General features: G+C 46.4%; 1 protein-coding gene across 2 annotated transcripts; it reads right to left on the reverse strand.

Annotated features, from left to right (window-relative positions):
• Positions 1-10,270: 10,270 nt before the first annotated feature.
• On the reverse strand, positions 10,271-88,724 carry stab2 (stabilin 2). 2 transcript variants are annotated; one of them, XM_056276506.1, is made up of 69 exons: positions 88,382-88,724; positions 87,447-87,571; positions 87,183-87,298; positions 70,481-70,566; positions 70,287-70,353; positions 70,047-70,142; positions 68,567-68,689; positions 68,279-68,475; positions 68,014-68,144; positions 67,063-67,196; positions 66,831-66,910; positions 66,596-66,742; positions 64,732-64,878; positions 60,591-60,653; positions 59,006-59,122; positions 56,005-56,058; positions 55,810-55,890; positions 55,533-55,685; positions 53,481-53,540; positions 52,782-52,883; positions 52,606-52,692; positions 51,888-51,999; positions 51,575-51,758; positions 51,313-51,406; positions 50,492-50,650; positions 50,299-50,394; positions 49,476-49,568; positions 49,324-49,371; positions 47,779-47,912; positions 46,448-46,559; positions 45,381-45,458; positions 45,183-45,272; positions 44,857-44,961; positions 44,427-44,558; positions 44,177-44,305; positions 43,554-43,616; positions 43,359-43,457; positions 41,840-42,035; positions 41,611-41,706; positions 41,463-41,520; positions 41,269-41,342; positions 39,472-39,597; positions 38,295-38,368; positions 36,356-36,427; positions 36,077-36,196; positions 35,934-35,978; positions 35,703-35,795; positions 35,465-35,620; positions 33,108-33,236; positions 30,932-30,991; positions 30,513-30,689; positions 26,093-26,182; positions 25,864-26,010; positions 25,669-25,728; positions 24,421-24,544; positions 23,739-23,888; positions 23,546-23,650; positions 23,350-23,454; positions 23,053-23,246; positions 22,223-22,364; positions 22,002-22,135; positions 20,635-20,800; positions 19,596-19,702; positions 19,382-19,501; positions 17,248-17,394; positions 17,010-17,120; positions 16,675-16,806; positions 16,469-16,573; positions 10,271-10,964 (listed from the first exon to the last, which is right to left on the reverse strand). In XM_056276506.1, exons 1-69 carry the CDS (start codon positions 88,661-88,663, stop codon positions 10,905-10,907), a joined length of 7,851 nt encoding a protein of 2,616 aa, XP_056132481.1. In that variant the 5' UTR covers positions 88,664-88,724; the 3' UTR covers positions 10,271-10,904. The 2 variants fall into 2 exon arrangements, with proteins under 2 accessions (XP_056132481.1, XP_056132482.1); XM_056276507.1 differs by lacking the exon at positions 36,356-36,427.
• Positions 88,725-144,179: the final 55,455 nt, after the last annotated feature.

The raw sequence follows: 144,179 nt of genomic DNA on the forward strand, positions 1-144,179 counted from the left end.
CAATTGGGAGACCAGTGGCATATGCGTCCAGAGCAATGACAGAGACTGAAACACGATACGCCATATTGAAAAGGAGACCCTAGGGTTAGTGTGTGGATGTGAGAAGTTTCATGGCTATGTCTATGGACTACCCACTATTACAGCAGAAACAGATCACCAACCGCTCATTTCAATCTTCAGAAAAAACCTGAACTACATGTCTCCCCGGATCCAGCAGATGATGATGAGGCTGCAAAGATATGATATGGATCTAGTCTACACGCCGGGGAAATACATCATTCTGGCTGATGCACTGTCCCGAGCACCTGCACCAGTCACAAAGACACAGGTCAGCACCATCTCGGTGGATGTGGAAATGCATGTTAACTTGACTGCTTCCTCCCTCCCAGTGTCAGACACGGTGTACAAGAAGATTGCACAAGAAACGGAAAAAAGACGTGACATTGCAGACAGTGATGGCCAACCTCCAACATGGGTGGACAAAAGGTGAACTCTCACAATTCTATCCTATCAGGGTAGAGCTGAGCGTGGTCAAAGGCCTACTGCTGAGGCAAAACAGGATTATCATTCCAGAGTCTATATGCCAAGAGATGCTCAGCCGGATCCATGAGGGTCACCTTGGCATTGAAAATTGCAAAAGAAGGGCTAGGGAAGCTGTTTATTGGCCAGGTATCAATAGAGACATTGAGACACTGATTAGTAAATGTGACACATGTCAAAGACACCATTACAAGCAAACCAAAGAGCCAATGCTGATTCAAGAAATGCCAGCCGAGCCATGGCAAAAAGTAGGAACAGATCTCTTCCATCTGAATGGAAAGGACTTTCTCTTAGTAATAGACTATTACTCAAACTATCTTAAAATCGCACAGCTAAACAGCACATCTGCAAGCAGTGTTATTACTCACCTGAAAAGCATCTCTGCCAGACATGGAATTCCTCAGACAGTGCAAAGTGACAGTGGCCCCCAGTACAGCTGCCAGGAGTTTCAGATGTTTGCAGGACAGTATGGGTTCCAACACACCACATCAAGCCCTCTCCATCCACAGGCAAATGGGAAGGCAGAGAAAGGAGTGGAAATTGTCAAAAGACTCCTGAAAAAGGCCACTGAAACCAACTCAGACCCTTACCTGGCATTGTTGACCTATCGGTCCTAACCTCTGGCATGTGGAGCGTCACCTGCGGAGCTCCTCATGAACCGTAAACTGCACAAAAAAAAGGAAAACAGGGAACTGACACAGAAACACATGCAGCTCAAGTGGGAACAGAAAAAGAACCATGACAGGGCTGCCAGGAGTCTGAAACCTCTTTCAGAACATGATGTGGTTAGAATCGAAGAGCCCTCTGCATGGAACAGAAAGGCAATGGTCCTGAAAGAAGTAAGTCCAAGGTCATGTACCATTAGGACTGAAGATGGACAGGTACTGCGGAGAAGTCTGCTGAAGACTCAGGAGACATTTCAGGAACAGGCAGGTGCTGAAGTGACACCTCCTGTCGTGTATCCTGACGTGCACTCAACCGAGTTTCCTCCACCGACCCCAACGACTGAAACACCGGTCATGCGCAGGTCTAGCAGGCATAGAGAACAGGAAGTTATATAATGGACTTGTAGGATAAAAAAAAAACAAGACTTTGAGTTTCGTTAGAGATATCCTGCAAGACATTGAAGTGTGGAGTTATTTGAAAACTTATCAGTGTAGAGCCGAAGTAACGGAGAAGACCGTAGGTTCACACTTTAGCCGTGTAGGCAACTTTCTTTAATCCACGGTAAATCAGCGAGACAAACAAAACCCACAGCTCGACTGAGCGGAGGTGGCAAGAATAACCAGAAAACTGGCTGGACAACCATAACTTAACCCTGCGTTAACCTGCCAGGGCAACCATGACTTAACCCTTAGTTCCTGGGTTGAATTCTGTCCCCAATACGTGTCCACCACATGAGCCCCCCCAGAATTCGCCCTAGTAATCGAAGTCAGGCAGGCGCGGGTGGACGACAGGCCGTCCGCGGCGGCTCCGGATAACAGGGGCCGGAGTGTCTCTGGGAGGCATTGACGCGGGCCTGTGGAGGTCGGCCTGAGGAGCAGACGAGGCAGCTCGGGCCTCCACGGGGGGAGGAGGCGGAGCCGGGGGACGACCGCGACGAGGAGGTTGGGCTAACTCCAACGGCTGTGTCAAGTCCAGGTGTGCGGGTTTAACTCGGTCCACTGAAACATGCTCGGCCGTGCCCCCAAAATCCACCACCAGGTGCTTAGTTCCCCGTTCCGGGACGCGGAAGGGGCCGTCGTAAGGGGGTTGCAGAGGGGGGCGGTGTGCGTCGTGACGGATGAACACGTAGTCCGCTGACTGCAGACCTGGGGGCACCTGGGACACCGGAGCGCCGTGTTGGGCGGTAGGGACGGGTGTGAAAGCTCTGACCCCGTCCAGCAAGGAGGCTCGTTGGTCCACAGCTGACCAGGGACGCGTTGCATTGGGCATGAAATCGCCTGGGACTCGCAGCGGCGTGCCGTACACCAGCTCCGCAGAGGAGGCTTGTAGGTCTTCCTTCGGGGCGGTCCGCAGGCCCAGCATGACCCATGGGAGCTTGTCAACCCAGTTGCAGTCCTTGAGAGTAGCCCGAAGCGCAGCCTTCATGGACCGGTGGAAGCGCTCACATAGGCCGTTCGCCTGAGGGTGGTAGGCGGTAGTGCGATGAAGCTTGACGCCCAGAGCCTCACCCACAGCATTCCATAGCTCTGAGGTAAACTGTGGCCCACGGTCAGATGAAAGGTCGGAAGGCGTACCGAAACGAGAGACCCACGACCCAATAAAAGCCCGGGCCACATCAGCAGACGTCGTGGATGCCAGGGGAACAGCTTCAGGCCAGCGCGTAGTCCTGTCCACCACAGTGAAGAGGTAGGTGAACCCATGGGAGGGGGGTAGGGGACCAACCAGGTCGACGTGGACATGGTCAAATCGTCTCTCCGGCACTGCGAAGCGTTCCAGGGGCGCCTTAATGTGGCGGTGTATCTTAGCCCGCTGACAGGCAACACACGAGTCGGCCCATGCTTTCACGTCTCTCTTAAGTCCCTCCCACACAAACTTAGCAGAGGTCAGGCGCACGGATGGCTTACCGCCTGGATGAGAGAGGCCGTGCACAGCTTCAAATACGGGGCGTCTCCAGCTGTGCGGGACGATGGGCCTGGGCTGTCCTGTGGAGACGTCACACAGGAGGGTGACACCTGTGTCGCTGAAAGGAACGTCCTGCAGGCGGAGCCCCGTGTCGGAGGCCCGGAGACGGAGGATGCTCGGGTCCGTGGCCTGGTCAGCAGCCATCTGTGCATAGTCAAGGCCTAGGTGGACCGCTCCAATCACTGCCCTAGACAGGCAGTCAGCTACCTGGTTAGACTTACCAGCGACGTGCTGGATGTCGGTAGTGAATTCCGAAATGTAGGAGAGTTGTCGCTGCTGGCGAGCGGACCATGGCTCGGCCGTCTTGGACATGGCAAATGTGAGGGGCTTGTGGTCCACGTACGCAGTATACTCGAGGCCCTCTAGCAGGAAACGGAAATGCCGGACGGCGAGCCAGAGACCGAGGAGTTCCCTGTCAAAAGTACTATACTTGCGCTCTCGGGGTGTAAGCTGGCGACTGAAAAAGGCCAAAGGCTGCCAAGCCCCCCCCACCCACTGTTCGTGAACCGCACCAACAGCATAGTCCGATGCATCCGTGGTTATGGAAATAGGCGCTGTAGGTGAAGGATGCGCTAGCAGGGTAGCCTGGGAGAGCGCAGCTTTAGTCTCGGTGAACGCACGGTCCCGCTCTGCTGTCCAGTCGACCGCCTGGTTGGGGGACATGCCTTTCAGCGCCTCGTACAGTGGCCGGATGATAAAGGCGGCTCGAGGAATGAAGCGGTGGTAGAATGTCACCATCCCGATGAACTCCCTGAGCGCACGAGCTGTTTGGGGGCGCGGAAAGGCCGCCACCGCTTCCACCTTTGAGGGCAGGGGGACTGCCCCGTCCCCAGTGATGCGGTGCCCGAGGAAATCCATGGCTGTCAGCCCGAACCGGCACTTCGCCGGGTTGACGATCAGCCCATGCTGGCTGAGGCGTGTGAAGAGGGCATGAAGATGGGACAGGTGTTCTTCCTCGGAGGCGCTGGCGATGAGTATGTCGTCCAAATAGACGAAGATGAAAGGAAGGCCACGGAGCACTGAATCCATCAGCCGCTGAAAGGACTGGGCCGCGTTTTTCAGTCCAAATGGCATTCGTAGGAATTCAAATAGGCCGAATGGGGTTGTCACCGCTGTCTTGGGGATGTCTGAGGGGTGCACGGGAACTTGATGATAACCACGGACCAGGTCGACTTTTGAGAAGACGCATTTGCCAGACAGGTTTGCAGAAAAGTCCTGGATATGCGGGACAGGATAGCGGTCAGGCGTGGTGGCGTCATTTAGTCGGCGGTAGTCCCCGCATGGGCGCCAACCTCCATCAGGCTTAGCGACGATGTGGAGTGGGGACGCCCACGGGCTGTCAGAGCGGCGGATGATCCCCATGCGTTCCAGGTGCTCGAACTCAGACTTGGCAATGGCGAGTTTGGCGGGGTCGAGACGCCTGGCTCTGGCGTAGACCGGGGGCCCCTTCGTAGCAATGTGATGCTCCACCCCATGCTTAGCGGTGGGTGCAGAGAAGGTAGGCTGGGTGAGGTCAGGGAACTCAGCGAGGAGGCGGGTGAACTTGTCTGCCTCTGAGAGAGAGTTGGCTAGACCTGCATAGGCCGCTTCCCTCCGCGTACATGCGAAGGAGGAGAAGGTTAAGGCATCGACCAGACGGCTGTTCTGAATGTCCACTAGTAAACCGTAAGCGCACAAAAAATCAGCTCCGAGGAGGGGAAGCGTTACATTGGCCATGACGAACTCCCACGTGAAACGTTGTCCACCAAAACACAGTTCTACAGACCGCACGCCGTAGGTGTGGATAGGGCTGCCGTCAGCCGTCGCCAACTGGGGGCCCCGCTCCCCGCCCATGATGTCGACGTCAGTAGCAGGGAGCACGCTTCTCTGTGCGCCCGTGTCACAAAGAAATCGCCGACCGGAGATGGTGTCGAGGATGAAGAGTAGCCTGCTCGTATCGCCAACACTCATGGCCACTACTGAGTGTTGGCCCTCTCGTTTCCCGTCGGCCTGTAGTTGCAGGGGGAACGGCACCGTTTAGCTTTCGCACCAAATCGAGCGTGGTACATACAGAGTCCAGAGGGCTTGTAGCGGTCTGATGCTGTGGCGTCACCGTCGGGCCACGCCCGCGATGTCGGCGGGGGGGCCAGTGAAGGTAGGAGCCAGCACCCCGGCATGGGAGGAACGTTGTGTAGCGACGAAGAATCGGTCAGCCTCCTTTGCCAGCTCACGGGGATCAGTGATGGTGGAGTTAGCGAGCGCAGTCTGGACGTGGGGCGGCATGTTGCGCAGAAACAGCTCCATAAACAGGAAACATGGCTTTTCTTGACCCAGTAGGTTTAACATCCTGCTCATTAGCTCCGATGGTTTGCCATCTCCCAAGCCCTGAATTGCGAAGAGGCGACGTGCTCTCTCCGTTGTTGACAAGTTCAAAAGTTTCAAGGAGGATATGTTTAAGTGCGGCGTATTTACCATCGGCCGGTGGGTTGGTTATGAAACCGCTAATCCTGGAAGCCGTAGCGCACCCCAGCGCTGCCAATACGTAGTAGTACCTGATCTCGTCTGCTGTTATGTCTCTGAGCGCGAACTGTGCCTCAGCCTGCGCGAACCATGTAGCCGCGGAAGACTCCCAAAACTCCGGCAGTTTAATTGCAACGGCGTTCGTAGCCATAATGTGTGTGGTTTCAGAAAACTTATCCGAAAACCGACGTCGGGGTCACCAGTGTAGAGCCGAAGTAACGGAGAAGACCGTAGGTTCACACTTTAGCCGTGTAGGCAACTTTCTTTAATCCACGGTAAATCAGCGAGACAAACAAAACCACAGCTCGACTGAGCGGAGGTGGCAAGAATAACCAGAAAACTGGCTGGACAACCATAACTTAACCCTGCGTTAACCTGCCAGGGCAACCATGACTTAACCCTTAGTTCCTGGGTTGAATTCTGTCCCCAATACGTGTCCACCACATCAGAAAGTTACATCGAGTTGGGATACCTGAAAAGGAAATAATGTGACTTGCCTGTTTGTTGTTATGCAGTATACCTGTACTGGAAAGTGTTGAAAATATTGTTTAATGTTTAAATGACTAGGTGTGGCAATATCTTAGGGATCTGACTTCCGGCAAGATGGCGCTAGTGTGTGCGGCGAGCCGCCTGTCGGGTCTGTTTGGCGCATTGTTTGCTATGGTTCTGTTTTGCCGCATATGCTGTCATGATGTCGTTGCTCTACTCGTATATGATCGCCAAGCGCTTCTCAATATCCGAGCGTCCCATGAGTTGCTGTTAAAGCACAATTTGGGAGATCCGTTTCCAAACCTTCCTCCATTGCTCTCGGCTTTACCGGCATACCTGCGCCGCCCACCTTGTGCTATTCCCCGTAGGAAGCGCCCTAGGAGACGGGGAAAGCGGGGTGGTGTTCGAGTGAGAACCAACGCTTACTTAACGTCCTCCCATGGAAATGACCCTCGCCTCCTTCGCAGTGGTTATCGCCTTTTTCCGGTTCGATGGCTCCTGCCTGTTGTTCCTGGCGTTGCTGTGGGCCAACTTCACTTGCCGGTGGAGGCTCCTTATCCCAGGCGGACGCGAGCCCGCAGAGGCGGCGTGGATAACAGGAACATTCGCCCGCTGGATCGTGCTTCAGCGTCGGACAAAGAGGAGCTTACTGTCCGTCTGGCTCTCATTAATGCCAGGTCGCTAGCCAATAAGACGTTTCTGCTGAATGACTTCTTTTCCTCTCGGGAATTGGATTTTATGTTTCTGACCGAGATCCGGCTTCACGCTGGTGAGTTCACCCCATTTTCTGAACTTCTTCCCCTGACTGTTTATTCATCAGCTCGCCTCGGACCACTGGCAAAGGTGGAGGTCTAGCTTCTGTATTTAAACCCAGCTTCCACTGCCGACAGACTCCGTCTGACAGCTTCTCCAGCTTCGAGCTGCAGCTTTTTGAAATAAAGTGTAATTGTCCCGTGCTGTGCGCAGTGGTCTACCGTCCACCAAAATTCAATAAGGACTTCATTCTGGAATTCAGACTTTGTGGCGGGGATTATAGTGAACTACGACAGTTTCTTAATTGTCGGTGATTTTAATATCCATGTCTGCTGTGAATCCAGACCTCTGGTCAAAGACTTTTTGAATCTTATTGACTCTTTTAATCTCACTCAATTGGTGACTGGTCCGACGCATGAGAAGGGTCACACACTGGACCTTGTGTTGGCCTTTGGTTTAAATGTATGCATCACTGAAATATGTGATGCACGTATGTCGGACCATTTGTCTGTGTTATTTACTGTGACGCTGCCTTGTTCTCAGGTTAAACCGCGCGCCCCGGCACGCTCCCTGCACGCTCCCTGCGCACAATTAACCCTTTGACGGCGTCTCAGTTTTCTGTTGCTTTTAAAGATTCTATGCTTCACACCCTGGATGACTCTTGTAATCTCAGTGCTGATGACATTACCACTCTTTTTAACTCTACCTGCACTGACATACTGGACTTGGTTGCTTGCTCCTGTTAGAACCAAACGCCCTAAACCAGTGACAGAGCCATGACTCAATGACACCACATGTAGACTTGCTGAGAGAAAGCGGAAGAAAGACAAACTTCATGTCTCCTTAGGAATTCTAAGAGACTGCTTATCAGCGTACCAGAGAGCCATTAAATCTGCAAAAATACAGTTTCTATCGAACCTTCTGTCCAACAATTGTCATAGGCCTCAGGTTCTTTTTAATACTATTAACTCTCTTATAAATCCACGTGAGTCTCCTTGCGTCGTGCCAACGCCCACGCTCTGTGAAAAATTTCTTAAAGTTTTTACAGATAAGATCTCTGCTATTAGGGCCTCACCATCCTCTTTGGCCTCAGATCCTATTTATTCTATGTGCCCAGCTGTCTTAGAGCAGTTTGAGCTCGTGTCCCCCTCCTTTATATCTGAGGTAGTTAACCATTTGAGGCCTTCAGATTGCCCCCTTGACAGTATTCCACCCAGACTGTTAAAAGATGTTTTTACCACTGTTGGTTCTTGTATTGTAAATTTGATAAACACCTCTCTTCTCTCAGGCTGCATTCCTGCTGCTTTCAAACATGCTATAGTACAGCCCCTCATCAAAAAGAGCAATCTTGATCCCTCTGTTCTTTCTAATTTTAGGCCAATTTCTAAGCTGCCTTTTCTTTCAAAAGTCTTAGAGAAAGCAGTTTATGTACAATTACAAATGCACCTAGAAATTAATGGCATTTTTGAAAAGTCCCAGTCTGGTTTTAAATCACGTCACAGCACTGAAACAGCCCTTTAAAGAGTTTTTAATTATCTTCTTTTAACTGTGGACTCTGAGAACTCCACTGTTCTGGTGCTTTTGGACCGGACTGCTGCCTTTGACACGGTTGACCATAATATTCTTTTATCACGTCTTGAGCTATGTGTAGGCATTAAAGGTACTGTTCTAGAATGGTTCAAGGCTTACCTGTCAAATAGAAGCTTTCCTGTCCATATAGACCAATTCTCTTCAGCTGCGGCCCCACTTAACTGTGGGGTCCCCCAAGGCTCAATTTTGGGCCCCATTCTCTTCTCATTGTATATGCTGCCCTTGGGGTCCATTTTTAAAAAACAGAATATGTCTTTTCATTGTTTTGCTGATGATTTGCAAATCTATCTGCCTATAAGAACAAACAGCAGAGATTCTATACAGGCTTTGCTGAGTTGTTTAAAGGATGTCAAAACATGGATGGAGTTAAATTTCCTGAAATTAAATCAAAATGAGACTGAAATTATTGTATATGGACAGCCTGATCTGCTGGATGGTTATGATAGTGCTCTTGGCCCTTTAGCTTCCTAGTCACTCTTCTGTTAGGAATCTTGGTGATTTTTGACAGCTCTTTTAACTTTGACAAACAAATAAGCTCAGTAGTCAAAACAAGTTTTTTTCAATTACGACTTCTGGGAAAAGTAAAGGCCTATCTCCCTCCAAATGATCTTGAAAGGGTAATTCATGCATTTATTACCTCTCGTCTAGATTATTGTAACTCATTGTATGTTGGCATAGCTCAGTCGTCGCTTCGTCGCCTGCAGCTTGTACAAAATGCAGCTGCTCGCCTGCTGACAGGAAAGAAGCAACGTGATCACGTAACGCCTTTACTGGCCTCCCTTCATTGGCTTCCTGTCTGTTTTAGGATCCAGTTTAAGATTTTATTACTTGTTTTCAAGTCGTTAAATGGGCTGGCACCATCTTATTTATCTGAGCTAATATATTATCATACACCAGTCAGAGCACTCAGGTCAGCAAACTAGATGCTCTTACATGTTCCGAGGGTCCAGGCTTAAGAATAGGGGTGACTGAGCCTTTGCAGTTGCTGCCCCTGATCTCTGGAACAACTTACCAATACACATAAGATCTGCTCAGACCCCAGAGACTTTTATATCTTGGTTAAAGACCTACCTCTTCTCGCTGGCATTCAATTCAAGTTGAGCTAGACACCGTGATTTTATTGTGGAAATATACTTTTACTCTTGCGTTTTATTGTTTACATTTAACTTTTACATTCATATGCGTTACTTATTTTGTATTGTATTTTAAGCTTGTGCAGCACTTTGGTTCAACTGTGGTTGTTTTAAATGTGCTATATAAATAAACTTGACTTGACTTGACTTAATGTGACTTACCCATTTGTTATTTTACCTGAAAAGGAAAGTGTTAAAAATGTGGTGTAACGTTTAGATGACTAAGTTTGGTTATCCATCCTGTCATCCATCTATATAGAGGGTGGAAAAGAGAAGCAGCTCTACATTGTAAATGTGTCCCAGTTTTGCAGCTAATATAACGCAAAGCAATTCTGATTTCAGATCTAATGTAAACTGACAACTTAAAATCGAATAATTAAAGACACTACAGGGTGCCGATGGAAACTCTCAAGTCCGCTGTGGCGACCCCTGGGAAACAGGGAGGGAACAACAACAACAACAAGAAACAGAAGAAGCAGCAGCAGCATTAATCTATTGGACTCTCAACCAAAACACACTGCAAACTTTTTGTGTTGTAAAATTAAACTGTTGATCAGAATAAATGCAAAATACCTTGACCACCAGTTGTGCAGTGTCCTCCAAACAAATACTACTTAAACCAAAGGCAGATGAATTAAGCAATTTTAAACTGCATTTATTTCACAAATTAACATAAATGACACATTGGCAGATAAATCCACACAATTACTATTTGATAAAGGTAGATTAAAAACGATTCCTTTCCAAATAAACCTAAGTTTGAAGATGCTTTTAACAATTGTGTTTGTATTGTCATTGGCATTCTCCAGACTGAAATACAAAGTAAAACATTTACTTATCGATACAGCTCACATCAGTGGAAAAGTACATGACAAGGAACGGATTTTCATCCTGATTTGGGGTTTAACGACAAACCTGGGAGTAAGAAAGTGGAGTGAATGATGCTCAATACATGAGAATTCAGATATAATAGGTAACACGGTCCTATGAGCACTAAGAGTCTATTTTGGTTTTTTTTCCTTTTGCGATGAATTTGAAGTCCAGATCTTGTAGCTCAGACTCTACCTTGCTGATATGACATTGTCTCCTGCTCATTCCTCCTCCTGGGAGGGGGAATACAAGCTCCCTTTCTCCTTCACCTTCGCATTATCCTCTTCAGAGGAGAAACTTTCCCTAATATGCCAGAAAATGTCCAGTCACTCTGTACATCTTACAAAAAAAGGCAGCAGGGGTTCTCTGATGTAAACACATTGAGAAGGTCTTGATTTGGTCTCAGCTGTTCTGAAGCAAGTCATAAGAGCCACCATTCACCACCTCATGTTTGTCCTCTGTCTGGAAAATAAAAACAAAACAAAATCCACCGTCATTCAGCATTCCCTTCAACACAACATCTGTAACCGTCAGGAATGTGCCGAAACTAGTTATTCTTGAAAGTAGATAGCATTGAGGTTTGGTAAAGAAATTCAAACTAAAGTAACAACAGCCTTCACACACTAGCACACTTGTTGCTTAGTTGCTTTTCAATACTCCATTTTGTCATCCAATAATTATTTTTTGTACTTCTAATAATAATAATGAGAATTTTATTTAAAGACATCTTTCATGATGATATAAGCTAGGTCAGCTTACATCAAATACAATAAAAAAAGCAGTAAAAACAGCTATCAACAATAAAACACAATAAGCAATAAAGCATACACCAGCAGAAGTTAAAAATGACTTTGATACAGAGATCATTACCATTAACAGAGATGCTGTTAATGCTGTTAAGGTGAGTAAGCTAGCTTAAAAAGGTGTGTTTTTAGAGCAGTTTTTAATTCTGTAATGGAGTCCAGTAAGCACATGTGATGGGGGATGGAGTTCCAGAGTTTGGGTGCAGCATAGGAGAAAGCCCTGACACCCATTGTGCTGAGGTTGATGGCTGGTAGTGCCAATAAACCTGCTGGTGAAGACTGCAGGGAATGAGATGGAGTGTAAGTCTGAAGAAGGTCTGTCATATAAGCAGGGGATAAATGAAGAACTTTGAATGTTAATAATAACATTTTAAAGTTAATCCGCTGTTTACACAGGAAGCCAGTCTAATTGAATCAGCAAGGGAGAGACATGTTCAGATCCGTGCTGCAGAATTCTGGATGAGTTAGAGTCAGTAAATAAGTTTGTTGGGGATGTCTGCGAAGATCGCATTGCAGTAGTCAATGCATGATGTGACCAAAGCATTGACTAAGACTTCCGTGGAGTGCATAGTCTGGAGATGTTTCACAGATGGAAAAAGGCAGTCCGACATGATTTATATGACTGGAAAAGGAAAAGGTACTACCTAGGATAACACCGAGTCTCTTAGCCTGAGAGGAGACAGGTATGGTGGCTCCAGCAACAGGGAGTGAGCAAATATTAGTTATTGAGAGTGTAGATTTAGTGCCAATAAAGAGTAGCTCAGGAGGAGGATCCGGCCTTCTTGGAGTCTCTGGGTGGTGTCCTGGATAAAATTCCTGGGAGACTATAGTTCCGCTGGGAGACTTCCACACTCATGTGGGCAATGATGGAGAAACCTGGAGGAGTATGATTGGGAGGAACAGCCTCCCCAATCGGAACCCGAGCAGTACCTTGTTATTGGACTTCTGTGTGAGTCTTGGATTGGCCATAACAAACATCATAATCGAACATAAGGTAGTTCAAGTGTACTTGATATCAGAACACCTTAGGCCGAAGATCGATGATAGCCTTTGTGGTCGTATCATCAGATCTGCGGCAGTATGTTTTGGACACTCGGATGAAGAGAGGAGCAGAGCTGTCAACTAATCACCACCTGGTGGTGAGTTGGATCAGATGACAGGGAAGGCTGCCGGACAGACCTGACAAACCCAAACATGTAGTGAGTGTGAACTGGGAATGTCTGGCGGAGGCCCCTGTCCATGAGATTTTCAACTCCCACTCCGGATGAAGTTCTTGTGTATCCCAAGGGAGGCTAGGGACATGGAGTCTGAGTGGGCCATGTTGAAAGACTCTATTGCAGATGCGGCTGATAAGAGCTGTGGTCATAAGGTCATTGGTGCTTGTCGAGGTGGCAACCTAAGAACCCGCTGGTGGATACCGGCGGTGAGAAAAGCCTTCAGGCTGAAGAAGGAGGCCTTTGGGGCTTAGTTGGCCCAGGGGTCTCCTGAAGCAGCTCAGTTGAGGAGCTTGGACATACGGAGGGAGCCTGGAGTAGAGCCGCTGCTCCTTCGCATTGAAAGGAGCCAGCTGAGGAGGTTCGCGCATCTGATCAGGACGTCTCCTGGGCGCCGTCCTTTGGAGGTTTTCTGGGCATGTCCAACTGGAAGGAGACCCCGGGGTAGACCCAGAACTCACTGGAGAAACTACATGTCCTATCTGGCCTGGGAACGCCTTGGGATCCCCCAGGAGGAGCTGGAGAGTGTTGCTGGGGAGAGGGAGCAAGCTAAGTAGGGAGTGCCCTACTTAGCTTGCTGCCACCACGACCCAACCCCAAAGAATTGGCTGAGATAAGATGTGATGAGATGAAGAATAGATCAATTTTACTGCTGTTGAATTTCAGATAATTGTTAGTCATACTTATCGGTATATCAAGGAAACAAGCACTGAGGGTACTAGAGGTGAGAGTGGATGTGGGCTTAGTGGACACATTAAGCTGTGTATCATCAGCATAGCAGTGGAAATGGATACCATAGTGCCCAAAGATGTTGCCAAGAGGGAGGAGGTAAGTAATAAACAGGAGTGGCCCCAACACTGAACCCTGTGGAACTCCATGAGGAACTATCAAACTTTCCGACCGGTAATCCTGAATTTGTACAAAATGTGTCCTGTCTGTAAGGTAGGAAGCAAACCACTGATACACAATACCCCCAACTCCAATGCTAGCCAGACGATCCATAAGGAGCTGATGGGATATAGTATCAAAGGCTGCAATGAGGTCAAAGAGGATGAGGATAGGGAGTAGAACGGAGTCAGCTGCACAAAGGAGGTCATTAATGATCTTAACCAGGGCTGTTTCTGTGCTATGTTTGGGGTGAAAGTCAGATTGGAACTGTTCAAAGAGATTATTGTTCTCAAGGTAGCTCTAGCTATTGAAAGAGCATTTTTGTAATGGAGTAAATGATCTCGAATACATTTGTTTATGAACATTAAGTCCAGTCTTGCTGCAAACCCTCTCAAGGCGCTGACCTATTGCCTTGGGCTGACGTAATTCAGGTGTGTACCAGGGAGCAGTATGGGCAAACGAGACAACCCATGTTTTCAGGGGGGCTAAAGTATCGAGTGCAGAAGATAAAATATTATTGTAGTAGTCCATAAAATCAGGGAGTGGGGAGGTGGGAGCAGGAATGGCATTCGAGGTAATTAAACTGCTGAGATCATCTGGATTAACATATCTAATGTTGTGGTATGATATGGTATGATGCACCCTTGATTTACTGAGCAGTAGGTTGGTGTTGACTAACACATATGATGCACCCTTGATTTACTGAGCAGTCGGTTGGTGTTGACTAACACAGCTTTAGGGTCAGAGATAGGTAGTTCAGCAGTTTTGTTATCAAAATGAACACTTAAATCCCCCATTTGGATTATATTCAGAGACATTGCACTAAGCGTGGTTAAAACTGTCAAGAGTTCAGTGATGAAAATATTCAATGCCTTAGGTGGTCTGTACAGAGCAGCAATAACGATGGGTGTAGGTCCATAGAGCTTAACAGCCAGCAGTTCAAAGGAGGATTGATCAGGTAGAGAGAGTGGTCTTAGTGTTATACTATCGCGACAGATCAGTGCGAGGCTGCTTCCTCTGCCTGAAGACTGAGGTTTGCACATATAAAGAAATCCTGGTTGAGTTGCTGAATTTTGTTTTAAGTCATTCTGTGACTGCCAGGTTTCTGTAAGACATAAGTAGTCCAGTTTGTGCTCTGTGATGTAGTCATTGACCAGAGGGGCTTTGTCGGTGCTAGATCAGATATTGTGGAGGGCAAACTTATGAGAGGTCGTGTGCGTATAAACAGCCGATATAACTAGCAGAGTTAACACATGTCACGTCGTAATATGTCGTGTGGATGACAGGCCCGGTGCCTAATAATAGTCTGTATGTACACTCACCGGCCACTTTATTAGGCACACCTGTCCAACTGCTCGTTAACGCAAATTTCTAATCAGCCAATCACATGGCAGCAACTCAATGCATTTAGGCATGTAGACATGGTCAAGACGATCTGCTGCAGTTCAAACCGAGCATCAGAATGGGGAAGAAAGGTGATTTAAGTGACTTTGAACGTGGCATGGTTGTTGGTGCCAGACGGGCTGGTCTGAGTATTTCAGAAACTGCTGATCTACTGGGATTTTCATGCACAACCATCTCTAGGGTTTACAGAGAATGATCCGAAAAAGAGAAAATATCCAGTGAGCGGCAGTTCTGTGGGCGAAAATGCCCTGTTGATGCCAGAGGTCAGAGGAGAATGGCCAGACTGGTTCGAGCTGATAGAAAGGCAACAGTAACTATAATAACCACTCATTACAACCGAGGTATGCAGAAGAGCATCTCTGAACGCACAACACGTCGAACCTTGAGGCAGATGGGCTACAGCAGCAGAAGACCACACCGGGTGCCACGCCTGTCAGCTAAGAACAGGAAACTGAGGCTACAATTCGCACAGGCTCACCAAAATTGGACAATAGAAGATTGGAAAAACGTTGCCTGGTCTGATGAGTCTCGATTTCTGCTGCGACATTCGGATGGTAGGGTCAGAATTTGGTGTCAACAACATGAAAGCATGGATCCATCCTGCCTTGTATCAACGGTTCAGGCTGGTGGTGGTGGTGTAATGGTGTGGGGGATATTTTCTTGGCACACTTTGGGCCCCTTAGTACCAATTGAGCATCGTGTCAACGCCACAGCCTTCCTGAGTATTGTTGCTGACCATGTCCATCCCTTTATGACCACAGTGTTCCCATCTTCTGATGGCTACTTCCAGCAGGATAACGCGCCATGTCATTAAGCTCGAATCATCTCAGACTGGTTTCTTGAACATGACAATGAGTTCACTGTACTCAAATGGCCTCCACAGTCACCAGATCTCAATCCAATAGAGCACCTTTGGGATGTGGTGGACCGGGAGATTCGCATCATGGATGTGCAGCCGACAAATCTGCAGCAACTGCGTGATGCTATCATGTCAATATGGACCAAACTCTCTGAGGAATGTTTCCAGTACCTTGTTGAATCTATGCCACGTAGGATTAAGGCAGTTCTGAAGGCAAAAGGGGGTCCAACCCGGTACTAGCAAGGTGTACCTAATAAAGTGGCCAGTGAGTGTATCTCTCAGCTTCTTTCTTCTTTTAAATAATAATAAAAAAAGTGGCACGATGGTCCAGTGGTTGGCACTGTTGCCTCACAGCAAGAAGGTCCTGGGTTCGAACCCCAGGCCATCCCAGATCCTTTCTGTGTGGAGTTTGCATGTTCTCCCCGTGTCTGCGTGGGTTTCTTCTGGGTTCTCTGGTTTCCTCCCACCATTAAAAAGATATGCATGTTAGGGTTAATACTCCTGTCAGTGCCCCTGACCAAGGCAATAAGAAAAAAAAGAACTGGAGATGGTCCCCGGGCGCTGTACCACAGCTGCCCACTGCTCCTATACAATAGGATGGGTTAAATGCAGAGAAACATTTTAATTTTAATCTGTACAATGACAAAATAAAGTGGCTTCTTTTCTTTACACCTGCTGTCTTTTGACTGTGACTGTGTTGAGAGCCTCACTGGTGAGGGCTCAAAAAAGGTGACTTGATTTGATTTAACATGCAGGAAAAAGAACCACTTAAAGAAGGTGAGATAATCTCCGACTTACAGAGTGGTCAGAGGGGGTGGGCTCTACAGGGTCGGCAGATGCATCATACACGGGATTACAGATGCTAGGGTTGCAATCTGGCTTTGAAGACTCCTCCTCCTCCTCCTGGCAAAGGGCAGAGGGCAAAGGTCAGGTACACGAAATGTATTCTAGCATGCGCATGGTACGAACCAAGTACACACAAAGAGACACAATCCTGCTCTGACCTTGAAATAGTGGAACTGGAAGGGCTTGGCTTGGTGGCTGTAAAAGTGGTAACCTACAAAGATGACTCCTGCCACCAGCATAACCAGTACCACAACTCCAATTCCCATCCCTGCTTTGTGTCCCGCGTGGAGCTAGAGGACCAAATGCAGACAATGTCAGACGTCAAACGTGGAAAATTAAAGTTCAACCATCACTTTGGACGTATCCCAGCAGTCAGTTTTCAGAATGTTGGTTCATGTGGACCTAATTATTTTGTTTTCTAGTAGTTTGTTTCCAAAGACTATTCACTTCACAGTTAATGTAGCATGCAAAGTCCCAGTATGAAGTCACTCACCACATGCTGAGGAGGCGGGGCTATGAGGGGTCCCCGGATCACGTGGATGATCCCATTAGACGCTTGAACGTCCGAGTCTGTCACAAAGCGGTCATTGATGTAACAGGAGGACTAGAAGATGATTAGACAGATTTAAAGGTTTTTTTCCATCAGCAGAATAAGCAGACAACAACAAGGACATCTTCGTCCAAAAGCAAACAAGAGGCGCACAGTGAGGGAAGTTAGTGGGGAGACTGACCAGAGTTGTGGGGTTCAGGAAGTCTACGATGCCAAAGACAGTGAGGCTGCCCTGCCGGGTTCTGATCCGACTGCCGTTCTTTAGATCTCTGAGTGCCAGAGCCTGGCCCTCAGAGAGATGATACTCGATGTCCCGCTGAGACAGGGTCTACACATAAACACATGAAACACTTGTGAAGGATTATGCAGATACATCCATACAAAGGCAGACATGTTCATATGTGTGCAGGGATTAAAGCAGAACCAATTCTTCTGACTGGAGATGTTTTTTCAGGCCAAGTCATGTTCCCCATCTACAATGTATAAAACAAGTTCCAGAAGAGGCCGCTACATCAGGGCATGTACATACTGTCCAGCTTTTTTCTTTCTAGAAAAGGCGGGTGCTGCAACCACCTTTTTAGAGCGACTGCTTTTTTTTCCGTCGTGCGGCCGCTTCCCACATTTTCATGTAAAAAGCAGAGGTATCTGAGAAAAAGGTGACAGTGTGTACACGCCCTGAGCCCTCGACGCCCGCTAAACAAGTAAAATTATGAGATTTCAACACCGCCCCATGTAAAACCATAATGCAGCCATCAAGTTGTACAAAGGCTTTAACCCACATCTTATTTAAATACTTGAGACCAGCAGCATTTTAGGGGAGAAGATTCTTTTGAACAGCTTTTCTATTGCAGTTTACTTTTACATAATTTCAATGCTTTTTTTAATCTATGACATAAAACTCGTACTTTTTGCAAGGTTTGACTCAGTTTTAAGTCATGCAAAAAAAATTAATCATCTGCATAACTTTTCACTTTTCAGCGCATATGTTTTTATTTATCTTATGATAAAAGCAAACTGGGGAGGGCTGCAGACTACCACGTCTCCTCCGATACATGTGGAGTCACCGGCCGCTTCTTTTCATCTGACAGTGAGGAGTTTCACCTGGGGGCCGTAGCGCGTGGGAGGATCACACTCTTCTCCCCAGCTCCCCCTCCCCCCAAGCAGATGCCCCGACCGACCAGAGGAGGCGCTAGTGCAGCGACCAAGACACACACCCACATCTGGCTTCCCACCCGCAGACATGGCCAGTTGTGTCTGTAGGGATGCCCGACCAAGCCGGAGGTAACACAGGGATTTGAACCGGCATCCCTGTGTTGGTAGGCAACAGAATAGACCGCCACGCTACCCGGACGCCCCAGGTTGCCCCTTTTGAACCGCAGCTTCTCGCTCCTCCTTCATCACAAACTTTGACTTTGATTGGAATCTTGATGAACTTTATTCATATGTGAACTATTTCAATCGCTTGCTGGATATTAAGACTCATAATTTGGGGGTTTTGGGGTATTTTTTCAAGTTTATAAATGTATATTTTGGTGTAAATCTAACGTCGGCTTGAATGTGCACGTGTCCGATGATAGATCATTATTGATTAGCCTACTTACATACACCGTGGGGTTATATTATCATCGCCGATTGTTTCGTAATTTTACATTATTATTATTATTATTTTATCATTAAATTATTATATTATATTATTATTATTATTATTATTATTATCATCATCATCACTATTATTATTTTATTATTATTATTATTATTGTATTGTCAAGAGAGGAAGTGTGTGACTTTCAGTGTGGCTTTAGTCAGTAGGCTAAGAGAAGGCCCAGTCTCCCAGTAGCGTCAGTAGGCTAGCCATTACCCGATATGTCTCCATTGCAACATAAGGGACTGACAGTAGACAACCGTTTGGTAAAACTCACAAGTAGGCTACTGTAAATAAAATAATTTTATTTAAATAACATTATACCGTTATAGCCTACAGCCTGTTTGAAATGGACACGGGGGACGAACCTACGTCACCAGCACCCTAGTCAAAAGACGGATTAGACATTTGAGAATATTATGGCCTAACTGACATCCAAGTAGATTGTATGCCTACACAAAACAGCCACCCATCACCTGGTAGCGCGATTCCTCAGTCCTGTGACACCCCCTCCCCTCGCTTTCCCCCCCTCGGATCTACTGATCTCATACGTGGCCACTCTGGAATCCAATCGACGGAGATCCGTCGTAGTGACGGAAAACTTTAATCCCTCTCGCCCGTATGTGTGTCTGTGTTTGAGGATTTGTGTAAACGTGTGAGGCAAGCGACTCACCTGGTTCTCAGGCAGGCCTATGTTGTCCGGCACAAACAGAGTGGACTGGACGGTCAGGTTGCTCAAGCGTTTGACGAACTCTTTCCCAGACACGGAGACCAGCGAGTAGTTCAGGATTTGCTTTGAGTAGGAAAGAAAGTCGACTGTTATTCCACAACAGACAGAATGTATGTCAGTCTGGCTTGATCTCTGACAGTCTGGCTGAGACACTCACAGTGAGGAAATTGGAGAAGAAGGGTCTGGAGCTGAGGACCTGAAGAAGGTTTCCTGTACACGTGTAGCCATCACCTATGTAGCCATGTTTACACTCACACTTCACCTCTGGAACAGGGGACAAAAAATCACGAAACAGTCAGGTCAGGTGTTTTGGTGGTCCCTCCATTTCCTTTTATTTTGGCCCCCTCCCTTTTTCTCCCATTGTATCCGGCCAATTACCCCACTCTTCCGTGTTGTCCCGGTCGCTGCTCCACCCCCTCTGCCGATCCAGGGAGGGCTGCAGACTACCACATGTCTCCTACAGTACATGTGGAGTCATCAGCCACTTCTTTTCACCTGACAGTGACGAGTTTCACCAGGGGCATGTGGGAGGATCACGCTATTCCCCCCAGTTCCCCCTCCCCCTGAACAGGCGCCCTGACCGACCAGAGGAAGCGCTAGTGCAGCAACCAGGACACATACCCACATCCGGCTTCCCACCTCCAGACACATACAATTGTGTCTGTAGGGACGCCCGACCAAGCCAGAGTTAACAAGGGGAATCGAGCCACGGAATAGACCGCTACACTACCTGGACGCCCATCCCCCTCCATTTTCTTAAAGGAAAACTTCAGTATTTTTTAGCGTAAGACCTATTTTCCTGAGGTAAGGAATCAAACCAAGCAATAGGCAGCAGACTCTTTTAACTGATTCAATACTGAGCATCTGACTGCTGGGCACCGTGCTGCAATATGGTGCTTTACTAAATAACGTCCAGTAAAAGAGCTCGTTTTGGCACTAACAGACTCAGTATGTTTTGAGAAGTGTCTGAAACTACCTTCCATTATGAAAACAACAATCCCGGTACAGTTAGTCACGTTACCGATAGACCTTTTGTGCACTTTTCTACAAGTCTCTCACACTTCCACCGTTGTCTTAATATAACAAGTCACTCCTCACCAGTTAACAGAGCGAAACTTGAAATGAATTGATATCTGTCTATCTATCTATCTCTCACTGAGTACCTCACTCTTTCTCTTTCCTGTCTTTCACCTTACCCTTGACTCTGAAGCAGAAGGCGTCCCATGTCTCGCTAAGGTTTTTGCGAATGCCGTAGTCCACGATGCCCACATGTCCAAAACCACAGTTTGGGTTGGAGAAGGTGGTGGGGTAGGCCACCCTGGCCGAATCCAGCCAGCTGGCAGCACACATGTTCAAACCCGCCTACGGCGTGAGGAGGAGGGGCTAGTGTTAGAACGTTTTATGTCCATGGCGTCACTACTCACACAGTACAAGCTGTAGTTGTGTTGTTTGTGTGTATGAATTCGGGGGCCTAAAAGTACCCCTTTGCCTCTGCCGGCAAACTCCTTATTTTGTACACTATTATCTGTAACTGACTAACTATTTAGTCGTATCATCATTGCTTTCTTATTGTTTTACATTCTGTTTTGTTTTGTTTATGTTTGTTGTTCATGTTATGCTGTCCTAAGTGATTCTCAGTCAATGAAAAATGTGTTAAGCAATATATATTATCTTTATTATCAATATTGTTATTGTACTTGAAAGCCTGTAACACTGGTGAACCACATCATGTATGCAGATGACCTTGTCATTCTTAGTCCCTGTAGCGCTGGTCTCCAGCAGCTCCTTGATATATGTTCTGTGTACGGTATGGAGCACGATATCAAACACAATGCTAGTAAGAGTGTTGTCATGACCCACAGAACCAAAGAGGTCAATTATCTGAAATGTCCTGATTTTAAATTGTCTGATAATAATCTTGGGGTGTGTAATAAGGTGAAATATCTTGGACGTTATATTACTGAACAAATGACAGACGATGATATTTACAGGCAACGCTGCATGATGTATGCACAAGCAAATACGCTCTCATGCAAGTTTGTATGTGTTCAGTTAGTGTGAAGATGTCTCTGTTCAGAGCATATTGTACACCACTTTATACTGCCCCCTGTGGTCAAACAACATATTGCACACCACTTTATACTGCCCCCCTGTGGTCAAACTACATATCGTACATCACTTTATACTGCACCCCTGTGGCCAAACTACATATTCTACACCACTTTATACTGCACACCTGTGGTCAAACTACATATTGTACGCCACTTGATACTGCACACCTGTGGTCACACTACATATTGTACACCACTTTATACTGCCCCCCTGTGGTCAAACTATAAAAAACAAGCTTACAGAGGCTTCGAGTAGCTTATAATGATGATGTTACGAGAATACTACTAAAAAGACCTAGATGGCGTAGTGCAAGTGAAATGTGTGTGGCTGCAGGAGTCAACACCTTCCAGGCTCTTCTAAGAAATCTCATGTATAAATTTATTTGCCGGCTCAGTGACTCTGATGATGTAATAATCAAGAGTTCAACTGAACTGAACTGAATTGTGCTGACCTGCTGAGCGTATGAGAGCTGTGTGTACGAGGCCAGGCTGCCACCTTCTTGGACGCAGGCCTCCTGAGCAGCAGTGTAGTTCAGCTTGTACTGACCCTTGTTCGAGCGGAAATGGAACACGCCCACCGTGGCATCTACACTCAAATCACAACAACGGTAAAACACACATGCACATATCACATCTTACATCAAACTTAAAGCAGAGTGGTGTTTCGTCATACCCTCAAAATGGAGGTCTGTGCACTGGGCATCTTGATGACACAGCTGGTTGTCTTGAAGACAGCGATTAATGGGCAGGTCCTTTACCTCGCAGGACACGCCATCACCGATGTATTTGTCCTTGCAATCGCACCTCTTTTTCCCCTGTTGACAAGTAGAATGCACAAGATGCAACTATGAAATGGGGCACCACTTTTAAAAACCAGCTACGGGCATCTGGGTGGCGCGGCAGTCTATTCTGTTGCCTACCAAACACAGGGATCGCTGGTTTGAATCCCCGTGTTACCTCCGGCTTGGTCGGGCGTCCCTACAGACACAATTGGCCGTGTCTGGGGGTGGGAAGCCGGATTAGGGTGTGTGTCCTGGTCGCTGGACTAGCGCCTCCTCTGCTAGGTCGGGGCGCCTGTTCAGGGGGGAGGGGGAACTGGGGGGAATAGCGTGATCCTCCCATGTACTACGTCCCCCTTGTGAAACTCCTCACTGTCAGGTGAAAAGAAGCAGCTGGTGACTCTACATGTATCGGAGGAGGCATGTGGTAGTCTCCAGCCCTTCCCGGATCGGCAGAGGGGGTGGAGAAGTGACCGGGAAGACTTGGAAGAGTGGGGTTATTTGCCAGATACAACTGGGGGGAAAATGGGGGAAAGAATCAGCTTAAGAGTGAAATCATTACAACATAGTATAATTCAGAAAGTCTGGCAGAACTATAAACCGCATGGCAACAGTTCCTGATGGTAAATCAAAGATGACACATGGATCTACAGGGTCAACGATATTTAAAGTTTGAGTTGAAGACCACGGTTAGGGCCAAGAGGAAAGTGAAGTCTCTTCTCACCGGTCCCGTCATGGTGCAGGTAGCGTGCTCATGGCAGCCCCCGTTGCCCTCATCAGCGCAGGGGTCTATGGGCTGGCAGGAGAAGCCGTCTCCAGTGTGGCCTTTTGGGCAAAGACAGCTCACCTTTTCTCCCTTCTGAATGCACTTGGCATCCTTAGCACAGCCGCTATTCCACGTGCTGCACAAGTCCGCCACTGGAAGGGAACAGACAGCAGGGTACCCGGAGTTATGGTGAGGAAGCTTATAATGGAGGCAAACTTTGGGAAATGGAGTGTGGGTATGCTGCTCCAGCCTCACCTGTGCATGTGAAGCCATCTCCCTCGTAGAAAGGCCTACACACGCAGGTGTTGTTTTCCTTACACACTCCCTTCGGAGAGCAGGCGGGGGAGCACACAGGGACATCTGCTGAAGGGGTGGGGGGGTTGCCAATCAGTTGCTATCAATACTGTTATTAAGCATTATAACAGGTAACAGATGTCAATGGCCCACAGACCTTGTTGGATCTCACAGCGCTGCCCGGTCCAGCCTTGCTCACAAAAACAGGATCCGGTCCCCTTCAGACCCTCCTCACACGAGCCCTGCTCTGTGCAGTTACAGGCTGAGGATGGGACACCCACAAGGCATGTCAGCAACGTCCCCACAGACAAGAGACAATGACCACACCCCGACGGAGCTGTGCTACCCACCCTTGCAGGTTGGTCCATAATGTCCCTGGCTGCACATCTCGCAGGCCATGCCCTGGAAACCCGTGTCACATGTGCAGGTGCCGTTACCAAGATGACCGTCATCACAAAGTCCGTGGAGACTGCAAACGTTGCCCATCCCACCGGGACATGCTGGACAAACAGACAGAGAGCTACATGATTGGACAAGATGAACATTTTCCCCCCCCTTTTTGTCCCCAATTGTACTTGGCCAATTACCCCACTCTTCAGAGCTGCCCCGGTCACTGCTCCACTGCCTCTGCCGATCCGGGGAGGGCTGCAGACTACCACATGCCTCCTCCGATACATGTGGAGTCACCAGCCGCTTCTTTTCACCTGACAGTGAGGAGTTTCACCAGGGGGATATAGCACGGGGGAGGACCACGCTATTCCCCCCAGTTCCCCCTCCCCCCTGAACAGGCGCCCCGACCAACCAGAGGAGGCGCTAGTGCAGCGACCAGGACACATACCCACATCTGGCTTCCACCCGCAGACACGCCCAGTTATGTCTGTAGGGACGCCCGACCAAGCCGGAGGCAACACAGGGGTTCAAACCGATGATCCCCGTGTTGGTAGGCAACGGAATAGACCGCTACGCCACCTGGATGCCCCGAACATCTTTTTTGTGAATGCATCTCGGAGGGATGAAGTGTATAGGCCTTACCTAGACAGTCTCGCCCATAGTAGCCAGCACAGCACTTTGACTGCCAGAAGTTGACCGTACACATGGTCCGACAGCCCGTGTTCTTACTGACAAACACCATGGGCAGATCACACTGCTGCACCTCCTGACCACAACACACAGAAACAGCACAACATGAGCACAGAAACAGCACAACATGAACACAGAAACAGCACAACATGAACACAGAAACAGCACAACATGAACACAGAAACAGCACAACATGAACACAGCAACAGCACATGAACACAGAAACAGCACAACATGAACACAGAAACAGCACATGAACACAGAAACAGTACAACATGAACACAGAAACAGCACAACATGAGCACAGAAACAGCACAACATGAATACAGAAACAGCACAAGATGAATACAGAAACAGCACAACATGAACACAGCAATAGCACATCTGCACAGAAACAGCACAACATGAACACAGAAACAGCACAACATAAGCACAGAAACAGCACAACATGAACACAGAAACAGCCCAACATAAGCACAGAAACAGCACAACATGAACACAGAAACAGCACAACATAAGCACAGAAACAGCACAACATGAACACAGAAACAGCACAACATAAGCACAGAAACAGCACAACATGAACACAGAAACAGCACAACATGAACACAGAAACAGCACAACATGAACACAGAAACAGCACATGAACACAGAAACAGCACAACATGAGCACAGAAACAGCACAAGATGAACACAGAAACAACACAACATGAACACAGAAACAGCACATGAACACAGAAACAGCACATGAACACAGAAACAGCACAACATGAACACAGAAACAGCACATGAACACAGAAACAGCACAAAATGAACACAGAAACAGCACATGAACATAGAAACAGCAAAACATGAACACAGAAACAGCACAACATGAGCACAGAAACAGCACAACATGAACACAGAAACAGCAAAACATGAGCACAGAAACAGCACATGAACACAGAAACAGCACAACATGAGGGTGCTTGGGCAGAGGTCAAGATAAGTGGTGGCTACATAAGTTCGCCGATACTGGGAATGTCTCTTGGTGGGAGGCTCAATATAAAATAATAACATGAAGATAACTTTTGAAAGTGGACTACAAACTAAAGGTGATATGATCCATCCACAGTATCCGAATGACCTAAAAGTATTGGACTATCTACATATCTCATATGAGAACAAGGTAACTAGGTAAGTGAAGATAGATCTAGGTACCTTTACTATAGACCCACCAGGACAGCGGGTCGAGGAGGAAGTGCAAGGCCCGCAATTCATCTGTTGTAGCCGCAAGACAGATAAGAAAAAAAAACATCAGTCTCCATAATTCCATTTAAAGTGATTGCTTTGTACACCTATGGCGCCATCATATGGTTAGTTTCGTGATATCACTGCGATAGGCCGAAAATGTACCTGAAGTTCAAAGTTTTTCTGCTCATCGCAGCGACCCCCAAGACTAGGCGGAGTCAGCAGACAGTCAATACCATATGCGATGCCCTCCTTGAAAAGGAGGTGTCTCTTGATGATGCGGCAAGTTCCACCGTTGATGAAGATCTCCCCCTGTCACGAGACAAGACAGTAAATCCCAGTAAGTCTGTAATTCCTCCTCCCTGTTTTCCAGCAACTGATTCTCCATACTCACAATTTTGTCAAGTCCTCCACAGCCGAACGAAAGCTGCGAGCCCTGGAGAGTCCTGGCGGAAACCAGGTGGGCCAGCTCTGTAGCGTATACCTGGGGTGGGGAAACGAGAGGAGGTGTGGACAAGCGAAGAAACTACAACAACGGGATGAACCTAGACAGGAGTCAGGGTGTCGACAGAACAGACAGACACATGGTCCGGCTTTTATACGGGATAAATGCAGTGTTTGTCAAGTAGACCGGACGGCCATTTAGGCAGAACTGTAGCCTGTGTTCATGCCCAACACGTCTGCTGTGGTGCAAATTAAATCTGGTGCGTTGGCCCTTTTAGTCTGCTCTGTTTGGGCTGATGTGAACAACATCATTTGAACTCTGGTGCAGCCCAAACACCCATATCCAGACTGCCTGAAAAAGGTGAGTCCACCCCCCCACCCCAACTTTTTCTCCCCAATTGTACCTGGCCAATCACCCCACTCTCTGAGCCATCCTGGTCGCTGTTCCACCCCCTCTGCTGTTCCGGGGAGGGCAGCAGACTACCACGTCTCCTCCGATACATGTGGAGTCGCCAGCTGCTTCTTTTCACCTGGCAGTGAGGAGTTTCACCAGGGGGACGTAGCACATGGGAGGATCACGCTATTCCCCCCAGTTCCCCCTCCCCCGAACAGGCGCCCCGACCGACCAGAGGAGGCGCTAGTGCAGCAGCCAAGACACATACCCACATCCGGCTCCCCACCCGCAGACACGGTCAACTGTGTCTGTAGAGACACCCGACCAAGCTGGAGGCAACACGGGGTTTCGAACCAGCGATGTCCATGTTGGTAGGCAATGGAATAGACTGCCACGCTACCTGGATGCCCCAAAAGGGTGAGTCTCTGTCCGTTTCCAAGTGAACTGAGGTGTGGTGCATTTGTGGTGTGAACTACCAGTACCAAACACAGGAAATCATGCAAATTTGATTTTCCAAAAACTGGGTATTCCAGCTCATCATGTCTCCGTATTTGCCCTCCTATATGTAAAGTCTCTTCATTATGATTTCATGTCTGTTGAAGGTCTAAAGGACCAAAATGTCACAGGGTTTTACTTGAATAATTACAGAACGCAAATTTCTATGTGGACAGAGATGAGCTTCATCCCTCATGGACGTGTTTGCCCTAGACTCATTTTTCAACGAAGCTGAGCAGATGCAAACAGTCCAAATGGAGGACAAGCAGTGAGGTTTAGCAAGACAAGGTGGGATTTATAATGATTTATAAAGAATCTATGTCCATTCTCTACAGCAGCGGTCGGGAACCTATGGCTCGCGAGCCATATATGGCTCTTCCGGTGACGGCATATGGCTCCCAGACAATTTTGAGTTGAAAATTATTTTTTTTTCAAAAAAATCAGTTTGGAACTGATTTTAAAATACTTGTGATATTTCTTAATAATACTGTGTCATTTTAAAGTAAACAGAAATTAGTTTTGAAGATAAATTTCACGGGTCACGGGTCACCCGTGGGTCGGGTCGGGAACCAATGGCTCGCGAGCATGTCCGGGTCATTGTAAAGTTTAAGAAATCAATTTTATCAGATAGCCAACTAGTTTATCCGCTTCAACCCTTGTAACGGAAAAGATGGCGAAAAGAAAAAAAGACGATGATTACCGTGCATTCCAGGCTGCGTGGACAGAGGAATTTGCATTTGTGGAGAGAGCAGGATCTGCGGTATGTCTAATATGCAATGATAAAATTGCATCGATGAAACGGTCAAATATAAAGCGGCACTTCGATACGCACCATGCTTCATTTGCATCGAAATATCCAGCGGGGGACAGCAGGAAAAGGGCATGCGAGGAGCTACAGCGGAGAGTGCAGACGAGTCAGCAGCAACTACGTGTGTGGACCAAGCAAGGTAACGGGAATTCCGCTAGCTTTGCGGGGGCTTTGGCAATAGTAAGGAATGGAAAGTCATTCACAGATGGCGAGTATGCCAAAACATTCATGCTTGATGTGGCCAATGAACTGTTTGATGACTTCCCAAATAAAGACAAGATAATCAAACGAATAAAAGACATGCCCCTGTCAGCAAGAACTGTGCACGATCGTAGCATCATGATGGCAAATCAAGTCGAGGAAACACAAATTAAGGACATAAACGCCGGGACATACTTTTCTCTCGCGTTAGATGAGTCAACAGACGTTAGCCATCTATCTCAGTGCAGTATCATTGCCAGGTATGCTGCAGGTGACACACTGCGTGAGGAAAGCTTGGCTGTTTTGCCAATGAAAGGGACAACAAGAGGAGAGGATTTATTCATGTCTTTCATGGAGTTTGCTAAAGAAAAAAAACTACCGATGGATAAACTTATTTCTGTCTGTACTGATGGTGCACCCTGTATGTTGGGGAAGAACAAAGGATTTGTAGCGCTTCTCCGTGAACATGAAAAGAGAGCCATCCTAAGTTTTCATTGCATCCTGCACCAGGAGGCGCTTTGCGCTCAGACGTGTGGCCAGGAGCTTGGCGAGGTGATGTCTCTGGTCATTCGAGTGGTCAACTTTATTGTTGCCCGAGCTTTAAATGATCGCCAGTTTAAAGCTCTGTTAGAAGAAGTTGGTAATCATTATCCCGGTCTGCTTTTACACAGCAACGTGCGTTGGTTGTCAAGGGGGAAGGTGCTCAGCCGTTTTGCAGCTTGCCTGAGTGAAATCCGGACTTTTCTTGAAATGAAAGGCGTCAAGCATCCTGAGCTAGACAACACTGACTGGCTCCTGCAGTTTCACTATCTCGTGGACATAACTGGCCATCTGAACCAGCTCAATGTGAAAATGCAAGGTATTGGAAATACAATCTCATCCCTTCAACAAGCAGTGTTTGCATTTGAAAGCAAGCTGGAAGTCTTTCTCAGGGACATTGAAACAGGTCGTCTTCTGCACTTTGAAAGACTGCAACAATTTAGAGATGCATGCTTAGCAAGTGACTCCACTCAACATCTGGATCTCCAGCAGCTAGCTGGCTTTACGTTCAATCTCCTGCAGTCATTCAAAGCACGTTTTGGAGAATTTCGTGCGCGCACTGGTCTTTTCAAGTTCATCACTCATCCACATGAGTGTGCAGTGGACAAAATCGACCTGACATGCATCCCCGGGGTCTCTATCGGAGACTTTGAGCTGGAAGTTGCTGACCTGAAGGCATCAGACATGTGGATGAGTAAGTTCAAGTCACTTAATGGAGAGTTGGAAAGTCTTGCGCGACAGCGAGCAGAGCTGGCGAGGGAACACAAGTGGACAGAAATTAAAAATCTTCAACCTGAAGACCAGCTGATTCTTAAAACTTGGAACGAGCTTCCTGTGACATACCACACAATGCAGCGTGTGAGTATTGCCGTATTGACCATGTTTGGCTCTACATATGCATGTGAACAGTCTTTCTCGCATATGAGGAACATTAAGACCAACCTACGCTCACGTTTAACTGATGGAAGCCTCAACGCCTGCATGAAGCTCAACCTCACCACGTATGAACCAGACTACAAGGCCATCAGCAAAACCATGCAGCACCAGAAGTCGCATTAAAAGTAAGACATATTTAATTTATTATACGTTAAAAATACTATATGGCTCTCAATGAAATATATTTAGAAATATTTGGATTTTATGGCTCTCCCAGTCAAAAAGGTTCCCGACCCCTGCTCTACAGGTTACCAATGCAAAAAGATGTCGAAATTTGATATAATTCATATCAGGCATAATATGACACATATATCCTGACACTATATGATATGCTTGATATGATATGATATATGATATGATGTGATATGATATATGCTATACGATATGCTATATGATATACGATGTACAGATTAGAAAATACATTGCTATAGGAATGACCAACAGTAAGTAAAGAGAGCTGTACTTGGCCAATAACTCCACTCTTCCGAGCCGTCCCGGTTGCTGCTCCACCCCCTCTGCCGATCCGGGGAGGGCTGCAGACTACCATATGTCTCCTCCGATACACGTGGAGTCGCCAGCTGCTTCTTTTCACCTGACAGGGAGGAGTTTCACCAGGGGGACGTAGCACATGGGAGGATCACGCTGTTCCCCCCAGTCCCCCCTCCCCTGCACAGACACACCCACTGACCAGAGGAGACGCTAGTGCAGCGACCAGGACACATACCCACATCCAGCTTCCCACTCACAGACATGGCCAATTGTGTCTGCAGCGACGCCCGACCAAGCCAGAGGTAACGCTGGGATTCGAACCGCTGAGCCCTATGTTGGTAGGCAACGGAATAGGCTGTTACGCTACACGGACGCCCCTTAAGTCACCTATTCTGTCAGAAAACTCCGCCAGTCAGTCTTAATCAGTAGACTGTACGTATCTACCAACAAACACTACCAAAAGATGTGGTACGTTGCCGCTCAGCACGTCGGCTTCGCAGCCTTTACCTTCTGGCTGTGAAGGATGTGGTATTTCACATACTCCAGCAGCTGGGCTCGGTTCTGCTGGTTGTAGAGGAAATCCTTCTGCTCCTGGGGCAGGGAGGCCAGGGCCCGGTCCGAAGGGAGGAATATGGTGAATGGATGGTATAGTTTGCCATTCAACAAATCCATCACGCCTGTGTCCTGGTAGACATGGAGGAAAAGTATGGGCCTGATCTAGTACCGGTTTATAAAGCATACATGTCAGACTGTGACCACTTGAAAGAAGTACAGAAGCTTATCGGCTGAGCAGGCTCAGGGATGACTGCATCTCTCAAATGAGAAAAAAAGCCCCGTCCACTTTCAATATATTTGTCTTAAATAAAATGCAATATTCAAGTGGCCTCACATCTCACTTAAGAGCAAGGCAGATGGTTTGAACTTACCTCCAGCAGTTTGATGAAGGTCTTATAACCGTGCCAAGCTGCCACATCTGTCAAATTTATCTGCGTTGGGTTGTTTGAGAGAAGGATGTATGAGTTAATGTACTGTGTACAAGTCAACGACACTGCTTCTTTTATAGAGTTAACTGGTGAATAATAACAACATAGATTATTAAAGAGCCATGAAGCTCCCAGCTCTTCAGCCGATGGTGTTAAGATGGTTCAACGGCTCGCTGGTGTGCAGTCTGTATGTACACTGGGAGGCTGTAACAGTTTTAAAACTGACGACGCAAATTCGTTACACAAAACATCCAGTGACATTCATTTACTATGGATTTTCAGTCCCCCTCCAAAAAATAATTTAGTGCCTAAAAAAACAGCCTGACTTCCACATCAGTAGATGCAGTTATTTGTGGAGTCCATGTCTGTTATTACTGTCTGCTGGCTGAAACATCTCTCAACAGATCAGTTAATACCTAAAAAAAAAAAAAAATGTTTTAGTGTTTCTGGCCTCTTTAATACAGAATACATGACAGAATGAAGGAAGGAATTAATATATGAATGAATGAACAAGTAAGTTGTTCATGCTTTTATCTCCCCATTTTTTATCCTTTATTTACCCAGGGGAGTATTCTGAGCACGTGTGCTCATTTTCTGCAACACCTTGCTGCACATCCACACTGTTCCATACATCCACACTGTTCCACACACTCAAACTGTTCGAAACGTTCACACTGTTCCATACATCCACACTGTTCCTGACATTCACACTGTTCCACACTGTTCCATACATTCACTTTGTTCCATACATCCACACTGTTCCTGACATTCACACTGTTCCACACTGTTTCCACACATTCACTTTGTTCCACACATCCACACTGTTCCACACATTCACTTTGTTCCATACATCCACACTGTTCCATACATCCACACTGTTCCTGACATTCACACTGTTCCACACTGTTTCCACACATTCACTTTGTTCCACACATCCACACTGTTTCACACATTCACAATGTTCAACACGATCACACGGTTCCATACATTCACACTGCTCCACACATTCACACTGTTCCCACACATTCACACTGTTCCCACACATTCAAACTGCTCCACACGTTCACACTGTTCCACACATTCACTGTTCCTACACATTCACACTGTTCCATACATCCACACTGTTTCACACATTCACAATGTTCAACACGATCACACGGTTCCACACATTCACACTGTTCCCACACATTCAAACTGCTCCACACGTTCACACTGTTCCACACAGTCACTGTTCCTACACATTCACACTGTTCCACACATTCACTGTTCTACATTTTCACAATGTTCCCACACGTTCACTGTTCCCACACATCCACACTGTTCCACACATCCACACTGTTCCATACATCCACACTGTTTCACACATTCACAATGTTCAACACGATCACACGGTTCCATACATTCACACTGCTCCACACATTCACTGTTCCCACACATTCACACTGTTCCCACACATTCAAACTGCTCCACACGTTCACACTGTTCCACACATTCACTGTTCCTACACATTCACACTGTTCCACACATTCACTGTTCCACATTTTCACAATGTTCCCACACGTTCACACTGTTCCCACACATCCACTGTTCCACACATCCACACTGTTCCACACATCCATGCTGTTCTACACAGTCCCACTGTTCCCAAACATTCCCACTGTTCAACACATTCTCACTGTTCCACACATCTACACTGTTCCATATTCACACTGTTCCATGCATTCACATTGTTCCATGTATTCACACTGTTCCCACGCATTCATGCTGTTCCCACACATCCACACTGTTCCACACAGACAAACTGTTCCACACATCCAAACTGTTCCACACAGCCAAACCTTTCCACACACTCACATTGTTCTACGCATCTACACTGTTCCACACATTCACACTGTTCCACATTTACACTTGAGAGCTGCCCAGTACAACAACAGTCTTCGCTGGTGATCACTGAGCATTTGTTTATTTCTAACTCCCTTTGTTCATAGGCTAACTCAGAATCAACTCTCAGTCTGCAGCCTCATAACATAATTTTTTTTATCTATTTATTAAAAAGTTAAACAGCCCATTTGTTCCACATGATTTTACGTTACGGTCAGATTCATAGTCCCATAAGTACCTGCACATTTGCTTCCATTTCTTTCCCCAGTGTGGATGGAAACAGTATAGTGTCAATCTCATGGATGATTCCGTTGGTGCTGACGTCATCAGTGTAGGTCACATTAGCTTGGTTGATGAAGAGGCTGCCCTGAAAATAACAGTGGACATGCATGATAATGTATGTGTTTCTACTATCAGTAAAGTACTTAAGGTATGAGGAACTCCCCCACACACAAACAAACGCACAGCCAAATAAAGGGTCAAGGGAATAAGTACAATAACTTGAAATACTGATGAACAGTAGAGCTTTATCTTGTGCCGATGGAGGAAAAGTAGAGCAGAGAAGAGAGGATAGAGGAGACTACAGTAGTAACTCATTAGCAAACAGCAGTCAATGTAAAAAGCTCCCACTGCAAAACTGCATTTTGGTCTGTCGTAACTTGAAAAAAGCAGGTGTCTTTGTTTGGAGAGGAAAACTCGTGTTAGAATAACATCAAGAAAGAGAAGACAGCCGCTTTATTTGACATTGTATTCTTGCAACGAATCTGTCTTCAGCATTTAACCCATGTTATTATATAAGAGCAGTGGGCAGCTGCAGCACCTGGGGACCAACTCCAGTTCCTCTTTCCATTGCCTTGCTCAGGGGCACAGACAGGAGTATTAAGCCTAACATGCATGTCTTTTTCATGGTGGAAGGAAACCGGAGCACCCGGAGGAAACCCACGCAGACACGGGGAGAACATGCAAACTCCACACAGAAAGGACCTGGGATGGCCTGGGGTTCGAACCCAGGACCTTCTTGCTGTGAGGCAGCAGTGCTAACCACTTGACCACCATGCTGCCCAGGGCATATTTGTGTATAACACTAACATAGTGGAGCATGTGTGTCTCAGCAATAACCAAATAGTGTGTGTGTGTGTGTGTGTGTGTGTGTGTGTATATACATATATATATATATATATATATATATATATATATATATATATATATATATATATATCGTAGTTACCCTGCAGAAAGCATTGCCTCTATGTTGGCTAGCTTCTTTAACACTGGTTGCATCACCTCCCTTTTTTTGCATTACCATTCAGGGGCTGCGTGGTGGCGTAAGAATATTTTTAGATTTATTATCTGGTTTGGGCTTGAGATGTTTTGCAATCCATTAAATGCCATAAAATAAATACCGAGAATAGGAGACAGCAGCAGACCAGATGGAGAATGAATTGATCGGCTCACCGCTGTGTCCAGATGAGCTGATTCAACTGTTTTTTGATCTTAACTGGATCCAACCTCATTATAAAGTTTGCTGATGATACCACAGTGGTAGGTCTCATCAGCAACAATGATGAATCATCATACAGAGCGGAGGTGGATCAACTGGTGGCGAGGTGCAAAAACAACAACCTCTCCCTAAATATAGAGAAAACTAAGGAGGTCATTATTGACTTCAGAAAGACCAGCGCCCACCATACCCCTCTGACCATCAATAGTATGGACATGGAGAGAGTCAACAGTAATAGGTTCCTGGGAGTTCACATCACAGAGGACCTCACATGTCACTGCGCTCTCTAAGAAGGCCCAGCAGCATCTTCACTCCCTACAGTGTCTGAAGAAGGCGAGTCTCCCCCCACCCATCCTCATCACATTCTACAGAGACACCATAGAGAGCATTCTGACCAGCTGTATCATTGTCTGGCATGGGAACTGCGACGCCTCCGACCAAAAATCCCTACAGCGGATAGTGAAGACAGCTGGAAAGATCATAGGAACTGCTCTCCCATCCATCCAGGCCACCTATGATGCACGGTGCACCCGGAAGGCTGTCAGCATCATGAAGGACCCCACCCACTCTTCCCACATCCACTTCACCCTTCTACCCCCTGGCAGGAGGTACCGGAGCATCTGTGCTGCCTCCACCAGACTATGCAACAGTTTCATTCCTCAGGCTGTGAGGTTTCTCAACAGCCTGGACACTTAAACCTTCCATAAAATGACTTTTTGACTGTCTTTCTCACAAGAATTACAAGCATCACAAGCACAGGTGTGCTTGTGATGCTTGTAATTCTTGTTTTTAATGTACTTTTTGTTTTTAATATTTATTGTGTGTTATTTGGTTTTATGTGGCACTGAGGTCCGTGTGAAATGTAATTTCATTCCCTTGTGTGTATGAGACATGCATATGAGGCAATGACACATACAAGCAGTCTACGTCTATTGAGCATGCATAAAAACTACTGACAAAATGCTTTGTCTTGATTAAGGTGAACCCTAAGAAAATATATTACCAGCTATCTGGAGGTTAAATCATGACCTAGATTAATTAATACAGACTAAGGTATGGGTCACGCCGGGAAACAAGGATAGCAACTTGGTCACCTCAGAGAACTTGGTGGTTAAGACCTCCCCCGCCACGGTGGTCAGGTTTCTGGCGGTGGTCAGGTCACTGGCCAGGAGGGTGTGGCACATCACTATGTGGTTGCGAAGGACATTGGCATACATTTCTTTGTGCTTGCTCGCCATCAAAGGTTTGATCTAGAAAGAAAATCACACCTCTAATCGTCTCGGGCATTCGCAGCTGATCCAGACAAACGATTCGGGAAATCGGTTTTCTCACCCTGTTCTTGCCATTCTGTTCTTTCAGAAATGCTTCTGTGGTCGGAGCAAAGACGGTGAATGGACCGCGGCCTTGCAACGAAATCTCAGTTATCTAAAAGGAAAATTCAGCCCCGGTCAAGTTTTTCCTCACGGTGGCAGGATATGCTGGCAGTGATTTTAAGAAATGGAGATAAGTCTTCCAGCAGTTAAGAAACGGTGTCACCCAGATGTGGACATGATCATCTCTTACCATCAAGCCGAGGTAAAAGTCCTTTAACTTCCTGTAGAAGAGTTCCTGTGGGAAGGAAATAATCGAAGAAGACATTCGGTGAAAAGAGGTTGCACACACGGATCTGTGGTCAACGTGGTACTGACGGCGGTTGCTTCCCTCACCTTCGCCACAGGGCCTTTGCAGTTGATGCCGTCTCCTTTGTATCCATTAAAGCATTTGCAGGAGCGCTCACCGGGACCGGTGGTGTTACACCGGGCGTACCGGTGACATCCCCCATTTTTCTGGTAAAAACATAAAGGCGCTGTTATACAGAATACTCTGCTTGGTTTTGTAATACACAAAGTACAATTCATTCAAGATTTTTCAAAAGTACTTCATTTATGGATTTACAAATTGCCAACACAATAAATGGGTAACTGCACACCGCAGCAGGTTGATACCTTTTGACAGAGATCGAACAGGATGCAGTTCTGTCCCTGTTCTGTGTAGCCATTACTGCAAGCACAGACAGTCTGTACACGGAGATTATTGAGAAGAAATCTGTCACTGAAACTGAATCGTACAGACAGGCAAATGGCTTTGAGACCGATTATGCGTTATAATATATTGTATTATATTATATTATATTGTAACCTATTGGATTAGATTAGGTAAACCCCCCCCCCTTTTCTCCACAATTGTATCCGGCCAATTACCCCACTCTTCCGAGCCGTCCTGGTCACTACTCCACCCCCTCTGCTGATCTGGGGAGGGCTGCAGACTACCACATGCCTCCTCCCATACATGTGGAGTCGCCAGCTGCTTCTTTTCACCTGACAGTGAGGAGTTTCGCCAGGGGGACGTAGCGCGTGGGAGGATCACGCTATTCCCCCCAGTTGCCCCTCCCCCCCGAACAGGCACCCCGACCGACCAGAGGGGGCGCTAGTGCAGCGACCAGGACACATACCCACATCCGGCTTCCCACCCGCAGACACGGCCAATTGTGTCTGTACGGACGGCCGACCAAGCCAGTGGTAACACGGGGATTCGAACCAGTGATCCCCGTGTTGGTAGGCAACGGAACCGCTATGCTACCCGGACGCCCTGATTAGGTTGAATGTTGACCGTTATCGTGTCAATAAAGCATTGAGAGTAATAAGGATGATATTAGATAAAGATAATAAGCAAAAGAACATTTTACGATGGCAAAAGTTGATCAATGATATTTATGAAAGTGATGATGGTGAACAAAAATGTTATTTCATGATTATAAAGATGACAGACTAGATAGAAGAAAATTCCTACTATTAGACCTTTACACGGAAGAACCTTTACATTTTCCATTAAACAGGCACATAAGAAAGACAACTTTGCTACACAGTACTCTGTAAACTTCTTAACGAATCATATTTACAGAGGAAGGCAATGTCTACAAAGAAACATCAAAATGTGCAAATTTACAATTTTCTAGATCCATTTTCTAAACCACGATTTAGAAAAGCATGTCAACACAAACGTGACCAGAATTATGTACAAGTTCACGGACCTTGTGCAGAGGAATCGCACAAGGGAATGAATGAACACCAATAAGAATTACACAAGGGGGGCACATGTAAAGAGGAGTCTGAATCACAGCAAGAAGCAAGAACAGTCTAATGCCCCTTGTCCACTGCATGGTGTCGGCTCAACTCGACTCTGCTCGCTTTACTTCTTGGGATGTGCTTGTCCACTGCAGATAGTATCCCCCACGGCGAAGCCCGGCTGGTCATTTGTGGGCATGCTGACTCATTGACTCGCCCCACACGAGTGTTTTATTTTCAAAAAAATCAACAAGACTAACTCTAAATGTGCTTCACATGAACAATATTAGTGTAACTGAGAGATTCACTGACAACAAATGTTTTTTGTACATGGATAGATTATCAACTATAATACAAGTTTCATAAGACTCGCTTTGGCATTTCCTGGTTCTAAACAGAGCTGTTCAATTTCTCTCTGGCCAATCAGTGCTCAGATTTTATTTGTATTTAAATAAATATAAATAAATTGTATTTATGTTTTTGTTTACATTTTATCTCTTTATTTTATTGATATTTAAATGTAAATATTTTCATTTATTTATTCATTTTAGAATATTTTATATTCACATAAATATTTATTTATTTACAGTGATATTTTCATGTCACCTTTTAGTATAGGCTCAGCTCACTTGGAACCTCGACGGAGGTGGCACCAAAAACAGTACCTGGTACCAGGTACTGTCCCTAACTTTTGCCCAGTGGAAAAGCAAAAAAAGCGAGTTGAGTTGAGCCGGCACCATGCAGTGGACAAGGGGCATAAGACACATGACCAACCTGCAGACATGCAGGCACAGTAAGTATGAAACGACTCAGCATTTACTTTGTTGGGTCCAGTGTGAATACAGTCGGCGTTGACCTGACAGTCTCCATTTCTTTCAAGACATGGGTTGATTTCTGAAAGAAAACACAAGAACCACTGTGTACATATAAGTACGACACAATCATATCACACAATCTCATATAGTTTGCTCCACGTGTAGTTCAACAGCAAAACATAATTTAACCCTTGCTTCAAGTGCCATTTCCCTCCATCCCTCCATCCATCCCTCCATTATCCCAATCGCTTATCCTGCTCTGAGGGTCACGGGGATGCTGGAGCTTATCCCAGCAGTCAGGGCCACACACACACACACACACACACACACACACACACACACACACACACACACACACACACACACACACATTCACACCTAGGGACAATTTAGTACGGGCGATTCACCTGACCTACATGTCTTTGGACTGTGGGAGGAAACCGGAGCCCCCGGAGGAAACCCACGCAGACACAGGGAGAACATGCAAACTCCACACAGAGGATGACCTGGGACGACCCCCAAAGGTTGGACTACCCCGAGGCCCGAGCCCAGGACCTTCTTGCTGTGAGACGACCTCGCTTACCACTGTGGCACCGTGCCTCCCAAGTGCCTTTACACATTCAAAATAATGAAACAACAGCAGACCCAGAACAAAAATGTGTTACTGCACAGACTTCTATGGAGCATGCCTTTTGTAGTTTTTCTTTTTTTGGGGGGGGGGGTTGTCCCCCTTTTTCTCCCCAATTGTAGTTGGCCAATTACCCCACTCTTCCGAGCCGTCCCAGTCGCTGCTCCACCCCCTCTGCTGATCCGGGGAGGGCTGCAGACTACCACATGCCTCCTCCAATACATGTGGAGTCGCCAGCCGCTTCTTTTCACCTGACAGTGAGGAGTTTCACCAGGGGGACGTAGCGCGTGGGAGGATCACGCTATTCCCCCCAGTTCCCCCTCCCCCTTGAACAGGCACCCCGACCGAACAGAGGAGGCGCTAGTGCAGCGACCAGGATACATACCTACATCCGGCTCCTCACCTGCAGACACGGCCAATTGTGTCTGTAGGGACGCCCGACCAAGCCGGAGGTAACACGTGGTCGCCAGGTGCTTTTTGTAGTTTGAAGAGAACCTTTTACACAAAGCAGAACTTGTTGTTCAAAATCCAATTCATGACAATAGCCGGCCTACCTACACACACCAGGCCATCACCGGAATACCCCGAGCTGCACACACACTCCCGACGTCCTGGCTGGGTCCTTTTACACACACCATAGAGACTGCAGCCTCCATTATCCACTGCACACGGGTCTTTAGCTATGGACACACACACATGCACACACACACACACACATACACACATGCATGCAAGCATGCACACAGGCATGCACACACACACACACACACACACACACACACAAAGAAACACAAACAGGCAGTTATGCACATGTACACATAACATTTTTTTTTGTGGATCCCCCCCCCTCTTTCTCCCCAATTATACCTGGCCAATTATCCCACTCTCTGAGCCGCCCCAGTCGCTGCTCCACCCCCTCTGCCGATCCGGGGAGGGCTGCAGACTACCACATGCCTCCTGTGATACATGTGGTGTCGCCAGCCGCTTCTTTTCACCTGACAGTGAGGAGTTTCGTCAGGGGGACGTACCATACGCGAGGATCACACTATTCCCCCCAGTTCCCCCTCCCCCCTGAACAGGCGCCCTGACCGACCAGAGGAGGCGCTAGTGCAGCGACCAGGACACATACCCACATCCGGCAGCCATACCAACATGTACCCTAGCTCTGCCAAATGACGGAAGAAAGCAGGTATGGGCTTGGCTAGTCCCCGGGCGCTGCACGGTGGCTGCACACTGCTCCTAGCTACACAGCTAGGATGGGTTAAATGCAGAGAGTACATTTCATTTGTATGTATGTACAAAATGACTAATAAAGAGTATTCTATTCTATTCTATTCTACTTGGATGGGAGACCTCCCAGGAAAACTGAGTTGCTGCCAGAAGTGGGGTTGGTGGGCCAGTAGGGGGCAGTCTTCCCTCTGGTCCTAATAAAAACAACTAATATCAAATCCCCATGCCCCAATGCAGTGACGGGACACTATGCAAGAGGAGATGCCGTCCTTTGGATGAGACGTTAGACTGAGGTCCTGACTCAGTCTGATCATTAAAAACCCCATGGCACTTATCACAATGAGTAGGGGGTTCCCCGGTGTCCTGGCAAAATTCCCAACCTGGTTCTCTCCATCTGGCCACCTAATCATCCCCCACATAACTGGATCAATGATTCCTCCCTCTCCACCACATCACTCAGTCTCCACAGTCACTGAGATGAGTGATGAAACGTTGGTGTCCAGATGAACTGATTCAACTTTCAGGGATCCCGACACTACACCTGGATAATCGAGCATGAATCAAGACATTTTCAAACCGTCACGTTCAACTGACAGCTGCATAGAAAAAGAAGGGTAGTCTAACAAGAAAATATTCAAGCATCTACTCATATATTTTGGTGATGTGTGTGTGCGTGGTGTTAGTGTGTGTGTGTGTGTGTGTGTGGTGTTAGTGTAGGTAGCGGGACCGAAAACTAAAGCACTTACGATCCTAATTCTTTTTGGAGGTGGTAGGTATTGTCTCAGAGAGTAATGGAAAAATCCCAGAAAATTAAAATTATGCATAAATATCCATTTTTCTAAAAATGGCTAAAAACCACTTTTCTCGGTATTTCAGATGATTCTGAGCATTTTTTATTTTTTCACCTAAAATTTTTTTCTGGGACCCCCCCCTTAACCTGGAAAATGTGACCCTCTCCCCCTTTAATGTTATTGTGTATGCAATGTCATGTATGTGAAATATGCTTGGTGACCACCGTCTACTACATGCCATTTAGCCCCTTTCCACCCCCACTTGAAGTGGGGTGGGGTTCTTCTAGTCACTTAATATTCCCAAAACTTGAAATATATTTTGTTTCATACCTTTGCAGTAAGTGCCATTGCCCTCAAATCCCGAGGCGCAGATACACTGTGTTCCAGATGGTTTGATGACACAACTGTCACAGGAGGTGGACGGGAGAAAAAAAAGAAAAAAGAATAAACCGCTGTGATTTTTTTTCAGCACACAAAAGCAGGCAAATGCATTCGTCTGTAGCTTTGAGTCACTATCTACTTACTTTGCGCTGGTGTGGCATTTCGTCGAGCCGCAGAGCTCATCAGCTTTGGATTCGATCTCTGCCAGGGAACATACAGAGAGCTCAGTCTCACCTGTTTTACATGCCTTCTATACATAACACTTTGTCAACTCAGAGTTTATCTTCCTACTTTCATCGCAGAGAACTCCTTTCCATCCTAGGGCACACTCGCAAGTCCCATCTCCTTTCAGTCCGTCTTGACACTGGCCATTCTTACATGCACACTCTGCAGAAAGGAAGTGAGGAGGAGGGGAAAAAGCAATGAAGGAAGAGAGGAGCAGAGGGAATTGCAATTCCATGTCATCAGCAGTAAGCACTGGGATTGGGATTTAAATGCTTTTTGTCACCAGATGCTGTACCTTGATCGCAGTGGATACTGTATTTTCCAGCCTGGCATGTTTCGCACGCCGTCCCAGTGAAACCTTGGTTACACTGGCAGACGCCTGTTCCACTGGTCCCGTCAATACAAATCCCGTTGCTGAAGCAAGGCTGGCCCTTCAACCCAGGGCATTGTTCACAGTGCTCCCCAAAGAAGCCACTGCAGCACTTGCGCACCTGTGAAGAGATACATTCTTTGATTTCACCAAACTACAATGGTTGAGGACATAATTAAAAGTTTAACTCTGAGCGCACTAATCATCAAGTAGTTCTGCATGTGACGCTGTCATGAAAAAGACAGGATTTAAAATAAATCTAACAGCAAGAATATTAAGAGCTGCGTTAAGCCACGCTGAATAGGTTTACACGAGGGCGGTCTGACAGGATGCAGACGTGGGGCAGGCTAAGCTAACTGCTAGCCCATGCAGACCGGCAGTTCCGATAACACTGAGGGTGATCTGGTGGCGGCCTCGCCTAGCCTTGACTGTGTTTTTCGTGTCGCCGTGTGGAGTGCGGGGAGGTGTGTCAACAGTGTCTGGCTGAGACAGCTGCCATTGGATCGGCTGAGGGAGCCTGGTCTGCTGCGTCCTCTGGGCCCAAGGACCACAGCCCTGACCGGAGCTTTGTCTGAAGAGGAAACACCGAGGGCAGTCCGACAGGATGCGGAAGCGGGGCAGGCTAAGCTAACCGCTAGCCAATGCAGACCGGCAGTTCTGACAGTCATCCTGGCTGGTGTTCATTCTCCTGGACTGTGATTGTTTTGTTTAGTTTAGATATATGTGTTAGTTTGGATATATTTGTTCTTGTAGTTGTTGTAGTTTTTGGATATGTGTTTTTGTCTTTGTGTTGCACTGCTGTGGGCTGGGGGAAAACCATGTTTCGTTTCATTTCATGTGCGCAAGTGCATGAAATGAAATGACAAATCAAGTGTTTCTGATTCTGATGTAAAAAAGTTGGATTATAAAACAATCAAGGTAATAATAAATGTTGCATATGTTCCATGTAAAAACCATAGGCTTGATTATGCTGTGTAAGTGTGAGTAAGTGTATATGTAAGTGTGACTGTGCCCACACCTGGAGAAAGTATAAAGGCAGTAACGTACATCCTTCCGTTTCCCTCAAAGTATCAGTATCCAGCCTACACACACCTATTCACCTTAACGGCATTGCTTTATTTTTTGTTTCGTTTTTATTCATTTTTTATACATTTTTTGGTGACATAGCTTGTGTGATTTGCTCTGGCAGAGGTGCTGAGCTTCAAAAGGCAGTTAGTTTGAATACTCATAAAACATTATCTGACATTTAATCGATGTTATAGGAGGAGGCGTCAGGTTGTAGAATCATGTCAACAACTTTATCACGTTTTAGCAGAAGTGTTTGGCAATAGTCCCATTATTGTACGCAGTCAAACATAGCCATTGTCACCATATTTTGTCAGTCTCTTTCGAACACTTCCAGCTGACAAAATTATCTACACTTGACATGAACTATTTGACGTACAATGGTCATTTTTGCACAGGTGCTCCTGCAGCCAATGGTATGCAGCTGCTCCCCTTCGTAGACCTGAGTGAACATGCATCTCCTTCTTTGTACTGATTTCTGCAAGGAACATAAAGCATGACTTAATAAATATATGACTTGCTGTTTTCAATATTTGACATAAATTTACTAAGGTTTCAATAAAAGGCACCTCACCTTGGAAATTGTTCCACTGGGGCAGACCTTTCTTTGAGGTAAGAAGCAATTCTGACAGGTACCCTGCTCAAAAACCACATTGGTTTAAAGTAGCCAAAATTTGAAAATTGAATCAGTTCATCTGGACAAAATGTTTATTGGGAGAATAAATATACCAATAAATGTGGTGTCCAGATGAACTGATTCAACTTTCTGATATTTCCCTTACCTGGATTATTGCACATGCATCAAGACATATCCTATATACTATATATATATATATATATATATATATATAGCTTTTTTTCCGAAACCGTCAATGGTGTTGTGAGTGCTCAACTAATGAGGAGCTGAATATCAACACGGATACAGGAAAAAAGATTTTAATACATTGCAGTACAGGCCTGTTTCATGCGTCTCGCAGTCGTCAGTGTCTCGCACTCCCCACCCAGCAGCTGATGAGTGCGAGACGCATGAAACAGGCCTGTACTGCAATGTATGAAAATCTTTTTTCCTGTATCCGTGTTGATATATATATATATGTTTTTTTTCTCATTTTAATCAGTTTCACAATTTTCAGAGTTTCTGCTCCATAACAGGAGGGTTAGCATCCAAACAAGTATATTTAAAAATTCTTTACTTACCATAACAGTCTGGTACTGTGCAGTGTCACAGCGATTTCTCTTAATCTCCAAAACTGATGATAGGCTGTGGATAACTCCTTTTCCAGTCATGATGTTGGACACATTTAGCTGAGCTTCATTAATAAACAACTGAAGAAGAGTCACATGGAAAAGAGAGGAGAGGAAGGGTAAAGCAAAGGCTTGCAGTTTAAATGAATATGGGCTAAGAGAGCCAAAATGTACATCATAGAGAACAGTTTGATTCAAGTACCTTTCCATCCCTGGGAAAGAAACCCAGCTGGTAGGAGAAACCAAGCAAGGTCTTCTTATAGCCTCCAGCTTGGAGGTCAGTCTTTAACAGCCGTTCTGACGGTACAATGTGGTAGCGTGTTGTATTTATGTCCTGTTACAAGCATATCATCAACAGATTTCATGCCATCAGAATCGAAATTTATGATCAGGGGTGGAACTCTTTCAGAGTTGACCAACCTGTGACATGTTATATTTTCACAGCAAGAAAAGCATTTGGCTCATTGACTGGACTAGTTTATGTTATGGACATGGAAACTAAAATGACACACTCAAATTACTCACACACACACACACACACACACACACACACACACACACACACACACACACACACACACACACACACACAGTGTAACAGCAGTGAGATGATTGCAGTTGTTTTACACTACCATAGTAACTGCAGCCATCTTTTTGAGATAATCATTGACAGCACTGTCTGTTGGTGCAAAAACTGTGTATTCATCAGCCTCAATCTCCTCTGTCAGGTTATGTTCCTAAAAAGCAGAAAAGTAGACTACTGTTTGCAACTGTAAACATTAAATGACTTTTATGCTGGGCTAAAATGAGAGTTTGTAAGGATTATGGCGTAAAACAGTTGAGTGGTCAAAAAACAAAAACAAAAAAAACCCAAAAACAAACAAACAAAAAATGGTGGTGCCAGTTTACATATGATTTGGATCAAAACAAAACTTCATAGCTGTGTCTCTCTACGTACGATGAGGCAGGTTCTGAACAAAGAAAACTCGGGTCTCAGAGCGAGCAGCTCCAGGAGCCCTTCACTCTGTTTCCTATCTGGAATCAGAACCTAAAGGAAATAGATAGACAGAGCAAAAGGGAATAAGGCAAAGACATCCCCACCCAGGATTTCTTTTGCATAAGCTCCAGCCTGTGCTGAATTGCTCAATAACTGTACCTTATTGATAACATGGATCAATCCATTGATTGCAGCTATGTTTGCTGTAGTGAAGGTCGCTCCCCCAATTGCTGTGGTCTGAATCAGAATCAGAATCAGGATCAGGACAAGGACAAATAAAAGGTTAAATCCATGGCTCTTGTCGACCATGAACCCAATTTATGTTTCATTTCATTCAACTCAAAGCTGGCATTTACTGCATAGTGCTTCTGACCTTCCAGTCAAAAGCATCTCAGTGCAGTAGAGAGGAGGAGGAGAAGAAGAAGAAGTGGAAGAGGAAGAGGAAGAAGAAGAAGCAGCAGCAGCAGAAGCAGAAGAAGAGCAGGGCCATTGATGCTCTCAAAAGAAAGATGTCGGTGGCATGTCTGGTGCTAACAATAAATACTCAAGCAATATCAGCAACCTGTCAAGCATAAAGAGCAACTAAACTGAGTCCCATTCAAAATTATAAAATTACATCGTTAGCTGCTTACCACACAGATGTTTCATAAGCAAAACATCTCACACTGCTAGAAATCAACCTTAGCTGTATTATGAAGTTTAAACTGATCATATAAGCAATCTGGTTGCAGGTCACCTCTCACATCATCCTGCTCAGTGATGACAGACACATTTTGGAAAAGTTGGGGTTGAAAAGTCATACTTGAGTTTCCGAGCTGGAATCTGAACCATTACACATATGCTGTCAGAAATCTCATGTTGATTTGAATGCAGCAGTTATTGAAAAGAAGAGAGTTAGCAACATTAATAGATATTTTGATATTTACAATGGAAAATACACAACTGCATATGTAAGGGCATATGACACGTGTAGTCCTTAATATTCAAAACAGTTTCCATTCACCTGGTCCACAATAATAATTAGCATGTTTTGCTGAGATGATTGAGGACAAATTACAGCTCATGTTACCTGGACACACCCTCCCTCATCTCCATTAACAGACATTTAAGAAAATACTAATGGGAAAACTATGATCAAGCCCTGTTAAACAGTGACGGACCAATCACATGTCACTACCTTTCATCCTTCAGTGGCTGACCTGATCCATAACTATCCTTAAGCTTACCTCATTGGTGGCTGAAACAGGTAGTATTGTCTTGAGGAGAGAAGTGAGCTGTCCAGAGAAGGAGCTGTTGCTCAGGGTAGACAACGGATAGTTGCCGGGGATCATGTGATTTCTGTCAGAGGAAGAGTCAGAACAAATAACAGCTACAGGGGGTCCTCGGGTTACGAACACCCAACTTACAAACGCCTTTACTTACAAACTGACCTCCGTAAAGCCTATTATTTAAAAAAAATTGAGTTACACGCAATGGTTCGTACTAACAAATGGACAGACTACTTTGTGCGATGCTCAAAACACTGTGTTTTAGGCGATTCGTCGGTCCAAGGGAGAACAACGCCGCGCCATCATCACCATTTTAAGTCGGACCGCGTAAACTCGCGTAGACATTGTTGTGTGCGTTGTGTTTTGACTTAAAAATGTCCCTTGTTTACCCTCGTAATCATGGCTTCAAGGCGTAAATCCGATGCAAGTGATGGTGATGTATCAAAGAAAAGGAAAACCATCATGATTGAAACGAAAGTGGGGATTGTAAAGCGCTGAGAGAGAGGTGAAACGCCACTGGAAAAGTGTTGGGCTACAGTCGATCAACAATCGGGACAATTACAAAGGACAGTGGGAGCGTAATGGAGGATGACAAAGGCTCTCTCCCAATGAATGCAACAATTACCACTAAGCAACGCAGTGGTTTAATTATGGAAATGGAAAGGGTATTGGTAATTTGGTTAAAGGATCAAAACTAGAACAATATTCCTGTTACGCTGATTTTGATTTTGATTACTATTTTGGTATGCAGGACATCAACTGGAACGAGAGTGTTAACTTTTACTTATCTTTTCTTTTCCATCTGAACAGTTTAAGAAATGTTTCTTTAATGTTTTTACACCTATACACATTCTCTCTCTCTCAATCATAAATACTGTACTGTAGTTACATTCATTACTGCATTATCATGTTTATGTGGTTTTTGGTAAAATATGTACTATATACTGAGACACATATTTGACTAATTGATACTAGATGTGAACTGTACATAACTGTTCTGACTTACATACAAATTCGACTTACGAAAAGGCTCAAAAGCGGAACTGGTTCATAATGGGGGGACTTCCTGTACTTACAGATGAGCCTCCCACAAATTTCTGAAGACAAAGAATATTGACTATACCTAAAGTATCTACTATACATCTACTACGTATACATAAAACATGCAGTTTAAATAACCCGGCACTTCCAACTGAAAAAAAGATACTTTTACGCCTCTATTTGTGACGTTGCAAGCAAGAAGTAACTAATTTCTAAGTCAGCTAATCCTGCGCTCATGCTGTTTTCACCTGACAATACTAGGAAGGTTGCCTGTGGTGGTCCAGAAGTCTCTGTCATCCTTAGACATGGCATTTATGGCTGCTGAGGTTGGTACCAGGAGGGTGATGTTCTGCCTTGACAGGGACTGGGACAGACCTGAATTCTGGGGCGGGAGAACAAACAGGCAGCAAGCTAACCTTTGAGAAGTACGGCAAAATGGACAACTTTTTAGCACACAATGACATTAGCTTTCATGTCATAATAGAGTACCGGAAGCGGGTACTTCCGCTTTTGGTGTGGGAAGATGGCGGCACAAATGGAGCTGCTCTCCCATCCATCCAGGCCACCTTTGATGCACGGTGCACCCGGAAGGCTCTTAGCATCGTGAAGAACCCCACCCTTCATACATCCACTTCACCCTCCTACCCTCAGGCAGGAGCTACCGGAGCATCCGTGCTGCCTCCACCAGACTATGCAACAGTTTCATTCCTCAGGCTGTGAGGTTCCTCAACAGCCTGAACACTTAGACCTTCCACACAATGACTTTTGACCGTCTCACTCACTGTCCATGTCAGGTGTGCTCGTGATGTTTAGGTCTGTGAAGTAATTCTTGTTTTTAATGCACCTTTTGTTTTTAATATTTATTGTGTGTTATATGTTTTTATGTGGTACTGAGGTCCTTGTGAAATGTAATTTCATTCCCTTGTATGTATGAGACATGCATATGAGGCAATGACAAATAAAAGCAGTCTAAGTCTAAGTCTAAATTCACGTTTGCAGCGGCCTCACCCAATTCCGGTGTCGGAAGATGGCAGTGCGAAAACACATTTGCGGTGGCCTCTCCCAGTACCGTCCATGCAGTGTCTTTGTCAATGTCTGTGTCTAAGTTTGTTGTCGTTTGATGGCTGGGAGAGCTGGCGCTGGATTGGCTGGGAGAGCTTGGTCTGCTGTGTCCTGTTGGCCCAGGGACCACGGCCCTGCCTGGAGCTGTGCCCGAAAAGGTAACACTGAGCGTGGTCTGACAGGACACGAAATTGGGGCAGGATAAGCTAACTGCTAACCCATGCAGACCCGCAGTTCCGAGTGGTCTGGCGGCAGCCTTGCCTGGCGTTGACTGTGTTTTTAGTGTCATCGTGTGGAGTGCAGGGAGGTGTGTTGGAGGTGTCTGGCTGGGAGAGCTGGCATCGGATGGGCTGAGGGAGCTTGGTCTGCTGCGTCCTGTGGGCCCAAGGACCACGGCCCTGACCAGAGCTGCGTCTGAAGAGGAAACACTGAGGGCGGTCTGACAGGACGCGGAAGAGGGGCAGGCTAAGCTAACTGCTAGCCCATATAGACCGGCAGTTCTGACAGTCTTCTGGCTGGCGTTCATTCTCCTGTACAGTGATTTATTTATTTTATTTTTGTTTAGATATATGTGTTAGTTTGAATATGTGTGTTCTTGTAGTTTTTGGACGTGTGTTGTTGTCTTTGTGTTGCACTGCTGTGGGCTGGGGGAAACCATGTTTCCTTTCATTTCATGTGCGCAAGTGCACAAAGTGAAATGACAAAGTGTTTCTGGTTCTGATGTTACTCACCGTTACCCATTTGATGAACCCTGTGGCTTCTGGCAAACCCATCAACTCCTGCAATCGCACAACCACACAGACAAACACACAGGAGGGATGAGCAGACAAGGAAGTGTTCAGTTTGTCAGGATGAATACACACAGTGACTTTGCACAACTAACCTGTTCAACGTTGCCGTAGCACACCTCCCCATTCCCCTCGTACCCCTCCATACATACACACTTCCACTGACCCACCACCAAGTGACAACTGGCCTAAAGAACAGGGGGAAATAATATGAGATTCAGTCCCAAGAGTTCCCTTTTACATTCAAATCCAGTGTTGTGCGGGAGCCAAACTCATTAAAAACTTCTGGTTCCTCAAACTAGTTAAAGTGAACGATGTAGACTCAGGTCAGGGATCAGCTCTGTTTCGAGACATGTGTTGCATGTCAACCCCTCTCTCTAAACACCGTCTCTCCAGTCACTCTTCAATATCCTACTAACAAAAGAAAAGCTAGTGAAAAAAATGTGCTTTATCCGGCTTGGTCAGGCGTCCCTACAGACACAACTGGCCGTGTCTGCAGGTGGAAAGCCGACTGTGGGTATGTGTCCAGGTCGTTGCACTAGTGCCTCCTCTGGTGGGTCGGGGGACTGGGGGGGATAGCGCGATCCTGGGACACGCCACGTCCCTGTGGTGAAACTCCTCACTTTCAGGTGAAAAGAAGGGGCTGGCGACTCCACATGTATCAGAGGAGGCATGTGGAGGTCTGCAGCCCTCCCCGGATCGGCGGAGGGGATGGAGCAGCGACCGGGACGGCTCGGAAGAGTGGGGTGATTGGCCGGATACAATTGGGGAGAAAAAAAAGGGGGGGGGATGCTTTAAAGACAAGCAGACCTCAGCATGTCAGAAACAAACTGTGGAGAATCTTCATACAGCTATCTGTAGGCCAGTTTCAGCTTCCTGTTTGATGAGCTAGCACCCATGAGAAACCCTGCTACTCACCAAGTTATGACAGCCTCCATTTTGGTTCACACAGCGATTGGCTGCCTCACATTGTCTACCGTTGCCTTGGTAACCAGCCTTACACATACAGTCGCTCTGTTAGTTTTAAAGAAGAACAGATACCTCAGATGATCTTGCTGGTTATGTTTTCTGTTGTATGTTTTCAGGGACTGTCAGTGCACGTCTCACTTACCTGCCCGGGCCCCACATATATGCAGGTAGCGTTAGGATGGCAGCCCCCCTTGTCAGGGCTGTCACATTTGTTGATGGGCTGGCAGTCATCCCCATCCTCCTTCCACCCTGTTAGACACTGACATGTGTGTGTACTTGGTCCCGCCTTTATACACTTGGCCTATAGGGAGAAGTAGAGAGTCTCATTCAGTTTGCAATGGAAGAAATCAGGGATAGGACGTTACAAGCCGCTGTATACGATGACATTAGTAACCACGTCACAAAAAGGTTCCAGTGTATTGGGTTCAGCACCAAATCTTCTATTAGAACCACAGAGGCTGGGCGTCCGGGTAGTGTAGCGGTCAATTTCGTTGCCTGCCAACACGGGGATCGTCGGTTCGAATCCCCATGTTACCTCCGGCTGGCTTGGTCAGGCACCCCTACAGACACAACTGGCTGTGTCTGCAGGTGGGAAGCTGGATGTGGGTATGTGTCCAGGCCGCTGCACTGGCACCTCCTCTGGTCGGTCGGGGCGGCTGTTGGGGGGGGGGGGGGGGAATAGCGTGATCCTGCTGAAGCTCCTCACTGTCAGGTGCAAAGAAGCGGCTGGTGACTCCACATGTATCGGAAGAGGCATGTGGTAGTCTGCAGCCCTCCCTGGATCGGCAGAGGGGGTGGAGCAGCGACCGAGACAGCTTGGAAGGGTGGGGTGATTGGCAGGATACATTTTGGGAGAAAAAGGGGGAGGAAAAAAAAACAAAGAAGAACAACGGAGGCTTGTTCATCATAAATGTAATTTTGCATCTGGAAGAAAAAAAACAAAAAAAAAAACGTCCGACTTACATTTATGCTGCAGCCACCTCGATGTGGCGGAGCACATGGGTCCTTTTCTACACAGGTGATCCCATCACCCTGGTAACCAGGTTTACATGCACACCTGAAAACACACACACACACACACACACACACACACACACACACACACACACACACACCAGTCACAATGAAAAACGATCACATGCAATGAATTTGCTACTACACACTTTCTTTGCTCGCGAATTTTTGTTGTTCAGTGAAACTGCAGGTCAAAAATGATTGCACGTACTTTTTTTGCCCCACGCTGGAGATCACACACTCTGCATGGGCATGACAGAACTGGACCTGGTACCCACAGGCCTTGGTCTGACGCTCACAGTATGGTCCGATGTAGCCTATCCTGCAGGTGTCCGACTTGCATCGTCCAACTCCACCCGGACGGTTGTCACACTGGCCGTGGATGCACTCGCAGGCTGGAAACAGGGGGAAAGTCAAGCGTGGCGGTCTCTGGGCACGACGGTCAGGGTTTGAAGACAGCAGAGCGAATTACTTTCTTTCCATCATCGCAGCAAGAAACAAGTAAGAAGGCTTTTGGGACGTACTTTTGTCACAGTTAGGTCCGTATTTGTTGGGGTCAGCGCAGTACTGGCACCTGGAGCCTTGGAAGTTTGCCTCACAGACACACGTTCCATTTCCGCTGATTCCTTCCATACACTGAGCAGACACAGAGAACAGATGTGCAGCATTCCAGAGTCGTTCAGTGAGAGAACCGAGGGCGTTTTTACACAATGCAAACACTACAGATATGATGTTTGGTATGTTTTTTTTTCATTTTCGCCCTTTTTCTCCCCAATTGCACTTGGCCAATAACCCCACACTCTGAGCCGTCCCAATCGTTGCTTCACCCCCTCTGCCGATCAAGGGAGGGCCACAGACTACCACGTCTCCTCCGATACATGTGGAGTCACCAACCTTTTCTTTTCACCCGACACTGAGGAGTTTCACCAGGGGGACGTAGCATGTGGGAGGACCACGCTATTCCCTCCAGTTCCCCCTCCCCCCTTAACAGGCGCCCCGACCGACCAGAGGAGGCGCTAGTGCAGCCACCAGGACACATACCCACATCCGGCTTCCCACCCGCAGACACGGCCAATTGTGTCTGTAGGGACGCCCAAACAAGTCGGGAGGTAACACGGGGATTCGAACCGGCAAGCCCCGTGTTGGTAGGCAACAGAATAGACCGCCACACTACCCGGACGTCCCACAGATATGAATTTAAAGGCAATGTGGCTATGAGGAAAGTCATTCACCACATCTGACCTGGCCATGACCAGAGCAGGGGGTCTGGAAGCCTCCAGGACAAGGACTGCATTCTGGACCATAGAAGCCCTTACAGCACTGCAGTGTCTAGGAAAAGAGAAAGGGACAAATATAGTGAAACATTCAGACGAAAGGGACGGCTGTATGGCTGTGTGTGTGATGTAATTTGTGGCTACCGTGACTGTTGTATTGCAGAAGGTTGAGCAGCCTTTAACTGGAAGAGTCAAAGGTGAGCTAGTGATCTTCAAGTTGAAGATACAGCCATAAATGGAGGGCCCCTATAAAACACAGCAAAGAGAATGGGAACAGTTTCTTTCTTTTTTTTAAGGATTTTTTCCTCCTTTTCCCCCCCCGAATGTACTTGGCCAATTACCCCCACTCTCCCAAGCCGTCCCGGTCACTAGTCCACCCCCTCTGCCGATCCGGGGAGGACTGCAGACTACCACATGCCTCCTCCGATACATATGGATCGCAGCCACTTCTTTTCACCTGACTGTTAGGAGTTTCGCCAGGGGGACGTAGCGCGTGGGAGGCTCACGCTATTCCCCCTAGTTCCGCCTTCTGCCTCCACCGGGACACATACCCACATCCAGCTTCTCACCCGCAGACACGGCCAATTGTGTCTATAGGGACGCCCGAGTAAACTGGAGGTAACACGGGGGTTCAAACCGGTAATCCTCGTGTTGGTAGCAACGGAATAGACCGCCACGCCACCCAGACACCCAGAATGGAGACATTTTCATAAGTAAACAAAGCACAGTGAAGCTATCTAATACCATTGTTAGATATAATATATCTCGTGGAGGGTATCACAAAATTGTAGTTGTATAAAGAATTAAAGGGTGTGAGAGAGAAAAGAGAATGAGAGATCTTACTGTGGGAAATCCAGAGGGGCATTTGGGATTATGGACTCTGGAGCAGCTGATACATTCACCCTGAGAAGAAAAAGGTACGCTCAAACAAGACCAATACTCCTACGGTGTATGCATGGATACATGAATTCAGCTTGGAGATTGACTTATGTGGTAAAGTAAGCATCGCTGAATGAGATTGTCTCATAAAGTAAAGTAAGCATAGCTGAATGAGATCTACTCCTGTATTTTCACAATGTGTGTCTGGTGTGTGGTGTGTGTCTGTGTGAGAGTCTATAAACGGCCAAACTAAAGCACTTGGGGCCTTGATTCTTTTTGGAGGTTATTGGGGATGATCAGGGGCACCTATAAAAAATAGCAGAACATTAAAATTATGCATAATTAATTATGCATAAATATGCATAATATGCATTTTTCTAAAAATGGCCAAAAACCACTTTTCTCGGCATTTCAGATGATTCTGTGCATCTTTGATTTTTTCACCTATAAATTTTTTTTTTCTGGGACTTCGAAATGTTTTGGCATTATGCAAAATAAATGCATTTTTGCAAAAATGCACTTATGATCCTCATTTTTTTTGGAGGTGGTAGGTATTGTTCCAGAGAGGACCAGAAAAATAGCAGAAAATTAAAATAATTATAATAATTATGCATAATTATGCAAAATATGCATTTTCTAAAAATGGCTAAAAACCACTTTTCTCGGCATTTCAGGTGATTCTGCGTATTTGGGGGGAGGGAGTAGGAGTGGGGGGGGTGAACCACTTTTCTCGGCATTTCAGATGAATCTGAGCATTTGGGGGGAGGGAGTTGGAGTGGGGGTGGTTTAGGAGCAGGGGGAAGGCGGTTAGCTGGCAGGATGAAGAGGAGGGAGATTTAGACGGATGGATAACCAAACCGCTACATTGTAGCGGGGTTCTTCTAGTTGTCTCATATAGTAAAGTACGCATAGCTGAATGAGATTGTCTCATATAGTAAAGTACGCATAGCTGAATGAGATTGTCTCATATAGTAAAATAAGCATAGCTGAATGAGATTGTCTCATATAGTAAAGTACGCATAGCTGAATGAGATTGACTCGTGGTGAAGTAAGCATAGCTGAAAGTATCATTTGGTTGTTGTACTTTACGTACAAGATAATGGAAAAGGCTGCTGGTGCCATATTTGGAAACCCACTGTGGTAGGGGGATGTTCTTTGATGCTCTATGTGGTGCAACCTGGACACATCATCAGTAATGAACCCGGGGTCATCAGGTGTTTCGGGTCTTAACATCAGACACTCTCACCCGAGCGAGATACCCTCACCCGAGCGATCCAGCTGGGGTTGATCAAGCCCCAACTTGTGTCCAGGTAGTGCATTCTGCAATGCGTCACCCCTCTTCACCCACAGCCAATGGGAAGCCTTTTCAGCAGCTTCCAAGATGCTCCTAATCTCTCTTATTCTTTGCAGTCCACCTATCCCCAAGAGTCCCAGGACCCAGTTTAGAGACTGGCCTGCAAAGCCCCTGCAGCCCACTTCAACCGGCTCACAGCGGACCTTCCACCCATTCCTCCGACACTCAGCTACCAGATCTGCATATTAAGTTGAATGTATCATTTGACTGTTGCACTGTACGTACAAGACAATGGCAAATGCTGCTGGTGCCATATTTGGAAACCCACTGTAGTAGGTGGGGTGTGTAGTTTAGCTTCGGCTGCAAGTGGGGAGGAAGGGGGTGTGGGTCACGGTGGACCAGACGCAATAGCGAGCCTGATTGATGATCAGCCTGTGGTGTGAGACTAACAACCTACTCTGTATATTCTGCAGTAAAGCTGGGTCCTGGACTGAAACAATGACACTGATATGGTTGCGAACACAGGCAGAGAGAAGAGGGAAAGATGCTCAGAAATGGCAGCAGAGGCTCCGACATAGCCGAGTACCAGCCTGTACGACATGCTGATCAGAGACATGGATTTGTGTAAATAATTCCTGCAAATAAAGACCTGTGTTTCGCCAAACCTGTGTCTCTCCTACATACCCAAAGCCATCCCGTGGCAGCAACTTTGTCACACCCACCTCCACTAATTTTGTCTCTGTGATGTCACACCTATGAGGAAGCACTGGCTCAATGGAGGATGGGATCAGGACTCCATCCAGTGAATAGAGGCGCCCATTCTTGGCCTCCACATCTGCCACCAACACAGCCTTTCCATTGACAAGAATCTGACCCTGAAGTTTTGCAAATGCAAAGCACAATATGTACAAAACAAAGCGTTGAACATTAAGAGCACAATTAAAGAGGTCATAGTGTTAATAGGGCCCTGCAGTTTTTTGAGGGGTTCTGTGGATTTACCTGTTTTGTTACATTAAATAACAGAACCTGATTGGCCATGGTTACCACCCTCGGGTTTGAGACAACATTGTAGACATCCAGCTATAAATTCAAGATAAATCGGGTCAGTGAAAGTTTTTTTTTAAATTTATAAATGTGCTGACAGAAGGCATGAAGTAAATGCAAACCTCGTTTTGAGCACACACTCATACTCACCGTGGCAGGGGTTACTATGTGGTTCCGTAAAAGTTCCACCAATTTGCTGGAGCCCTGAGGTGTCAGATACAAACTATGTCACTGGGGGTATAGTACATACTGCAAAACATGGCTAAGTTAGTGGGCTTGAATAACTTTCTGCAAGTGTGTATTTATACACATACTGTAAGTTTTCATTGCTCCATACTTCATTGCTTATTTACTTGCCAACCTAGATGTTCCATCCATCCATTACCCTAACCGCTTATCCTGCTCTCAGGGTCGTGGGGATGCTGGAGCCTATCCCAGCAGTCATTGGGAGGCAGGCGGGGAGACACCGTGGACAGGCCGCCAGACCATCACAGGGCCCACACACACACATTCAAACCTAGGGACTATTTAGTACAGCCAATTCACCTGACCTTAGGGCTGTGTAGTGGCGAGAATCTGCCAATACAATACGTGCCACAGTACAGGGCTTACGAGTCAATATATCGTGATATATTGCGATACTGTAAGAGAGGTGATATATTGCGATTTCATAGGCCTCTGTTCTTTGTGCTTATGCTACTTCCTGTCTCAGTTTGTGTTGTTGTGTTAGAGTGGAAGAGTCAAATGGCTGAAGATAGATTACAACACTGTTATCTATCGACGTGGGGTTACACAGAACACAAAATGTTTGTCACGAACCTTTACATGTAAACAATGAAAAAAATCGATATAGTGGCTTTGAGAATCGATACAGTATCACAAAAGATAATATCATGATACTCGGGTGTATCGATATTTTCTTATACCCCTACCTGACCTACAGTGGTGCTTGAAAGTTTGTGAACCCTTTAGAATTTTCTATATTTCTGCATAAATATGAGCTAAAAGATCATCAGATTTTCACACAAGTCCTAAAAGTGGATAAAGAGAACCCAATCAAACAAATGAGACAAACATATTATACCTGGTCATTTATTCATTGAGGAAAATGATCCAATGTTACATATCTGTGAGTGGCAAAAGTATGTGAACCTCTAGGATTAGCAGCTAATTTGAAGGTGAAATTAGAGTCAGGTGTTTTCAATCAATGGGATGACAATCAGGTGTGAGTGGGTACCCTGTTTTATTTAAAGAACAGTGATCTATCAAAGTTTGATCTTCACAACACGTTTGTGGAAGTGCATCATGGCAAGAACAAAGGAGATGTCTGAGGACCTCAGAAAAAGCGTTGTTGATGCTCATTAGGCTGGAAAAGGTTACAAAACCATCTCTAAAGAGTTTGGACTCCACCAATCCACAATCAGACAGATTGTGTACAAATGGAGGAAATTCATGGCCATTGTTACCCTCCCCAGGAGTGGTCGACCATCAAAGATCACTCCAAGAGCAAGGCACGTAACAGTCAGCCAGGTCACAAAGAAACCCAGGGTAACTTCTAAGCAACTGAAGGCCTCTCTCACATTGGCTAACGTTAATGTTCATAAGTCCACCATCAGGAGAACACTGAACAACAACGGTGTGCATGGCAGGGTTGCAAGGAGAAAGAAAGCTACTGCTCTCCAAAAAGAACATTGCTGCCCATCTGCATTTTGCTAAAGATCACACGGACAAGCCAGGAGGCTATTGGAAAAATGTTTTGTGGATGGATGAGACCTAAATAGAACTTTTTGGTTTAAATGAGAAGCATTATGTTTGGAGAAAGGAAAACGCTGCATTCCAGCATAAGAACCATATCCCATCTGTGAAACATGGTGGTGGTAGTATCATGGTTGGGCCCGTTTTGCTGCATCTGGGCCAGGACAACTTGCCATCATTAATGGAACAATGAATTCTGAATTATACCAGTGAATTCTTAAGGAAAATGTCAGGACATCTGTCCGTGAACTGAATCTCAGAGAATGTGGGTCATGCAGCAAGACAACGATCCTAAGCACACAAGTCGTTCTACCAAAGAATGGTAAAAGAATAATAAGTTAATGTTTTGGAATGGCCAAGTCAAAGTCCTGACCTTAATCCAATCGAAATGTTGTGGAAGGACCTGAAGCGAGCAGTTCATGTGAGGAAACCCACCAACGTCCCAGAGTTGAAGCTGTTCTGTATGGAGGAATGGGCTAAAATTCCTCCAAGCCGATGTGCAGGACTGATCAACAGTTACCAGAAACGTTTAGTTGCAGTTATTGCTGCACAAGGGGGGGGGGGGGTCACACCAGATACTGACAGCAAAGGTTCACATACTTATGCCACTCACAGATATGTAACATTACATCATTTTCCTCAATAAATAAATGACCAAGTATATTTTTGTCTCATTTGTTTAATTGAGTTCTCTTTATCTACTTTTAGGACTTGTGTGAAAATCTGATGATCTTTTAGGTATTTATGCAGAAATATTGAACACTCTAAAGAGTATTTTAGAATTTTCTATGTATTGTGTATTACTTCATACCAATGACACTTTCAATTCCTATTTTTACAGTATTTCATTGTGTGCACAGCCACACAACAGAATACTCTAAAAATAGGAATTGAAAGTGGCATTGGTATGAAGATGTCATAGGTATTTCAAAAGTGAGTATTTACCCTGTTGTTTTAATAGGGTTTTTTTGGTGACAGTAAGGTCTTTTTTCACTTCGCTCACCAGGTTCAAGCACCACTGTATGTGTCTTTGGTCTGTCAAAGGAACTGGAGCACCCGGAGGAAACCCACGCAGACACGGGGAGAACATCCAAACTCCACACAGAGGATGACCGCCAAGGTTGGACTACGCCTCACGGCACGGGGTAGTCCAACCTTGCTGTGAGGCGACTGCACTAACCACTGCGCCACCGTGCCGCCCAACCTTGATGTTGTACCTATGCATATGCTTTCTTTAAGATATTCTTAGACCCTCCCATCTTTCAAACTCTGTTTATTTCGTCTACTTTAGAACACTTAGCATGCCCTTTGTGCTATGTTGAGCATTCCATCAAGTCAGATTCCTCATGTAAAGTCACCGAGCTTACACAGTAAGCCTACTTGAACGTGAACTTACTTCAGGAGAATTGAGGTACTGCAGATATCCCTCCTTCATAGAATCAAAGGCAATGTCGGTTGGGGCAAAGACAGTGTATGGTCCTGGCATATCCAGTACAGATGCTAGGTTGACTTTCTGTTAAGCAAGGGAGGTGAGTATGACTATCAAAATACTAAAGCACATTTATTAGCTAAATTTTTGTTAAGCCCACCTTTGCATCTATCTCGTTTTTCCTTTATATGCATGACTCCAGCAACTGATCAACACCACTGTCTACAGGCTACTAGTGGGTTAGATGTTAATAATTTTAGTTGCTAGTAGCTCACTTTGAGTAAAGTTAATACTTCAAGCAAACAAGTAAACAAACAAAAAAATGGCTGATGCTAGTTTTCCATCTCATATAAGTAGCATTTACATGCATTTACAAAAGCCTTTACATGGTTAAGATGGATTGTTCAGTGGGCATTAATTGTAGTTATTTCTCCTTAATACAGACTTTTATACTTAATAACATGAAGCTTCGAGGTTTGCATTGGTTAAATGGTCATTCACTGGCAAAAGAATGTGGTTTATGAAGTGCCTCACAGCCAAACTACCCACAGTATCTGATAAATTTTGATTGTGAGAGCCGGTCCATATCAGAGGATGTGAGGCCAGTGGAAAGGTAGACTTACAAAAAAGTTACATGGCATTGTCATTGCGATAATCGCAGGAAATTAAAGATTGTATATTAGTTCTGATCATTAACCCATTCACCATGGCACATTAAAGTTAAAAGTCATGGAATGTCCTAGTACGTCAATTGTCACAGTTGCATTGCACAGTAACAGATAGTTGCAGTAACAGATAGTTGCAGTAACAGATAGCTGTAGTAACAGATAGTTGCAGTAATAGTTGCAGTGACAGATAGTTGTAGTAACAGATGGTTGCAGTAACAGATAGTTGACGTAACAGATAGCTGTAGTAACATAGTTGCAGTAACAGATAGCTGTAGTAACAGAGTTGCAGTAACATATAGCTGTAGTAATAGTTGCAGTAACAGATAGTTGTTGTAACAGACAGTTGTAGTAACAGATAGTTGCAGTTATAGTTGCAGTAACAGATAGCTGTAGTAACAGATAGTTGCAGGAATAGTTGTAGTAACAGATGGTTGCAGTAACAGATAGTTGTAGTAACAGATAGTTGCAGTAACAGATAGTTGCAGTAACCGATAGTTGTAGTAACAGATGGTTGCAGTAACAGATAGCTGCAGTAACAGAGTTGTAGTAAAAGATCGTTGCAGTAACATAGTTTTAGTATGAGATAGTTGTAGTAACAGAAAGTTGCAGTAACAGATAGTTGTAGTAACAGATAGTTGCAGTAACAGATAGTTGCAGTAACAGTTGCAGTAAGATATTTGTAGTAACAGATAGTTGTTAACAGATAGTTGCAGTAACAGATAGCTGCAGTTACAGATAGTTGCAGTAATAGTTGCAGTAAAAGATATTTGTAGTAACATAATTGCAGTAACAGATAGTTGTAGTAACAGATAACTGCAGTAACAGATAGTTGCAGTCACAGGTAGCTGCAGTAACATACAGTTGTAGTAACAGGGTTGACATACCTCTAATAAGGTTGCGAATGTTGTAAACTTTCCATAGAGGTTAAGAATCCTCAGCAGGTTGATCTGAGCAACAAAAAAAACCCCCCACAAAAAGCAAAAAATATAAAGTAACAATAAATAAATGAATGTATGACTGGGATACAGAGTGATTGATTAATTAATTAATAGATAAATTGATTAAGCTTTGTTGGCTGGTTTTAATTTATCTATCTTGTTAGGTTTTATCTGTTTTTACCTCTTCTTGCTGATTTTTAGTTGTTGTTCTTGTGCAGGGATGATCAGTTTGGATTTCTATTCAATATTTATTGATATTTCGGATGCACTTTACATTACAGCTCGGTAATAACATGGTAATAGTGGGCTAATAAAAAGGTAATAGTTAAGTACCAACATGTAATTACCAAAGTAATAACCAGGTAGTAGCTTGATATTAACAATGGGTATATCCGGGTAATGTTAGACTGAAATTTATGTATCAGGTAATAAGGGGCTAGAAACAAAGGGTAATAATGGGGAAACACATCTAAAAGATAGCAGCAAGGAAAAATATTTGGTAATATTATAATAATATTTTTGATATATTTGAAACTACTTGAATTTTTTTCCAGAAAATTTGTCATCCACATGTAAAATAACATCTACTGTAATAGAGAATTTTCCCCAATCCCATGTAAATTTATAGTGTGTAATGTAGAAGTCTTGTTGGTTTACCTTCACAAAAAAGACTATTTTACCAAGACATGTTTGCCACTTTCTTTTTATATTGTTAGCCATCAGGGGTAGCATACATTGTTCACATAGTTCATCTTGCTATGTGAGCCATGTGACCTCACGTTGTAATGATGCAGATGCTTCAGTCAAGATGCAGTGGACAACTTTATAAAGTCCCAGTTCCCAGTGGTGTCAGCGTACAATAAAAAAGACATAACAGCCATGCCCGATTCCTGGTTACTCATGGCTCTCTCCTAACATATGCAGCTGACATGAAGGTTTTCCTTGACAGTGAGCCAGCGTTGAGAGGGAGGATAGAAAAGAAGAAAGTGGAGAAAGTCTTCTTGCCCATCTCTTACAAAGTCAAAGGGAACTATCACAGAAAATTGAATCTGTTCATCTGGACACAACATTTACTGAGAGAAATGTTTCATCACTCATCTAATGCCCCTTGACCACTGCATGGTACTCGCTCCACTCGACTCTACTCTATTCTATTCTACTCTACTCACTTTACTTATTGGGATTTTGGTTTACACTGCAGATAGTATCCCCTCAAGGCGAAGCCACGCTGGTCATTTGTGTGTTTGTTGACTAGCTTTTTTTTAAAAGATTTTATTTATATTTAAATAAATATAAATATACATATATTCATATCTAGTTATTTGTTTGTTTATTTGTTTGTTTGTCCCAGTATTTCCATGTCACCTTTTAGTATCGGTTCAGCTCACTTGGAACCGCGACGGAGGTGGTACCAAAAAAAATGCAATGCCCCATTGTCTTTACTGACATTTCCTGACCTCACCTAGACACTGAGTTGGTTATAGCCGATGTCTCTTTCTCACATGCGATTATGTCTTTCCACCCACCTGACATCATGCCAAGCTGTTTTTCCAAACTGATTAACTTCTAGGACCTTGTCTCACTCTGCAGTTCTTTCCCGCTTTTTCTCTCCAATTGTACTTGGCCAATTACCCCACTCTTCCGAGCCATCCCGGTTGCTGCTCCACCCCCTCTGCCGATCCGGGGAGGGCTGCAGACTACCACATGCCTCCTGCAATACATGTGGAGTCACCAGCCACTTCTTTTCCCCTGACAGTGAGGCGTTTCACCAGGGGGACGTAACGCATGGAAGGATCACGCTATTCCCCCCAGTTCACCCTCCCCCCCGAACAGGCGCCCCAACTGACCAGAGGAGTTGCTAGTGCAGTGAGCAGGACACATACCCACATCTGGCTTTCCAACCGCAGACTCGGCCAATTGTGTCTGTAGGGACGCCCGACCAAGCCGGAGGTAACGCGGGGATTCGAACCGGTGATCCCCGTGTTGGCAGGCAACGGAACAGACCGCTACATTAACTGGACACCCTCTGCAGTTCTCAATAATTCAATTCAATTCAATTCAATTTATGGTCATTAAAAACAATGTGCAGGCACATGTTAAAAATGAAATAAAGGTTAATAATATAATAATAATATAGTAATAAATAAATGTCTGTCCTCCACTTGTGCACGAGTTGTTCGAGAATACTTTAAGGCAGCGAGTGATTTTTGATCTCATCATCCCTCAGTGTGCTTTTTCTGGCTCAATCAAACAGAAATTAGTTGTTTTTTTTTACTTGCTATGCAGATGATACCAAGTTGAATGTCTTTGTCACGCCAGGTAAAAGGAATGAATTGGTCTCTCTGCATATTTATCAGGCAATTATTAAGGACTGTATGTCAAAGGTGTTTGCAGTTAAATTTGCAGAACAACTTGTTCTGGCAAAATTAAGTTGCCAGTTTAGCTGTTCACATTCATGTACCATCCAAATTATTAAATACCATCCAAATTATTAAATCTGGCACCAAACGTGAAAGAGTGACGAGTGAAGACTGCCATGACTTTAAGCAACACACCAAACAGCTGTTTCTCATGTTTTTTATCATTTCAGGAACATGGTAACCAATAAGAGGATATATACAGGCTTTAATCTGTAACTGCAACGTTTTCTTTCCCTGCCGTAACCCCCAAAAAAGGGTTCAAAATTTGGAAGCGAAGCTTGCAATTGAAGCTAATATACAGGTCCACTAGTCCCCGTTTTAACATCTCTGTGATGGTTTTGCTACACATTTAGTAAACTAAATTTACTACATTTATATTTATTAAAATTAAATTTAAATTTAGTAAATTTAGTAAAATATGTCAAAATTTCACAGCAGTTGTTGGGACGACAACTCGTTGTTTCTCTGGCGAAGTGCTCAAAAGGTCACTGCTACTCATGGCTTTGTGTTGTTTTCAGATTTGTCTAGAACATTTTGTTGTGAGATAAAATGGACCATTTACCATGTAGTGTTTTTGTTGTCTGTTTTTATTGTTTTACTGCACTGTCAAGCAATTTGAGATTGTCTCTGACAATGAAAGGTGCTATACAAATAAAATGTATTATTATTATTATTAAACAGATTACCAGATTTTATTGGTAACATTTAAGGCTTCCTTCATAATCTTTTCAGTCCCTCATCATTTCATCCCTTTGAGTCAGTTTTCAAATTCAGGCACTTCAGCAGAGCACTTTTATCATTGTTTTTTATTAATTTTACTACTGCTGCCTTGTTTGTCATTTATGAAGCTAATTAAATTTAATTTTCCTTTGGTTACAATTCTTTTTTTTCAATCTTACTGTATTTTGTTGCAAAGCAAAGCACTTTTTTTTTTACCTTTGTTCTGAATAATCCTATATAAATTAAGTTTATTATTATCATTACTATTGTAATGACCACGGATAAGTAGACTCACTAGCCCGTTGGCTAACGGGTCGGACCCTTTAGTCAACTGGTTAACATAGCTGCCCGTGGTGCGGGACACCCGGGTTCGCGTCCTGGCTGCGGCAGATTCCCGGCTGCCCCCTGAATTCGCCTCACTGGTGTCAGAAGTGGGATGGTGAGACCGTGAGGCCATCGGAAGCACATGCGCTCAGAGGTGTGAGGGAGCTGGTATGCTGAAGCCTGGGGACGCGCTTCCTGAAGGAGGGGGTAGTGTAACGACCACGGATGACAAGACTCACTAGCCCTTGGCTAACGGGTCGGACCCTTTAGTCGACTGGTTAATGCAGTCGCCCGTGGTGCGGGAGACCCAGGTTCGCATCCTGGCTGCAGCAGTTCCCAGCTGCCCCCTGAATTCGCTACAATATTATCATTATTATTAATTGTAGTGGTTGTAGTTGTAGCAGTAGCAGTAGTTGTAGTAAATGTTCATAACAAAAGAATGGAAGGACTAAAATGAAATGAGGTAGATAAGGGAGAGTTACAGTACATAAATACCACTAACAGGGAGAGTTACTGTACATAAATACCACTAGAGCAGATGGAGTAAACACAGTACTTTTTTGAAAATATGAAAGTAAAATATGTGAGAAAGACAGCTTTACTACTTAGTTTGGTATGTGCACCTGCAAGTCACTGGCCACGGGGGGTGACAGGTTATTATTCATCAGCTTATTGATGACGTGGATCATTCCATTGGATGCAAACACATCGGACTCCATGATGGTGCTCTTCGTGGAGGTCCCGTAGATGCGGATTTTTGTCTTGCTGTCCTGGAAATGAAGCAGGAAAGGTGCTCTTTACCAGATGTTGTGTTGATAGGAAAGTTACATACAGGCTACTGACACAAAACAAATACAAATCTGGAAACATGTTAACAATTTGTAAAACACACATACATCTTTGTATTTGTGACCTTCTGCCTTCCACTCAGGGGATTAACTGACCCCCCACCCCCAACACACAGACACAGTCAGCACAGACAGAAGATGCAGAAGTTCAGATACGGTAGGGGCAGGGTGTTGTTGGAGGAGCATCCTGGTAGCTGTGTTTCTACACACAGCACTACTCTGACAGTGATCTGGAGGTTAATGTGACGCTTCCACATGACAGAACCTTGAACCAGTTCCTTTTTGTCGGGTCACTGACCAGACCTGCACTGCTGAAGGAAGCCCATCAGTGTTATCCCAAGCACAGATACATGGACCAATCTGACATGTCCATACATAACCCAAGGTTATCAGCTTTCTTTTTTCTTTTTTTTGGGATCCGGTCAATTATCCCACTCTTCCGAGCTGTCCCAGTCTCTGCTCCACCCCCACCCCCCTGCCCCCACTGATCCGAGGAGGGCTGCAGACTACCACATGCCTCCTCCGATACATGTGGAGTCACCAGCCCCTTCTTTTCACCTGACAGTGAGCAGTTTCACCAGGGGGATGTAGCCCATGGGAGGATCACGCTATTCCCCCCTGTTCCCCCTACCCCCTGAACAGGCGCCCCGACAAACCAGAGGAGGCGCTAATGCAGCGACCAGGACACAGACCCACATCCGGCTTCCCACCTGCAGACATGGCCAATTGTGTCTGTAGGGATGGCCAACTAAGCTGGAGGTAACACGGGGATTTGAATTGGCGATCCCCGTGTTGGTAGGCAACGGAATAGACCGACTCGCTAAACAGAAAAATACTATCTGCCCTGATAGTCAGGAGGGACACCAGCAGATGTCAGTTTTAAAATGTAATGTATGTAAAATCTATTTCATTAAACTTTTGCTCAAATTGTTAAAAAGGAGAGTCAAAATCTCATCTCATCTCATCATCAGCAGCTGCTCCGCGGTCGGGTCGCGGTGGCAGCAAGCTAAGTAGGGCACTCCAGACGTCCCTCTCCCCAGCAACGCCCTCCAGCTCCTCCTGGGGGATCCCAAGGTGTTCCCAGGCCAGATTGGACATGTAGTCCCTCCATCGAGATCTGGGTCTACCCCGGAGTCTCCTCCCAGTTGGCCGTGCCCAGAAAACCTCCAAAGGAAGGCGCCCAGGAGGCAAGGAGAGTCCAAATCCAAGTTACTAAATCTGCTTACTCAGTTATTTGATTAAAGGGACATTTTGCCAATTTTCAACCGTATTTCCATGTATTGATCATTGTGTTGACATGTGTATAACATCCAAAAGACCTGTCAGTGTTGTCTGTATCCCTGTGCTGTGCTATAGCACACGGGCTTACTGCCGCCATCCACTGACAACAGTGGATTATGGAAGAACAACAAGGCAGATTGGCTGGTATGTTCGTTTTTCGAACAGTGCAAACTGGTACATCTATGCAACGTAGAGCAGCTGTCCTGAAGGAGGAAGTTGATTTCTCTGTCAAAATGAATTGCACCGAAGCAAATCTAGTTTTAAAAGACTCCAGCACTCACTGGATGCGAAGGTTATTTGCAATGATTTTTTCCCTTCAAGGTGTTATTCATGTAGGTACTGGTCCTGTTTCTCTCACCTCTGTAGTTTCGGTTTCTCCGGCGATGCCATTCAGGGTGTAAAAAGTGCCCCCTTTCTTCAGAGTGTTGAAGGACACCTCCCCCGCAACCACGTGCAGCTTACTGATGAATTTAGCTGTGGAGGAGTCGGCCATGAGCATCTTCACCTGAGGAAAAGGGAAGACGACAACACATCAACAACGCCACGGGCTGGTTACCACTGGGCGTGTGCTCGTCACCGGCGCATTATCTCACCAAGGACCGGGGGCAGCCCTTGTTGGTTGGGACGAAAACGGTGAAGGGGCCAGCATTTTGCAGGGGCCAGGACAGGGTGGCTGCAAAACAGAGAGGCAGTATTTAGAGACAAACGCTGAAACCTAGAGATGGTGACACAAGACTCAGAGGCGTGATGTTGAAAGTGATGCTGTTTTAAAAGTGTCACGTGTGAGCTCAAATAACGGCGTGCTGGGAGGAGAACGAAGGGTACCGAAGAGCGTGATGGCGTTGGTGAGCTGACCAGCCCACTTCCCACCAGGCTCCGTGTTCAGGTCTTGCAGGCGCAGCATGATGTTGCCAAAGCAGACCTTACCATTACCAAGAAAACCCTGACGACAGGTGCACCTGATGGAAAGAGGGGTGGTCCTGAATGACTGGACCTGATCCATGTGAGTCCCTTCAAATACACTTACGAATTAAACATGCATTTGTACATGCACACGTCTTTCTTTTTTTTATTTTTCCCCCTTTTTCTCCCCAATTGTACCCGGCCAATTACCCCACTCTTCCGAGCCATCTCCGTCACTGCTCCACTCCCTCTGCCGGGCCCGAGGAGGGCTGCAGACTACCACATGCCTCCTCCCATACACGTGGAGTCGCCAACCGCTTCTTTTCACCTGACAGTGAGGAGTTTCACCAGGGGGATGTAGCGCGTGGGAGGATCATGCTATTCCCCCCCAGTTCACCCACCCCCCCGAACAGGCGCCCCCCGACCGACCAGAGGAGGCGCTACTGCAGCAACCAGGACACATACCCACATCCGGCTTCCCACCTGCAGACACGGCCAATTGTGTCTGTAGGGACACCCGATCAAGCCGGATGTAGCACAGGGATTCGAACCGGTGAGCCCCATGTCGGCAGGCAATGGAAGAGATCACTAGGCTACCTGGACGCCCCCTAATCCAAATCCAAATTCTAACTTTAACCCTAAACCCAAGTCCTAACCCTAAATTAGCCCCTTAAAGAAACGAGGACGAGCAAAGAAAACTGTCATGGTCACCCCTTATGGTTAAAAACGAACTGGTTTTCACAATTCTAGCTAGATAACACACACACACACACACACACACACACACACACACACACACACACACACACACACACACTGCTCAAATAAACAACTTTATATCCTCTTTTTGTGGACAAAATGAAAGCCACTGACTCGACTGTCCCTGGCTCCACTGTGGTGCAGTTGGCGTCCTTGTGACAGGAGTCCAGCTTACAGACGTCTCGCAGGCTGCAGCTCAATCCTCCCTCCAGGTGTTCAAAGCCAGGCAGACACTCACAGTGAGACTGGTGCAAACACACACACACACACACACACACACACACACACACGGTCATGCCTTTTTCACTACCGTCGCTGCTGACTGGACATTAGTCTGATAACATAACATACATGTGAGACAGGCACTCATAACCCTTACCTTCCCGGGGCTGTCATACACACAGCGGGTGGAGCGGGTGGAGCAGCCACCTTGGTTGGTCTGACACGGGTCAATGGGCATACACACATAGCCGTCCCCGCTGTAGCCCTCGGCACAGGCACAGACGTGCTGGTTTGGGCCAGAGTGGACACAGGTGGCATGGATGTGGCAAACCTGCTGCAGGCACGGGTTTATGGCTGGGGGGGGGCACGATGAAGCAAGTATTTGCAGCTTTCACTCAAGGCAAAAGAGAGAGAAGAGGCTTATTCTGAAGTGGGTGAAACTCACATATACACTCTTTGCCTGAAGTCTGGTACCCAGGCATACATTTGCATGTCAGCAACCCTGTGTGGGCATCCTCCATACAGCGCGAGTTCGCTGGGCACTTGAGGGCGGCACACTGAGACAGTTCTAAGACAGACAGACTTACAGTCAGAAAGAGGTCATTCTCATCGACGAAGGCTTACTCAGTTCATCTGGACACGTTTACTGACAGATACGTTTCATCACTGATCTAACGCCCTGTTTCCACTACACGGTACCGGCTCGACTCGACTCGCAGAGTGTCGTTTTTCATCACCGTAACAGCACCCCTCAGTGGAGCTGGTCTGCATTACTTTTGGCACCCGCTCCTGTCTTTTTGGAACCTCAACAAAGGTGGTACCAGAAAAGTGGTAACAGGTACCAAAATGCCGGTACTTTCCAGTAATGGAAAACGAAAAAGTCGAGTCGAGTTGAGCCGGTACCATGTAGTGGAAAAGGGGCATAAGTGACCTCTTCAGTCTCAACTGACTACAGGTGTCCCCACCCTTGCTAACAATACAGTGGCATAACGACCCAAACCAATGACCAGTTTCAGGTGCAGATATGGGCGTGACCATTTACTAGAGCTGGTCATGTGTACAATTCACAGAGTTTCATGTGGAGAGGGAACGACCATCCCTGAACTGGGGGGGGGGGCCTAAGTGTACATCTGTCACCATCTTACACATGGCCACTCTAACTCTAGTTAATGGTCACGGTGATTTGCATATGAAACCGACCGTTGGGTTCGGTCGTTACGCCACTGTATTGCTTATAAAGCTGGGGACACCTGCAGTCAGTCGAGACTGACGAGGTCACTTCTACACCAAAATTAGCATGTATGAGTGGGTTTTTTTAAACGCGGGTTAACCCGGTAAAAATAGGCAACTGACTCCTTTCACAGTGCCGGCAGACCCGGGTCTGACTGCCAGCAGCGTCTTCCATAGCGTCGTCTTGGACGTCACGACGTTCGTGATGTCAAGGATGCGCCGGAAAACAGGGAAGTAAACAGTAAAAAGCAGGAAGCCAGACAGACGGCGGTTAACGTTACTTTTATATCTTGTACTTCAAGTCTCTCTTTCAAACCATACAAACCCAACGCAGACCGAACGATGTTCGAGCGCTGCTTGAACGAGGACGGTTGGAATTTGTGGCTGACATGGCACAAAAGGTGGCAAAAGACGCGAATGGCGCTACGTCACCGCGCAAATTAGCGTGTCCACCCGGCAATATATCTGTCAATACACGCTGTGTCCAGATGAACTGACTGAACCTCGCTTGATTTTCTTACCTGGATATCGAGCATGCGTCAGGACGGGTCATTCTCGTGTTATGGCCACGTACTCATGACCCCGTGACTGATTACGGCAGCTACACCGTGACAAACAGGCGCACACATTCGCACCGAACCCGTCAAATATACAGCGGGGCAGAACTGGCTAAGATGTGCCCCTGCAGGTCTTACCTTGGTCACAGTTGGGGCCTGTGTACGCAGAGAAGCAGGTGCACATCCCGTCACCCAGCAAACCGGAGCTACACAAGCCATGGACGCACGTGCAGACTGGACACAACAAAGGGAAACACAAAGAGAGGCTGAACGACGGTGAGGGAAAAGAGCGTATGAAAGGGTGTTTCAAGTCATCTCAGCAACCTTGATTTTTCTTTTGTATGTGTGTTTGTTTTTGTATTATCAAGGTAGGCTTACCTGAACCACACGTAGGGCCATATCTGTTTGCAGCACAGTCCTCACATGCTGTCCCCACAAAGCGCTCCTGATCCACACACAACAAAGTACATGCATGGACTTACAGATATGCAACTGCACTGAAAGCAGATGGCAAACACATTGACTACGTATAGTTGATATATGTGCATGTGCAAAATCCCTGCACACTGTACCTTGCAGCTGCAGGTTCCATTGCCGTCCATTCCATCAGAGCAGACTCCGTTATTGTTACAAGGGCTGCTTGCGTACTCTGGACACTCTATTAAAATGACAAAAAGCACATTCAAATCATCTCATCTCATCTTCAGCCGCTTCTCCAGGGTCGGGTCGCGGTGACAACAAGCTAAGTAGGGCACTCCAGACGCCCCTCTCCCCAGCAACGCCCTCCAGCTCCTCCTGGGGGAGCCCAAGCTGTTCTCAGGCCAGACTGGCCATGAAGTCCCTCCAGTGAGTTCCAGGTCTACCCCGGGGTCTCCTCCCAGTTGGAAGTGCCCGGAAAACTTCCAAAGGAAGGCGCCCAGGAGGCATCCTAATCAGATGCACGAACCATCTCAACTGGCTCCTTTCGATGCAAAGGAGCAGCGGCTCTACTCCAAGCTCCAGAGTTGTGACCAAGTCATTGTTATGCAAGTCATAAGTAAGTCTCAAGTCTTAACCTTCGAGTCTCAAGTCAAGTCCCAAGTCATGAAGGGCAAGTCTCAAGTCAAGTCCCAAGTCACTGAGCTCAGGTCAAGTCAAGTCACAAGTCCCTAATTTCAGGTGTCAAGTCATCAAGTCTCAAATGTAAGGTGTTTTATACCAATTTAACACATTTTTTTAAATTCAGGTAATATCAAATTGTTTCATTACAATAGTACATAAATAAACCACAGATAATGTTAGAAATAATTGTTATTTTATTGTGTTCAAATTTGGACAACAGTTGGATTTTGTTTTACATTTAAGAAATAAAAGGCACACTCTAAATCACAAATGAGCGCACAACTCTTAATAACAATACAAAACATATTGATCATTCCAATACACAATAAACAAACACTCTCTCTGCTTGTCTAGTTCGACCTACAATTCATTGCACTTGCAAAATATCAAGTTGGCTAGGACTTTATCGCCTCCCTCAGAAGCCACTCCTCCAAAACACGCAAACACGCACTGCCTGGACTAGCCTACTGCTGGAGATAGGTTGACAGGCAGGTAGGCCATCCAATCATTTTAACCGGACACCTTAAAATGATTGGATGGGTTCATAATGGTCCTGCGACTTCCACAGATTACTCTTTTTATTTTTTTAATTTAGTGTCAGAGCATTTTATTTATTGATTGCTGTCGGGATGTAAAGAGAATTGCAAAAAATATAACAAAAAGTGCTTCTGAAAAAAATCGCCTTCCCTACCTTTAATTATTTGACTCTGTGGTGGACACGTATTGGGGACAGAATTCAACCCAGGAACTAAGGGTTAAGTCATGGTTGCCCTGGCAGGTTAACGCAGGGTTAAGTTATGGTTGTCCAGCCAGTTTTCTGATTATTCTTGCCACCTCCGCTCAGTCGAGCTGTGGTTTGGTTGCTCTCTGATTTACCATGGATTAAAGAAAGTTGCCTACACGGCTAAAGTGTGAACCTACGGTCTTCTCCGTTCCTTCGGCTCTACACTGGTGACCCCGACGTCGGTTTTCGGATAAGTTTTCTGAAACCACACACATTATGGCTACGAACGCCGTTGCAATTAAACTGCCGGAGTTTTGGGAGTCTTCCGCGGCTACATGGTTCGCGCAGGCTGAGGCACAGTTCGCGCTCAGAGACATAACAGCAGACGAGACCAGGTACTACTACGTATTGGCAGCGCTGGGGTGCGCTACGGCTTCCAGGATAAGCGGTTTCATAACCAACCCACCGGCCGATGGTAAATACGCCGCACTTAAACATCTCCTCCTTGAAACTTTTGAACTGTCAACAACGGAGAGAGCACGTCGCCTCTTCGCAATTCAGGGCTTGGGAGATGGCAAACCATCGGAGCTAATGAGCAGGATGTTAAACCTACTGGGTCAAGAAAAGCCATGTTTCCTGTTTATGGAGCTGTTTCTGCGCAACATGCCGCCCCACGTCCAGACTGCGCTCGCTAACTCCACCATCACTGATCCCCGTGGGCTGGCAAAGGAGGCTGACCGATTCTTCGTCGCTACACAACGTTCCTCCCATGCCGGGGTGCTGGCTCCTACCTTCACTGGCCCCCCGCCGACATCGCGGGCGTGGCCCGACGGTGGCGCCACAGCATCAGACCGCTACAAGCCCTCTGGACTCTGTATGTACCACGCTCGATTTGGTGCGAAAGCTAAACGGTGCCGTTCCCCCTGCAACTACAGGCCGACGGGAAACGAGAGGGCCAACACTCAGTAGTGGCCATGAGTGTTGGCGATACGAGCAGGCTACTCTTCATCCTCGACACCATCTCCGGTCGGCGATTTCTTTGTGACACGGGCGCACAGAGAAGCGTGCTCCCTGCTACTGACGTCGACATCATGGGCGGGGAGCGGGGCCCCCAGTTGGCGACGGCTGACGGCAGCCCTATCCACACCTACGGCGTGCGGTCTGTAGAACTGTGTTTTGGTGGACAACGTTTCACGTGGGAGTTCGTCATGGCCAATGTAACGCTTCCCCTCCTCGGAGCTGATTTTTTGTGCGCTTACGGTTTGCTAGTGGACATTCAGAACAGCCGTCTGGTCGATGCCTTAACCTTCTCCTCCTTCGCATGTACGCGGAGGGAAGCGGCCTATGCAGGTCTAGCCAACTCTCTCTCAGAGGCAGACAAGTTCACCCGCCTCCTCGCTGAGTTCCCTGACCTCACCCAGCCTACCTTCTCTGCACCCACCGCTAAGCATGGGGTGGAGCATCACATTGCTACGAAGGGGCCCCCGGTCTACGCCAGAGCCAGGCGTCTCGACCCCGCCAAACTCGCCATTGCCAAGTCTGAGTTCGAGCACCTGGAACGCATGGGGATCATCCGCCGCTCTGACAGCCCGTGGGCGTCCCCACTCCACATCGTCGCTAAGCCTGATGGAGGTTGGCGCCCATGCGGGGACTACCGCCGACTAAATGACGCCACCACGCCCGACCGCTATCCTGTCCCGCATATCCAGGACTTTTCTGCAAACCTGTCTGGCAAATGCGTCTTCTCAAAAGTCGACCTGGTCCGTGGTTATCATCAAGTTCCCGTGCACCCCTCAGACATCCCCAAGACAGCGGTGACTACCCCATTCGGCCTATTTGAATTCCTACGAATGCCATTTGGACTCAAAAACGCGGCCCAGTCCTTTCAGCGGCTGATGGATTCAGTGCTCCGTGGCCTTCCTTTCCTCTTCGTCTATTTGGACGACATACTCATCGCCAGCGCCTCCAAGGAAGAACACCTGTCCCATCTTCATGCCCTCTTCACACGCCTCAGCCAGCATGGGCTGATCGTCAACCCGGCGAAGTGCCGGTTCGGGCTGACAGCCATTGATTTCCTCGGGCATCGCATCACTGGGGACGGGGCAGTCCCCCTGCCCTCAAAGGTGGAAGCGGTGGCGGCCTTTCCGCGCCCCCAAACAGCTCGTGCGCTCAGGGAGTTCATCGGGATGGTGACATTCTACCACCGCTTCATTCCCCGAGCCGCCTTTATCATCCGGCCACTGTACGAGGCGCTGAAAGGCATGTCCCCCAACCAGGCGGTCGACTGGACAGCAGAGCGGGACCGTGCGTTCACCGAGACTAAAGCTGCGCTCTCCCAGGCTACCCTGCTAGCGCATCCTTCACCTACAGCGCCTATTTCCATAACCACGGATGCATCGGACTATGCTGTTGGTGCGGTTCACAAACAGTGGGTGGGGGGGGCTTGGCAGCCTTTGGCCTTTTTCAGTCGCCAGCTTACACCCCGAGAGCGCAAGTATAGTACTTTTGACAGGGAACTCCTCGGTCTCTGGCTCGCTGTCCGGCATTTCCGTTTCCTGCTAGAGGGCCGCGAGTTTACTGCATACGTGGACCACAAGCCCCTCACGTTTGCCATGTCCAAGACGGCCGAGCCATGGTCCGCTCGCCAGCAGCGACAACTCTCCTACATTTCGGAATTCACTACCGACATCCAGCACGTCGCTGGTAAGTCTAACCAGGTAGCTGACTGCCTCTCTAGGGCAGTGATTGGAGCGGTCCACCTAGGCCTTGACTATGCACAGATGGCCGTTGACCAGGCCACGGACCCGAGCATCCTCCGTCTCCGGGCCTCCGACACGGGGCTCCGCCTGCAGGACGTTCCTTTCAGCGACACAGGTGCCACCCTCCTGTGTGACGTCTCCACAGGACAGCCCAGGCCCATCGTCCCGCACAGCTGGAGACGCCCCGTATTTGAAGCTGTGCACGGCCTCTCTCATCCAGGCGGTAAGCCATCCGTGCGCCTGACCTCTGCTAAGTTTGTGTGGGAGGGACTTAAGAGAGACGTGAAAGCGTGGGCCGACTCGTGTGTTGCCTGTCAGCGGGCTAAGATACACCGCCACATTAAGGCGCCCCTGGAACGCTTCGCAGTGCCGGAGAGACGATTTGACCATGTCCACGTCGACCTGGTTGGTCCCCTACCCCCCTCCCATGGGTTCACCTACCTCTTCACTGTGGTGGACAGGACTACGCGCTGGCCTGAAGCTGTTCCCCTGGCATCCACGACGTCTGCTGATGTGGCCCGGGCTTTTATTGGGTCGTGGGTCTCACGTTTCGGTACGCCTTCCGACCTTTCATCTGACCGCGGGCCACAGTTTACCTCAGAGCTATGGAGTGCTGTGGGTGAGGCTCTGGGCGTCAAGCTTCATCGCACTACCGCCTACCACCCTCAGGCGAACGGCATATGTGAGCGCTTCCACCGGTCCATGAAGGCTGCGCTTCGGGCTACTCTCAAGGACTGCAACTGGGTCGACAAGCTCCCATGGGTCATGCTGGGCCTGCGGACCGCCCCGAAGGAAGACCTACAAGCCTCCTCTGCGGAGCTGGTGTACGGCACGCCGCTGCGAGTCCCAGGCGATTTCATGCCCAATGCAACGCATCCCTGGTCAGCTGTGGACCAACGAGCCTCCTTGCTGGACGGGGTCAGAGCTTTCACACCCGTCCCTACCGCCCAACACGGCGCGCCGGTGTCCCAGGTGCCCCCAGGTCTGCAGTCAGCGGACTACGTGTTCATCCGTCACGACGCACACCGCCCCCCTCTGCAACCCCCTTATGACGGCCCCTTCCGCGTCCTGGAACGGGGAACTAAGCACCTGGTGGTGGATTTTGGGGGCACGGCCGAGCATGTTTCAGTGGACCGAGTTAAACCCGCACACCTGGACTTGACGCAGCCGTTGGAGTTAGCCCAACCTCCTCGTCGCGGTCGTCCCCCGGCTCCGCCTCCTCCCCCCGTGGAGGCCCGAGCTGCCTCTTCTGCTCCTCAGGCCGACCTCCACAGGCCCGCGTCAATGCCTCCCAGAGACACTCCGGCCCCTGTTATCCGGAGCCGCCGCGGACGGCCTGTTGTCCCCCCGCGCCTGCCTGACTTCGATTACTAGGGCGAATTCTGGGGGGGCTCATGTGGTGGACACGTATTGGGGACAGAATTCAACCCAGGAACTAAGGGTTAAGTCATGGTTGCCCTGGCAGGTTAACGCAGGGTTAAGTTATGGTTGTCCAGCCAGTTTTCTGATTATTCTTGCCACCTCCGCTCAGTCGAGCTGTGGTTTGGTTGCTCTCTGATTTACCATGGATTAAAGAAAGTTGCCTACACGGCTAAAGTGTGAACCTACGGTCTTCTCCGTTCCTTCGGCTCTACAACTCCCTAGATTAGTGGAATCAGGGGTGCTGTTGGTGTAATTCAATAAATACGTGCTCTGTGTGACGAAAGGCGCACCCTACTTATGTACGCTTATTAAGTACCGATGTACGTGACGATGTGTACTTAATAAGCGTACATTAAAATATATAGGGGTGCGTTTTTGGTCACAGCCATGGAGGTTTTAGAACCACTGGACTAGACACAAGGGAGTATTTCACAAAGCTGGCTAACTGAGTATGATGCAACCCAGGAAACCTTTCAGATCTTGAACATGGATTGAAGTAAAAAGAGCTGTTCCGGGGTTCACTCTGCGCAGAAGTGAGGCTTACTTAGTTAGCCAGCTTTGTGAAATAATCTACTACCCCATGGCTCTAATCTGAGCCTATGCTTAGTAGGCTATGTTTCATATTGGGTGCAGTGCACTGTGTGTCATGCTCTGAGCATTATTTCAATTGCCATTGTGCCATACAAAAAGTGTTGTAATATAGGAAATTATAGATACTAATATGACCGGCTATTTTATTGCCCGGTGCGGGATTCGATACGGGTGTACTGCACCACAAGGCGACATCACTAACCGCTCAGCTAAAGGACCAGACATGTTAACTACGGACTAACGTGTCTTATTAGTAGTTTACACTAATTATGGTTTCATGAAACAAGTAAATGTATTTATAAATGTTTATAATTCAATGGAGAAAAATCTTTCCAAAGACAGTATATAACTAGATTAATTTGAATCATGGAGATACTTTAATATTATTTATTTATTTTACAGGGACAATGCACAATAAATATATTGCACCACAATTAGCTGTAGTCCCTCGGCAGGAGTCGTCGGTAGCACATAATTCGGAGCATCAAGTCTAAATGCTCAATTAAAAACAGTGTAAACATAATCACGATTGAATACCACTAGTTCAGTGCCCGTTCAGAATGGGCTGATTTTCTCGAGAACCGCATTATATTACCCATATTTAAAACTATATCATATTGTATTATAGTATGATACGTGAAACCATGCACTGAAACAGTGTTTGATTAGCTAATTATCAGGGGGCAACAGGGGGTATGCTAATTCATTCCGGTGACTGCTACATCGCCCAGACATCGTTTGCCCACTGGGCCAACATAATTGAATATTCGCTGTTAGGTGTTCTGAAACAGAACAGTACGTTCAATTTTATTTTTGAGATGAGATGGGGACGATGTTTGGGCGATATAGCCTGGCGTATTCCAAACAGGCAGATTGGGTCTGTGTGTGTGTCTGACCACTCACACGCTACTGTACCTGTAGGCTAGCAAACAAACTTACTTCTCTTTCTGGCTTTTCAGATGACGCGCAAAGTTTGACGTTGTTGAAATCCCATCTGATAATTTCGCTGCACGTTTTACAAACAGCAGTCCTTTTCTTCCCAGCAACTTCGAAGTTCTTATAGCCGTAAATAATTATTTTTGGAATCGTTCCAGCAGCTGCACTTGCCATGATTGCAAGCTCTCCGCGCTCATGTTGTAGAGCTGACGTTAGTTTTTGAGTAGCATGATGGTACCTCCAATTAGATTTGAGTATTTTTGTTTTCCCGCCCATCTAAACGTTTGATTGGCCCTACGCGATGCCTGTGCGTAGGTAATTGAGTGCGCGCTGGGAATGAAGAATGATTACAAAATAAAATAAATAAAATACGAGGTGCTCCCGCATAAACACTGAGAAAACACGCAAACAATTCTCTCGAGTCATCCAGCTCAAGTCCAAGTCATAGATGTCAAGTCTCAAGTCAAGTCTCAAGTAATTTTCATTTTGGCAAGTCAAGTCGCAAGTCATCAAATTTGTGACTCGAGTCGCACTCGAGTCCAAGTCATGTGACTCGAGTCCACAACTCTGCCAAGCTCCCTCCGGATGTCTGAGCTCCTCACCCTATCTCTAAGGCTGAGCCCAGACACCCTACAGAGGAAACTCATTTCAGCCACTTGTATCTGCGATCTCACCCTTTTGGTCACTACCCAAAGCTCATGACCATATGTGAGGGTTGGAAAGAAGATTTTTTTTTTGTGATCAAATATTTTTTATTTTATCATTTTTAAACAAGACACACAACTGAACAATAATGCAAACAAAAACCCACCCACAAACGAGAAAAAAAGGGAAAAGAAAAGAAGAAAAAAAAACTACAGAAAAAATTGCAAAAAAGAAACAGCATACAGTACTCGGTCAGTGTTCAGTCAATAAAGTTCTTCAACTCAGCAGCCACAGAATTCCACATGTCTATAGTTCCAACGCTTGCTCCATGGATCCTTGCTGTCGAGAGCTCCAAATATACAATGTCCAGATATAAGAGGGACCAATGACGAGATGACAAATCATCTGGAGCTTTCCAACGCATAGCAACCATCTTCTTGGCTGCTGTGAGTCCCGCAAGCAATATGCGCTGCTTGATTAGTGGTACATGTAGTGCAGAGAAGTCATTTAGAAGTAATACCGCAGGCTCAGTGGGTACAGTAATCGACAAAAATTGGGACAATTTATCAGCAACCATTTCCCAAAACCCTTTCACCCTTGGACATTCCCAGACCATATGAAAGAAGGTTCCAACCACATTTAGCGAACAAAATGTACAGTTTGGGCTATCAGCAAGTTTCATACAAAACCTCTGTCGTGGGGTGCGATATGTCCGATGTATAAAATTATAGTGTATCTGCTGATGATCTGGATTCCTAGACGCTAAGAGAACACTAGACCACACCGTCTCCCAACAGAACTCAGTATCCAGATCGGGCACATCTGTTCTCCAAATTGTGTCCAGCGCAAGGGGTTTGTATGTTCTTTCCAGGATAAAGCCATACAGCACAGAAACTAAACCCCTAGTACTAACCTTTTCACTAATTATTCTACAAAGTGGATGCACTGGGAGAGAAGAGAGCCACGGCACCCCGTGAGCCTTCATGGAAGCCCTCAACTGAAGATAGGACGACGATCAACTAGGAGACCTTGGTTGTAAAATATAGGAGAGCAAACGTTCCACTTAGCGGTGATCTTACATGCCGACTCCACAGATCTCCAGACCGCAACCAGGTGTGATATGATGGGGCCAAATCGTTTCCTACACTGGGCAGTAGAAATATTAGAAAACAGTAAATCTGCTAGTCGTATGGGGTGAACCAAGTTTTCTTCCAAAGATTTCCACGCGACCTCTGCACCAGGATCGAGCCAGGTCGTAAGTGAACGCAAGGTGTAGGCCCAACAGTAATACTTTAAGTTAGGGAGCGCAACGCCACCATCTGATCTGTTACGATTCATGGTCGTGCGTTTGAGGCGAGGAGGTTTGTTCTTCCAGACGAATTTGGTAATCGCTGAATGGAGTTTATCCCAGTACCGAGGAGGGGGCGGAAGAGGGAGCATAGAGCTAACAAAATTAACCCGCGGCAATATATTCATTTTGACGATGGAAACCCTAGCACGAATGGAATTGGGCATTGAAGCCCATCTAATCATGTCCTCAGAGACCTTCTTGAAGGTCAAGTCGAAGTTAGATTTTGTTGTGACTGTCAGAGACGGAAATATGTCAATCCCTAAATATTTGAAGTAGCTTACAATCGGAACAAGCAGGGGAAGTACGGCCGAACGCATGGCCCCGTTCAGGGGCAATAACGCTGATTTGGTCCAATTAATTCTGTAACCCGATAAGGAACTAAATTGGTCAAAAATATCCAGGAGAGGAGGAATTGATTTGGGGGCATCGGCTACATACAGGAGACAATCGTCCGCGTATAACGAAATAAGGTGAGAGGTACCATTGAGCACGAGGGGAACAACGAGATCAGACTGCCTAATAGTCTGTGCTAGGGGTTCCAGTGAGAACGCAAACAGCAGGGGGCTAAGGGGACAACCCTGCCCGGAGCCCCTGGCTATATCAAACAAGGGTGAAGAAGTCTTCCCGGTTAGAACTCTAGCAGTAGGGTTAGCATACATCACCCTGATCATATTAATAAAGGGATCACCGATACCCATGGCAGCCAGCACAGACCAGAGAAAAGACCACTCAAGGCAGTCAAAAGCTTTAAGAGCATCAAGTGACAGCACAGCAGCAGGCGTTCTAATGCTAGCAGCTTTGTCAATAATGTGGAGCAAACGTCTGACATTGTCAGGGGCCAGCCTTGTTCTGATAAACCCAGTCTGGTCGCAGTGTACTAACTTAAGCATATAATTTTGGAGGCGGCCTGCTAAAGTTTTAGCGTAAATCTTAACATCAGCATTGAGCAGAGAAAGAGGTCTATAATTGCCACATTCAGTGGGATCTTTGCCTTTCTTCAATAATAATGAAATAATAGCAATATTCACATCCCTTGCGAGAGACCCTTCATCAATAGAAAACAATATGTTGAGAAGGTGTGGACCCAGAACTTCCCAAAAAGTTAAATAGAATTCGGGGGGGATGCCATCACACCCAGGCGATTTGCCTCTGCGCATAGCCTTAACCGCCTCCTTCAACTCATCCAGAGTGACAGGAGAGTTCAGTGAGGCAGATTCCTCTTCTGTGAGACGAGGTAGTATGAGATTGTCTAGAAAATCTTTATGCTTGGCTGCATCTGGAGTAACCTCAGAGGCGTACAGGTCTACATAAAAGGACTGGAATACCTTGTTCACCTGCACAGGATCAGATCTGACTATGCCATCAGCATCCTTGACAGTAGAAATATCAACAAAATGTTCATTAGATTTCAAACACATGGCAAGCAGATGACTCGGCCTTGCCCCATTAAAATAATAAAACTACCTTGTGCGGTGTATTTGGAATTCAGCTCTTCGTTTAAGGAGAGAATTTATTTCTTTTTTAACTAAAATGCACTGTAAGGCTGTGCTGTCACTGTATTTGGCCTGTAACTGACTGTCCAGAGCGATGAACCTATTTTCAAGATCACAAAGCTTCCTAGCCCTCGCCTTACTTAGAGTCGAAGTATATACTGTAGTATTATTCAAAATAAAACCCTTAATTGCATTCCAAAGAATCCTTGGGTCACCAACTGATCCGACATTAATAACTAAAAAGTCTTTCATAGCAGCCACAAACTGTGTCTTAAATGACTCATCATTCAGGAGGGAGGTGTTGAAGCGCCAGCGAGGGGCCTTGTTTAAAGAAGGGCGGATAGAGGCCTTAGCTAACACTGCTTTGTGATCGACAAGGGTCATGGGGACAAGTATAACATTATCAATATTTTGGAATAAGCCCTGCGAAACAAAAATATAATCGATTCTCAAGAAGGACTTATGCCTTGCTGAATAAAATGAAAAGTCCTTAGCAGATGGATTAAACCTTCTCCAAAGGTCCATCACACCCACCTCATCAGCCCACCTTACGAGTATATCAGAGGCCGCCTTTTGGTCATGCGATGCACTACTCCCTTACCTGTCCAGCACATTATTCATGACCGCGTTAAAATCGGCCCCCACAACGAAAGCACAATCGGAATATTTTAACATAGTGACAGTAAGTAGATTGAAAAAGTCTTTGACACAGCCATTAGGAGCATACGCAGATACAAGAGCAATACATCGCCCTTCAACAAAAACCTTAACCAAAGTTATCCTACCAGACTCGTCAGAGAAACACTCATTCACAACCATATTTAATCTGCGGCGGCAGAGTGTCGCTACCCCTCTCGTTCTACTGTTTGCGCACGATGATGCCACAACCTTGAAATATTTATTAGCTAGTCCATTCACATCAGAGGATAATCTGTGGGTTTCTTGTAAAAGGATGATGTCTGCCCCCCTCTTACGAACCACCTCCATCAGTGCAACATGCTTGCTATGGTGATTCAGACCATTGGCATTAAGGCTAATAAACGTTAGAATCGCCATGGGCTGAGAGTGTAAAAACGGCTGACTAGACAGACCACTGACCTGGCATTCGTCTGAGTGAAAGATGCATCAATGAAAACAGTAACAAAAAAAACCCCAACTAAAACCACCCACAGAACATTAACCCCATTGCGCACACAGGCATAGAGATGTTCCTGCATTTCTCTAGGCTGTGACTGGTATGCAAAGCAATGCTTCTATCCAGCAAATTCGACCAGAATTATATTCAAGAAACAACATGAAAGATAAGCAGTATATGAAGATAATTAGGCCACTACGAACAGTAGCCCAGAAACAACCATCGACAATAACATTAGAAGTAGGCCTACAGCCAGAGGGAGTGCGACCAATATTGAATTATAGCCTAATGGCTAGGCCTGAGTCGGGAGGGGAGAAAAAAAAACACATACTGTATTATGAAATAAAAATAATAATTGCAAAAAGCCTCACCTCCCCACACTATAAAAACAACATAAAAGATAGGCCTAAGCAGTATATGTAGATAATTAGGCCACAACGAATAGTAGCCCAAAAACAACCATCGACAATACAATTCAGACGTAGGCCTACAGCCAGCGGAAGTGCGACCAATATTGAATTATAGCCTAATATATGGCTAGGCCTGAGTCGGGAGGGGAGAAAAAAACACATACTGTATTATGAAATAAAAAATAATAATTGCAAAAAACCTCACCTCCCCACACTATAAAAACAACATAGAAGATAGGCCTAAACAGTATATGTAGATAATTAGGCCACAACGAACAGTAGCCCAAAAACAATCGACCTTAAAAGTAAAACCATAGGCTATAGGCCTAGAGCCCAGGCGGAGGCGGAGAAAAGTGTAGGCCTATTACGAAAATATTGATAGGCCTAGGCTAATAAGCCACTAACCTATCCTTACTCAGTAATGAGTGTTTGGTCTATCACACAAACCACACTTCCGTGGTAGGACACAGGAAATAATAACATTCAAAAGTAGGCCTACAGCCAGAGGGAGTGCGACCAATATTGAATTATAGCCTAATATATGGCTGAGTCGGGAGGGGGAAAACAAAAACACATAAGCCTACTCAACAAAATTAGCTTAATGATAAATGTATCATGAAATGAATTACAGAAAGCCTCACCTCCCTACACCTTAGGCTAGATAAATAAACAGCCAGGTAGGCTATAATAATATGTATAATATATATTATTAAACTGGCAACTTCTTCAGGACATTGAAGACGGCCTTAAAATGGCGCATAAATCTTATCCAAACTGGCGTCCAATAATGTAGGCTAGGCCTAGATCAGATTATTGTGTGAAAAAAAAACGACCAGATAGGCTAACATAGAAACGAAAAATATAGCCGTCTAGCCAACTACAGGTAGCACACAGACCTCAACTCAAGAACAGGGCACCTACCCCAGCAAAATTACACATTAGTGAACGGCATCAGACGTCAGTCCAGGTCCACAAACGAAGGTCAGTGGCAGCTAGCAGCGGAGATTAGCCGCCAAGATCATGCTGGACCCAGGGCGTCCAGAAACCGCATGGCTTTCTTGGGGTCGGCAAAGACGTGACGCTCTCCGGGTTTGAGGAGCAGGACCAGACCGGCGCTGAAGTTGTAGTGGTATCTGAAGGAGGGGACGTCCTGTCGCAGCCTCCTCCGAACCTCATCGAACTTGGCCCGTTTCTGCGCGTGGACGGTAGAAAGATCCGGAAAGATGTGGATCCGTGCATCCTTGTATTTAAGAACACCCATCTTCCGCGCTTTCTCCAGAATATCCTCGCTCCTCCCTGAAGGTCTGCAGGCAGAGCAGGTAATGCCTGGCCGCGGGACGATTCCCTTCCTCCCCGCTCCGCACGCATCCCACACGATGTGCTCTCTCAACTCTGGGCAGAGTGGTCAGGTTCAGCATGTCTTTCAGGAACCTCGCAGCAAACTCGTGCTGCGGAGGCGACTCAGAACTCTCCGGCAGGCCAATGATTCTCAGGTTATTCCTCCTAGACCTCGATTCAAGATCAGCACAGCGTTCGGTCAGATATTCCACCTGAAGTTCCAATTTACCGATTTTTCCATCTCTGGTATCACCCTTGTTCTGGAGCTCGAACACGTCCGCTCGGTTCAACTCGACAGACTCCTCGCATTTCGTAATGGCGGATTCCAGCGCACGCGTCTTCTCAGAGAGGCACTTGTCCATCTGATCAAACTTGGCTAGAATCGGGTCAATGTGCCTCTTGATCTTCTCGTCAAACGTGTCTCTGAATTCTCTGACCATGTTCTGTACCTCCTCGATCATTTTGGCCAGCGGCTCAATCTGTTTCTGCTCTTCTCTCGACGAGCGGCCCGTCTTCCTTCTGGGAAGCGACTTGTTGCTAGCAGGTGCCTGGCTGGACCTGCTAGCATCGGAATTTTCATCCCCAGACGACATTCTTCGGCCAAAAAATCTAACAAAAAGTCGAAATACACTGCGATAACGTGAACTTGAATACGAATGTCAAGAATACAGGATTTTGCTCGATAGAAATATGAAATAAAGTCACGGGCCTCCGGAGCTCACAGCAAACGTGGCATTTCGCTCGCTGGCCAAACCGGAAGCCGGTTGGAAAGAAGATTGACTGGTAAATTGAGAGCTTTGCCTTCTGGCTCAGCTCCCTCTTCACCACAACGGTCCGGTACAACGTCCACATTACTGCTGATGCTGCACCAATCCACCTGTTAATCTCCCGCTCCATCCTACCCTCACTAGTGAACAAGACCCCGAGATACTTGAACTCCTTCCCTTGAGGCAACAACTCATCCCCAACCCGGAGGGAGCAATCCACCATTTTCCAGTAGAGAATCATTCATAGAATCATATTATATTATTATTATCATTATTGTTATATGAATGGGCAACACGGTGGTGCAGTGGTTAGCGCGGTCGCCTCACAGCAAGAAGGTCCTGGGTTCGAGCCCCGGGGTAGTCCAACCTTGGTCGGTCGTCCTATGTGTGGAGTTTGCATGTTCTCCCCGTGTCTGTGTGGGTTTCCTCCGGGTGCTCCGGTTTCCTCCCACACTCCAAAGACATGTAGGTCAGGTGACTCGGCCGTACTTAATTGTCCGTAGGTATGAATGGGTGTGTGTGTGTGTGTGTGTATGTTGGCCCTGTGATGGCCTGGCGGCCTGTCCAGGGTGTCTCTCCGCCTCCCACCCAATGACTGCTGGGATAGGCTCCAGCATCCCCACGACCCTGAGAGCAGGATAAGCGGTTAAGATAATGGATGGATGGATATGTTCATAGAATCATATTCAAATCATAGGAAATATATTTCCTCAATTGTGTAGAAACAATGCGAGTCAAGAAGTAACAAAAACTATCTTTGCTATGGCCTTCCTCAAGGGACATGAGTAAGCAGAGATGCTGCTGTTAAAACAGATGGACCCCCCCTTAAAGCCCCTTTCCCTTCCTTTCCTATTGTCATCCTGCAATCTCTATCTCCCTTCTGCCTTCACAGATGTCTTATCAAGTGTCTAACCCTGACTCGCAGCAGCTTATGAAACTTTCTTCCTCAGACAGATAAATCTTTTTACTCTTGTTTTAACTGTCAGCAGCACAGTGGTGCAGTGGTTAGCACGGTCGCCTCACAGCAAGAAGGTCCTGGGTTCGAGCTTCGGGGTAGTCCAACCTTGGTGGGCCATCCCGGGTCGTCCTCTGTGTGGAGTTTGCATGTTCTCCCCGTGTCTGTGTGGGTTTCCTCCGGGGGCTCCGGTTTCCTCCCACAATCCAAAGACATGTAGGTCAGGTGGATCAGCCGTACTAAATTGTCCCTAGGTGTGAATGTGTGTGTGTGTGTGTGTGTGTGGGGGGGGGGGGGGTCCTGTGATGGCCTGGCAGCCTGTCCAGTGTGTCTTTCCACCTGCTGTCCAGTGACTGCTGGGATAGGCTCCAGCATCCCCGCGACCCTGAGAGCAGGATAAGCGGTTTGGATAATGGATGGATATAAACTATGTATCAGATGGGAGCACTAGATGTATTGGAAACACTGTCAGGTGAAAACAAGCGGCTGGCGACTCCACATGTATCGGAGGAGGCATGTGGTAGTCTGCAGCCGTCTCCGGATTGGCAGAGGGGGTGGAGCAGCGATCGGGACAGCTCAGAAAAGTGAGGTAATTGGCCGAATACAATTGGGGAGAAAAAGGGGGAACCCCCCCAAAAAAGCACATCATCAGCATATCGAAAAGTTGATTTAAAAACTCATCAACTGCCCACCTTACTGTGAACTGCTTGTCACCTGACTGAACCACTGGGTTGCAGCAGGGCACGGCGAAAAACCTTCTCAGGCCTGAACTGATTTTTCAGTGCAGTGAAAAACGACAACAAGAAAGGAGAAACAAGAGGAGAGGTACACTATATAACAAACAGAAAAAGGAAGACATTACATGCCCCCCATACAAACACACGTGCGTGCATGCATGCACACATGCATGCATGTACTCATGCACACATACATGCACCCACGCACACACACACACACACACACACACACACACACACACACACACACACACACACACACACACACACACACACATCATCTATGACCTCCAGTCACACTCTGGATGTCAGCACATTCCATGAACACGGGCCGTGCTGATGGTGAGCTCCACCGGGAGGAAGGAAATGTCCAAGTTCCCTGCTCCCCGGGGGCCGGCCCTGGCCTGCATCCTGGACCCAGTGCAGCAAGCACTACATCACAATGTGGGTCACTTCGTGCACAGGATGGTCCTGACACACTTGGCCATCCTTAAAACTCTTTTAACTTTGGCTCCTCTCTGTCAGAGCTTAGTGATCAGCTAAAGAAAATTCTAAACTCCTCGGCCGCCCCCATTCCCCCACCACCCCCCACCAATGTAGGAGGCAAGCTCTTCCCCCCTGTGGTTTCTTGCCCAGTTGCTAAAAATAAGAATAAAGCAAATTAAAAACGCAACTATGTAACATTTGACCCCCGTGAGCTTAAATCTTAAATTGTGAGATGTTTTCGAAAATGTCCTTCAAGTTCTGACAGATTTCTTAGCAGCAATGGCAAATTTTAAACAATACTACATCCTATCAGATACTCGATCAAACTTCACTGAACGATGTTTGGATGAGGCAGACGTGGTTGGTAAAATGAGTGACGTTGTTGCCTGTGTGTGTGTGTGTGTGTGTGTGTTGCGCCACTTACCAATACAGTCTAGACCCCAGTATCCAGGACAGCACTGTTTATCCTCCACATTCTTGTAGCACTCAAAAGAGCAGCCGTTGAAGGCAAGATTCAAGGAAGCAGTTTTTATATTGTACCTGTACACAGATAGATAGGCATTTGGGCAGATGGTCCAAATTTCAAGCTTGTTGTACATGGCCACATATTGGTGTTGGTGTTCCTACTTCAGATACACCAACATAATACAGCCCTAACTGTCCCCAACACATTTGCATGGAAACTCACTCGCAGTCTTGTTCTGTTGTCCCGGGGCTTTTCCTGAAGCCAAAAGGACAGGGAATCAGGGGAGTGATGTTGCAAGAGTGGCATGGTGTCCTCGTTCTCAACACCGTTGTATTGGAGCAAAAATTCTGTCAGTGAAAAAAACATGTTGGTTCATTTTACGACATCTGAATATTGATTGTCATAGACAGCTACACAGTCAGAGTGTTACACTATGGTTTTTCTGGCAAACTGTGAGCCGTTGTTAGCTCAAAACTCTCCCTCATGTTCCCATAGCGTTAAAATTACTGGGTCGCCATCAAAGCAAGATCAAGCAAAAGTAAACAGGGAGAGATGCTGAGATTCTGCTGCTAATGTGCCCGATCTGCCCAGCTTGCACAGGACAGGTTTTAACACACAGAAGAGATGAAAGAAAATCTATACAGGCTACAATGTAACCATCTATGCAGGCTACAATGTAACCATCTATGCAGGCTACAATGTAACCATCTATGCAGGCTACAATATAACCATCTATGCAAGCTACAATGTAACCATCTCAAGAACTTCACATTTGTGACTTGTTAAATACAGGTAGTATTTTAAAACAAACAGAGGAGGTGAAAGAAAATCTATCCAGTCTACAATGTAACAATCTATGCAGGCTACAATGTAACCATCTATGCAGGCTAGATGTAACCATTTATGCAGGCTACAATGTAACCATCTATGCAGGCTACAATGTAACCATCCCAAGGGCTTCACATTTGTGACTTGATATTAAATACAGGTAGTATTTTAAAACATTTGCCTTTGGATCTGTGTACAGAATGCAGAAGGGAAGAAAAGAGCAAGTTAAATAGTTTTGCCCTCTGTGACTGGGCAAGGGTGCTTTCTAACAGTTCACAAATAACTGGATGAATGACAAAATAAATAAATGAAAAGCTGAATGAGCTCACCTGATCTGATGCACCTGACACTGTACTGAAGAGGTCTAGCTCAAGCCACACCAGCATGAGAAGAGGGAAACCCACCACCTGACATAAATGCCCCATCGCTTCTCTTTTTGTCCACTCTCCTTCTCTTACAGTTTTTATCCCTGCCTTCTGTTGTCCAGCCAACTCTTTGGTTCCCTGAATGAGCTCTCTGTTTTCTTTCTCCAGCAGTCGCTCTCCCCTCCTCTGATCACCCCCTTCAAATTTCCCCACTCTTTTCTGTCCGTCTTTTCCTGTTTGGGACATCTCACAAAGTCTATCCGCCTTTTCAGCGCCTATACAACCCCCCCACCCCCTTCTTATCGCTGGTCTTTGCCCGCTGCCATGGATGGGGCACCTACGGATCCCTCACTTCCTCTCGTACACACAAACACACACACACACACACACACAGACACACACTCACAAAGCTTGAGCCCCTGTCAGCAGTTGGGGGTGGGGGGTATCTCTTGCTTCTCTCGTGGTCAAACAGTGGGTAAACGGGAAGGGGGGGGTTGGTGTTGGAGGTTGGAGAATGGCAGGATATCCTGAACTGTAAATAAGATTCACCCCCCTGTCCCTTTACACACTCTTCCTGAGACAATCTGCTCTGTCATGACTTTCAGATGCGGCGCTTTCCAAGAGCTGGCTTGAAAGAGGACAATCTCTCTTTCTGATGAGTGGCATTTACTAGGCTCACCAACCAATCTTGTGCTTCGGATTCGTGGAACTAAGGATGATGTGAGGAAAATGTCAAACAACACACAACCAAGTCAATTAATCAGATCAAGCAGAGCAAAGTCAACCTTTACGCCTGTAGCTACACAGGTCCAATTTACTTTAATAAAAGGCCACGATTCATACTAGTGTTTATTACTCTCCCATTTGCCTCCTCAGACACCATGAAAACTAAAGTCAAGAACAACAACAGAACGACAATTACTATCATGGCTATACATGGCTAGCTTCCATCATTGTACAACGTAACATAACAATGATATAGAAAATCAATTACACACAAGATCAACAAACATAAAGATAGGACAGGATACATAAAATAATACAGAATGTGAAATAGTTACCGTGTGCGCCTCTCAGACCATGTGTAGAATGAATATTTGAAACTTTGCATGGCGTCTCAGCACAGCGGCAGGTTTCTCTTTCCCATAATGCAGTAGTTGTAGGTGCAACAACATACAGCAATCATGTGATCATAACACATTTTCAAAGTAAAAGTCACTTGTTTTAACGATAAGATTTTTAACCTGTATTTATATTCTTAATCACATATTTATCACATGAAATTATTTATGAAATCATAATGAAACTATAACAAACCAAGTCTCTACTTTTGAGACAGCTACACTCCCACCAAAATTACTGCGATTTAGGATGTAAGTATTGAGCAAATCTGGTAATTTCAAGAACCAACTTGATGTGTTAAACAACTCTTCTCAAGATATTAACTGTACTTTACTCTCTTTTACAGGTAAGATCTATTCACAGGTAAGATCTATTCACAGGTAGTATTTAGTTGGTTTCTACAAGTACCACTAACTTGTGTATGGGACGCTCAAGAGTGGAAGGACTTATGAGCCTTTGACCTTCTTTCCCTCGATTTCTATCTCCTATTTGGATTGTGGCTTTCCGTACCAGTCCATCATCATCTCTGTGAACATTAAGCACTCTTCCGAGTTTCCATTCATAACGGTGGGTCTCATTTTCTTTGACAATGACAACACCTCCTATCTTCACATTCCGTCTTGGAGCGTGCCACCGCTGTCTGAGAGTGATATTTGCAAGATATTCCTTCCTCCATCTGCTCCAGAATTGCTCCGGTAGATACTGTACTCTGCGCCACCTTTTCCTGGCATACAGATCTTCCACTACAAACTTTCCCGGCAGAGGCAATGGAACAGAGGACTTCATGGTCATCAAATGGTTCGGTGTAAGTGGCTCTATGCTTTTGGGGTCATTGATACTGTTGACTGTGAGTAGGCAGCTATTCACGATTCACATGGCTTCATAGAAAAAGGTTCTCAATGAAGCATCATCTAATCTACCTGCGCTCTGTGAGAGGACCGAGTTTAGCACACTCCTTACTGTCCTAATCTGCCGCTCCCACTGACAATCCAATATCCATTTGCTCTCAGTTCATTGAGGGTCATTTCTCTGCCTTGGTGTTGAGTTTTTGTATGGCAGTAGTCCAGAATCAGACGAGTAATCACACCATCCCTTGGCAGGATTACTGGGTGCTTCAAGTTGAGAGGTAAGGAAGTCTTTTTTTAGATGCCCTCCCACCCTGAGAACACCATCTTGCAGGATTGGATCGAGCTGGTATAACTGGTGGTTTTGTGACAGTTCGCCATGACTCAGAGCTTTCATTTCTTCTTTGAAGGCATGCTTTTGTGCCAACTTGACGAGCACAAGACTTGCCTTTCTTCTGTCTTCCACTTGTATGGGCTCTGCTGTTTAGTCTCTTTTTGCTAGATGTTGGATTTGAGCAACAACATTCACTGCTGTCTGCCATTTTGAGAACCTCTCGAATCTTGACAGAACATTGTCCTTGGCACAGACCTGTTACGTCTGTTGACCTTACGACCCGTGGTGAACCGCCGACGATGCTCCAGCCCAGATCTGTCTTGATGGCGTAGGGCTCGTAGTCATCTCCAGTGATGACATGTCGTGGAGCTAATGCTCTGGAGCAGTCGTAGCCTAGTAGGAGTCCAACCTCACAATTCATTCTTTCTGGTATTTCTTGTGCTATGTTATTCAGATGTTTCCACTTTTTGGCAGTGTTTGGGGTAGGTATGTGGGATCGTTCTAATGGAATGAAATCCATGGTGTATGCGGGTGGCAAGTTGATAGTGATTTGTGATGTGAACCCTCTAACTCTAAGCCCACTTACTCTTTCACTCTGAACTACAGAGTCTTTTCCCATCATAGTGGAAAGTTTCAACTTGACTGGTTCTAAAACTGCCCCCATCTTCTCACATACATCCCTGTCTACAAACGTGTTGCTACTCTGAGTATCTAGTAGGGCATATACTAAGGTCTCTGTTTTGGTGGTGTCCGAAGACATCCATACCGGCACTATCATGGATGTGCTTCCTTCATCGCCTCTGTTTACATAGCAAGACTGAGAAGATGTGCTTTCTTCTGCTGCTTGCATGGCATGCGCAGATGTTTTGTCTGCGGGAGATCTGTCCTCATGAAGTGGAGTTGGATGTTGTTTCTTGCATATGCCACAAGTGGCCTTTCTCTTAGTCTTTTGAGTTGTGTCCTTTTCTAAAACACCCGAAGCACAGGTTGTTGTCTCTTAAAAACTTTTTCTTTTCTTCCACAGGTTGACCAAGGAGCTTCTGGCATTTTTGAACAGAGTGGCTCTCTTCACAGTACATGCATTTTACTGGGTTCGACGATGAGGATTGTTCCTTGTGTTCAGAAGACTCCTTTGTGTTGTCTGTCGTTGACTTCTCTGGTGATGCATTTGTTAGGAATGCATTGGTCTTTAGGCGCTTAATATCTCTGGATTGCCTTTCTGCAGGAGGCTTCAGCGTGTGGAGGGATGTCAAGGATTGCATGCGACTTCAGCTTCTTGTGCAAGAAAATCAGCAAACTTCTTGAAACTTGGGTAGTCCTCCATTTGTTGCAGTTGCTTTGTGACTTGACAATTCCAGCGCGAGGTCACCCAGTCCGGCAGTTTTTGAAGCATCTTTTTATTCTCTTCGCAGTCATCTAACACTTTTAGCCCTTTCACATGTGGCATAGCACTGCTGCACGCTTTGAGAAAGTCACTGTACTGTCTTAATTTAATGGACTCCCTCGAACCTATCTTGGGCCAGTTATTTAGTGTCTCTAAAGGCATGCTGGATCACAAAGGGGTGGCCATACCGAGTGTTCAGTGCCGCCCATGCTTGGTCGTAGGCTTCATCATCATTTCTAAAGAAGCTTCCTTCCAATACAGATCGTGCCTCTCCACTGATGTATTTCTGTAGGTAAAATAACCTGTCAGCTGGATTTGTGCAGCGACGTTCAATCAGTGCTTTGAAACTTGTGCTCCACTCTAGGAAGCTCAGCGCATCTCCTGAGAAGACGGAGGGCTCGGGTGTGGGAAGTCTGGTAAGTATCATTGCATCATGTAGGGCTTGTACAAATGCTGTTTCATTGTTAGTAGTACTGTTTGTTTGTTTATTATCTTTGCTCTTAGGCCTACACATTTCCTCTTTTTTAACTTCCTTTTCAGGTACCGGGTAAGTGACATCTACCTCACCGCTTACTGATTTATTTTCATCATATTTCTCACCTAAATCAGCTTCAGAGAATGCCTTAAGCTTGGCAGCTATTACTTTTAGCCGTCTAAGCTCTAGTGTTTGTGCTGCAATTACATCTGTCATCTCTATTTCTGCCTTCCTTGCAGCAAGTGCGGCGGTGCACTCTACTCTTTGTACTGTGAGGCTATGTTGCCCTGCTGATAGGCCTGTGTGGTGGCTAGGGACAGGCCTAGAGACTGTGCTCCCAAATATGGACCGGGCATACTCGACATTCAGCACATTATGCAGTCTTGCATTTTCTGCTTCAGCATCAAACTCGTCTAGTCCTGTTTCACTCATGCGTACCTTCAGTAGATCCATCATTTTCACGTATCAGGAAAGAACCCAAAAGCAGATGGGACAACCAGGTAAGGGAAGAATCCAGTCTTTATTGAAGTGACCGATCTCGGGGGTTGAGCAGGAGGTGGCTCTGTGGCAGGTAGGCAGGCAGGCAGAAGTCCATGAATGGCGACGTTCCAGTGAAGACTGGTCCATAGTGGAGGCCTTTTAAGGGTGAGGGCGATTGCCGGGGTGAAGGGGGGGTCAGCAGGTGTCAGCTGGCGTAGCAGGTGTCAGCTGGTGTAGCAGGTGTCAGCTGGTGTAGCAGGTGTCAAGGGCGATTGCTTTGATGTCAAGGGCGAGAGGCTGTGACAGTACCCCCCCTCCGAGGGGCGCCACCGGGCGACCTACCAGGCCCGTCAGGGTGCGTCCTGTGGAAGTCCCGGATGAGGTTCGCATCCAGGACAAGGCAACGAGGGACCCAACACCTCTCCTCCGGGCCATATCCCTCCCAGTCCATGAGATACTGCAGGCCGCGACCGCGGCGACAAGAGTCCAGGAGACGACGAACGGTGTAAGCCGGATGATCGTTGATCATACGAGGAGGTGGGGGCGGGGGGGGGCGGAGGAACTAGAGGGCTGGTAGAGACAGATTTGAGGCAGGACACATGGAAGGAAGGGTGAACCCGGAGAGTGCGGGGCAGCTTCAGACGGACCACAGAGGGATTAATGACTTTGACAATGGGAAAGGGACCAATATACCTGGGGGACAGTTTTTTAGCGTCCGATCTCAAGGGTAGATCCTTGGTAGAGAGCCATACCTGGTCACCGGGAGAGTAGTCCGGAGCAGGGGTGCGATGACGATCCGCCAAGCGCTGGTAACGGCCGGAGGCCCTGAGCAGTGCAGCACGGGCTCGCCGCCAGGTCCGACGGCACCGACGGACATGGGCCTGGACAGACGGAACCGGAATGTCGACCTCTTGAGAAGGAAAAAGGGGGGGCTGATAGCCGTAAAGGCATTGAAAAGGGGACAACCCAGTAGCAGACGATGGCAAGGTGTTATGGGCATATTCTGCCCAGGGGAGTTGTGAGGACCAAGAGGATGGGTTGGCATACACCAGACAGCGGAGGACAGTCTCCAATGCCTGGTCGGCCCTCTCGGCCTGGCCGTTGGTCTGAGGATGGAACCCCGATGACAGGCTGACGGTGGCACCGATGGCAGAGCAGAACGCCTTCCTGACAGCAGAAGTGAACTGGGGGCCACGGTCAGACACTATATCACGGGGAAGACTGTGGACCCGGAAAACCTCCCTGACCAGCAGATCCGCAGTCTCTCGGGCCGAAGGCAGTTTAGACAAGGGCAAAAAGTGAGCAAATTTACTGAAGCGATCAGCGATCAGTGAGCCCACTGCAACACGCTAGATCTAACAGCGTCTGGAACAAACAAGCGCCCGGGGGGACCGTTACCTGGGTCAGGCTGAGTCTGTTGTTCTGCCATGACCTCCCTTTCAATGTTCCAGGTGACAGCCGCAGCCGCAACCACACAGGTAGAGGGAACGATGGTGTCAGGTTGGAGCTTGGGCTCAGACTCCTCCCCATGCACACGAGACAGAGCATCGGGCTTGGCATTCCTGGAGCCAGGTCTGTACGTCAAAGAAAAATTAAAACGACCGAAAAAGAGCGCCCACCTGGCTTGGCGCGCGGTGAGTCGCTTTGCTGACTGGATGTATTCCAGGTTCTTATGGTCAGTCCACACTATAAAAGGAAGCTCAGACCCCTCCAGAAAATGTCGCCATTCCTCCAGTGCCAATTTCACCGCCAGGAGCTCACAATTCCCCACGTCATAGTTCCTTTCAGCTGGGGAGAGACGGCGAGACAGGAAGGCACAGGGGTGTGTCTTGCCATCCTCACTGGAGCGCTGAGAAAGGACTGCCCCCACCCGAATCTCAGAGGCGTCCACTTCTACAATGCACTGCTTGGTTGGGTCTGGCTGGATGAGGATAGGAGCTGTGGTGAAGTGGTGCTTGAGGGCTTGGAAAGCTGCCTCTGCTACAGGGGTCCACAGGAACGGTCTGGAGGTGGAGGTAAGAGCGGTTAGTGGGGCCGCAACGCGGCTGTAGTTGCGGATGAACCGTCTGTAGAAGTTGGCAAACCCGAGGAACCTCTGAAGCTGCTTACGGCTGGTCGGGCTTGGCCACTCAAGAACTGCTCTGACCTTGGCGGGGTCCATTCTCACCTGCCCATCGGCCATGATGTAGCCCAGGAAGGTGACTGAAGGGGCATGGAATTCGCACTTCTCTGCTTTTACGAAAAGGCGGTTCTCCAGAAGCCGTTGAAGGACTTAGCGGACGTGCATGACATGCTCTGACAGGTCTCTGGAAAAAATCAGGATATCATCCAGGTAAACAAAAACGAAACGATCCAACATGTCACGTAGGACGTCATTGACCAGACTCTGGAAGACAGCTGGGGCATTAGTGAGACCAAACGGCATCACCAGATATTCAAAATGCCCCAGGGAGGTGCTGAAGGCAGTCTTCCATTCATCTCCGTCTCGAACCCGGACCAGGTGGTAAGCATTGCGGAGGTCTAGTTTAGTGAACACTGTGGCTCCCTGGAGAGAATCAAAAGCGGAAGTCATGAGGGGCAGAGGGTACTTATTCTTGACTGTGATGTTATTTAGGCCTCTATAGTCAATACACGGCCGGAGGGTCTTGTCCTTCTTGGCCACAAAAAAGAACCCCGCACCAAGGGGTGATGATGACGGGCGAATAAGACCAGCAGCCAAGGAGTCCTTGATGTACCTCTCCATGGACTCCCGCTCAGGCTTGGAGAGGCTATATAGGCGGCTGCTGGGGAGGGGAGCGCCCGGCAGCAGGTCAATAGCGCAATCATAGGGGCGATGAGGAGGCAGGGAGAGAGCTTGCTGCTTGTTGAACACGGCTTGGAGGTCATGGTACTCTGGAGGCACCAGTGACAGGTCAGAGGTCTCAGAGCTTGACACCTGACAGGGGACAGACTGAGGCAGAGCAGACTGGAGGCATATGGCATGACAGACGGGACTTCAACTTGAAATTCTGGCCGATGACCAATCAATATGGGGACTATGCTTAACCAGCCAGGGATGACCAAGTATAAAGGGAACAAAGGGAGAATTGATAACGAAAAAACTTAACTCCTCTTGATGGTTTCCCGACAAGAGGAGGCGCACAGGCTCGGTCTTAGAGGTTATCCGGGCCAGGAGACGTCCATCCAGGGCAATAGCTTCAAGAGGCTGGTCCAGACTCACAGTGGCAAGACCTAGCTGCTTCACAACACTTGCATCCAAAAAGCTTTCATCAGCTCCAGAGTCAATTAAAGCCGAAAGTTTAGTGGACTGACCTTTAAAACTGATGGTAGCTTGCAACTGGGTACGTGGACGAGGAGACAGAGGGCAGACAGTTGGGCTCACGAGGATCCTCCTCCCTCCCTCGTGAGCCTGCTAGTTTGACGGAACGGTGAGGGCAGGAGGCAAGAAAGTGACCAGGCTGACCACAATACAAGCAACTGTTCTCAGTGATGCGGCGTTGACGCTCCTCCGGGTTGAGCCGGAAGCGGCCGAGTTGCATCGGCTCCGAAGCTGGGGAAGAGTCACGCCTCAGGCTTTCTCAGAGGACGGCAACCTCAGTCGAGCAAGCTCGGCCCCCAGAGTTTGGAGGTGTGGCCCGTGGTAAGTTGTTGTGACCAGGAAAGCGGCGCGTCCTCTCTCGCCTCCGCTCCTGGAGACGGTTGTCCACACGAATGGCCAGGGTAACCAATTCCTCCAACCCTCCAGGCTCGGGGTAGGAAACCAATTCGTCCTTTATAGATTCGCTAAGCCCGTTGGAAAAGCCGGCCTGGAGGGACTCATTGTTCCATCAGCTCTCTGCTGATAGCGTACGGAACTCAACTGAGTAGTCAGCGACGCTGCGGGAACCCTGGCGGAGAGAGATCAGTCTTTTTGACACATCCTTTCCCCGCACGGGATGATCAAAAACCTGGTGAAAAGCAGTGGTGAACTCAGCGTAGGATGAGGAAGTGGAGGCCCGCATCTCCCACACCGCTGTAGCCCAATCCAGGGCGCTTCCCCGGAGAAGACCCATGATGTAAGCGACTTTGGCTCCATCCGTGGAATATGACTGAGGCTGCTGGTTAAACACAATCTCACGCTGCATCAAAAAAGGGAGGACAAAGTCCAAAATCTCCATCATACTTATCGGGCGGGGCAACCCATGGTTCCTTAGCCGAAGTTGATGGCACTGGGGGTGGCGGAGCTGGAGGGGCAGATCCCGGGCTAGCGGAGGCACTAAGTTGGGTCTGGATTCCGGAGATCTTTGAGCTGAGCCCACGGAGGGCATCAGCCATCCCCTGTAGCACCTGGCTGTGCTGGCCGAGGACCGATTCCTGGTTGGCTACAGCCTGGCAGACCGTGGCCAGGTCTGTGGTGGAATGGTCTGCTGGGTCCATAGTGGCTGGAACGTACTGTCACGTATCGGGAAAGAACCCAAAAGCAGATGGGACAACCAGGTAAGGGAAGAATCCAGTCTTTATTGAAGTGACCGATCTCGGGGGTTGAGCAGGAGGTGGCTCTGTGGCAGGTAGGCAGGCAGGCAGAAGTCCATGAATGGCGACGTTCCAGTGAAGACTGGTCCATAGTGGAGGCCTTTTAAGGGTGAGGGCGATTGCCGGGGTGAAGGGGGGGTCAGCAGGTGTCAGCTGGTGTCACAGGTGTCAGCTGGCGTAGCAGGTGTCAGCTGGGGTAGCAGGTGTCAAGGGCGATCGCTTTGATGTCAAGGGCGAGAGGCTGTGACAATCATCCTCATTGTTGATGCTCCGCAGGTATCCATCTTTCTTCTGATATCAGGGGAAGGTGCAGCCTGGACTCGTATTTGATCATATGCATCCTTCACTTGTGTCTCTAGCCCTTCAACGGCTTCCATCATATCGATCAACTCTGGGTCAGAGCGCTCAGCTTTCAGTTTATTACGTGCAGTTCTAACTCCCTCTTTCCACTTTCCCTACTGCATGCTAAATCTTCTTTCCATTTTAGAAGCCTCTTGCTCCTTCAGTGTTGTTTGGTGTGTTACTATTTCAGCATATATCTCATTGATGAGTACCTCAGATTTATTTTTTTCAGCATCATCCACCTGTTTTTCAGCTTCTTCACATAATCTGGTAAATTCTAGTTGGAGAGAATCTAATTGTTTCCATAATTCATGAGCTGTATCAATCACAATGTTATTGTAAGGTGCAAATAAATGCTTACCACAATGGTGTGCTTCTTGTGAGTGAAAACCAAGTAGGCCACTGATATTCAGGAGTAATGAATTAGGCTATTCAAATAAACCTTATGAACTTGAATGAATTAAATAAACCTACGCTCTTCACCCAAAGCTTTTCTACTATAGTTGGCTTTCTATTAAATCAACATTAATTTTCAAGCACACAATAGAACATTCACAACAATGCAGCAGTGGCATTCAAGAATAGGTTTTGATGTTGATTAATCAATGTCTCTTTTCCTATAGTACCTTGTCAGACGTTTATAACGTTGCAGGGTTATCACTCAAACCTGACGCTGGTTCTTGGTTGATGCAATCCACAGGCTCCTCTTAGCGACAATGACAGTCCCACACTGCAGGCTGCTCTTTGCAGTATGCAGAACTGTTTACTGCCCACCGCTTCCCCCTTGTGGTAAAACCGCGGCTCTATACATCTTCGCCTGCAGACTTTCGCTCAATGGAATTCTTCAGCTCACGTTGCTCCTGCTCCGTTTCCCTCTCGGGCGCCTTGGTGGTGGTTTAGCTAGCTAGCTATGTCACTGTTAGCTCTCGTCCTCGCTGGCTAGTTCTGCTTCTCTTGGCCGCGTTGGCGATCACTTTCACTTTTCTCTTCTCAGCAGCATCGGCGTCACGTTTTCACTGTAGCTACACAGGTCCAATTTACTTTAATAAAAGGCCACGATTCATACTGATGTCCTGTGTTTATTACTCTCCCATTCGCCTCCTCAGACACCGTGAAAACTAAAGTCAAAAACAACAACAGAACGACAATTACTATCATGGCTGCACATGGCTAGGTTCCATCATTGTACAATGTAACATAACAACGATAGAGAAAATCAATTACACACAAGATCAACAAACATAAAGATAGGACAGGATACATAAAATAATACAGAATGTGAAATAGTTACCGTGTGCGCCTCTCAGACCATGTGTAGAATGAATATTTGGAACTTTGCATGGCGTCTCAGCACAGCGGCAGGTTTCTCTTTCCCATAATGCAGTAGTTATAGGCGCAACTACATACAGCAATCATGTGATCATAACAAATTTTCAAAATAAAAGTCACTTGTTTTAACGATAAGATTTTAAACCTGTATTTATATTCTTAATCACATATTTATCACATGAAATTATTTATGAAATCATAATGAAACTATAACAAACCAAGTCTCTACTTTTGAGACAGCTACAACGCCCATGTGAAATTTTAATTTTAATTTATAGTGCCATAGTGTAAATGGATCCAGGGTAAAGCTGTGATGACTTATACGAAGATATTGGAGAATTTACACTCACCGGCCACTTTATTAGGCACACCTGTCCAACTGCTCGTTAATGCAAATTTCTAATCAGCCAATCACATGGCAGCAACTCAATGCATTTAGGCATGTAGACATGGTCAAGACGATCTGCTGCAGTTCAAACCGAGCATCAGAATGGGGAAGAAAGGTGATTTAAGTGACTTTGAACGTGGCATGGTTGTTGGTGCCAGACGGGCTGGTCTGAGTATTTCAGAAACTGCTGATCTACTAGGATTTTCACGCACAACCATCTCTAGGGCTTACAGAGAATAGTCCGAAAAAGAGAAAATATCCAGTGAGCGGCAGTTCTGTGGGCGAAAATGCCTTGTTGATGTCAGAGGAGAATGGCCAGACTGGTTCCAGCTGATAGAAAGGCAACAGTAACTCAAATAACCACTCATTACAACCAAGGTATGCAGAAGAGCATTTCTGAACGCACAACACGTCGAACCTTGAGGCAGATGGGCTACAGCAGCAGAAGACCACACCGGGTGCCACTCCTGTCAGCTAAGAACAGGAAACTGAGGCTACAATTCGCACAGGCTCACCAAAATTGGACAATAGAAGATTGGAAAAACGTTGACAGGTCTGATGAGTCTCGATTTCTGCTGCGACATTCGGATGGGAGGGTCAGAATTTGGCGTCAACAACATGAAAGCATGGATCCATCCTGCCTTGTATCAACGGTTCAGGCTGGTGGTGGTGGTGTAATGGTGTGGGGGATATTTTCTTGGCACACTTTGGGCCCCTTAGTACCAATTGAGCATCGTGTCAATGCCACAGCCTGAGTATTGTTGCTGACCATGTCCATCCCTTTATGACAACAGTGTTCCCATCTTCTGATGGCTACTTCCAGCAGGATAACGCGCCATGTCATAAAGCTCGAATCATCTCAGACTGGTTTCTTGAACATGACAATGAGTTCACTGTACTCAAATGGCCTCCACAGTCACCAGATCTGAATCCAATAGAGCACCTTTGGGATGTGGTGGACCGGGAGATTCGCATCATGGATGTGCAGCTGACAAATCTGCAGCAACTGCGTGATGCTATCATGTCAATATGGACCAAACTCTCTGAGAAATGTTTCCAGTACCTTGTTGAATCTATGCCATGAAGGATTAAGGCAGTTCTGAAGGCAAAAGGGGGTCCAACCCGGTACTAGCAAGGTGTACCTAATAAAGTGGCCAGTGAGTGTATATTACCCTGTCTGTGACATGTACTATAAGTTGATGCATCAAGTTTTATACTGAAACAATAGCTTACAAGTCTGTAGTTAATTTTGTGCTAATTTTAAAATTGGAAAAATAAAAAGACTAAAAAGTAAGGGCATCCAGGTAGCGCAGTGGTCTATTCTGTTGCCTTCCTACACGGGGCTCGGCGGTTCGAATCCCTGGGTTACCTTCGGCTTGGTCGGGCGTCCCTACAGACACAATTGGGCATGTCTGCGGGTGGGAAGTCGGATGTGGGTGTGTGTCTTGGTCGCTGCACTAGCGCCTCCTCTGGTTGGTCGGGGCACCTGTTTGGGGGGAGGGGTAACTGGGGGAATAGCGTGATCCCCCCACGCGCTACATCCCCCTGGCGAAACTCCTCACTGTCAGGTGAAAAGAAGCGGCTGGCGACTCCACATGTATCGGAGGAGGTGTGTGGTAGTCTGCAGCCCTCCTCAGATCGGCAGAGGGGGTGGAGCAGCAAACGGGGTGGCTCGGACGAGTGGGGTAATTGGACGAGTACAATTGGGGAGAAAAAGAGGGGAAAAAAGTCTAAAAAGTAGAACTGCCTCAAGACCTCAAAGGACACTTGAAAACAGTCAGGGATTTCAAACAAACCTCAGATTTCTTTCAAATCAAACAGTGATTCAGCTCGGAGCTTTGCTTTCAGGTTTCATATGCTGCAGCAACATGCTTGGATGGCAGAGGACTCCTGGACTATTTTAGTCTACATGGTTTGCAGACAGGACTCATTTCAGTCTGGTATCTAATGGCTTGTGTGCTAGTTATGAACTTGTTCTAATGTTGTTGTGTGTTTTATTGCACAAACATTTTTTTTGCCCATTTTCATACTAGGAAAAGTAAAATAATATTGGTTGGAGCCTTTTTTTCATTATAGCCACAAAAAAAAGTTTAAATACATATAATGAAAAAGTTAACACTGCACAATCTGTCATGGGTCCTGTTTCACATTTCCCCATATATACCCTTTTGATGCCAGAAGTAGAATTCTGCAGTGAGTTGGATGAAGTGGTGGAGAGGGTACCCAAGGAGGAGAGAGTGGTGATTGGAGTGGAGGTGATGAGGAGGTGATTGGTAGGTATGGTGTCAAGGAAAGGAATGTGGAAGGACAGATGGTGGTGGATTTTGGATGGATATGGCTGTAGTGAATACGTATTTCAAGAAGAGGGATGAACACAGGGTGCCGTATAAGAGAGGAGGAAGGTGCACACAGTTGGGCTATGTCTTTTGCAGGAGGCATGATCTGAAGACATTGGAGACTGCAAGGTGGTGATGGGGGAGAAGGTAGTTAGGCAGCATCGGATAGTGGTTTGCAGGATGACTTTGGAGATCAGGAAGAGGAAGAGAGTGAAGGCAGAGACAAAAATCAAATGATGGAAGTTGAAGGACGAAGACTGTTATGTGGAGTTCAGGCAGGAGTTAATACAGGCACTGGGTGGTAGTGAAGAGTTGCCGGATGGTTGGGCAACCACTGCAGAAATAGTGAGGGAGACAGCTAGGAGGGTACTTGGTGTCATCTGGGCAGGGGAAGAAAGACAAGGAGACTTGGTGGTGGAATGAGGAAGTCCAGGAACGTATGCAGAGGAAGAGGCTGGCGAAGAAGAAGTGGGATAGTCAGAGAAATTAAGAAAGTAGACAGAAGTACAAGGAGATGCGACGTAAGGCAAAGAGAGTGGTGGCGAAGGAAAAGGAAAAGATGTATAGTAAGTTGTATGAGAGGTTGGACAAAAAGGAAGGAGAAAAGGACTTCTACCGATTAGCTAGACAGAGGGGACCGAGCTGGGAATGATGTGCAGCAGGCTAGGGTGATTAAGGATAGAGATGGAAATGTGCTGACAAGCGAAGAGAGAGTGTTCAGAAGGTTGAACAAGTACTTTGAGGGGCTGATGAATGAAGAAAATGAGAGGTTGGATCATGTGGGGATAGTGAATCAGGAAGTGCAGTGGATTAGCAAGGATGAAATGAGGGCAACTATGAAGCGGATGAACAGTGGAAAGGCAGTTGGTCCAGACGACATACCTGTGGAGGCATGGAGATATTTAGGAGAGATGGCAGTGGAGTTTTTAACTAGACTGTTTAACACAATCTTGGGAAAGTATGAGAATACATGAGGAGTGGAGAAGAAGCATACTGGTACGGATTCTCAAGAATAAGGATGATGTGCAGAGCTGTAGTAGCTACAGAGGTATCAAATTGATCAGTCACAGCATGAAGATATGGGAAAGAGTAGTGGAAGCTAGCATAAGAGGAGAGGTGATGATTAGCCAGCAGCAGTATGGTTTCATGCCAGGAAAGAACACCACAGATGTGATGTTTGCTTTGAGAATCTTGATGGAGAAGTATAGAGAAGGCCAGAAGGAGTTACATTGTGTCTTTGTGGATTTAGAGAAAGCTTATGACAGGGTGCTGAGAGAGGAGGTGTGGTATTGTATGAGAAAGTTGGGGGTGGCAGAGAAGTATGTAGGAATGGTGCAGGATATGTATGAGGGCAGCGTGACAGTGGTGGGATGTGCAGTAGGAATGACAGACAGGTTCAAGGTGGAGGTGGGATTACATCAAGGATCGGCTCTGAGCCCTTTCTTGTTTGCAGTGGTGATGGACAGGTTGATGGATGAGATCAAGCAGGAGTCTCCACGGACTATGACGTTCACAGATGACATTGTGATCTGTAGTGACAGTAGGGAGCAGGTTGAGGAGAGCCTGGAGAGGTGTAGGTATGCACTGGAGAGAAGAGGCATGAAAGTCAGTTGGAGCAGGGGTGGATCTAGAGAAATGTTCATGGGGTGGCAAGAGGGTGACACGGAAACTTTAAGGGATGGCATTTTATGTAAATTTAATCACAAACCAACCACGTGGGCAGAAATCAGTGTGGGTGGGCACAGAGAAAATCAGGTGGGCCTTGCCTGTCCAAGACCAATCATACTTAAAAGGTTTGCATATGTTAATCAAATAGGCCATTACAAACATAATTGCTGAAAGCATCACAGTTAAATCATACAAGCCTTATACATCAGCAAAGGTAATGTTACAAATACCAAGATGAACATTAATAGCATCACATAGCCTGGCACGGTGGCCACGTTTTCACACACACAGCTGACAGATGCAGCAGCATCATTAATCAAGTGGTACACCAACACCAACATGCTCAGCAAAGTTAAAAAGGTCACTTGTACATAGCCTGGCACAACAGCCACATAAAGCACACATGTAGCACACACACACACACAGAGCAGATACAGCAATATCAGCATGCAATCTTATTGTACATCCAACAAAAACTATACCCAATAAAAAAAAATATTGAAATAGTCACTTCCAGCTGTTTCCAGCTTCTGCTTTCATGAGTCAGCTTCGTGAAATCAGTAACTGCTGTTTATTCTCATCCTATCTTGTCTCTATATTTGGCCCTAATCTCTTCATTTGTCCTACTGGTTTTGCTATTTTCTGTGCTTAGTTCAGTTATCGCTAGATTCTCTAGTTTTCTTTCTCATACAACTCTTGTTTTAGTGGGCAGCCTCTCGTTCCTAGTCTGTTTACTAGCTTTGAGCTTAGCCTAGCTTTAGCAGTTAGCGCTACTGCATTTGCAGTCAAAGCAGCCTCGTTAAAAGGATGGTGTGTGGTGACTGTTCCATAGATACAGATAGGCTGTCTCTATTAGAGAGACGTTTGAGTTACAGCAGCTTCTTTCGGCTAGGATTACATTAGACGTGATGGGCACTCCAGATAGCCTTAGCCCCCGGCCTGACAGCCTTAGACCCCGGCCTGACAGCAGACCTGCTATTGTTAGTGTAATCTACTAAAAGACTCACTGGCCCACTGCTGCTGGATCCTAATGCGGATCCCACCGCGTGCAGCTCCTCATAAGTCTCCTCGGAGCAGGGGTTTAATGAAGTGTGAGGGCGCGCTTCCGGTAGAGAGTGACTACTGTAACCTACTAAAAGACTCACTGGCCGATTGCCAGGGGATCGCCCCCTTTAGTCGAGTGGTTAGCGATGTTGCCTCGTGGTGCAGTACAACCCTGGATCGAATCCCACAGCAGGCAGAAATTTGCTCGGTTACATTAGCACTAGCTAAGCCTCATCGGCAGATGCGGTGGAGTGTGTCTGTTTGCGGGCATGGGAAGGCTTGCAAGAGCAAGCCACTGGTCGTGTGGCCTGGTCTGCAGTCACCAATCCTGACTGCAAACCGGTTTTCGCCACTCACCAGCCCTGTTGGTAGTATAAGATTACTTTTGGGTTCACTTAGTTTGTTTAAGAGTCAACTCACCCTTGATTTGGTTTTATCTAAAGGGATAGTGGTTTCTGATCTGAATGTCTTGCCAACCACATCTGCTGTGTCAGATTTTTCTCATCAAATTTGAAGCATTATTGGACTGTGCTGTTATATCGGCACAGATTTAATTGTCACTCGCCACATTGGTCCCTCCCCTGTAGCTGCATTTGGCCAGCAGCTGCCTGAAGTCTTGGCTCCTTTCACTGTAGAGACTGACTCCTGTTGAAAATATCGCTAGTGACGTAAATGTGGTCCTCTCTAGTCTCCTTGATTCAGTTGCATCTCTCACTACCAGAGCTAGGTGACTAAAGACACCTACACCCTGGTTTAATGATGAGACACATACTCAAGTGGGCCTGCAGGAGACTGGAATGTAAATGGTGAAAATCAAATTTGGAAGTTTTTTTTACCTATCTTGGTACTGATATACATTGTTTATTGAAATACACGCATACTTTATCGACTGCAAAAGCAGCATATCTCTCTTGCTTAATCAATATTAATAAACATAACCTCAGAGTTCTCTTTGACACTGTATCTAAATTTACTAAAAAGCAGCCGTCTATTAGCTGCTCACCATTCACAGCTCATGAGTTTCTAGCTTTTTTCTACAATAAGGTTGATGAGATCATAAACAAAATTAGTTCTTCAACTCCAGCTACTCCTGCAGATCCTGTCTTATCAAATTCATATCTATATGATGAGTCACTGATAGTCCCTGTTATTACAGCTTTTGAGACTATCTCTCTTGATACTCTGACTAAACTCGTGTTGGCTTCTAAACCAACTACTTTCCTACTTGACCCCTTACCAGCAAAACTTTTTAAAGCTCTCTGGCCTTTCCTAGGACCTACGATGCTAGACATTGTTTATTTATCACTTACTACGGGCATTGTTCCCAGCAGTTTTAAGACAGCTGTAATCAAACATCTACTTAAAAATAAATGCACATCAATCAAGGGTCTCTTAATAACTATTGACCAGTCTCCAATCTTCCATTCTTTTCTAAAGTACTAGAGAGAGTTGTGTATCAACTTTCGACCCATAGAGAAGAAAACACTCAGATCTCTCAGATCCTCTTCTGCTCTCCAACTAACTACACCATCGGCCCGCTGGACTACCATGGGGTCTAGAGCCTTCGGTCATTCAGCCCCCCGCCTATGGAACTCTCTCCCACAAGACATTCACCACATTGACTCTATTTCAACCTTCACATCCCATCCCAAAACACACCTTTTCAAACTGGCATATTCAGTCTGATCCACGCCTCATTGAGTTTTGTGCTGATGATGGTTTTATACTTATCTGTTGTGTTAGCTTTTTATTGTCTACCCTGCTTTGTTTTGATTTTATGCTGTCTGATACAGTGCTCCTTGTTTTTTGACTGTGTTCTGTAAGGTGTCCTTGAGTGCTCTGAAAGGCGCCCACAAATAAAATGTATTATTATTATTATTAAAACTATCTATATGAACCTTTTCAATCAGCTTTCATGGCCTGTCACTCCACTTAAACCACTCTGACCAGTGTGGTGAATGATCTTCTACTAGCTATGGACTCTGATTCCACTTCTGTGCTTCTAGTACTGGACCTCAGTACAGCCTTTGACACTACTGGTCACTGTATACTATTAGACAGAATAAATTGTAATTTTGGTGTCTCTGGCTTGGCTCCCCCTGGCTTCTTAAGTCCTACTTATCTGGAAGAACACATTGTATCTGCTATAATAATATTACATCGAAATTCTCTGATGTTCAATATGGCGTACCTCGGGGCTTGGTTCCTGGCCCTCTACTTTTCTCTCTTTATATTTCACCTCTTGGCCAAATTATACACAGTCATTGAATCAATTTCCATTGATAGGTGGATGATAACCAGCTGTATATGCCTATAAGGACTGATGATTGTACTGATATGACTAATTTAGAGGCCTGCTTGGCTGCTGTGAAAAATTTGATGTCACTAAATTCCTGCTTTAAAAGTTCGGATAAAACTGAGACGCTGGTCGTTGGCCCTGCTAGACACAGACACCAGTTTGATCAAGTAACAATACCAATTGACAACTCTGTGAATTCACAAATTGTGGCAGCCAAATATCTTGGTGTTACCTATTCATTAGTTAATAACTATTTATTATCAAACAACCTCCAAGCCATATATTAGTCAGGTTTTTGATCTTACCATTGCACAGAAACAACATTTATCAAAGTTCTGAATGATCTGCATATGAACGTGGATTCTAAAGACATATCTGTTCTTGTGCTCCTGGATGTCTGTGCCGCCTTCGACACTGTTTATCATGACATTTTGCGAGAGAGATTAGAAAAATGGGTCAGCCTCTCTAGCCCAGTTCTCAACTGGTTTAGAACATACCTACAGGACAGGTAGTTCTTTGTGTCTACTGCAGACTTTTCCTCGGACAAAGTGGGTATATTGTGTGGGGTACCCCAAGGGTGATTCTTGGACCACTACTATTCAATCTCTATATGCTCCCACTCGCACATGTTATACAGAAACACAAAATAAATTACCATAATTTTATATATCCCTATTGCCTGATGATCTAGACGATATTAATCTATGGATATCGGAGAACTTTTTACAGTTGAACAAAGGCAAGACAGGAATACCTATTTTTGATGCAAAAACTCAAAGACAGAGAATGGCAGCTCATCTCAGCGCTCTGTCTCTGGAGTGCAAAAGCGAAGCTAGAAATCTCAATGTAATCATTGACAGTGATCTAAATTTTAAGAATCACATCAATCATCTCACAAGATCAGCCTTCTACCATCTTAAAAACATTTCAAAACTAAGGGGCTTTCTATCAAAATCAGACTGTGAGCAATTAATCCATGCATTTATAACAAGTAGACTAGACTACTGTACTGGACTATTCACCGGCCACCCAAAATCAGTTGTGCACCAACTACAGTTAATTCAAAATGCGGCAGCACATATTCTCACCAGAACTAAAAAGTATGAGCACATTACACCTGTTCTTAGATCTCTGCATTGGCTCCCCGTCAAAATTAGAATCAATTTTAAAATTCTGTTAATTGTATACAAAGCACTAAATGGCCTTGCACCACACTATATAAAAGACATGTTAACTACTTATAAAACCAGCAAGAACTCTCAAGTCCAACCATCCCTCGTGCTTGGTCTAGAGCAGGGGAAGCTGACTTTTGTATTTATTTGTGTTTATGCTCCAAGTAGATGGAAACACCCTGCCTGAGGACCTGAGAGAGGCCCCCCTCACTGGACATATTTAAAAGCAGGTTAAAAACCTTACTTTTTAAAACAGCCTACGGCTAAGTTCTCTGTGTGTGTGTGTGTGTGTGTGTGTGTGTGTGTGTGTGTGTGTGTGTGTGTGTGTGTGTGTGTGTGTGTGTTTTGAATATTTTGCTATTTTTTATATATTCTGCTCCGGTTGTTGTTACTTTTAATGACTCAGTTTTTATGGCACTTCTATTTATTTTACTAACTCAGTTTTAAATTTGTCTGTGCTTTTATAAAATTTGTTTGTACTTTTATTTATCTTATTTTATGCTTTTATAAAGCTTTGTTTTTCTTATCTTTTGCCTGTAAGGTACTTTGAATGACCTCTGGAGTGATAAGGTGCTATACAAATAAACTTGTCTTGCCTTGCCCTTAGATCCCAGCCGTTCCTTTGACAAGCACATTAACGAAATGACTGCCTTGTTTCACTTGAGTAACATAGCTAACATTCAGTCTTTCCTGTCCATGGCCGATGCAGAGCCTCTAACACATGCATTTGTTTCATCCAGACTTGATTACTGTGATGTTGTTTTCAGGTCTGCCACATGCTAGTACTGAAAGTCTTCAGCTGGTTCAGAATGCTGCAGCTAGAGTCCTAACTCCAACTAGAACATTTCTCCTGTGTTCTTAAATTGTGTGATGTGACTCTCCCATGTGCACGTACAGTCTGTCCTCCATGGTGATGGTGGTCGCCACCTGGACACTGCTTGACATCCCCCTCATCACATTTTCTTTTTATATATCTTATAAATCCATATGATGTTGTTATCCTGTTTCAATGTTATAGGCTACTCTCACTTAGACTGTGAGTAATGTTTTTTTTGTGTGTGTGTCTACATCAGGGATGGGCAACATGATCCAGAAAGGATCAGTGTGGGTGCAGGTCTTTGTTCCAACCAAACAGTTACACACATGAGTCTACAAATCAAGGTCCTAACAAAGACTGTTCACTAATGGAATCAGGTGTGTAACTGCTTAGTTGGAACAAAGACCTGCACCCACACAGGCCCTTTCTGGATCATGTTGCCCATCCCTGATGTACATGGTGATGGTGGTCATGTGGCTTGGGTCCTGGGCTGTTTCGGGTGCGTCTGGACACTGCTTGGCATCCTCCTCATCATATTCTTCATCCAACCATCTATTATCCAAACCGCTTATCCTGCTCTCAAGGTCGCAAGGATGCTGGAGCCTATCCCAGCAGTCATTGGGCGGCAGACGAGGAGACGCCCTGGACAGGCCACCAAATCATCACAGGGCCCACACACACACACACACACACACACACACTTGCTTGCTTGCTTGCTGGTTGTCCATCGTGCCCAATGATGACCATCTTCTTCTATTTGTGGGTCCTTTGGTGGCTGAATAGTCCGATCCTGGATGCACAGTTGCGGTTGCAGACCGGGCATGTAAAAGTGGTGCTGGAGGGGGTAGTGGTAGCTTTGCGAGCATGCCTCTTTGCATGCTTTGCTACACGGTGTTGTGTGCGCTGGTTTTCCATGTACTTCACTCCCTCTGAGATGTGAGAGCGCCAGGTTGTGCGGCAGAAAGCAAGTTCCTCCAAAGAAGAGGGGTTGATCTGACATCTTTTTAGTGTGGTCTTCATTTGGTCTTTGAACCGCTTCTTCTGCCCACCAGCAGTGCGTTGACCAAGGCGTAGTTGGCCGTAGAGGACTTTTCGTGGGAGTCGTTCGCTGGGCATGCGAATAACATGCCCAAGCCACCTGAGTTGATGGTGTTTTAGGGTAGACTCCACGCTGCAGCTGCCTGCCCGCTCCAACACCTCTGTGTGTGGCACCCTGTCCTCCCAAGTAATGCCAAGGAACCTCTGGAGACATTTTACATGGAAGGCCTCCAGGCTTCTGAGATGGTGGCTGTAGATGGTCCATGCCTCACATCCATAGAGTAGTGTGGAGATGCACACTGCTCTGTAAACAAGCACTTTAGTGTGGAGATTGAGGTTGCTGTTTTGGAAAACCCTTCTCCTTAGACGGCCAAAAGATGTTGAGGCTTGTTTGAGGCGGTGCTGAATCTCATCGTCTATTTTGCAGGTGTCGGATAGCATACTTCCCAGATATTTGAAGGCAGGAACAGTGGCCAGTTGTTGCCCTTCTGCTGTGAAGGTTGTTGGGTGGTTTGGGAGGCCGGCAGTCAACTGACAGATTACCTCTGTCTTTTGGGTGTTAATAATCAGTCCCATTCTCCTGTATGCAGTTACAACTGCCGACAGAGTGTTTTGTAGAGCTTCTGGTGTGTGAGCTACCAGGGCACAATCGTCGGCATACTGTAGCTCAATAATGGTCTCAGAGGTCAACTTGGTGGTTGCCTGAAACCTCCTGATGTTAAATAGGTTACCATCAAGCCTGAAGTCAATGGTGACTCCAGCCTACTTCTCCAGCCTCCTTCGTAGCAGTGTTGTAACAGAGACTAAGAAGATATTGAACAGGACTGGGGCTAGCACACAGCCTTGTCTGACTCCAGTCTGCACACCAAAGGGCTCAGAACTGCGGTTCCCCACTACCACTCGGGCCATCATTCCTGAGTGAAACTGTCCAAGAATGGTAAGAAACTTGGGTGGACATCCAAATTTCTTCAGGACTTGCCACAGCAGGGCCCGGTTAACTGTATCAAATGCCTTTAAGAGGTCTATGAATGCTATGTATAAATCCTTGTGCTGTTCTCTGCATTTCTCCTGGAGCTGGCGTGTCACAAAGATCATGTCAATGGTCCCTCTATCCTTTCGGAAGCCGCATTGTGGACTCTGGTATGACCTGTTCGGCTATTGCGAGTGTTAGTCTGCGGAGCATGATCTTGGCTAGAACCTTTCCAGCAATGGCCAGCAGTGAAATACCCCTACTGTTGGAGCAGATGGATTTGTCTCCTTTGTTTTTATAAATGGCCACAATGTTGGCATCTTTCCACTGTTGGGGGACACACTCGCGACTCCACACCTCAAGGATATAGAGATGCAGTGTCCTCGTACAGAGGTAGCCTCCTTCCTTGAGGATTTCAGCTGGAATATTATCAGGTCCAGGGGTTTTGTTGTTTTTTAGGGTCTTGACTGCATGTAGGATTTCTTTAAAAGATGGTGGGAGGTCTAGGTCTTGCAAGGTAGGCTGTTGAGGGAGTTCTGCCAGTACAGTTGAGTCCACTGGGGTGGGCTGGTTGAGCAGGGTGTTAAAATGCTCGGCCCACCGCTCCACTAACATGGCCTGATCCTTGATGAGAGTTGTTCCATCAGCAGACCTAACGGGTGTCAGGGAGCAGTTTCTGGGGCCATAGATGGCCTTAACTGCATCATAGAAACCATGCATGTCGTTCCTGTCTGCATGAGCCTGGATTTCGTTGGCTTTCAAAATCCACCACTCATTTTGCAGTTTCCGCAGAGTTGCTTGGGCCTCAGAACGGAGGTCTTGCCATTTTTTCTTGAGAGGTTGGGATAGTGGGTTGCTGAGGGCAGCTCTGTGTGCCTTATGCATGTTGTCCAGGAGGGTGGAGATCGTTCCGGCATTGTCATCAAACCAGTCCTGATGTTTCTTGGTTTTGAAGCCAATGGATTGGGCTGCATTGTCAAAGAGGGTGGTGCTCAGAGAGGTCCACTTTTCATCCATCCCAGACTCTGAGTTGATCAGCTGTTCAATGTCAACTAAGTTGTCGGCTAGAGAACGGCGGAAGGTGTTTCGGGTGTCGCTGTTGGATAGTCTGGCGCAGTGGAGTGGTTTCTTTTTTTTCCCAGATTGGCGTCTCAAGGGTCGGACATGTACTCTGACTTTTGTCAGGATCATACGGTGGTCTGTCCAGCAGTCTGCTCCTCGCATAGCTCTTGTAAGGAGCACGTCTTTAAGATCAACCCGCCTCACGATAGCATAATCAAGCAGGTGCCAGTGTTTGGATCTGGGATGCATCCAGGATGCCTTGTATTTATTCTTTTGTTGGAAAATGCTGTTTGTGATGGTGAGGTCATGTTCCGAGCACAGACTAAGAGGTCTTATGCCATTGGGGTTGACTTTGCCAATGCCGTGGGCGCCAATCACTCCATTCCAATTTTGCATATTCTTCCCAACTCGGGCATTAAAATCACCAAGCAAAATGACTTTGTCGTTCCTTGGGATGTTGATGAGTACATCATCGAGTGCCTGGTAGAAGCGATCTTTCTCTTCATCATGAGATGGTAAAGTTGGAGCATAGGCACTTATCAAGGTGATGTATCGACATTTTGCAAGGGGTATACGGAGAGTCATAAGCCGCTCATTAATGCCCACTGGTGTTTCTTCGAGTTTGGGTAAGAGACTGTTCTTAATTGCAAAACCAACTCCATGGATGTGTTGACCTCCTAGGGGGTATCCTTTCCAAAAGAAGGTATAGCCCTCTCCTACTTCATTGAGCGAGCCCTCTTCAAGGAGCCTGGTCTCACTGAGTGCCGCCACATCCACACAATAGCGCCTCAGCTCGCTAGCAATAAGTGCTGTTCTGCGTTGAGGTCTGTCCGTACCATGGCTGACGTCCAGGAGTGTTCTTATGTTCCATGCTGCAAATCTTAGTGGTATAATGTTTGTTTTTCGACCGCATAGTGGAATGGCCCGGCAGGTGCGGTTTCCTGCCCAGGCGCAGTGTTGAGTGGGCAATTTTTGGGCCACCTTTTCTAGACCGTTCCCTGAAAGGGGTGAGCAGTGCAGTCCCTAAATAGGGCTGCTCAGACGCACAGGGGTCTGCCGGAAACAGCTGCCACTCAATCCCAGCTGCTAACGACCGTTGCCCTGTGCCGCTGGCGTGCAGAGTTCCAACTAAGAGCTCCCAGCTCATTCAGACCTGCTCCCGTCATTGGATACTCCATCGCCGCCAGACTTTGTGAGGTCGGGGACTCAGATAGCAGAAGATACCTGCGCAGAGATGGTTTTTAAAGTGGCATGGGGGGTGCGCTTCTCCCAACGCCACATGACTTGATTGTAGAGGAGATGGTTCCGATGGCAAGGGGGATCCCTAGACGACCGGCACCTCCACACAACTGCAGGGGGCTGCCGGAAATCCGGTTTTTCGGGAACCGCCTCGAAGCGTGCCGCCACAGCTTGCTTTTCTGTTGGGGTAAGCTCCCTTAGCCTTATGTCTTCCAGACTCACCCACAAGGCAGCGGGGCAGTGGTTGATAGGTGCCAGGGCGTGTCCACTGGGGTGGGCCTGCACACCATATCTCTGGGGCCCACTGCTGCTCCGAGATCCCCTGCCAAGTTAGCCTGGGGCCGCAAGACCCCAGTTACCATGTGTGGCCACAGGGAGGCCTGGCAGGAGTCTTGGTGAAGGAGAGGCTATGTACTGGCAAGGGAAGGCTTACACGCTAGGATGCTTCCCTATTCGCCACAAAGGCTAGCCAGCGGCAGCAAGCTAAGGGCAGGAGGGACACAAGCGGGTTGGAAGAACACATGCACCTTCCCTCCAACTTCACGCTGCTGCACTAGACGCATCACAACACCCTGTGTGTACCTACACACACACACACACACACACACATTCATACCTATGGACAATTTAGTATGGCCGATTCATCTGACCTACATGTCTTTGGACTGTGGGAGGAAACCGGAGCACCCGGAGGAAACCCACATAGACATGGGGAAAACATGCAAACTCCACACAGAGGACGACCTGGGACGACCCCCAAGGTTGGACTACCCCGGGGCTCGAACCCAGGGCCTTCTTACTGTGAGGCGACCGCGCTAACCACTGTGCCACCGTATAATTCTGTTATCCTCTTTCAATGTTGTATTGTGTAAATTGTGTAAACACAACATCCACTGCACATCTGTCTGTCTTAGGAGAGAGATCCCTCCTCTGTTGCTCTCCCTAAGGTTTCTTCCTATTTTTTCTCCCTGATAAAGGGTTGTTTTTTTTAAGGGAGTTGTTTCTTATCTGAAGTGAGGGTCTAAGGACAGGATGTTGTGTTGCTGTAAAGCCCCTTGAGGCAAATTTGTAATTTGTGATATGGGCTATACAAATAAAACTGACTTGACTTGACTTGAGTGCATTGAGACCCCGCGGATCCATGTGAGTACGCAGGCTGAGTGTTGCTTACGGTCCGAAAAGACCATTATTCCACCTGGTTCCCACACCGCATCGGCTCGAATGCATACGCAACCCGAGAGAATGAAGAATTCTGACAGTACAGAAATAATTCAGTACTGTCCTCCATTGCAGCAGCAGTTTATGAAAATGGACTGTTTCGTCCTTGGCTGTAACCCTGTAAAACTCTTTTCTACATCCAGGAGCAATACAATAGTGGCCTCCTTTTGTCTTCTTCTGTCTTGTGGCCACTCAGTCTCCAACTTTCTCTATGTTTTACTATTGTATCTGTTGAACTCAGCCAAGCCAACCAACCCCTTGACATCACAGGTAATAGTACTGCAAGATGGTGGCGCCCTTGCCACTAAAGATATAACAGTGCTTCCTTTGTTTCTTTTATATGTTTACGTTTGTCATATTTGTTATTTAATTATTGATTAGAGTGGAAATAAATTTAGTAAATCATGTTAACTTGACTGATTACTTCATTACCACTTTAATAATCTAGGAGGGAGATTATCGCCTTAGATTATTAAAAGGCATTTAATAATCTAAGGCGAAATGCATGAGATGCCTCATTGCTGGGTTCTGACCAAATTCATTCATGAGCCAGCTCATAAAACGCATACAGTTGCACAGTAGTAATGTTTTGGTTACTCACTATAAATCACGTTCACCCTCATCATTATCATCAGCAGCTCTTACCCGGGGTCGAGTATGACTGTCCTCCCCCTGGGTCCCTCTGGGTCTTCAGGTGGGCACAGAGTCCAATCCTGGAACAACATAATGGGAGAGCGGCTGCGCATGACAGCTTTTTACGTGGAGTGGCTGATGCGCCTGCAGCCACCACATGGTCCTTGGCAGGGGGTGGCCAGAGTCCACTGGCATGGAGAACCAAGACGATTAGGGACCACCCTCTGCAGCCTTTATCCACCTTCACTGGAACAGTGACCTGGAGATATCTTCCGCCAGTTCCACTGTTGAGGTCTTCGTTGGATTGTGCCTTGTCTGGAACCTCCCCCTTGACCTATCCACCTTGTAGTAGTCCATATGAAGCAAACAGGCCTGCAGCACTTCAATGGTGTTGTGAAAGGTGGTGGAGGACATGGGAAAAACTTCTAACCACTTTGAATGGCTATCTATGACAACTAAAAAAATATTGCTTATCCTTCTCAGCAAAATCAATGTGAATTCTTTGCGACACTTTCTGGCCATCTCCAAGGGCGTAGCAGTGCCGCCTTTGGCCCTCTTTGTACAGCTTGGCAGACAGAGCAACCTTGCACAAGTTCTTGAATTTTGCCATCACAGCTTTGCCACCAGAGGTAGCTGCGGGCAAGAGCCTTCATGCGACAGATACCCGGATGTTCATGATGAAGGTCTTCCATTAACCTCTATCGAAAAACTGGAGGGATAACGATTTGTTGGCCCAAGAGAATGCAGCCTATTTCTGCTGACAACTCCTGTCTGTGTAGGAAGTAAGGCGTCAGTGCTTCATCCTGCACACAACTAGGCTATCTATTCATGGTGTAGCTCCACACCCTGCCAAGTACAGGGTCTTTCAAAGTAGGTCTTTCAATGTCTGGTAGTTCCTCCACATGTGAGAAGTAGAAGATACTTCCCTCTTTTGCTGTGTTGTCCACTGAGGCTCAGGTAGGCGTGACAAAGCATCAGCATTTGCATGATCAGCTGATCGCCTGTATTCAATTTCATAGTTGTATGCCATGAGAATGAGAGCCCATTGTTTCATCCTTAGTGCTGCCAAGGTTTGAACTGCTGATTTTGGCTCCAGTATGGCCAACAGTGGCTTGTGATCTATGAAAAGTGTGAATTTTCTCCCATACAGATATTTGTGGAATTTCTTAACTCCAAAGATGATGGTAAGTAGGGCTGGGTATCGTCCGAAAATTTTCGATACCGATACCAAAACAAATACCGCCAATTCGATACGATGTCTAAACGATACTTTTTTCCGATACTTTCTTATGAAAACCTTATAGGATTATCAGCAAACTACTTTTCTATACAGCGAGCACCATAATTCATTGACACATTGTGTTATTTTGGTTCTGTACTCTTAGCACTTTGAGATTGAAAGGATACAATGACAATGAGGTCAACGAGCAGGCTGACATCTTTAATGTATGTTTGCTCATTCTCATTTAGCATTCTTATGCAGGAAGATAAGCATATCTGCCCTTTCTGGCAGGAGACGGGCCCTTTCTACACTAATTGTGTCCCCAGCTGTTGAGAACATTCGCTCAACCGGAGTGGAGGATGCTTGGGGACACAAGTACCTAGCACTTAGACCAAACAAGACTGGTTAAGTCTCCTTTCTCTCAAACCACCAGATTACTGGATTTGTTGAGGTCAACACATTAGGTAGGCTTCTATACAGCTCCAACGCCTTTCTTGCCCTCTCTGCTTCAGTCTGCACATTTGTGCCGACACCCTCCACATTTCCGCTGATGGTTAGGGCCCCGTTTTCGTCCTCAAAGAGTTCATGTATTTACTGTTACTTTTCCTAGTAGATCGTTACAAATGTAACTTACTTAAAAGATGGAGATTCAACTGTATTGAAGGGCTGCAACCCCTTAACTATGAAGCGGGTTAGTCCGCGGTGGTGTAGCAGTCTAACCATCAGCTTTGTGTCGATGCAGTTGCCCACTGGGGACCGGGGTTTGCGCCTCGGTCTCGTCAGATCCGACTATGGCCGGACTTGATGAAGCAGCAATAATTGGCAACGCTGTCTTCGGGAGGGGGCGGAGTCGGCTTGTGTTCGTCACATGACTGCGTCTCTGTGTGTGTGGGGAAAAAGCAGTGGTTGGGCCTGGATTCACCTTGTCACGAAGTGGCGAGGCGTCTCCTTCAAGACTGCCGGCCGGAGAGATGCAGTTGGCGAACGCATGCAGTACGAGGGTGGGTGTTTGAATTAAAATAGGGATCGATTGGCCACTAAATTGGGAGAAAAAGGGAAAAATCAGAAATACATTTAAAAAAAAACTATGAAGCGGGTTACAGCCCAGTGACATTCCCCTCTTTTCTTTCCTCATCTTAGCATTGGTACTAGCCAAAGAGAATGGAGTCATGGAGACTTCACTTGGCTTGACTTGGTGATCTACACTACTGCAGGCTTGGAGTAGGGACGAATGAAATAGGAGACAAAGTCAGGAAACTGCAGAGCTAACGTTATCTTTTTTTTAACCTCAGACTGCTAACTGTTAACTAAAGTTAGCTAGTGCTAGCTACGTTAGCTTCGTTTTTATAACCTAGCGTAGCTAACGTTCTATGGCGTTAGACTAGCTTCATTTCTTTCTGACCTCACACAAACTGCTAACGTTAGAACCAGAAACACTTGACAGAACCGTCCTTACCTGTTTCATCATTGCTAGCAGTGGCACCAGAAGACCCAGTGGCAGTCGTCCCAGAGCTAACGGTAACGTTGGCAGCAGCACGGACATTAACGTTATCAAACACAGAGCAGTTGTCCACTCGTAAATTTATCCCATGCATGATCAGATGTTTCATCATATCCGACGTATTCCCATACTTGCATTTGATGATCGCTTTGCAGCGGTGGCATTTTACTGTGCCAGGTTTGCAGTTTATTTTTACAAAGTTTAGCCACGCTTTGGAACGCAACTTGCCTGCGAGCTTTCAGATCCAACCAGTCACTCAGGAGACGCACACGCGTACCAAATAGCTTCATGCTGATTTGTCAGTCTGTGTACAACAACGCCGGCAGTGATTGGCTGGCTGCGATAGCGTTCACGTCGTCTACCGTGAAGTATCGAAATTTCGCACCGTTTTTTTCCAAAGAGTTTGATACTCGGTAGGACCGAGATATTTCGGTCGGTGTTAGGGCTCGGTCTGTTGACCAACCTGGCAACCAGCAATGAGAGCGGGGGAAGGGCGCGTCTGAAACACCTGCAGCCTACCTACTCGTTAACCACTCTAGTATAAGTTTGTTTGCTTTCCAGAACTCGTTGCGAGTTCGTCCTGAACAGTCCCGTGAGTAAATTCTTCGTCTCGAGTTTTGTGACATTTCTGTGTCCCCGGTGGAGTACAGATTGTAGTATTCTCCGTGTTTTTGCTTGTTTGATTATTCCCTTGTGTCAGTTCTCCTTGAGAGCTTGTTCGGAGAAGAACTCTCTTTGTGTTTTCCCCATTGGATTTTCCCATCGTGATTTTCTAGTTGAGATCAAGTTTTTGATATTCTAATTTCTCCTCTCTCACTGTGGATCTTATTACTCGGTTGGACTTCTACCTTAAAGGAGCAGTTTGTGTTTTTTCCCCTTTCGGACTTTAAAGGAGCAGTTTACGTTTTTTCCCTTTCGGACTTTAAAGGAGCAGTTTACGTTTTTTCCCTTTCGGACTTTAAAGGAGCAGTTTACGTTTTTTCCTTTTCGGATTAAGGGGGCAGTTTACGTTTTCCCATTTTTAAGAAGCTATTCTCAAGTTCCGCCTGAAGCGCCTCCCCCTTCTGTCCAGGCCCGGCCGGCCCTCCTCTACGAGTCCTGCCAGGTTGGTGCTTTACTTTGTCTTGTGTTGTCGCTATTGGGTTCGTTCTACAAACCCCAACAGTACGAACTCGCCTTCACTATGAACCCAGACAACCCAGACGCCAATTCTGTCCAGGCTGCTCTCTATAAGCAGATTCAGCTTACAGCCTCCCACGGCCAGCAACTACAAGAGGCCGCTGTTGCCATGCAGGGCCTCCGGGCTCAGGTGCAACCCCTCCAGGCTTCGGTGGATTCTCTTTCGGCCCAGCAAGCGGCGCTCGCGAGCCAACAAGAGGAGGTTCTTAAGCAGTTGCAAACTCTCACAGCGGCTATCACCATCCAGCCAGCTGTCCCACCAGTTCCGGCCGCCCCTCCTCCAGCAGTGCCCGCAGCCGTTGCCTTAGACAATCCTACCGTTTATGTTTCGGATTTCCGGGAGCCCAGTATCTCCAATCCCAAGCCTTTTGATGGCAACTTTGAGACCTGTGCCACGTTCATCATGCAGTGTGAGCTTGTCTTCGCCCACCATTCCAGGGGGTTCACCACAGATGCTGCAAAAGTTGCTTACGTGACTAACCTGCTGACTGGCCGCGCTGCTCAGTGGGCCACTGCTTCCTGGTCCATGGGGGCCAGTTTCTGCTCTTCCTACGATGACTTTGTGGCTGAGCTTCGGAAGGTATTCCATCATCCAGTGTACGGTCAGGATCCGGGTGTCCGATTGAGCAGGATCCAGCAGGGCAGTGGCAGTGTCACTGACTACTCAGTCGAGTTCAGGCTGGCTGCGGCTGAGAGTGGCTGGAACGACCAGTCACTTCGGGTAACCTTCCGTAGGGGCCTCAGCGATGCCGTCAAGGATCAGCTAGCCACCCGGGAGGATCCTACCTCTCTCGACGACCTTATCAGCCTTGCCATCCGCATCGATGGACGTCTCCGTGAGAGAAGGCGCGAGCGAGGTCTACGGGGAACCGTTTCTACCTCTCAGCCATCCAGAGCTTCCGAAGGGGGCTCTTCTTCGTCGCACTCCACTTCCCCTGTGGCAAGCCTCTCCTCCTCCCAGACAGTGACAGAGGAGGAACCTATGCAGCTTGGGCGTACACGACTGACTCCCGCTGAACGTGAGGCCCGGTTCAAGGCAGGTCTCTGTCTTTACTGCGGTCTTAAGGGACACCGGATCAGCGAGTGTCCTGCGCGGCCAAAAGATTAGGCTCACTGGGACCCCGGGAGATCCTAGTGAGCCGTCTTTCCTGTTCCCGCCATCCTGCTCCGGCTAACCATCTTGTGAGCGTTACCCTGGCTTGGGCAGACCAGCGGCTCACTGTAGGCGCACTCATCGATTCGGGAGCTGATGGGTGTTTCTTGGACTCTACGTTTGCTGCTCAAGCTAACATTCCATGTGAGGAATTGGAGAGGCCAATAGAGGCCTTTGCTCTGGATGAGCGCCGCCTGGCCAGTGTTACCCGACAGTCCTGTCCCGTGTCTCTCACTATTGCTGGAAACCATGTGGAGAGCCTTCAGTTCTTCGTCATCCAGTCTCCCTTAGTTCCTGTGATCTTGGGGCGTCCCTGGTTGGCTCAGCATGAGCCACACATTGCTTGGTCGTCTGGTAACATTTTGGAGTGGAGCTCCTCCTGTCACGCCCGGTGTCTTCAGGCCGCACCTGGCCCAGCAGTCCAGACTGTTCCGATTGCCCCTCCTCCCGATTTTTCCTCTGTTCCTCCCGAGTATCATGATCTCGGGGAGGTCTTCAGCAAGACGCGGGCTCAGTCTCTCCCTCCGCATCGGCCATATGATTGTGCTATCAACCTCCGTCCTGGGGCCTCTCTCCCTAGCAGTCGTCTTTACAGCCTTTCCATCCCCGAGAAGGCTGCTATGGACGATTACATTTCAGAATCGTTGGCGGCAGGGCTCATCCGACCCTCATCCTCCCAGGTGGCAGCTGGTTTCTTTTTCGTTAAGAAGAAGGATGGTGGTCTCCGACCCTGCATTGATTATCGCCAACTCAACGACATCACCATCAAGAATAAATACCCCCTGCCTCTGATGAGCTCCACCCTCGAACCCCTGACCCAGGCGACTGTCTTCACTAAGCTGGATCTCCGGAACGCCTACCATCTCGTTCGGATCCGGAAAGGGGACGAGTGGAAGACAGCCTTTAAGACTCCCCGTGGTCATTATGAGTACCTGGTAATGCCGTTCGGCCTCACCAACGCCCCGGCGGTGTTCCAGGCACTCATGAATGACATCCTTCGCGACATGCTCGACCAATTCGTTGTCGTCTACCTTGATGACATCCTCATCTTCTCCAGGTCCCTCGAGGAGCATGTCCAGCACGTGCGGCAGGTTCTCGAACGCCTCCTTCGTAACCGGCTGTTCGTCAAGGCTGAGAAATGCCTGTTCCATTCTGAGTCAGTGGACTACTTAGGTTTTATCGTGGAGGGAGGCAAGACTCGAGCTGATCCTCGCAAGATCAAAGCGGTGGTGGAATGGCCGGATCCTAAGTCACGTAAGGAACTGCAGAGCTTCCTCGGGTTCGCGAACTTTTACAGGAGGTTCGTCCGAAACTACAGCTCTGTAGCAGAACCCCTCACCCGTCTAACCTCCCCCTCTCAGCCGTTCGTCTGGTCCCCAGCTGCTCGCTCTGCATTTCTGTCGCTCAAGGAGAGGTTCACCAGTGCCCCCGTCCTACTCCATCCCGATCCCAAGAGGCAGTTCATAGTTGAGGTGGACGCTTCGGACACCGGATTGGGGGCTGTGCTCTCCCAACGATCAGAGGCCGACCAGAAGGTGCATCCTTGCGCGTTCTTCTCCCGCCGGTTCCTTCCCGCCGAGGAGAACTACGATGTTGGTAATCGGGAGCTTCTCGCTGTAGTGGCTGCACTTGAGGAATGGCGCCATTGGCTGGAGGGGGCAGAGCATCCATTTACCATCTGGACTGATCATAAGAACCTGACGTTCATCCGGGCAACCAAACGTCTCAATGGTCGGCAGGCACGGTGGGCCAGCTTCCTCAGTCGGTTCGACTTCACACTGACTTATCGTCCTGGCTCCCGCAACACCAAGGCAGATGCTCTGTCTCGTCAACACCTTAAGGAACCTGTAACGGTGGAGCCAAGTCCCGTCCTCCCTGAGACCAAGGTCGTTGGCGTGGTGACCTGGGGCCTTGAAACGGTGGTCAAGCGCGCCTTGCGCTCCAGTCCAGCCCCGAGCAACGTGCCGCCTCGCCGACTGTTTGTTCCGGACTCAGTGAGGTCTCGGGTCCTCAAATGGGGCCACACCAGTCAGCTCGCTTGCCACCCTGGAGTCCACCGCACTTTCACTTTCATAGCTCGACGGTTCTGGTGGCCCACTATGAGGAGGGACGTCAAGGAGTTCGTCATGGCCTGCACCATCTGTGCCCGCAGCAAGGCCTCTCACCAGGCACCGGCTGGTCTGCTGCAGCCCCTTCCTATTCCCAGTCGGCCCTGGTCCCATGTGGCGTTGGATTTTGTCTCTGGACTTCCTCCGTCTCAGGGCAACACAGTGATCCTGACGGTGGTGGATCGCTTCAGCAAGGGTGTTCACCTGGTGGCTTTGCCTAAGCTTCCTTCTGCTTCAGAAACCGCTGACCTCCTGATGAGCCACGTCTTCCGTTTGCATGGACTTCCCAAGGACATTGTGTCAGACAGAGGGCCCCAGTTTGTTTCCCGTGTGTGGCGTTCTTTCTGCAAGGGGTTGGGCGCCTCGGTCAGCCTTTCGTCGGGATATCATCCGCAGGCTAACGGACAGACTGAGAGGATGAACCAGAGTGTGGAATCTGCTCTCCGTTGCATCGCTGCCAAGAAGCCAACCTCCTGGAGTCAGTTTCTCCCCTGGGTCGAGTATGCGGTCAACTCCCTGGTCAGCTCCGCCACCGGCCTCTCGCCCTTTGAGGCATCCCTGGGTTACCAGCCGCCCGTCTTCTCTGCACAGGAGTCCGAAGTGGAGGTTCCCTCCGTGCAGACTCATCTGGACCGCTGTCGTCGTGTCTGGGAGATCACCAGGGCTGCGCTGCTCCGTGCTACGGAACGTGCCAGACGAGGAGCTAACCGTCGCCGATCCACAGCACCAGCTTACCAACCCGGACAGAGAGTCTGGCTGTCCACCAAGGATCTCCCCCTTCAGTCCTCTGCCAAGAAGCTGAATCCCCGGTTCGTTGGACCCTTCGAGATCCAGGAAGTACCCAGTCCTGCAGTTGTGCGTCTTAAGCTCCCGGCCTCCATGAAGATCCATCCGGTTTTTCATGTGTCCCGAGTAAAGCCTGTCTCCGAGAGCCCCCTTATGCCTCCGGCCCCAGCTCCGCCTCTCCCTGAGATTGTGGATGGGCATCCACAGTGGAAGGTCCGTCGGCTGATGGACGTCCGACGCAGGGGACGGGGGTTCCAGTATTTGGTTGACTGGGAGGGCTATGGGGTGGAGGAACGAAGCTGGGTATCCCGCCAGCTCATCATGGACCCTGGTCTGCTCGCTGAGTTCTATCGCCGTCACCCTGACAAGCCTGGCAGGTCGCCTGGTGGCTCCCGTAGAGGGGGGGGGGTACTGTTAGGGCTCGGTCTGTTGACCAACCTGGCAACCAGCAATGAGAGCGGGGGAAGGGCGCGTCTGAAACACCTGCAGCCTACCTACTCGTTAACCACTCTAGTATAAGTTTGTTTGCTTTCCAGAACTCGTTGCGAGTTCGTCCTGAACAGTCCCGTGAGTAAATTCTTCGTCTCGAGTTTTGTGACATTTCTGTGTCTCCCGGTGGAGTACAGATTGTAGTATTCTCCGTGTTTTTGCTTGTTTGATTATTCCCTTGTGTCAGTTCTCCTTGAGAGCTTGTTCGGAGAAGAACTCTCTTTGTGTTTTCCCCATTGGATTTTCCCATCGTGATTTTCTAGTTGAGATCAAGTTTTTGATATTCTAATTTCTCCTCTCTCACTGTGGATCTTATTACTCGGTTGGACTTCTACCTTAAAGGAGCAGTTTGTGTTTTTTCCCCTTTCGGACTTTAAAGGAGCAGTTTACGTTTTTTCCCTTTCGGACTTAAAAGGAGCAGTTTACGTTTTTTCCCTTTCGGACTTTAAAGGAGCAGTTTACGTTTTTTCCTTTTCGGATTAAGGGGGCAGTTTACGTTTTCCCATTTTTAAGAAGCTATTCTCAAGTTCCGCCTGAAGCGCCCCCCCCCTTCTGTCCAGGCCCGGCCGGCCCTCCTCTACGAGTCCTGCCAGGTTGGTGCTTTACTTTGTCTTGTGTTGTCGCTATTGGGTTCGTTCTACAAACCCCAACAGTCGGTGCCATATGGGCACCATTTTCGATACCCAATCCTAATGGTAAGTGCCTCTTTTCAAATTGGGCATACTTCCTTTCAGCCTTGGTTAGTGTCCTTGATGCGAAAGCCACAGGTCTTTCCTCACCATTTTCCATGACATCAGAAATTACAGCACCTACTCCATAAGGTGATGCATCACATGCAATCCTCAGTGGCAGGCGTGTGTTATAGTGTACCAACACCTTGTTCTGCTGCAATAGTTACTTAGCATCTCCAAATGCCTTAGCACATTCAGTAGTCCAAACTCACTTAGAATCTTTTCTCAGCAGGTTATGCAGAAGCTGGAGAATGATGGATGGATTTTCCAGGAAACGGCTGTAGTAGTTGAGAAGGCCTAGGAAGGACTTCAGTTCTGTGACGTTTATTGGCTTTGGTGCATTTGTTATGGCTGCCACGTTTTCTTAAGTGGGGTGTAGGCCATCCCTGTCAGTAGGATGTCCCAGATACTCTACACTGCACTGAAGAAAATCGCATTTGGAAAGTTTCACTCTAACGCCATGTTTCTCCAGATGAGTGGGCACATCATCCAGCCTTTTTAAGTGCTCTGCCTCAGAGGAAGCAGCGATGAGGATATCATCCAAAAAACTTGTCACATGGTCTAGCCCTTGAAGAATCTGGTCCATAACTGGCTGAAAAATTGCAGGAGCACTGGAAACACCATAGTTGAGGCAGTGATACTTGTACAGGTCTTTATGAGTGTTAATAGTCAAACATTTCTCTGACTTCATCTAACTGCAGCTGCTGGTAGGCATGAGAAAGGTCAAGTTTACTGAATGATGTTCCTCCTGCTAAAGTAGCAAACAAATCTTCAGTATTGGGTAGTGGGTATGTCTCCCCTTCGATACACTGATTTACACTGACCTTATAGTCACCACATATCCTGATTGTTTTATCGACCTTGGGCACAATGACTATGGGAGCTGCCCACTTACTTTTCTCGATCTTTAAAATCACTTTCACTTTCTCCAACCTATCCAGCTCCTTCTCTACAGCTTCCTTGAGTGCATAAGGAACTAGGTGAGCTTTACAGAAGATTGGTTTGGTATCAGGCTTCAGCACGGTATCACGAGATTTCGTGTCATAGTCACAAAATTTAATCTATGAAATCGTGCTGGGGGACACGATGTCACTGACATTTTCTTGCCCGGCACCAAGAATTTGTATCCAATGCATTCCTATCGGCCAAGTTTTTCTTACGCGAGTTAGACGTTATCAAGACGCTGGCTCTGGCTGGTCTGGCCTCCTGGGGGAATGCCGGTCACTTACATATATTTGAAAACACAAAAACTACTTGTTGATTAGTTGGAGCTTCTCAATAATGAGGAGAACGGTTGTACGTTCAAACTCAATGTTTAATTTCTATAATGCTGCGGTAAATTACAGGTGTGAAAAAAGTGGCCGTCTTACAAATCTATCAGGTGCATACACACGCAAAAAACGTCAAGCTAAACCGAACAAAAAAAACACAATTTCACTTCAGTTTTTTTCCTCTTCAACATAAAAGCATACGTCTAACTTAAACCGAGACTTTTCAGAATAAAATAAATCTGTAGCAATACCGAAATATTAGCATTACTGCAGCTCTTATGTCGCCCTCTGTCAACATCACAACTGCAACTACTGTAAACAAAGCATTCCAACTGCAACAATGTATTTTTATGCCCTTTTTACTTAAACATGAATTTACATATTTGTCTATTTATTCAAATAAACATTTCTCAACATTCCCGCCCAATGAACAACTGTTCATTACTACTCAGTCAATGTTTGGGGTTCAAGTGATCTCTAAAGGATATATCAGCTGAACATGTCTCCTCAACGAACTGCCCGCAGTGGTACGGACAGTGCAGGAATGTACAAGTCCATCTCTCCCTGGAAACAGTTCCTTGATCCTCCCCATTTTCCAGGTCTGCCTGGGCAGGTTGTCCTCTCCAATCAGGACAACATCCCCCACTTTCAGCACAGTGGGCACAGGTGTCTCACACTTGTGAGCTGATTTCAAGTCCATCAAGTAGTCCTTCCATCTCTTCCAAAAGCCGGTTAAGAGTCTCTACCGATATTTCCATCTCCGCCCACGTCCTCTCTGTTGGCGTTGGTTGCCTGAGATAGTGGAATCATAGTCTTGGGTGGTAGGGAAGTTAGTCTTTTTCCAACCAGGAAGTGTGAGGGGGTGAGTGGCTGCGGCTCTATTGCTTCACTGTCCACATATGACAGAGGCCTGGAGTTCAGCACAGCCTCAATCTCTGCAAGCACAGTTGTCAGTTCCTTAAAGTTTAGGGATGCCCTTCCCAGCACCCGTTTTAGACATGCCTTTACAGATCTCACAAGTCTCTCCCAGAAGCCGCCCAACCATGCAGCGCGCTCAGCAATAAACTTCCAGGTGATTCCTTTGTTGGTGAAGAACTCTGTGAGCTCTGATCCTCTGATTGACTTCCACAATTCTTTCATGTCCTTGTCTGCTCTTTTAAAGGTTCGGGCGTTATCTGAGTATATAACCTTACACAGCCCTTGCCTAGCAATAAACCTCTTTAAGGCTTGGAGAAACTTTTCTGTAGTTTGATCTGACACAAGCTCTAAATGCACTGCCCTTGTGACAGCACAAGTGAAAGTGCAATATATGCCTTGGATTGACCACTAGACTTTCCACTAGACATTACATATAATGGGCCTGCAAAATCTACCCCAATAATCTCAAAGGGTGGGGCTTCAGTAATTCTGTCTCTAGGTAGTGGAGCTGTGACTTGCTGTGCTGGTTTCACCTTCAATTTCCAACAGATGTAGCAATGTGAGACCATCCTTTTTACTAGCTGTATACCGTTTAAGACTCAGTATCTTTCCCTCACCTGCACTAGGGTATCTCTGACCCCAGAGTGCATCCCTCTTCATGACAGTCCTGTACTAGTAACTCAGAGTATTTGTGTTTGGTTGGTAGCACCCATGGGTGTTGCTCACTGAAGCTAAGATCTGAATGCTGTGGCCTGCCTCCTACACAAATAAGGATGGTTTCATCTAAGAATGGTTTCAAGTCCTTGATTTTTGACACAGTTTACACCTTGTCCAGCTTTCAACTGACTGACTTCTTGGCTAAAACTATGCGCTTGAGCCATTTTTACCCAGTACACTTCTGCTGCTGTGAGCTCCTGTGCAGTTAGCTCTCCCTGAGTCTTCTGACTATGACGGGCATTAGCTATGAACCTTTTGGTCCACGCTGTTACTCTTAATACCCTTTTCAACCTGCTGTACTTTTCTAGGTCTAACAATGGCTTCACTTGTTCAGCACTGGTAAACTGTACTACAGTCTGAAATTTGGACCTGAGCTCACTGTTTATGTCATGCGCAACACAGTCCTCATCAACAATCTCTATCTCACTGGGGGATGACTGTGGACTTGGTCCGCTCCACCACAGCTGGCTCTGGATGAGTGATTCAACGCTCTGGCCTCTGGTCGGCAAATCAGCAGGGTTGGTTTTGCCACTGCAGTGAGACCATGACTCTGGATTCGTGAGACTTTGAATCTCAGTCACTCTTGTTTGCCACAAATGGCTTCCACCTTTGTGCTGTGCTGCGTATCCAGTGGAAGACAATCATTGAATTTGTCCACATGTTAAGTTGGCTGATTTCCATGTTCAGTGGTTTGAGAAGATTGCTTCCTAATCTTGCTCCAATCAGCACACCCATCAGCTCCAAACGTGGTAAGGTCACTTTCTTTAATGGGGCCACCTTTGACTTGGATGCTACAAAGCTTGTAACAACTTCTCCTTCCTTGTTTTGTCCTTGCAGATAGGCAACGGCGCTGTATGCCTTCTCACTAGCATCACAATAAACATGCAGTTTGATTGTCTCTGAGTTTGGCTGGATGTTGATTTTGTACCATCTTGGAATGGCCACCAGGTGGAGCTTCGGGAGCTCTGAACAACACTGGTCCCAATTTTCAGTCAAGTCTGGTGGGAGTTGCTCGTCCCAACTGATTCCCCTTTCCCACAGTTGTTGAAACAGGCACTTCACTCTTATGGTGAAGGGAGTCAGGAAACCTATGGGGTCAAAGATACGGGCCGATGTCTGCAGCACATTTCTCTTTGTGTTGTCTTTGCCTTTCAATAAGTCTAAAAGTCCCTTCAGATCAAACACAAAGTCATCATTCTCTGGTCTCCATACTAGTCCCAACACTTTCAACACATTTCCAGTTTTGTCTGTTACAGTTGGATGTTCCAGTCCACTCTCTGTCCACTTGGCTCTGAGCTCTGGTGATTTTGTCACCCACTTGCACATATTCTTCCCTGCATGAGCCAGAATCTCCTTTGCTGTTGTGGTAACTGAGAAGGCCTCATTCACATCACCTGGGCTGGAAATAAAATAATCAACATAAAGAGACTCTCTTAGCGCCTGCACTGTCTTAGGCTGCTCTGTTTCATACTGCTTAATGTGTTTCCTTATTGTTGCCGCCAACAGGAACGGGCTGGGTGAGACTCCAAACACTACTCTATTCATTCTCATGATGTGTAGCTCATTTTCACAGTCTTTGGTTGGAGGACCATGTAACCACAAGAACCTTACAGCCTCTTTAGCTTTCTCTGCTAAAGCTATCTGTAGGAAAGCCTTGGTAATATCTGCAGTAAAGTCAATCTTGTTGAGTCTGAATTTGAGTAGCACATCTAGCAAATTTGGGTTAAGGTTTGGCCCTGTCAGTAAGGGATGGGCAGCCTTCCTTGTGTGATGATGCATCAAATACTACTCTCAGTTTGGTAGTTGCTTTGTCCTCTCGCAGAACAGCGTGATGTGGCATGTAGTACATCGCAGTCTCTGTGTTTTCCCTGCCACTGGTGTGCCCTGTGGTACGTCCTCACAGATGACTTGCTGAAGGTAATCCTCCATGACATCGTTGTACCTTGTGTATAAGGTTGCATCCATTTTCAGTTTCCTCTTGAGGCATTCAAATCGTCTTTTTGCAACTCGAAAGTTGTCTGGGAGAGCCGGTCTGTCGTGTCGCCAAGGTAATTCGACTTGATAGCGTCCATTTTTGAATGTTGTAGTCTGTTCAAAGTTCTGAAGAGCCTCAGCGTCCTCTGGGTGCTCTGTTTGTTCATTGACGATGCCCAGGGACTCCAATTCCTAGAAGGTGTGCAGCTGTTTTGAAATTTGGGTTTCCTCACTTAGATTAATGTGGAGGTAAGTGGCATCTGTTACACTGGATGAGACTAGCCCTTGCAAAGCCCACCCAAAGCTGCTTTCTATGGCTACTAGTGTTTCTGTTATTCTCTCTACCTTGCCTGAGACTAGCCGCCAGTAATAATCTGATCCTATCAGTACTGCCAATTCTGTGTCATGACTGCCCTCTAGGGCAGAGTCAGCAAGCTGCAGGCCCTTCCTCTGAAGCTCCTCTTGGATGGCTAACCCAGGGATCTTTATCACGGCACTGTAAACTTGAGGGGTTTCTACTGCCTCAATCTCAACCTTTGGTTGTACGCTCCACACATTCTCAAGTGATACTCTCACTATGTTGCGCTGTGCCTTTACAGGCTTAGTAGATCCAAAGGCATGTAGATGCAGTGTCTCTTGCCTAACTACTGATAGTCTTAGTGCCTTAACCACAGCCTCATGAATGAAGCTTCTATGGCTGCCTCCATCTAGTAGACAGCGCACTATTTTTCTACCTGCTGGGCCCTCTATCCCTGCCTTGACTGTCTGGAGCAATACTGTGTTCTCTACATCAGCTTCCATTATAAATGTGCTGGACACAGAGCCTACCAAAGTGCCTGTACTGCCTTTGTCTATGCTGCCATGGTCTGCACTGGGACTGTGTTACATTACTGCTAGTGTCTGGCTTTGTTTCAGTTTGATCACAGACTGCCTGGTGATGCCTGCGACTACACAAAGCACATGTAACATTCTTGAGTCTACAGAATTTGGCTATGTGTCTTGGACCTAGGCACACGTAACATCTGCCTAGTTTTCTCAATTTCTCTTTGCGAGCAGCCACTGAATTGTCTGGACAATTTTCTGGTTTATGGCTAGCACTATCGCAATATACACGTCTGAAGGACACTACTCGCTGTGTGCAGTGCAGCTGCAGAGAGCACACTCCATTTTTTAGGTCCGAAGGATGCTGGCTTGGTGAATGATTGGTTACTTGGCAGGATGTCCTTCTGAGCATTGCCTGGTCTTGTAAGTTGATGTGCTCTTTCTCTGCTTTGCACTTCCCTTTGCAGGAATTTTAATAAGCTCTTGTACTTTCCATTCACCGCCGGGGTCTGACCCCCATGTGCAGTTTAAGGCAATATCTTCTGGTATGAGCTGCAGTAGTACTGGGCAGAGCAGGCAGTACACAGCATATGTGTTGCTGTGTACCCCTAAGGATTCTAGACTGCGTATCTGTATTTCACATTCGTCATACAGGTGCCTGAGCCCTGCTATATCTGAGGACCTCCTCACAGGACTGAGGTTCAATAATTTGGATAGGTGTGCACTGACTACTATGGCTTTTCTTCCAAAACGGTTCTAAAGTATCTCTATTGCAGCATCATAAAACTATCACTCATAGTTAGTCCTGCTACGGCTCTGGCTGCCGCTCCAGTCAAATGGGATCTCGGGTAAGTAAACTTTTCCTTCTTGCACAGCGTGTCATTGTTATGAATAGCGGTTTCATATTGGGACCAGAATTCTTGCCACTGGCTTATATGTCCACCGTATTTTTCTATCACTAGCTTGGGTAGTTTAACAGTCTGTTGATTTGATGATCTGACTGAGTTTAAACTTGCATCACTCCCCCGCCCACTCACAGGCTCCCGTGAATTTTCAATGAACCTTTTGGCGCGAGGCCGCGAGCTTTCTATGTGATGATACGGTCCTGGTGGTCCTGAGTCGTTGCAATTTCTGCTTCTAGATCATCTGTCGGCGTTTCCCTCCCAATGCCTCCGTCCAAGTCAATCAATTGTTCTTCCTTTGTTGACAATAGTGAAAGCATTTCACGCAGGAGATCACAGTCCGGCTGTCCCTCTCTCACCTCTTCCTCTGTATGAGTCAGAAGCTTTGTTGTAGTGGCGCGGATTGTCCTCCGCTTCCTTTTCATCCGTTCCAATTGCTCCCCCATTCCCGCTGTTAGCCTTAGCTATCTCGTTAGCTTCCAACTTCGATGTTCAACAGTCCAAGTTCCCGGGTTTCGGCACCAAAATGTTGATTAGTTGGAGCTTCTCAATAATGAGGAGAACGGTTGTACCTTCAAACTCAATGTTTAATTTCTGTGATGCTGCGGTAAATTACAGGTGGTGTGGGAAAAAGTGGACCTGTCTTACAAATCTAGCAGGTGCATACACGCGCAAAAAAACACCAAGCTAAACAAAAAAAAACACAATGTCACTTCCGTTTTTGTTCTCTTCAACATAAAAGCATATGTCTAACTTAAACCGAGACTTTTCAGAATAAAATAAATCTGTAGCAATACCAAAATATTAGCATTACTGCAGCTCTTATGTCGCCCTCTGTCAACATCACAACTGCAACCACTGTAAACAAAGCATTCCAACTGCAACAATGTATTTTCATACCCCTTTTACTTAAACATGAATTAACATATTTGTCTATTTATTCAAATAAACATTTCTCAACACTACCCTAACTGCTGTAGTTTTTGTGTTTTCAAATATATGTAAGTGACCGGCATCCTCCCGGGAGGCCAGACCAGCCAGAGCCAGCATCTTGATAACGTGACTCACGCAAGAAAAACTTGGCCCATATGAATGCACTGGATACAACTTCGTGGCGCCGGACAAGAAAATTTCAGTGACATCGTGTCCCCCAGCACTATTCCATAGATTCCATTTCGTGACTATGACATGAAATCTCGTGATACCCGGTTGCAGGCTTTGCGCGGATTTTGGCTTTGAAACCTTGAATGCTGCCTTGGGTCTTCAGAGAACACTGCCTGGTGGCGCTGTGTCACCTTTTTGACTTGAGGGTTCTCCAGTGTCTGCGTTAGCACTCTGTGTACTGTGAAAATCTATTTCCAGTTCAGCTGTAGCGTCTTTGGCCAATCAGAGCATTTCTGCTTCCCTTAACAATGACCAGTGGTAGAGTGACTTGCTGTATCTCATACTTTACTGGTATCATTATGTACCCTCAAACAGCAATACTCTGGCCTGAGTATGATTTCAGCTTTAACCTGAACGCTGGTTTTAAGGGAAAACGGGCGAGGTTTGTCTGGTAATATTATTCAGATACCACTGACACTGCAGACCCTGTATCCAGTAGCATATTTGTGTTTTGCCCCCCAGTGTAACATTAACTGCGTACCCTTTTTCAAGCCCGAGGTAGAGTATACTGCATACACTCCAAAAGCTCATCGTCATCATCTCTTCTGGATGCATTTTCCTCAGTTTCTACATACTGAGTTTGAGAAGTGACTCATCGCTTTCTGCAAGCACGAGCAATGTGCCCAATTTTGGAGCAGGCACGGCACTTTTCATTTCTGAATCTGCAGTCACGTGGTGAGTGTTTTCCGCCGTAACGATAGCATGTTTGCTGCCTCCCAGGGTCGCTTTAAATTCCTTTCTGGCCCTTTGCTTTATTATAATTTTCTCGAATTAACTGTCCTTTCCTCCCCTTTTCAGAAAAACTGTGACCATTTGACAGGGCATTTACCGGGCGAGGTTGACTGTGACCCCAAAACCCCATTGTATTTTTGGATGCACGCTCCATTGATACTGCAATCTCACAGGCACGCGGAAGATCCTTTTCTGACAGCGAGCTGCGCTGCACAGCATCAGAACGCAGTCCACTTACATAACGATCTCCCAGGGCATCGTCCAAGCACTGCCCAAAATCGCAGGTGGCCGACAACTGCCTCAAAGCCACATCATAATCAGAAACAGATTCCCTGTCTTTCTGCTTACGTTTCTGAAAACGTTCAGCTATCACAACTGGTGCTGGCCTATGATGCGTACTCTGCGCTTTCGTCAGTACAGCATACTGCTGCGTACTTGGTAGTGTCGGAGTCTTCAGCAGCTTGTAAGGCCCAATTTATACTCCAAATGTCGGCTATCAGACAATGTCTCTCGACAATTTTGACGTCATGAGAGACACTTTTTGTGTCTCCCAGGGCCGTCGTGTACACGACGCATTTTCTTATGTCGCAGACTCGCGCACATTATGTCGCTTAGCTGTGATTGGATAGTTGGATTGAAGGGACGAGGCGCTCGAGCGTTGCCATGTGCTTGAGAGCGTTGTTTACATTACGCGCGATCATTCATAAAAGAACACTCGCTACTGTTTACAACACAGCGCGTGACGCGAAACGTTTCCATAGATACCAGGAGACAATCAGCGACATTGCGACAAGCATAAATGCGAGACACTTTTTTGTCTGCCGGAAGACATTTGTCTGCTAGCCGACATTTGGAGCACAAATTGGGCTTAAGTGTCCGCCCCCATCACGGAAAGAAACACGCGTACCTTCTTGTCATCGTAGACATCATTTGCCAACGTCCGCTGCTCCAGACCTTCCAGACATGAATCAAAAACCTCCTTTTGCTCGTTGTATTCATCCACACGACCCACTTGCATGGCCACGTTAGCCTGCCCGATGCTAACTGCTAGCCCGACACGTGCCCGGTTCCTTCACAAAACACTCATTTCGTTTTCGTACGACCAGTGTACGGTCCCTTACACAGTCCGTTCACCTAGAGGTATTGCTTAATACCCTCGTCGCCAACTGTAATATACTCTCAGTAATCAGGCGAGAGAGATGGACTCACACACGTCTTTATTCGGAGGACTCAGGATACACAACAGGCTAAGCGTCAGCGTACACAGACTACGTCATGTCCTGGCCAACCATGACGTCACATCCCAACTGCGTGGCGGTCACGCAAGATGGCGACCTGTGCGGACGCTTACCTCTGAGCTCTTCGCGGTTACCGAGTACCAGATGGCTTAAATGGTTTGTTAAGACGTACTCGACCTTAAGTTATGAAGTAACATATTGCATTTGTACCTTAAATATAAAAAAGTAGGCTTGTACCATCGAACAGAGGACCAAACGAAGGTTTCCTCACATCAAGAGCAGTGACTGTTAGCTTATACCAGAACGTTTTGCTAGCAGCAAGACACATGTCCAAGAGACGCGAGGAATGGTGAAAAGGGAGGACGGATAACGGATGATTCCCCTGTCTCCTATACGAAGTCCCAACCCAAAGAAGATACGCACCGAGGTGCCTGAAATGGCGGAAGAAGCGGTTTCCAATGCCGCCATCTAAAAGCCAGTAATGAAATGGGCTGAACGACGGCTTCTCCGAATTTGAGGAAATGGTGAATAAAAATTCAGTCGAGATCGGTGTGAAAGAAAACGTGAAACGTCCGGAAATCCAGTGGAAGGGAACAGACTGGCAGTAAAGGGAACCTCAGGAAGTTTCATTGGTGACTTCTCATCACTGGCGGTTTGTGATTGCATGAAATGACATTGACAGCTTCACTTACTGGCAAAGCATTTTTTTTTCTCTCACGTTTTTAAGTGACAAGCTTAAAGCCTGGTGGTTTGTGTGGTAATTTTCTAAGGCAAACTCTGAAACAAGATGTATGCTGTCAGTCTGGTTCACAGATGGCGGCTGCCATGGGCGACAGCTTGAGAAGTACCTGCAGGCTGAAAGAACCTCTAAGCTCAGCAAACCCCTCTACACCTCTACTCCAGCTGGAGGTTCAGATGAGACAACGTGTTCCTCTGAAGAGTTGTATGCGCCACCTAAAAAGCAAAAACTGGTAGGTCTATAACCTGTTTCATCAAATAGACCACTGCACTTCCGCGTTCGAACGTTAGAGTGGGGGGAGCTAGAGGGGGATAGAAGCCTCAACCTGATTTGAATTTCCATGGTCTCATACAGGTATTTACACGGCGAAGAAAATGAAAAATTACAAATCACTGGAGGCTCACAAGTTTTTTTCAAGTGGGTGGGTATCTGTTGTTGAACACTATAATCCATCGAAGGACATTACCGTGTTCAGGACCCAGGTGAAGCCATCATATAGAGTCACAGAGAAACCCCACAATACATGGGTTGCTGCCAGGAGCACAGGAGCAATTCTGAGTGCTCACTGCGATTGCATGGCAGGGTAAGCCGACTAATAATACCAACACTACTATAAATAATAATAGCTACATTGTTTGAGGAAAGTAATTAGTTCTACATCTCAATATAACATATTGAATGAAATGACTGTAGTAAAAAAAATCACTTCCATTTCAGACTCGGAGAGACATGCTCTCATGTGGCTGCGTTGCTATTCAAACTGGAGACATCAGTCCGTTTAGGCTACACAAGTGTGGCACCCACCAGTATAGCCTGTGCGTGGAATAAAGTGTCGACTAAAAAGGTGGAGGCCGACAGAATCTGCAACATCAAATTTTATTCAGAAAGCGCAAAAAGGAAGGAAGGCAGGCCAAGGAAGGGGGCAATTCCAGATGCCACCCCACAGGAGCAGCAGCAGTTCCTTCAGCTGTTGGCTGGGACTGGAGAGCTCTCCGTAGGTCATAGCACATTTCAATGGTTTTCTCTGCCAATCAGGCCAACACCCTGGTTCTCTGAACTGTTCATGACCGAGGAACAAGTGGAGGCCATAGAGGAGGCTACTTTAAATCAGTCAGAATGCGCTGCATGGCACCAAGAGAGGGTTGGGAGAATCATAGGAACATCGGCGCACAGAGTGCTACCTACACACATGTCTCGACAAACCATCTGCAGCACTATTGAGAGACATACTCCACAAAGGCTCAACCAAAGACAGGCTCATGGCCCCTGGAGTTGTCTGGGGTAGGGAGCATGAGCGTGATGCCTTGGAAATGTATAGATGTGCTATGTGTCTAGAAGTATCTACAGCCCAAACCTGTATCAAAACAACTGAGGGGTCCTTTGCATTACACCCTGAAATGATAAAAGGCAAAATTAAATCACACATCATGACCTAGAGCAGCCATGGGGAAAAGACATAGGAACTAGGCTACATTTTCAACAAATGTTTGCATTTTATTCAATTATTACTTTTTACTGGATTACACATGACTGCATACAATGATGCATGATATCCTACTCAATAAGGATGACAATAATAATGTGATAACAATGTTTGCATTTTAACTGGGTAAGGGAGACCAGGGTAGTTACCCCTTGTTTCTAGGAAAGATAAACAAAATTGAGCATGTGACCAAATATTCAGGGGGGAGGGACCATTTTATGATTTTTAATGGATAAAAATACATATGGGTTTGAAGAATGTGATCCCATTCAGACAGGTTTAGCTAACTGTGGAATTCCATATAGCCACCGGCTCAACCTGCGCCAGACCAAACTGTTCAACTGTTAACAGTACAGTCCACCACACAGCAACTTTTGGGCATCGTAGCTACGGCTAGGCTGCGTATCTAATAGTGCGGCTTGGCGGCTTGGGTTTTCTATCCCCCTCTCCTGGCGTCCTGTTGTCAAGGTACCCGGCTGTGTTCCAGTGGTCTATATAAGGCTTATGTATTTAGCGGGAGCAAGACTATTGATGTACACATGCATGCACTCACGCCCTGAAAACATTACGTCTTGGCTTGTGCATGCTTAGGAGTGTATGGCTGCCTTATTTGCTTAAAGTAATTAGGCCAACGTTTTCTGCGCAGATAATCGTGACCTATGAGGAGGAGGATGACGGTAGCATCCTTCAACAGAAGGAGACGGAGTGCCAGCAGCAACCACAGAAGGTTTTGGTGGAATTTAATGCGGAGACTTTGAAGGCTCTGAAAGGTGGGTGGGTGCATGCGAGTGATGCCTGGTTTAGCTCTGCAGCCATCTGAAGCCTTCCACACAATTTATTGACCCACCTGCCACCATTCTAATTGAGGTTATGACGTGAAATGGATTCAAGACATACCACTTTTATTTTGAAGCCCATGTGCATGCATGCATGTTCTGTGTTATGTCTCAGTTCCAGATCCGATTGGAAAATAATCCAAGTGACTCTGCCACCTTTGCTGTTATTTACTACTCTTAATTTGATTTAAATAAAATACATGTTTAACATGAGTTTCTGTAGACGATCTTAATGATTCAAAGGAAGGGCAGAGTCAACCTGTGCACTGCTAGTGTGTGTGTGTTAGGGATGGGTATCGTTAGGATTTTATTGATACTACTACTCTTATCGGTACTGCTTATCGGTTCAGTACTTTATCGATACTCTTATCGGTTCTTTTTGATTATTATGCAAGAAAAAAAGACACTTAATTAAGAACAGAATCGACATTGCTTTATTATTCTATTATATAACTTTGTATAAATATAAACAAATATTTATTCAGCAGCAACAGCAGCAGCAATGTTTTAAATGCGTCTGAATTATAGACTTTATAATCAACATTCAACAACAACAAATAAGATAAAAAATAAAAGTAGATAAAGATAAGGAAAAAATATATATTAAAAATAAATGTTTACAGCAAAAGGCTAACGGAAGTTCAAACAAACAAGAATCTAGAACATTATCCTAACAGTTCTTCTGCAGAAAAATCAACATATCTGCCTTCTCCGGCAGGAGTCGTGATCTCTCCTGACTTATAGTGTCTCCGGCTATTAGCCTAGCTAACTCCGTATCTATGGCTTATATATTTGTAGCTAAACAATTAGCTAAGCAATTATATTTTATTTATTGGCCTATTCGTAATAATTCGTTATTAGCCTAGCTAACTCCGTATCTATGGCTCATACGGCTTACCTGCAGTGGACGTGGATGGAACACTACGAGCAAAGCAGTCGAAAACTCCGCATTTCTGCAGATTAATACCATGTTTCGACAAAAGATGTTTCGACAGATTGCTTGTATTGCCACCCTTACTGGCAAATGATTTGTTGCACTTGTGGCAACGAGCGTTGTTGTCATCGACTTTTGAAAAATATACCCAAACTTGAACGTTTAGTTCTCTCCGCCATGATGAGCACTTGAGCAGAGCTGTCTGTGCGTGTGTGAGCGAGTGTGTGGAGCACAGCACAGCCCCGCTCCTCGCGCAGTAAGAGAGAGAGAGACAGAGGGATGGAGAAAACGGCAAACAAGATTATGTTCGCGATGTTTAAATTCCTCGAAAAACACAATTGCCACAATATAAATCTCACTCCATGATTTCTCGAGTACCTACCGACTACCGATAGCAGAACCGGAAACGTCGGATCTTAAAAATGCTCCGGTTTTTACTAATTTAGAACCGGTTCCCGTTTAGAACCGGGTTTCGGGGGGCATCCCTAGTGTGTGTGTGTCTGTTGGTCTGTCTGTTAGTCTTTTTTTTTCTGTTACCATCACAGCAAGACCACAGGTGTAGTTATCCAAGAGCACATTAATCATAAGTGATCTATTGCATTTATACAAGTGTGCAAGTGTGAAAGATAATGTAACTGGTGAATATCAGCACTGGTGGGATGCACCTTGCTATTGCTCAAGTTGGATTTCTCTGTTGTATAATGACATATACATATATATGCTATTTTGTGTCTCTATTTGCTATTTACACCTGGACCCCTCTTTATGTCCTTGTCTTAGAGCTGCCAGGATTGGTGGCTACCATGAAGTCCATACTGGACAACATAAAGTCACCTGGATCAGGTTCCAGTCCCAGCCACAATGACTCATCCCAGCAAACTGGCAATGACAGAATTGATGACTTGGGACTCAAGGACATAACACTGTAACCATACTCTTTTGCTATTGTTCTATAACAAAGAAAGTAATCACTGCATATCAATGGCAGTGTGTTTTCACACCCTTGAAGCCAAGAATGCCTAGATTGGCTTCGCCAGACCCAATTCGCAAAAATGCTAAGGGTTTGGAAATCCTGCATTTATTTTCGATTTCCAAGGGGCATCATCAACGGTCGCAGACCAAAATGCCTCGGCCTGACCAATATCTGGTCAGATGGAAATCAGTTTGAACGGGTGGATGGCCAGACCGATCTACGGAATGAAATAGAATGTGAGCTCACGTGAACAAGCTGGTGAAGCCAGGCTGAAGAATTCCTGCCCCACATAAATACACAGACGTGTACTCAAGTAGTTTGTGTTTTTACAGATGTTCTTGGGCAACTCACAAGTCCAGGTCTCCAAATGCCTCTTCCAACAAATAAGCAGCAGACGGGTGTCCCTCTTTACCCAGGACCTGGCTATGGTAGTCTTTGGAAAAGATACCCTGGCCAAGGCTACCCTTACTGAGAAGGGGAAGAAAGGGGAGGTCAAGGACCAACTTGATCCAGAAAAAGTGGATGCAGTTATAGGTACAGATAATCTGTCAATGTCAATCTGTATTAATGTTGTCTTTATGAATGGAATTCAGTTAATATATTGTCTATCGTATCAAGTCTTAAATCCTATGCTTCCTTCCCGTTTTCACAGACTCGGTGAGAGAGAGATTCCCTGGCACAGAGGTCAGCGAGATCCGGGGCCTGCTGCAAAGGAAGTGCAACAACGAGAGCTACAACAAGGCTTCTCAGTGACTGCTGTTGAATTGTCACTTACAAAAGTTGAATTAAAATGTTTTTTGTTTTCTGTTTTCATAATTGAAATTGTGTTTTTTTCATAATTGGAGTAGCCTGCAAGTATAATAGTGACATAGTGTAAGTATACTGTTCTGTAGTACTTACAGTATAACTGTATTGTATTTAAAATACATGTCTGCCATGTAGTATAAGCAGCAATAGAATATACTTCTACTCCACATTACAGTATAATGACATTATACTTAAAGTACATCCCTCAATGATACTTAAATTATGATAGAACTTTACTATAAATACATTTTTATTAACATAATAGCACACTTTAAAAGTACTTAATACAGATAGAAAGTGCATTTGAAGTTTATTTGAAGTATTACAGAGGCATGCTAGAAGTATAGTAATTAGTATGTGTGTTCAGAATACACTAATACCTACCATCAATTGAACTGTAATGCCTTTTAAATATATTTGCAACACTGGTGATATAATACAATTGTACTGCAAGTACATTTCGAATGCTCACAAATCATGATTTTCGCTGATATACTTCGGTACACTTACAGTTTGTAAAAAGTTGTGCCAATTTAGCATACCATTTACACTTCAAGTATACTGTAGTACTGAAGTTGTACTCAAAGAGTAGTTAAGTACACTTTAGTATACTTGAAGGTATAAAAAAAGTACAAAGAACATGAAAGTGTACTTAGTACATTCTTTTACAAGTATGATTTAAGTATGGTATTTTTTCACCTGGGTAGAGTTGGGCGCCCGAGAGAGGATGACAGCACGCGCTCCATCATCATTCTACAGTTTACCTTACGCACCTTGCAGCGTAAGGTATGGAGGGCTTCCCGTAACACTTATGTTGTGAAGGAAACGGTTCTTCGGACGGCGGAGGATCTCGCTTATCTGGAGAGACTGCAGAAACACATGGGGTGAGATTCACTTCATAAAAGTATCGCTTGCTCATGAGATGAGTCAGTTACTTTAGATTTACTGCGTTTTAGGTGCTTTACTTTCTACCTCCACGTCTACCATGTGGATTAAGGCATACGTTTACTTCAGTTGTTAAAACAACAATATGTTCTTTGTGGGGTACTCAATATTCAACATTCTCTGCTTGAGAGTATGTAATTTCTCTGGCAGCTTACAGCTCAGAGCCTCATGGCAGACTATTTTAGTTCTTTTAAAATAATTTCTCTTCATGTCAGAGGTATCCATGACAGTGCCAAAAGAAAATCATTTTTTTGTTTCGTAGACGAAAAAATGCTGACTTCATATTTTTACAAGACTCATTCGGGTGATAGTGATATGAAGTTCTGGAAAGTTCCATGGGGTGACCAATATTATTTTTGTCATGCTTCTCAACAATCGGCGGGTGTCGCCATCCTCCTTAACAAATTTAAAGGAGATATTGTTGAGTCAGTTACTTCAGATGAGGGCAGGTGGATGATCCTGGTCTTGAAACTAGGTAACTCCTTCTTTACAGTTTGTAATTTATGTGGCCATAATTACACAACTCAGTTGTGTTTACGCAGCTATGTGTGAAACTAGTAGCACTCAAAAACAAATATGAGGCACACTTTCTCACTGGAGGAGAATATAATGATGCCCCAGATGAGCTTATAGACAATACCAGTGAGAACAATCCTGCACTCAACATTCAAAAGTACAGCATTTATTTGTGAACAACGTCTAGTTACTGATGTTACTGATGTTTGACACTTCTTAAATCCTGATAAGAGACAATTTACCTGGAGTAATGCCAAGAGATCCTCACAATCCAGGACTGGCTTATGGTTTAAATCTTCTTGTGTAAGGTTTGTTTCAGAATCCTCACATGATGATGGCTCCTCTGTCTGATCACAAATGAATCACAATCCATTTAGCAGGCGCCAAACAACAGACAAGCAGTTTACCTGGTTTTTGGAAATTAAATAATAATTTGTTAAATGACCGTGTATTTTGTGACTTAGTGAGAACAACAGCAAAAAATAATATTTAACAAGAAGTCACACAAAAATGGGAATATTTCAAATTGAAAATTAGAGAATTAGCAATGAGACGTAGCAAAGAAATAAAAAGAATAACAGCTAAATGAGTGTCATGGATGAATTAAACGTCTTAATGATCAAAGATCATCTTTCAGAGGAAGAACAAATAAAAATTAAAAAACTGAAAGAGGTCCTAGACAACATGTATACTGAAATGGCTAAAGGAGCTTTTATAAGGTCCAGAGCGAGACAGTTTGAACGAGGCGAATAACTTCTGGCTGCTTCTTTACATTGGAGAAGCGGAACCGCAAAAGAAATAATATTCCTGCCCTTAAGATGAACGATAATATAACTTGCGACCCTTCTGATATCTCAAAACATGTTGGTTCATTTTACAGCAATATTTACAACTCTCAAAATAGTGACTGTGATAGTTTTATTGACTCATTAAAGAACTCACACCCTCTATCTCAGAACACTTCAAGCTAAATTGTGAACGAGCCATCACAAAATTGGAAATCTCAGAGGCAACTCACTCAATGGAGAAAGGGAAGTCGCCAGGCTCGGATGGGCTCTCTGTCGAATTCTATCTACATTTTTTGGACATCATTGAACTTCCCTTAATTGAATTATTTAAAGAATGCATTATTAAAAACAGAAATGTCCATGACTATGAAACAGGGCTTAATAACTAATCCCCAAGCCTGAGAAAGACCATATATTGATGGAACATTGGAGACCTATTACACCCCTAAACTTTGATTATAAGATCATCTCACTGATTTTTGCTAAGCGTTTAAAGAAGGGTCTAAACAAGATCATAGGTGAAACACAAACCGGCTTTATGACCACCCGCCACATAAGTTCTAACATCAGACTTGTTCTTGATTTACTGGCTTACTCTGATAACCTTGAAACTGGTGCTCTCATGGTTTTTCTTGATTTCTATGAGGCATTCGACACGCTAGAACGTTGTTTCTTATTTAAAGTGCTCCAGACTTTTGGTTTTGTTTCGACAGTTGAAATGTTTTATAAGAATATTGATAGTTGTGTCATGCTGTATCCAAACACTACAAAAAGGTTTCCTGTTAGGAGATGGGTTCGTTAAGGGTGCTCTGTTTCACAGTTTTTGTTCCCGATTGTGGTTGAATTACTCTCTTTGCATATTTTACATGATCCAGTCTTCAAAGGCTTATCTATTTTTGGTAGAGAAGTAGGATTGACCCAGCTAGCTGATGAGACAGCATTATTACTAAGTGACAAATATCAGACTGAACATGGTGTATCCCTAATAGACCAGTTCTCGGCTGCATCAGGTTTAAAACTTAACAAATGTAAATGTGAAATCTTACGTTTGTTTCAGACTGAGGACAAACCTTTATGCGATAGACGCGTTAAGAACTGTGTCAAATATCTCAGCGTACACATTTGTAAGGACTCCATGGAGCGCCAACAACATAATTTCTCCCCCAAACAGAAAAAAAGGCTAAAACAATACTGAACTTGTGGCTTCACATAATTGACTAAAGCTGAGGGAGTCTCAAGATTAGTTTACCCCGCTCTCTCCCTCAATGTTTCAGACTCAACATGTAAAGACATTAACAACATACCGACAAACTTTGTATGGAAAAATAAACATCCTTATCTGAAGAAGGCGGTACTTTGCGGACCCAAAGCAGAGGGCAGCTTCGAACTGTTGGACTTGGTGGACTTGAATTACACCTTTAAGGTTAAATGGTTAAAAGAGTGTTAAAAGCACCAAACTCATGGTATGTCATCCTACACAAAATATTTAAAGAAATGGGCGGCCTTAAATGTTTACTAGCACGTAATTACAGTGTTACAAGGTCACCGATCAACAAGCTCCTATGGCAGGGAAGTTGTGCTAGTCACATAACTTTTCTGCACAAAAGTCAATAATATGGAACAATGAATGTGTCACGAGAGGAAACAAGTCACTATCTACAAAATTGGGTTGACAGAAACAATTTTCTTAAAAGACCTTTTAAATGATAATGGTATAATACTTAACTATGAAACCTTTCCTAAGGGAAAAGCTTTCCCTATCAAGCCCACAGACTTTAACTCAGTATAAAATCCATCCCCCCGTGCTTTATTAGAACTAATAAGAAGCTACAGAAAACAAGACGAGCTTCCCAAGTTTGAATGTAGTCTTTATATAAATGGTGTTGATGTTATGAACAACAAACATATCGAAGATGTTTCTACAATACCAGGAAAATAACACCACGTGGAAGATTTTTCTGGAACACATTAACTGGCATAAGGCGTGGCTCGTCCCTTTTAGATTCTTAGAGAATTATATTTGAAAATATTACACAATCTAAATCCAACTAATGTACATATTTCAAAATTTTTAGAAGTGGATGACATGTTCTTCCCGCGGGGCTAGCGGGACTCGGAGGCGGCGTG

Source organism: Lampris incognitus, chromosome 3 (assembly GCF_029633865.1).
Source record: "Lampris incognitus isolate fLamInc1 chromosome 3, fLamInc1.hap2, whole genome shotgun sequence".
In the NCBI taxonomy this organism is placed as follows: domain Eukaryota; kingdom Metazoa; phylum Chordata; class Actinopteri; order Lampriformes; family Lampridae; genus Lampris; species Lampris incognitus.

Excerpts from the sequence above, each read along its gene's own strand:
- stab2 (XM_056276506.1), bottom strand. The coding sequence starts at position 88,663 with ATGTCCCAAACAGGAAAAGACGGACAGAAAAGAGTGGGGAAATTTGAA. Across the intron at positions 25,729-25,863 it reads AGAAAAACTTTGAACTTCAG|ATGAATTGCGGGCCTTGCAC; the intron begins GTACATTTTCGG and ends CGGCTACAACAG. Across the intron at positions 17,121-17,247 it reads TCCTGAACCCCACAACTCTG|TCCTCCTGTTACATCAATGA; the intron begins GTCAGTCTCCCC and ends ATCATCTTCTAG.